The sequence below is a fragment of the Trichomycterus rosablanca genome, chromosome 5, assembly GCF_030014385.1.
Source record: "Trichomycterus rosablanca isolate fTriRos1 chromosome 5, fTriRos1.hap1, whole genome shotgun sequence".
Lineage (NCBI taxonomy): Eukaryota > Metazoa > Chordata > Actinopteri > Siluriformes > Trichomycteridae > Trichomycterus > Trichomycterus rosablanca.
The window spans coordinates 10,289,774-10,432,618 of record NC_085992.1 but is presented as its reverse complement, the minus strand read 5'-3'; the positions used below and the strand labels follow the sequence as shown (position 1 = coordinate 10,432,618).

General features: G+C 39.4%; 11 protein-coding genes and 1 long non-coding RNA gene across 27 annotated transcripts in view; 10 read left to right on the top strand and 2 right to left on the bottom strand.

The window, feature by feature from the left end:
• Nucleotides 1–5,541, bottom strand: part of gmfb (glia maturation factor, beta) — a 6,112-nt gene extending 571 nt beyond the window's left edge. The window contains exons 1-5 of one of the 2 annotated variants that reach the window (XM_062994874.1): nt 5,484–5,541; nt 4,226–4,322; nt 3,930–3,979; nt 3,262–3,311; nt 696–778 (exon numbers count right to left, since the gene is read on the bottom strand). In XM_062994874.1, coding sequence (XP_062850944.1) covers nt 696–778; nt 3,262–3,311; nt 3,930–3,979; nt 4,226–4,322; nt 5,484–5,486 — 283 coding nt within the window. In that variant the 5' untranslated portion in view covers nt 5,487–5,541. Of the gene's footprint in view, nt 1–695; nt 779–3,261; nt 3,312–3,929; nt 3,980–4,225; nt 4,323–4,538; nt 4,602–5,483 lie in introns of those variants that run through there. The other variant, XM_062994872.1, reaches the window with a different exon arrangement.
• A 1,249-nt stretch (nt 5,542–6,790) lies between these two features.
• lgals3a (lectin, galactoside binding soluble 3a) lies at nt 6,791–16,613 on the top strand. Its single transcript, XM_062995668.1, has 6 exons — nt 6,791–6,858; nt 7,053–7,070; nt 8,601–9,350; nt 13,984–14,072; nt 14,213–14,369; nt 15,138–16,613. The coding sequence occupies exons 2-6, from the start codon at nt 7,056–7,058 to the stop codon at nt 15,291–15,293; spliced, it is 1,167 nt and encodes a 388-aa protein (XP_062851738.1). The 5' UTR covers nt 6,791–6,858; nt 7,053–7,055; the 3' UTR covers nt 15,294–16,613.
• A 3,204-nt stretch (nt 16,614–19,817) lies between these two features.
• On the top strand, nt 19,818–23,776 carry synj2bp (synaptojanin 2 binding protein). Its single transcript, XM_062995666.1, has 4 exons — nt 19,818–19,958; nt 21,074–21,210; nt 21,342–21,437; nt 22,066–23,776. Exons 1-4 carry the CDS (start codon nt 19,895–19,897, stop codon nt 22,213–22,215), a joined length of 447 nt encoding a protein of 148 aa, XP_062851736.1. The 5' UTR covers nt 19,818–19,894; the 3' UTR covers nt 22,216–23,776.
• Nucleotides 23,777–26,880: 3,104 nt separating this feature from the next.
• On the top strand, nt 26,881–31,574 carry LOC134314870 (deubiquitinase DESI2). Its single transcript, XM_062995659.1, has 5 exons — nt 26,881–27,191; nt 28,509–28,581; nt 29,177–29,270; nt 29,642–29,783; nt 30,727–31,574. The coding sequence occupies exons 1-5, from the start codon at nt 27,153–27,155 to the stop codon at nt 31,018–31,020; spliced, it is 642 nt and encodes a 213-aa protein (XP_062851729.1). The 5' UTR covers nt 26,881–27,152; the 3' UTR covers nt 31,021–31,574.
• Nucleotides 31,575–33,289: 1,715 nt separating this feature from the next.
• On the top strand, nt 33,290–38,617 carry srsf5a (serine and arginine rich splicing factor 5a). Its single transcript, XM_062995658.1, has 8 exons — nt 33,290–33,344; nt 34,327–34,465; nt 34,549–34,619; nt 35,172–35,315; nt 35,576–35,645; nt 37,080–37,153; nt 37,583–37,690; nt 37,796–38,617. Exons 2-8 carry the CDS (start codon nt 34,346–34,348, stop codon nt 38,088–38,090), a joined length of 882 nt encoding a protein of 293 aa, XP_062851728.1. The 5' UTR covers nt 33,290–33,344; nt 34,327–34,345; the 3' UTR covers nt 38,091–38,617.
• Nucleotides 38,618–42,327: 3,710 nt separating this feature from the next.
• On the top strand, nt 42,328–60,340 carry pacs2 (phosphofurin acidic cluster sorting protein 2). 2 transcript variants are annotated; one of them, XM_062995656.1, is made up of 25 exons: nt 42,328–42,620; nt 47,779–47,866; nt 48,308–48,397; nt 48,653–48,778; nt 49,513–49,666; nt 49,967–50,040; nt 50,130–50,210; nt 50,297–50,356; nt 50,473–50,615; nt 50,785–50,875; nt 51,650–51,721; nt 51,824–51,951; nt 52,202–52,334; nt 52,442–52,546; nt 53,046–53,152; nt 53,261–53,415; nt 53,999–54,109; nt 54,197–54,305; nt 55,094–55,126; nt 56,111–56,153; nt 56,282–56,324; nt 56,647–56,770; nt 56,947–57,167; nt 57,255–57,368; nt 58,075–60,340. In XM_062995656.1, the coding sequence occupies exons 1-25, from the start codon at nt 42,502–42,504 to the stop codon at nt 58,191–58,193; spliced, it is 2,643 nt and encodes an 880-aa protein (XP_062851726.1). In that variant the 5' UTR covers nt 42,328–42,501; the 3' UTR covers nt 58,194–60,340. The 2 variants fall into 2 exon arrangements, with proteins under 2 accessions (XP_062851726.1, XP_062851727.1); XM_062995657.1 differs by lacking the exon at nt 55,094–55,126.
• LOC134314868 (uncharacterized) lies at nt 54,200–62,755 on the bottom strand. Its single transcript, XR_010012430.1, has 3 exons — nt 62,632–62,755; nt 60,342–60,390; nt 54,200–54,290 (listed from the first exon to the last, which is right to left on the bottom strand). It is a non-coding gene; the product is annotated as an uncharacterized LOC134314868 (long non-coding RNA).
• Nucleotides 62,756–63,425: 670 nt separating this feature from the next.
• Nucleotides 63,426–69,682, top strand: dcaf5 (ddb1 and cul4 associated factor 5). The gene is made up of 8 exons (XM_062995655.1): nt 63,426–63,794; nt 64,654–64,797; nt 65,422–65,598; nt 66,196–66,325; nt 67,007–67,220; nt 67,720–67,786; nt 67,918–68,039; nt 68,132–69,682. Exons 1-8 carry the CDS (start codon nt 63,581–63,583, stop codon nt 69,380–69,382), a joined length of 2,319 nt encoding a protein of 772 aa, XP_062851725.1. The 5' UTR covers nt 63,426–63,580; the 3' UTR covers nt 69,383–69,682.
• Nucleotides 69,683–77,113: 7,431 nt separating this feature from the next.
• actn1 (actinin, alpha 1) lies at nt 77,114–107,193 on the top strand. Of its 5 annotated transcripts, XM_062995663.1 has the most exons (22): nt 77,114–77,365; nt 86,899–87,013; nt 87,131–87,250; nt 87,737–87,823; nt 88,526–88,613; nt 89,552–89,630; nt 89,806–89,887; nt 90,862–90,947; nt 93,412–93,504; nt 93,773–94,003; nt 94,551–94,698; nt 95,152–95,302; nt 96,248–96,356; nt 96,605–96,745; nt 97,119–97,301; nt 99,736–99,870; nt 100,080–100,259; nt 100,527–100,673; nt 103,198–103,278; nt 103,495–103,560; nt 105,167–105,325; nt 105,742–107,193. In XM_062995663.1, the coding sequence occupies exons 1-22, from the start codon at nt 77,246–77,248 to the stop codon at nt 105,898–105,900; spliced, it is 2,760 nt and encodes a 919-aa protein (XP_062851733.1). In that variant the 5' UTR covers nt 77,114–77,245; the 3' UTR covers nt 105,901–107,193. The 5 variants fall into 5 exon arrangements, with proteins under 5 accessions (XP_062851733.1, XP_062851735.1, XP_062851731.1 ...); XM_062995665.1 differs by lacking the exons at nt 90,862–90,947; nt 103,198–103,278 and adding an exon at nt 92,034–92,119; XM_062995661.1 differs by lacking the exon at nt 103,198–103,278.
• Nucleotides 107,194–107,893: 700 nt separating this feature from the next.
• LOC134314874 (cytochrome c oxidase assembly protein COX16 homolog, mitochondrial) lies at nt 107,894–110,114 on the top strand. Its single transcript, XM_062995667.1, has 4 exons — nt 107,894–108,068; nt 108,895–108,972; nt 109,596–109,658; nt 109,800–110,114. Exons 1-4 carry the CDS (start codon nt 108,006–108,008, stop codon nt 109,911–109,913), a joined length of 318 nt encoding a protein of 105 aa, XP_062851737.1. The 5' UTR covers nt 107,894–108,005; the 3' UTR covers nt 109,914–110,114.
• A 5,834-nt stretch (nt 110,115–115,948) lies between these two features.
• slc8a3 (solute carrier family 8 member 3) lies at nt 115,949–131,687 on the top strand. Of its 10 annotated transcripts, none has more exons than XM_062994869.1 (8): nt 116,114–117,696; nt 125,556–125,662; nt 126,078–126,081; nt 127,552–127,571; nt 128,897–129,021; nt 129,575–129,674; nt 129,772–130,044; nt 131,091–131,687. In XM_062994869.1, the coding sequence occupies exons 1-8, from the start codon at nt 116,129–116,131 to the stop codon at nt 131,465–131,467; spliced, it is 2,574 nt and encodes an 857-aa protein (XP_062850939.1). In that variant the 5' UTR covers nt 116,114–116,128; the 3' UTR covers nt 131,468–131,687. The 10 variants fall into 10 exon arrangements, with proteins under 10 accessions (XP_062850933.1, XP_062850932.1, XP_062850939.1 ...); XM_062994868.1 differs by lacking the exons at nt 126,078–126,081; nt 127,552–127,571 and adding exons at nt 125,943–125,951; nt 128,534–128,551; XM_062994863.1 differs by lacking the exons at nt 126,078–126,081; nt 127,552–127,571 and adding an exon at nt 128,534–128,551 and having other exon boundaries at nt 115,949–117,696.
• Nucleotides 131,688–138,062: 6,375 nt separating this feature from the next.
• On the top strand, nt 138,063–142,287 carry mrpl2 (mitochondrial ribosomal protein L2). The gene is made up of 7 exons (XM_062994861.1): nt 138,063–138,151; nt 138,794–138,895; nt 139,577–139,751; nt 140,256–140,397; nt 140,489–140,715; nt 141,052–141,125; nt 141,977–142,287. Exons 2-7 carry the CDS (start codon nt 138,821–138,823, stop codon nt 142,184–142,186), a joined length of 903 nt encoding a protein of 300 aa, XP_062850931.1. The 5' UTR covers nt 138,063–138,151; nt 138,794–138,820; the 3' UTR covers nt 142,187–142,287.
• Nucleotides 142,288–142,845: the final 558 nt, after the last annotated feature.

Here is a 142,845-nt window from a genome sequence, read left to right as displayed (position 1 = left end):
GGGACATTTTGTACAACTCAATAAATATCAACTTTATTGTATTTTGTAAATATACACAGCAACACACTCCAAAAGTTGGAACAGAGGTGTGTTTAGCACTGTGTTTAATAATCTACCCTATTAATGAAACTTAATTGTTTGGGAATTAAGGACACTTATAGATGCAATTTTCAAGTGGAATCTTTGTTCATTCTGGCTTGATACGAGACTTCAGCTGCTCAACAGTCTATGGTCCAATTCTCTTCTTCATGCTGCACCATACAATTTCAACAGGAGACAAAACTAGACTGTAGACCAGCCAATCAAGCACAGCCTTGCTTTAGTAGTGCATGCAGAATGAGGCCTGCTCTCGCAGAAATCATAAACTTGTCAAAAAAAAAGACATCGCCTTGATGGCAGCATGAGTCACCTATGCCATAGGCACTGAAGCACGCCTATAGCATGACAGATGTTAGCCCGCCTGAACTGATTGCAGAGTGAAAACAAGTGCTGTGGTCCGATGAGTCGAACTTTCAGATTGTTTGGAAATAATTGATGTCATGCGTCCAGGACAGGACACATGACCTCTATTAACAACAGCATGGTTGCATAATCCGAAGTTCTAGACTCAAATTGTGTCCCAACATTTTTGGAGCTGAGGTTTGTATTTTGTGTATTTTGTGTATTTTGTGTATTTGTGTGTGTGTGTGATTTACCGACTGGACTGGAGAAGATAAAGCAGAGAGGGTACGATACTCTCCCATCATCATGCTGGTATTTGTAACTGTACACTACAAATGTGTTTATGTTACGGAACCACAGCAAATCACATAAATAAAGAATAAACATTGGTATCATAAATATTTGCTCCCTTTCTGATAGTATATATACTGTGCTTTATATATATATATATATATATATATATATATATATATATATATATATATATATATCTATATATACACATACACATATATATCTATATATACACATACATATATATATATATATATATATATATATATATATATATATATATATATATATATATATATATATATATATACATACAGTATATATATACTGTGTATATGTGTATATGTGTATATATATATATATATATATATATATATACAGTGTATCACAAAAGTGAGTACACCCCTCACATTTCTGCAGATATTTAAGTATATCTTTTTATGGGACAACACTGACAAAATGACACTTTGACACAATGAAAAGTAGTCTGTGTGCAGCTTATATAACAGTGTAAATTTATTCTTCCCTCAAAATAACTCAATATACAGCCATTAATGTCTAAACCACCGGCAACAAAAGTGAGTACACCCCTTAGTGAAAGTTCCTGAAGTGTCAATATTTTGTGTGGCCACCATTATTTCCCAGAACTGCCTTAACTCTCCTGGGCACGGAGTTTACCAGAGCTTCACAGGTTGCCACTGGAATGCTTTTCCACTCCTCCATGACGACATCACGGAGCTGGCGGATATTCGAGACTTTGCGCTCCTCTACCTTCCGCTTGAGGATGCCCCAAAGATGTTCTATTGGGTTTAGGTCTGGAGACATGCTTGGCCAGTCCATCACCTTTACCCTCAGCCTCTTCAATAAAGCAGTGGTCGTCTTAGAGGTGTGTTTGGGGTCATTATCATGCTGGAACACTGCCCTGCGACCCAGTTTCCGGAGGGAGGGGATCATGCTCTGCTTTAGTATTTCACAGTACATATTGGAGTTCATGTGTCCCTCAATGAAATGTAACTCCCCAACACCTGCTGCACTCATGCAGCCCCAGACCATGGCATTCCCACCACCATGCTTGACTGTAGGCATGACACACTTATCTTTGTACTCCTCACCTGATTGCCGCCACACATGCTTGAGACCATCTGAACCAAACAAATTAATCTTGGTCTCATCAGACCATAGGACATGGTTCCAGTAATCCATGTCCTTTGTTGACATGTCTTCAGCAAACTGTTTGCGGGCTTTCTTGTGTAGAGACTTCAGAAGAGGCTTCCTTCTGGGGTGACAGCCATGCAGACCAATTTGATGTAGTGTGCGGCGTATGGTCTGAGCACTGACAGGCTGACCCCCCACCTTATCAATCTCTGCAGCAACGCTGACAGCACTCCTGCGCCTATCTTTCAAAGACAGCAGTTGGATGTGACGCTGAGCACGTGCACTCAGCTTCTTTGGACGACCAACGCGAGGTCTGTTCTGAGTGGACGCTGCTCTTTTAAAACGCTGGATGATCTTGGCAACTGTGCTGCAGCTCAGTTTCAGGGTGTTGGCAATCTTCTTGTAGCCTTGGCCATCTTCATGTAGCGCAACAATTCATCTTTTAAGATCCTCAGAGAGTTCTTTGCCATGAGGTGCCATGTTGGAACTTTCAGTGACCAGTATGAGAGAGTGTGAGAGCTGTACTACTAAATTGAACACACCTGCTCCCTATGCACACCTGAGACCTAGTAACACTAACAAATCACATAACATTTTGCAGGGAAAATGACAAGCAGTGCTCAATTTGGACATTTAGGGGTGTAGTCTCTTAGGGGTGTACTCACTTTTGTTGCCGGTGGTTTAGACATTAATGGCTGTATATTGAGTTATTTTGAGGGAAGAATAAATTTACACTGTTATATAAGCTGCACACAGACTACTTTTCATTGTGTCAAAGTGTCATTTTGTCAGTGTTGTCCCATGAAAAGATATACTTAAATATCTGCAGAAATGTGAGGGGTGTACTCACTTTTGTGATACACTGTATATATATATATATATATATATATATATATATATATATATATATATATATATATATATATATATATATATATATATATATATATATATATATATATATATATATATACACATACATATATATAGTATATATATATATATATATATATTAATTACAATATCTGATAATATATCCTACATTGTGTGCTACAAAACCATTCAGAGTGCCTTTATTAGACACATAATTTAGCACAGCAAGATGTGATTTGAGACACAGCCACTTCAAATTCTGTCAAAACTGGAGCTTTGCATCAACTGGTTTATACAATTAAAACTGAGTTTGTTCTTCCCAGATGAGTCTCTGTTTAATCTAGACAAAGTGAAATCCTGTACCACTTCACAGTCCTTCATCCCTCATCCTGCTAAATCACCACCTCAACCACGTGTGTAAAAAGCCTAGTCTAAATAATTGCTTTTTTTGTGGTGAAATTTGTGTGGTATCAGGTTCAGCATTTGAGTAAAGGATATCTTGGCTGCCGCTCTGGAAGTTCATCCTTCAGTTCATCTGGAGAAACATCCTACAAAGACAAACGAAAGTGAAATCACCGTTAGCAATCAATTAACAACAGGCTGCATTCATACAGCTGCTGACGACAGTAATGTCTCCTCTCCTGGGTAAAAAACCAATAACATCAATAACAGTTTAGTCAGATAGTAATCCAAGAGGCTTGCGGTAATGCTGCGGGGTGAAGCAAAGTGGAAAAATTAGTTGCTGAATTAAACATGAGCTACTGCAGCAGGATCGCTGTACTTAGGGCTTTTTCAGAATTTGAATTCTTGGTTGAATTGCTGCGTCACTGTAATCATCATTGCAGGAGCACTCATTTCAACAGTGCAGCAATTTCAACACGGTGTGACCTGATATGCATATAGAAGCCACGGACAGGAGATTTTCATAATGCATTCAAGTGAATCTATATAGAAAAATCCAACTTTATTTTATTATGTTTTAAAATTCCTGACTAGCATGAAAATATCAGCTGCATGAACAAAACGTAAATTTAAATGATAAAAACAGCAGTGAGATACAGAGGGATTTACAAAAATGTTACGATAAATAGTATCACTGACCCAAAGAAACAATGTTTTAATGCATAACTTCTAATATTAAATCATAATTAATAGATTTCACTCACCTCATATTCCTCATCTAACACCACCAACTGCCGATCCTTATCAATCTTCACTGCAAGACACACACAATTTAACAGTAATTAATGTACAGCTTCATTCTTACTTTTACTCTTACTTTTATTATTACATTTGTTAAATATGTTAATGCTTGTTTTTTATACAGCATCATTTACTCCTGTAAAATGTTTTTATGAAGTTGAGGGTAGATGGAATTCAGTGTAGATAATTTGCAGCATTGTTTATGTTCACCACGTTTAAATTACAGTACTGAAGAAGGTTCAAGGATGTAAAGACTCACTAATAATGGCGGCGTTAGTGGTTTCCTTTCTGAAACGGAAATCCCTCAGCTTCTTCACCAGATCTCCATCAACTTCACATACTACTAATGTCTCACTCTGCAAATGAATATGTACATGATGGAGTCATTCATGAGGAACAAGCTGGGCATGGTGTAAAACTGTACTGATTATAAGTATGAAAGAATGAATGAATGAATGAATGGTTAGCTCTATGCTCCGTCTGTAGCCCAAGTATGCCAAATGAATAACAGTTATCAGTTTGCATTTATATGTTTTTAGGTTAAACAAAATTCAGTTAAGTGACTGTAATACATGCAGTTCCATTGCTTCACTGGCAGAACAGCGTGAATCCTCCTAGGTCATTTCTGGCACCATCTGCTGGTAAAAAGCTGAAATTGCAGGTTCAAGTCATATATGCCATATTTGGAACTAATTTTCCAGCGGGAAAACTTTCATTCCTTGATCACATTAATGGTGTGTTGTTGTTTTTAGTGCTTAAAATGTCCTACAAAGTTCTGTCCTATAGTTCTTATTATTTTAGCTTCGTGTACAGTCCCTCAGACATTATTTTTACTTCTTGTTACTGATCCAGAATTTTACTGATCAGATCAGATTCAGCAGCTCAGACACACAACATATGAAACAGTTAGAAACATGAAATCCTACACAAATCAAACCCTCTGATTAAAATATCGTTTCACTAATAACCGCACATGGTTGTTTTTAATCCATGTGTGAAACAGTCACATTTTGAACTAATTTTTGATTGATAATATTGAAGTAAAGTAAACAGGAAGTGCAACCGGAAGCTGGAATACCTTCCAACAATTTTGGGAATCCCATCATATTACATTTATATAAGCTGTTTTTTTCCTTCTGAATACTTATGAAATAAATACAAATGATAATAAATACTACATTCCTTGCATTCCAGAAGATGTTTTGGCATGTTACAGCACACCACCACCAACCATTCCACTCTAATCCACACACACACACACACACACACACACACACACACACACACACACACACACACACACACACACACACACACACACACACACACACACACACACACACACACACACACACACACACACACACACACACACACACACACACAGTAATACTAACCAGTACTGTCAGCCAGCACCACCATTAACACAAGTAACATTACTAACATCACATACACTTTAATACTCACACCACCCTCACATCCATCAGTATTATCTGTGTTATACTAATAATTCTCACCATGTTGGATTCCTGCAGCGCTTCTTCTGATCCAGTGCAACACCTATTCTCTTCCTGGCCTGTCACATGATCTTTAAACAGCCAATCACAGAACTGCATTATCATCTCTGATCCGAGATCAAATTCTCTTTCAAATTTAAATTTCATAACGCATTATAACAGAGGTACAATCTGATCAGAATCGCGGTGTGTCCTGCTCCACCTGAAAACACAGGCAAGAAAATCCACAGAGCATCACTCACACTTAGTAGTAAGTTATAGCAACGAATCCACCTTATGTACGTATTTGAGAGGTGAAAGCAAACATGAGTGCGCTAAAGAAAAAAACAAAACACAAAAGTACAACGATAACATACCAAACTCCTTACAAACAGTGACCCGGGGCAAGGACCAATCCCTGGTCTCCTGGACCCATGATGCTGTGTGGCACACACTACCTTTTTATATATATATATAATTAAAATAATAATAACAATAATAATAATAATAATTGTTATTATTATTATTATTATTATTAGTAGTAGTAGTAGTAGTAGTTGTAGTATTAACAAAATTAATTTTAAATTAAATGTATTCCTAAATTTAAGATAAATGTCATACTGTAATAAATATGTAAATGCTATTTCTTATATTTATTTAGTTAAACTTTTTAAAAATATATATTTTATTTATTTTGTTTAAAAATTGTTTAAACATTTTATAAATGTAATTGCACGTTTATCATAGCACTGTATTATTAACAGTTATTAAATTTAAATTATTGGTTAACTGATATCAAGTTTTGTCTTTTAATCTTTTTATTATTATTAGCTTATTTTTCTTCTTCTTCTTCTTCTTGTTATTATTATTATTATTATTATTATTATTTTATGTATAATATTTTTGTTTATTTGTGTGCATTTTTTTTTATTATTTAATAATTTATGGAAATAATGTTTTATAAGGATCTGTGATTATTAGCAAAGTTTAAAAGCAGTATTGAAGTGATTTTCCTTTAAGGCCGCTCCTCTGTTTGCAAACATGCGCAGAATGAGTCTATCGGCAAAGACTCGCCCTTTTTCCAGATTAGTTGATTTCTAAATCATCACCTCGCTCAACTTTAACTCTCTTGAAACTATTACATGATTTATGACTTTAATTATGTAGCAAGTTATGTGACGCTTTGAGTTGTGTTTCAAATGATCCACAAAGCTTATCAAGTGCACTCTGAAGCTGTGTTTTTTGTGGGACCACGTAGTGCACTCTGTTAAAGTTAGGAAGAGATTTAGGATTAAACCGGTTTATTTTGGTCGCTACTCGTAACTTCCTGCTTGTTGTAGAGTTCAGTAATCAGGAGTGCGTGAATTTTACTGATTCAGTTCCTTGTTCACGGCAGGTACGTGATTATTTTATTCACTTTACTATTAAAACATGGTTTATTTCATGATTTAGGAACATTTAATAAGACACTGGGTGGATATATACAACCCAGACCTCCTTCATTTTTCAGTCTGTGTGTGATTGAGTTTATTTAAATCATGAAGGTTGTTGGTGTTTCTGTGTGTAATTAGTTTGTGTTTCTGTGTGCAGGTCATGGCGGATTTCTCGGTAAGTTTAATCAAATCCAGTATATGTATATATTCTATAAATCACTGTGTTATTTTTACTGTTATTAAGTCAGGGGTAAAACTGACTCCAAAATATGTGGACAGTAGTTTGGGTGGTTAATATGATAATGAAAAGTTCGGTGACCTGTTCTGATTACTCATTATTGATGGTGAGTCACTACAGCGGATATGAACTGTGCTGCTGTGTGAGGATCTTTAGCTCCTGAGTCTGTAAAAGCGACACAGATTTGATTTCCTCTAGTCAAACTGGTTCTGATTCACACTTTACAGGAACTCAACACTTTTCCCGTTTTTTAAAGGCTGATAATTAACAAACACTGCAAAAATACAGCTAGTACAAATAAAAACAGCAGAAATTAATTGCATAACCCTGCTGCATGTGCAACTATTAAACAACTCCCTGAAAAGCTTCATTAGGATTAAATTGCCATAAATTTCATGGCAGGAATATTTTATTGTGTTCCCTGTTATAGATTTTTTAGACGTGGTCTCTTTCCACTGCCACTCTCTGGGACTAGTCCGGGTGATTGGGGAGTCGCAGACACATGGGGCTTAGTGTGACTCTCTACACAATATTGCTCTGTTTGGGAATTCAGTACTGGCGGGTGATAAAAAGCGGCCTCAGATTGGAGGGGGTGTGTGGTGATCCTGCTCTCCTTGATCAGATCAGGGTTTGTGCAAGCAGCAGCAGATACTAAATTGGGAATTGGAAATGACTAAACTGGAAGATAAAGGGAGAACTTCCCAAGAGCTGTGGCCTCCGTCACCCCTCCCAACACCTCATAGACTGTGAACTTGAACACTGCGTATTTGCACATCTTCATACAACCACTCTCTCACTCAAGCATAAAATCATCATTTTTAAAACTGAACTGGTATATCTTTATATATTCATATTCACCCATAATTTATTTTATTTTATTTATTTTGAAATCCATACTTCAAATTGTACTGGTTATTCTGTGTAAATATCCATATGTTTATGTAAATTCTTTTGCTTCTTCTTTTTATCTTTCGGAGAGCTTCAAACTAAATTTCATTGTACGCAAGTATAATGACAATAAAGGTTCTTCTTCTAACATTCAGAACATTATATTAATAATTTTAATAACAAATATGAATTTAATGAAAATTTCAGTACAAAAAGACAAAAATGTAAATAAACAAAAAATATTTGATCAACAGCAGATTTTCAGTAATTCATGTGGAAGTCAGAAGTTCAGAACTCTTGCTGATCTGAAGGTCTGTAGCAGGTTTGGGGTTAAAACCACAGTTTTCACTGATTAGAAAATGCTGCGTATGAAGCGAATGCTTCTGCGTATCCTTCGTTCTTGTCATCGGCAACAGATTTCAGTCAAGTTTTAACAGGATGATTATGGAACTTAAGCTTCCTTTTTGCACAAACTAAGGTAAAGCTTTGTTGACTGTGAACAGTGTCACATTTGGGCAAATGTTCTCTCAGCATAAACATACCTTAAAGATATATGTTTTTTTTTTTTTTTTTTTCCAGCTAGCTGATGCCATTTCAGATGATGGTCCACGTAAGGCACCCACAACGGCACACAACAACCCATCTGCTCCTACTGCCCCCGGCTGGCCTGGTGCTGCCCCTGGTGGCCCTAATGTAGCTCCAGCTGGAGGTCCTGCCCCTCCTGCACCAGGAGCTCCAGGACAATTTCCCGGTATGCCTTCTGGCCCAGCTGGGTATCCTTCTGGTCCTGGGATGCCAGGACAGTTTCCGAGTGCACCAGGACAGTTTCCGAGTGCGCCAGGACAGTTTCCGAGTGCGCCAGGACAGTTTCCAGGTGCTCCAGGACAGTTTCCAAGTGCTCCAGGACAGTTTCCGGGTGCACCAGGGCAGTTTCCAAGTGCCCCGGGTCAGTTTCCAAGTGCCCCGGGTCAGTTTCCTGGAGCGCCAGGGCAGTTTCCTGGAGCGCCAGGGCAGTTTCCTGGAGCGCCAGGGCAGTTTCCTGGAGCGCCAGGGCAGTTTCCTGGAGCTCCGGGGCAGTTTCCTGGAGCACCAGGTCAGTTTCCAGGTGCCCCGGGTCAGTTTCCTCCTGCACCTGGGCAGTTTCCCTCACCTCCTGGGGCACCACAGGCTCCCTACCCAGGGATGTACGGTCCTGGAGGCCCAGGCTCCTTCCCTCCTGCTCAAGGGCTCTCTGGAGCGGCATTTCCACCTGTGCCATCCGGCTCGTGGGGTTTTGGTCCTCAACCCACAGGACCCTACGGAGGCGCCCCTGCTCCTGGAGGAATGCTGGTAAGTCATGTGTGTGTGGTGACTGCGGTTAGGCATGTGCTGATATACATTATGATGTTTCTGATCATTTATAGTAGCATAGTAGTTGTAATATAGTTATGTGGAAAAAGTGCACCCCTGACCAGATACATTTTAATCTGTGAAGGTTGTATTTATATATTTTCTTTTAACATCAGCACATGTCTAATGACAAAATGAACATCTCACAGTCACACAGTGCACCTCTAGGTAGAGCTTCAGGCTTTGGGATGTAGACTAATGGTTTTGCTTCTGTAAGCTGCTGGATGGGGGTTAATGTTCTGAGGTTGTTGGTGGAACTGATGTGGATCTTTATGGATTCTAATGAATTAGAGGTCCCTTCTGTAGGTTCTGCTGGTCTTGGTGTTGTTTCTCTGCCTTATTCACTGGTGTTTCTGGTGGGCTTGCTTTCATGTCTGATGGGTTCTGGTGGTTTTGGGCTTGTTGATGCAAAACATACTACTTTTATGGTAAATTCTGGTTGACAAGCTTATTTTGTACACTTTTTTGAGGATTTTTGTTAGATTGTGGTGGGTGCGGGCTCTGTTATTTGTGGTTGCTCCTGAGTGCTGGATGAGGGATTGCTTTTGGTGTTCTTTGGTGGATGGGATCCTTTGTTTTGGATTTGGGTGAGATTTCAAATGAAAAATTGTTGTTTTTGTCTTTCAGCCGCAGCCCAGACATCCATATTACTGATCATCGCAACCTTCATGGACATCCTATGTATAAACAGTGACGTACAAAGCTTGTCTACTGTACAGTGTGGACAGTCTGTATATAAAGTATATCAAAGTGCTGCATATTCTATCAGAATGTCACTTTATTAAATCCTATTGTTCATTGTTTGCTTTAAAAATATTTAGAACATGGTCACAGTAAATCCTGGTTTCCGACTGGCTGGCAGAGCCGTACTGATACCTCATTACACAGCAGCTGTAAAGTATATCCAGTCAAAAAGTGAATAGGAGTTAAAAGCAGTAGCAGAAACTCAACAATTTGGGAAAACAATTCCATGTGACTCTGTAACCTGGCTACACCCATAAACATCAATGTAGCTAATTTACACACATAATAATTATTATTCACATACGGCAAGTGGAAATGAACCTATTAACCTTTTTTTTTAGCTGTTTATGTGTAGTGAGCATCATATAAAAATCAATTGAGGTGAGGCACACACTGTAAATAAAAATGCATTGCTGTATTTATTTGAGTTATGAGGAAGTAAAATTTATGTTATGTAAGGTTGTAGGGAGGTTGAAACAAAGCTGAACTTCTTGTTAGAACATTAAACAGTGACTTTATTGAAGGAGAGCGAATCTGATTCACATTGTAGTTTTTTATCTTGACCTTGTCTGTTGATTCCTCATAACAACAACACTTATTTCAGCATCACGAACAAATTCCACAAATCATTTAGAAATTCACCATGGATGTAGTTACAGAGCTCAGTACTGAAACATAACTTTTGCCGGTTGCAGTGGTTTCCTCAATGGTTCCTGGTTGTAACTTTATTGTGGTTCATTACTGTTCTCACTCATATAAAAGTATACCCTAGCATACCCTAGTATACCCAGCAACAAACAGCTACACCGTCCAGTTATTTAGTTTCTTCAGTTTAGTGCAAGCAATGCGCTGTATTCACTCATTAATAATGCCATTTACTTGACCTGCAGATGTACAACATTAAGCCTTGTAGCTTTAGTTAGAATGTTTTGGCTTCTGGGCATTTGAGAAAACTGTTTTGTACAAGGGAATTTTATAATAACTGAACCTTTCTGTGTGTATTACTGCACAAAATTAACATATTACTGCATTTATCTAAACATTGATTATGTATTGTTAAATGATTAATTACTAATGCTAATAATGATGTAATTCATTTGGTTATTAATAGCTCATTAAGCTTTGTTGATTGTTGTGATGAAAATGTGTGATTATTTAAAGGGAGAATAATGCAGAGGGTTTAGTTGCAGCTTCAGGTTTTTCTGGTGTGTGTGTGTGTACGTGTGCTCTATCTGGATCATCGGGTGAGGTTTGGAATGAGGGCGGGGCTCTGTCATTTCTATGTAGTCATATTGCTCTGTGATTGTTTCCAGTCTGTTTTCCAAGCAGTGAGTTCATGATTTCAGAATGTTTGTTTTTTTTACTGTGGGAAATAAATAAGCAGTAGTGAACCGTGACTTTTAAACCTCGGCCCTCTATCCCCCCCAAAAAATGATTTTACCTTATTTTATTTTTTTATATATGACTTATTTATTTCTTTATATATTTCTATTACCACTCACTTTCTAAGGTGCTAATCCTAGTCAGGGTCGTGTGGGTGCTGGAGTCTATCCCAGCTCTCAATGAGTGCAAAGCACACAGAAACACCCTGGACAGGGCGCCAGTCCATTGCAGGGCAGATACACACACACACACACACACACATCTAAGGGCAATTTTAGTAGTAGCTCCAATATACCAGACTGCATGTCTTTGGGCTGCTGAAGGAAACCCACACGGACACGGGGAAAACATGTAAACTCTATACAGAAAGGGCCCAGACCACTCCACCTGGAAATCGGACCCAGTACCTTCTTGCTGTTAGGCGACAGCGCTACCCATCGAGCCACTGTGCCGCCCTTCTTTATATTGTTCTTATAAATTAGAATGTTTATATTTTGTAATATTACAAGATTAGATTTGCATTAATATTGACACTTTTTATATCAACCAAATTACAATTACATTTATACCAGCCATTTTGCTTCAAATAAATGAGCATCAAAAAGCCCCATCTGTGTGTTTTTCCATTAGGAATATAAAAAAAAATGATGAAAGTTCAGCACACTACGCAAGTTCCATTTCAAGCTGAAGTTCAAACCACATGACTGTCATGCCCATGGGAATTTGCAGACAGATATTATTGCCACTGGTGCAGCAAGCAGATCTTGTTGTAAAGTTGGCTATAACTAAGCCCACCTTTTTAAAAGGACGATATGATTGGTCAATTTTACTGTAATTTGAAACTGGTCTTGCCCTAAATTCCTATTGCTTGGCCCTCTGAAAGTCTATTGCTAGATTGTCTCTTATCACTATGTTTTTTCTAGTGACAATATAGGGTGACAAAGAGGCTTCTTTAATTTAAGTCTTCACATTCCAACATAAATTTATCAGTACTTATAAATTAAGTACGAAGGGTTTATTTGCTCAGATTTGTATTTGTTTAAATGTCGATTTTTAAATTATTAGTAGATCAAATCAAATGAGAATTAATCTTGTTATATTGTAGAATATATCAGGCCTTCTTATAGGGTCAGGAGGGTCCTAAATAATTCCCATCAGATAATATAAAGCGTCTGATTAATTATTACATACTGGGATTTATTAGGTACTTCCAAAACTGTGATTATATCCATCATTGGGTTTGGCTTGCTCTCCTGTGTTTATTCCTACCTTGTGCCCAATGTTTTCTTGTGGCACCGGACCCGCCGCAACCTCTTACCATGTTAAAGCTGTTGATAAAAAGAAAAACTAAGATTCTGTTAAAGATTAGAATTTCAGTTTGTTTTCTCCTTATATTCACTTCCATGCAATAAAAAAAGCTTCAAGTATTAAAAACATCTAGATTATTTTTGTTTAATGCACAGAAATATAAACCTCAGTGTCAAAAATGTTAGGACAGGACATGAAATGCATTTCTAACATTTTTATGTTCTTAGTTTTAATGCACAAAATATCAGACTTTCATCAGATCAGAAACCAGCCTGTTTACATACAAACAGCACTTATTTCAGGAACTTTGGAGAAACGTGTTTTAGTGATGTTTACAGCACCCACACTGGTTCCTGTATAAACTTTGCACTGAATGAATCTACATGCACTCTGGTGCCACCTGGTTCGCTTCTGTTTCCCAGACATTGGTGGGTTCCTACAGAGAGCTTTAACAAGTATGGAGGAAAACACTACACTTTCTGTATTCTGTCTCTTGTTTGGTTTAGTGCCTGACCAGGCTGGTAGCACAGCTGAAACTTAAACCATGGTCTACTTAATGATGGCCTGGCAGATTAATCTGGTGCACTACCCTCGCCCCTTTGCCTGGCTCAGTGGTAGCTTCCTAATGAGGATGAGTTTGTTTGTTTGTTTTTTTCAAATTGTGAATTGCAGCAGTGGTGCCGTCTCACATTGACTTTTCTTTTGAAAAACAACATTATTAATTGTAATAAAACAATTCAAATCTTTTTCTTTCTTATAATGTTAAAAAAATGAATTTGCTTAACATAAACCAGTGTTGAACCTTCACCGGATCAGAAACCATCCTGTTTACATACCAACAACAATTATTTTTAGGAGCTCTTAAGAGAGCTCTTTGTGGTGCACTTTTAGGAAACTGCAAGTGTGAAGAAACTTGTTTCTGGATGTTAATTGAATGTATACTGGTTCTTATAAGAACTAATGCATTAATTAAATGCAATAATTTCTCTAGTTTGGATATATCTAATTTCTTTATGCACTTGGGTGACTTGTGGTTTGCACAACTTCCCAACGTGCTATATTGGTAGCTGTAATTTTAAAACTAAATCACTGACAGCAGTATTTGGAAGTAGCTTTGTGTGTGTGTGTTTTTTTTCAGCCAGTGCCGTATGACCTGCCGCTCCATGCTGGAATAATGCCACAACTCCTCATCACACTAGTAGGAGTACCTGTACCAGGTGGAGATAGGTACCAAATTGTCATTATTTCACTGTGGATGCTTCCCAACATGCTCACACTATTTACTCTTAACATATACAAATACATTTACTATGTACTAAATATAGTGTGAATACTTTTGCAGACTAACCTGCTTTTTTTCTCCTTAGGTTTCAAGTGGACTTCATGAAGGGTCCTGATATCGTTTTCCACTTCAATCCTCGTTTCAACGAGCAAACCATTGTCAGAAACTCTAATCTGGAGGGCTACTGGGGTCCAGAGGAGAGGGAAGGGGGCTTCCCTTTTATTCAGGGACAACAGTTTGAGGTACAAATTACAAACATCAAGTCAAAAAAAGTTAGGACAATTTGTAAAATATATATACGTATATGGTCATTCTGAATTTGATGCTTGCATTATAAAAAGTTAAAAAGTTTGGACAGGATGTCTACAACTATTGTCTTGTATTTTTACCCACATTTAATAATTGCTTGTGGACTGTAGGCACCAACTTAAGTATTCAGCTGAGCATCCATACAAGCTATTCTTGTTCCTCATAATGTACCACGCTTTTTCAATAAGAAACAGTTCTGTAGTACAGGCAGGTCAGTATAACAACAGCACTCTCTGATTACAGAGTCATGCTATTGTACTGTGCAGAAGGTGGCTCTGATTAGTCATGTTGAAATAAACATGGGTGTCTTAGAAATTGCAGATTAAAATCTACAAGCAGCATGTGCTACTCCACAATATGTAGAGATCTTTCGGTGGTAGTGATACTTTCACAGATTTACCTATACACCTGTATATCATAATAGATGCTGACTTTAAAACATCAGCACACTGCCCACAATCTGGATGATTCTTGGATGGAGTTTTCCTTAGATTTCTACAGTTTTCCTAAATATTTTTTAAAATATTATGTACTTTAGAGGGTAAAAAACCTGAAATCCTTGTTAATGCAAATTCAGAACCAATGTTTTAATCTGCTGGATTATTTTCTGTTTGTTTGTGTGTGTGTGTGTGTGTGTGTGTGTGTGTGTGTGTGTGTGGTGTGTGTGTTGTGTGTGTTTGTGTGTGTTTGTGTGCAATTAGTTGAAGATCCTGGTGGAGGAGAACGTGTATAAGGTGGCGGTGGATGGAGTTCATCTTTTGGAGTATGAACACAGAGAAGGCGGCATGGAGCAAGTTACACTAGTGAGAGTTTTGGGAGACGTGAACCTCGACAGCGTCGGTCCCTCCATGATCTAACACACACACAGTGCATTTAGAAACCCATTTCCAAAAAAGTTGAGACATTTTGTAAAATGCAATAAAAATAGGTATCTGTGATTTAATAATTCTGTTGAATCTTTTTTAACTGACAAAAGTAGAAAGAAAAGATTTACAGTGTTTCCACTGATCAACTTAATTGTATTTTGTCAATATAAACACATTTAGAATTGGATATCTGCAACACACTCAAAAAAGGCTGGGACAGACATGTTCAGCATTGTGTTCCATCACCTTTCCTATTAATCAGACCTTTTAATGATTTGGGAAATAAGGACAGTTGTGGTCTGATTCTCTTCTTTTATAACACACCATACATTTTCAACAGGAGACAGATCTGGACCACAGACAGGTCAGTCAAACTCTGTGTCTACACAGCCCTGCTGTTGTTGTGTGTGCAGAATGAAGCCTGGCATTGTCTTGCTAAAATAACCATGGATTTCCTAGTAAAAGACGTCACCTTAATGGCAGCATGCATCTCTCTTAAATCCAATAGTACCTTTACACATATAAGTCACTTATGCCCTGGGCACTGATGCAGTTGCATACCATAACAGATGGCTTTTGCATCTTTTGCTGATAAAGGTTGTGTCTGTTGTTTTTTAAAACAAGCTTAAATGTGGACCACGGTACACATTTCCACTGACTTTTGGTCCATCTGAGATGAGTCCAGACCCAGAGAACTTGGTGTTTCTAAGTCTCAGGTTGCATCTCTTGATGGACTGTGTTAAGTAAGTACTTCCAAACCCAAGTGGCTATATTTAGCACAGTAACATGATTGTTTCTCATGCAGTGCCATCTGAGAATTTGAAGGTCATACACTTAAGACGGTTGTTTCCGGCCTTGACCTACACAGACTGAGATATCTCCAGATTATTGTTTTCACAATATTATGTATGATACACAGTTAAAAGAAAACCTACAATAATTAGCAATTTTATATTGAAGATGTTCTTTTTGTCTGATTGTCAATTCTCTCTGGAAGTTTGGTACAGACTTGACCCATGACCCATCATTGATTGTAAAGACTGAGCCTTTGGTGGACTCTCTTTTTATACCCAATCATAATTCCTTTACACGTTGTGGAATATAAATTTTCACATTTAAAAAATACATTGATCAGTAAAAACATTGGTAATCTTTTCTTTCTACTCTTGTAAGCTAAATAAAGATTAAAGAAAATTAACAAATCAAAGATTATCCTTTTATTGCATTTTACAAAATATCCCAACCTCTTATGAATGGGGTTTGTAAATGGCAGCATGCAGGAATAAACACGGTCACTTTAATATCCTTAAATCATTTATTTAGTCCTGTTAATTGTATGAGGAATATTCAGAGATGGTCTGGGTGCACACAATATGCACACACAACAAAGTGTAAACGTTAAGGAAGTTCTGTATCAGTCTCAGGACTGACACGCTACAAGTATTGCAGGTTTGTGGGTTTTTCCCACAGATGATTTCATTCAGCCTAGCATTGATGTTGTGTGTGATGCTCTGCTCATTTTTTCCCTTTGTTTGTGGGTGTTCAGTGTTTTTGATTTCAGATCTAAATTTAATTTGAGGCTTTTTCCATCTCTACTTCTGCTTTCAGGCAGTTAAATAAGCAGTAGAACAGCAAAGCAATGTTATGAAATCTGATCATAAGAAAGAACTGGAGACTCAAAGTCCTTTAGGAGTAACTCTGCTGTCCATTTGTAATCAGAGCAGCAGAGATAGATTTTATTACAAAGTCTAAATTAAGCATCAGGTTTTGTATTTTCATTTATTTTAGTTTTGCCGTTATTCACAAGAACTTTGCCTGCACCTGAAAAGCTTTTCTCTGTGTTATCATCGTTACACCAAAAATTACACATCTGTAAATAAAGCATATCAATTTCATTTAAAAAAACTGCCATCAGGACTCTAAGCATGTGGAAGTACAACTGAGCTCCACAGTTTACATACATTTGGAAAATGTATTTCATGCTTGTCTTAAGATACTTCAGAGTCCAAAAAATGTTTTTTGCAAAATACAACAACCACCATGCTTTACAGTAAATACAGTGTTGCTGGGTTTTATTCTCACCCCCTTTCTTCTGTAAACATACCTCTGGTAACTTTGACCAAAGAACTCATAGGATTATGGAGAAACAGTTGCTTATGTGTATGATCCCAAGAACACCAAACCTACAGTGAAGTATGGTGGTTAAAGCATCATGATATGGAGCTGCTTCTCGACAAACATTACTGCATCACTACACATCATTAAAGGAAACATGAACTGAATGAAAATATCGCATTATGGTATATTTAATCTCAACGACCAAGAAACAAAGTCTGAATGTTTTAACAACATGAGTCTAAACATAAGGACGCAAGAACACAAAACTGGTTTCTATCAGGAGGATTTTTGAAATCAGTGGGATCCTCATAACTTTGGAGAAGTGTGAAATAATATGTTAAAATAAGCATGAGATAAAAATAAGATTAATTATAATGAGCTGAACATGCATGCATTTATTTACAAATGTGTAATTATTGTTCTGTTTACACGAACCACCTCAGATTTCACTACAGCTGATACTGAATCCTTCTGCTCTTGGTCTGAGTCTGATATTTCATGCAGCCACAGATATTTAGCATGCTATTTAATAATAAAATCATTTATAATCTTAAATCAGCTGTATCACTGACAGTCTGAGCTGAAAGAACGATATTTCTGAATGCTGAAAATATTTCACTAATTCTTGAAACTGAAGATTTCATGGTGACACTGTACATTTACTGTTATTAATTTTCTATGCACATAGAACAGTGTCTCATAAACCGGTCAATTATTGATATTAATCAATGTTTCATTTACAGTATAAATATTAAAATGTGTCAATGAATGTACAGTGATACCAAGTGCAAAGTGTTTATTTCAAGTATAAAGTTATTATTATTATAATAATTGTTTATGCAATTATGTGCCACTTAAATTAGTTTCAAATAATAAATATTTGCCAAAGATGCTGCATCTTGATTTTTTTATTATTTTTTTTGGGGGGGGAGGCATGGGGGATCAAACAAATGTGACCTCCATTTGAAAAAAAGACTTGTTTGTTTTTATGGTAATAACTATTCATTATACTGCCATGTGAACAACCCTTATGATTACTGCATTCAGATGTATAAAATCAGTTATGGCATGAATTATATGCTTCCAAATTTGCAACAGTTTGTGGAAAGACAGTCATGGACTATGGCCACAAGTATGTGAACACCCTCCTTAATAATTTTATTATAAAATAGTTTATATGTGTTAAGTTATTTATTTAATTTATTTTTTATACATTTATTTTACTTAATGTCTAGTGCACTACAATGTTAGTGATGACTAGAAAGTGGGCTTTAATGAGATTTGAAGTTTTTGGATGCTGATTAAACTAATTTGCAAGAAAAGATATTTTTACAAAATAAACTAAGGTTTATAAAACAATTATTAATGTATATTTTTGAGTTTAATGTTAATGGCATTTTATTCAGTAGATCAAAAACGTGCGGGAAATCATTGCATAAATTTATTACATATATTATTAATGAGTTTAGGTTTTTTTTATGCATTTTCCTCCCTTTTTCTCCCCCTTTTTCTCCAATTGCCCAATTGCATCATGCTTCCTCTCCGCCTATGCCGATCCCTGCTCTGAAAGAGGAGATCGAAGTTAAACAAACACCCCCTCTGACACCCCGCTGACCAGCAAGCCGTATGCATCTTATCACCCACACATTGACGAGTGTTGTGCCACCTAGCGTTGTGTACGGAGAGACACACCCTAAGAGCACTCTTTCCTCATCTCTGTGTAGACGCCACTAATCAGCCAGCAGAGGTCGTAATTGCACCAGTCTGACAGAGAGAGACCCATATCCGGCTTAGTCCCACCCATCTGAACAACAGGCCAATCGTTGTTCATGTGGCCGCTCAGCCTCAGCCAGCAAGGCAGAGCTGAGATTCGATAAGATGTATTCGAGATCCCAGCTCTGGTTGCAGCGTGTGTTTTTACCGCTGTGCCACCTGAGCGGCTGAGTTTAGCTTTAACAATAATCAGACTTGAATTCGATTATTTTTTTTTGGTTGGGGGGTGGGTGTTGTTTTGGCGGGTGGCTAGGTGGGTAGCACTGTCGCCTCATAGCATGAAGGTACTGGGTTTGATTTCCAGATGGAGCCGGCTTGGTTCTTTCTGTGTGGAGTTTGTATGTTCTCCATGTGTCAGGGTAGGTTTCCTGTAGATGTAGTAAGCTTATTGCTTTATTTTTAGTTTTAACTAAAATGTTAGAAATATTAAAATTAACACATTTACTTTTAAAAGCTGTATTTGTTTGAATAATAGTAGTAAAAATGATTAGAAATGTTGAATTAAAGCAAGATTTTAATTGTAAAACATTAACGACATAAAGAAAACTGAGTGGTGTGACGTCACGGCGACGTCACTTTGTCACTGATTCCGCTAGGTGGCACCAGAAGCAGCGAGTAAAAACGCATCGGGACTGTAGCGAAGATTCATTCACCTTCACATTATTTATCATTTATTCATCTAAACTAATTCAGTGGTCATCATGAACGGTACAGCACACAGTTCTCATAACGCAGTGGACATACAGCTGAAGAGAGGACCATCAGGTATCGTTTAATGACATGTTTTAAACTCGCAGTGTTTAGCTTCAGGCTAAAGGAGGTGTAACTAAAGTACATTAGCCTTAACTTGAAAGCTAACTGACTCGCTACCCTCGCTAAGTTTCATTTCACTTTAGATACACGGATTAAACACTTTTTATGTAACAGTTTATTGTTTAATTAGTCTCAGTGATGTTTAGTTTATTAGCTGTTTGATGATTTTGGCACTAATGTGATACTCTAAAATCTTGCTTGCTATTAAATTATGAAAGCAAAGCAGCTAATGCTAATAGCTACAGAGTAATAAAGATGGTTTAAAGATGTGCTGATGAACAATATTATAATAACCTAATAATTCAGTCATCTTAATTAACATGCAGGAATAATAATAAGATTTTAAAATTTTATTTATAATTAAAACATACAACTGCCTTTTAATAATAACACCAAACTAACAGTAATATTAACAACAATGAGTAATAATTTCCTTATCTGAATGATTAGGAAAGTACAGATTTTAAATATAATCAAACTGTATATTTCTTTATGATTCTGATGAGTAGTATGAGAGTAAATAGTTCAGACAGTGAACAGAAAGTGAAAGTGGATTTGCAAAGAAACTGCAGTAATGTAGCTGTTGTGTTTTCTGCACTGTTCCAATCACTTCACATTTCTTATTTTATTTGATATTATTAATATGCAGGTCATTAAAACTAAATAAATATGAATACATAGCCAGTTGTTAGGAACAACATACTAATAGTGGATAGAAGATCTTTTTGTTTTTAAAACAGCCGATAAGAACAACGTGTTGGGAACATTCCTTTAATATCTTGCTCCATGTTTGCATGATTGCTTTAGGTAATTACAGCACGTTTGAACTTTACATGATCAAACAGGGCAGACTTTGACTTGCTGCTTGTGATAAGAGGACTATGATAAAGTTATAAAATATGTATGCTTCATCTTAGGCCAGCCCCTTGGCTCTGTTATTACAGATAAACTAACAGAAGTTGCGTAAATATTGTAATATTGTGACTTTATTGTTATGTCTTCTTTACTAAAGAAATACATCCTTTATTTTTGGTGTGTGTGTGTCTGTCTGTGTGTGTGTGTTGTAGGTCTGGGCTTTAACATTGTGGGTGGAGTTGACCAGCAGTACATGATTAATGACAGTGGGATCTATGTTGCGAAGATCAAAGAGGACGGTGCTGCAGCTCTTGATGGGCGCCTGCAGGAGGGAGACAAAATCCTTGCGGTAAAATTGATCATTATACTGTGGGTGTGGGTATTCATATGTTAGAGAACATTTTGACTGATGTTTCACCCATTGTACTAAGGGTGACGGTACATCTGGAGCTAACAATAAGTTGATGTTTTTGTGTGTAGATAAATGGATGTACACTGGAGAATCTGAGTCATGGTGAATCAGTGGAGCTGTTCCGCTCAGCAGGAGAAGATGTGGTTCTGACCATCCTGCAGAGGGTTTGTCTGCACCTTTTTTAAAGCCTTTCCATTATTAACTTATTTTCTTCCTCCCAGTTGAGTCCATTTTTTTTATTGCTTACACCAGCCCCACACTGGTTGAGAAAAGTTGCAGACTAGCACCTGCACCCTTTCACAAGTGTGCAGTCCAGCTAGTGTACTAGTCTGCTGCACTACCCAAGTGCCCTGATTAAAAACTCTTTCTTAATATAGAATCTGATAGAGATCTGGTATAATGCATTATATTAGGTGATCCAATCACAAATGATCAACACTAATTACAGGTATAAACATGATCAAAGCCCATGGATTCAATCACTCTGGTGACTGACACTGGGAATTTTTTAATGAAGGTTAAAGTGCTGAATATTGAATTAACAGCAAGTGCATCATACCTGTAAGAACAACATTTAAAAATGCAGTTGGATTACCTCATTACCTTTTTTTCTGCCAGTCATGTTGTTGGAACGCTCAGAAGAGCCCTTCTCTCAACTCCCGTTTTTACTGGTCACAAATGTAAACATGCCAGACTCTGACAGAAACTGCCCTATGCTGCTTTGATGGTTCTGTATTGATCATTGTTGTGTGTATTGATCATTATTGTGTGTGTGTGTGTGTTCTGTTGCAGCCTGCTGTCACTGGTAACGGCCCTATTTTCACCCGTCCTGATGGAGACTCATCCTACCCTATGGCTGTATCCATGGTTGTTTTGGGACTAGCTGTGACGGCCTACATCATCTACAGACGCACTGGCTACCGGAGGCATTTTCCATTTTAAACTTTGTGAACTTTATGAACTTTTTGCTGAAGGCCAAAAATGACCTGCAAGATGAGAGCTGCAGGAGTAGCTCATGTTTCATCAGATTTCTAATCAGAAGTGAAGAGCCATAATTATAGACACCTAGCCTTAAAGCTGTCAGAATGGCAGCTAGCTGCTTAACCAGATTATTTCAATGGGTTGTATAGAAGAAAATTGTTTTAACACCTGTGCCATTCTATAGTTTATTGAAACCAAAGCCATGTCCAGAGAATTATGATTCCATATAAAATAGTCCTTTTGGAATAAACAAAATGAAAATAATCATGAATGCTGTGGAAGGCACGCAGGTAGGATGTCATAAAAACAAAAGAAGGGCTGTGTTTCAATCCAGCCTGGTAGAGGTATGAGGGTAGAAGAGCACAGTGCAAAATATTGAGACATCAAGTTCAGAACAAGGCAGGAGCACCACGTGCTTGTATTTAAAATTAGTTTTAGGTTTTTAATCTGCTGGGATGTTTGTGTTCTCTGCATTGTGGCAATCACAGTGTTTGATTTACTGTATGTATCATATTGATGTCCCTTCATCGAAACTCTTCCCTCAGCTAACTCTAACATTTCTAATGATTAATTTCATCCAAACATTTAGAGACAATCATAAAGACATGAGCGGCAATTTTTTTTCTGATCATTTTGATATAAAAAGAGATTATGGATGGATTGCATTAAAAAAAAAAGAAGCATTTCTTAGATTCTGAACTGATATTTTATTCAATGATGGATCATTATACTTAAATATAACAATATTTTTGCCCGCTTAACATTTACAAACATCAGCACAGCTATGATTTAAAACAAAAATAATGATTTAATAAGAAAGTAAATTTTTACAGCCAATCAGCTCCATCTGATGTGTGTGTGACGATTAGAGATAACAGGACAGTAACATAACTTTATGCTGGTAGTCATCAACACTTAAATAATGTAAACAGAATGTACTGGTGTCTTGTTATCCTGGTATATAGGATCAGCAGCAGCACCACAAGGTACACCTGGTTCTGTAATATTGCCTCCAATTTGTTGATAAAGCAATCCATGGACTGAACAGTTTCTACCAGATGCTGCTCACAGCATTATGGATTTTTCATTGTAACGGTTTATCTTGGATTTGGCAGAGATGGACCATCTGGATAAATTTGACTCCTCAGACCATACTACATTGCTCAGGGGTCCAGAGTTGTAGTTTTCTTGGATCTTTCTGTTCATGGTTTACTTTCACTGTCATTGAAACGTTCAGTTAACCCTGTTAGTGGACTTAGCTTTTGATTCGGTAACAAAGTCAAACTGCTTTGTTTCTGTTTGTCCAACACAAAAGTTCGTGCACGTGTTTTCTTCTAAGGCTAAATTGTATGATGTTGATGTTATGACTTACTCCCCCCTGCTGGGTGAAACTTGAAAGTATAGATAATTATGAACGTGCACCTTGCACTCCAGTTTGTGTCCATGCTACCTTAAGAAATGTTTGTTTGAGGGGTCCACTCAAATATTTAATCTTGTTCTAAATAAATCACTTGTAAAATGACATGCTGTGGATCTGTACCATACTGATTAGTGGGTATAAATGGACCATTTAAAGGAAGACAAGTTTAGCTTCTGAAATGCCAGAGATAAAAAAAAAACTAAAAAAAACAGGATTTCAATAGTGTGATTGCCTATAGCAATCACACTAACTGGACCAGTGACGTCTCTGTTTGGCGTGACGTAATTGGTCCCGTTTTAAGCTCAAACAGTGACAGATTTAAAACTCTGGCATTTTCAGCATTTAGCAGATGCTTTTATCCAAAGCGACTTACAGTATGCAGTCTAAGCAATTGACGGTTAAGGGCCTTGCTCAAGGGCTCAACAGTGGTATCCTGGCAGTGGTGGGGTTTGAACAAGCAACCTTCTGATTACTAGTCCAGTACCTTAACCGCTAGGCTACAACTGCCCTTCATCCGTTAGAAACTGGTAAATGTTATGTAAATGTTATCTGTTAACTGCGTCAGTGCACTGCCATTTTTTTTTTCATTTAACTTCTTCCGACACTACCCAGCAACAAATGCTCAGCTATTCAATTTTTCAATTATTTTGACCTAGGGACACAGGAACATGTCAAAAACATGATGCCATGCCACAAATTACTAACCAGAGGCAAGGCTCAAACCCAGGTCCAAAAGATCTGGGAACTATGCAGTACCTACCGTGCACCATGCACTTTGATTTAATAAATATTACTACTTTCACAAATCAGCATGTTTAGGTGAAGAAGTGGGTTCTGGGAAAGCACTATTTTCCATACATGGCCAGAGGTGTGTGGGACACCTGTTTATAAGCTTCAAATCCAATTCTCTTCCACAACATTGGATCACGAATTAACTAATCAGAACTCACTTGTAGTGTATACTCTATATTATACTGTGCTATATTATACTGTGCTATACTGATGGAATCTATCTGTAATCATGCACCCTTTAGTCTCTCCTTTATCTATTCAGTCCATCAGAGCAATCCCTTCTTCCTGTAGAGACAGATCGTAGAGCTGATGAATGGGTTTGTGCTGCAGTCAGCATCTTCTAGAAATCAATATTCAGTAAATTAGAGGTTGAGAGCGTTGGAGAATCCATTTATGTTTAACAAAAGCTTTCAGTCCTCACTCTGTAACAGCAAAACAGGAACTGATCAGCTACACACAGCTCAAATTATGCTACACCTTAACTAAATGCGCCTTTGTTTGTTTGTTTATTAGTATTTTAACGTCATGTTTTACACTTTGGTTACATTCATGACAGGAACGGTAGTTACTCATTACACAAGGTTAATCAGTTCACAAGGTAATATCGAACACAGACAATTTAGTATCTCCAATTCACCTCACTTGCATGTCTTTGGACTGTGGGAGGAAACCGGAGCACCCAGAGGAAACCCACGCAGACACAGGGAGAACATGCAAACTCCACACAGAAAGGACCCGGACTGGGGATCGAACCCAGGACCTTCTTGCTGTGAGGCGACAGTGCTACCCACTTAGCCACCGTGCCGCCCAAATGCGCCTTAAAATCAATAACGCAAATACATCCATTGCCTAAATGAATAAATTCAAAGTCTTCAGTGCTTGATTTGATTTGTACTGCTCTAGTAAGTAGCGAATCAGATATTTACACGTTAAATAAATCTTTCTAATGATTTTTTGTACGAAAATCGAAAAAATCGTTCTCTGGTGTTCGTGTCCCCTGAGCAAAAATCTTTTTCGATCTTTATTTTAAATAACGTCCCTTCACATACTTTTATTCCATGTAGTATGTATATTATGTGGTCTGTAGTTAATCACTGCATTACTTTTTTTTGTTTTATTTTTCCCACACTACTCTTGATCTAGTGATTGTGGCTAGAAGAGCTTAACAGTAAAATACAGGGTTCTGTAACAGCTGATGAATCAATAGACTATGAGATCAATAGAAGCATTAAAGCAGAGTGAAGATCCCAAACACACAGAAGATCAAAAGCTCCCGTTTTATCATGCAGAACCTTCATACATACAGTACATATACACACATGCAGACTGCATATCACGTGTGTGGCACTCAACTTCAGAGACCTGATGTTCTTCATGTTTATGTATTGGTTTCGAATACTTAACCAGGGGCGTAACTATAGGGGGGGGGGGGGGGCAGGTGCACTGGGGCCCAAGGCAGGGGGGGGCCTCCACGACATGAACTCAACCACTCACCTCACTAATTTCACCTACCTTTAATTCATTCTGATCAGCTATCATCAGCATATATATATATAATTTATTTATTTTTTGCACTGGGGCCCATGAGCTCCTAGTTACGCCACTGTACTTTACTGTATTTTTGCCATTGCTCCGAACACACCACGACCCTGATCAGAACGATAGGTTACTGAAAATGAATGTATGAATAAATGAATGAATGAAATATGATAGCAGATAACCATGGTAATGAATGTATTTTGTACTGTGTATGTTACATTTATTTTGTTTTAATTTAGTAACGGTACAGTCAGGAATCAGAACTGAATCGTCTAGATTCTGATTAAGCTTTAAAGCCCTTTTGTTGTTGTTGTTGTTGTTATATAAGGTGGTGTAATTTATACTAATACTTAATTAGGGTGATTACAACATTTAAAGATGCATCCCCCTCCCCCCCCCTCCCCCCCTCCCCCCCTCTCCCGCGCTCCCGCGCTCGTCGCCACTCGGTCCGGTTTGCGTGGTGACGTCATTCTGTCCGCTTCCTCCTCTTTGATGTGCGTTTGTTGTAACATTGATCTGGTGTGAACAGAGTGCAGCAGCTCATCCGGCTAATGGAGGGGTTACCAACCCGGACTGTACCACCATCACCAGCTAGAACAACCTCTTCCTCATCACCATCATCGTCCTCAGCAGCAGCAGCAATGCGCCCGAACATCTAAGCATGCTGACTCACAGGATCCTGCAGTAGATCCACCTTCCCCGTAAATCCATTTCTCCTCCATCTTTCTCTCTGCAGGGTCTATTTTCTCTTGAAATATAATTCAATTTTCCTGATGATTTTGTGGCAGGAGCTCATCTCTTCATTCATCAGTTCAAAAATGGATAGATTACTTCATTTTTCTATTGCATCCACCCTCTTCCCATGATGTCCATCATATAAATCAAGATGAATCTGTTATTAACAACCTGCTGGACCTTGAAAGTGCCTGTACTGTCTCTGGAAAGGCAATGAGGAAGACTGAGAGACGTCTCTGCCTGTAGCTACCTCCAAACATCAACCTCCAAACATCATAACCTTCAAATATCAACATCCGAACATCAACTCTGCTTAGGACTGAAATCTGATCAGAAATCCTACCCTCCAGCATCATCATCATCCTCATCACTGTAGAAGGACTGCACTCCTCGTCTCACTCAGGACTAAAGAATGGCCAGTGAACCCGTCATCCTAAACGTCTACGACATGGTGAGATCAGATTAAATAACAAACACAAAATTCAAATCCGAAATTCTAGCCCTTGTTAGTAACTGTGAGTTTTAGTTCAGGTTAGTTCTTAATTCAGTCCAGCAGGAGACGTCATAACTGCAGATTCCATTTTATAGAAGGTCTAAACGCTTAACAGTATTCAGTCAATCTAAATTTGCTTTTGGGAGGTACCTTGGTGCAGTGGGTAGTGCTGTCGCCTCACAGCAAGAAGGGCTATAGTTCGAATCCCAAGCTTGGAGGCTAAGGTCCTTTCTGTGCCTTGGATTCCCCCATTAGTACTGAAGACCTATTCCTGGTGTTTCCTGTCATTCACCCAATAAATCAGACCCACTGTAATAAATCTACCACCCACATGGTGGTAAAACAGACAATAAATGACTAAATATTGTTTTGTAAATTAGCACCAGTTAGGCAGTTGTAGCCTAGTGGTTTAGGTACTGAACTAGTAATCAAAAGGTCGCTGGTTCAAGTTCCACCACTGCCAGGTTGCCACTGCTGGGCGCTTGAGCAAGGCCCTTAACAAACAATTTCTCAAACACTATACTGTCACAGTACTGTAAATCGTTTTGGATAAAAGCATCTGCTAAATGCCGAAAATGTAAATGTTTCCCTTTTCATGACTGTAAAATTAGCACCTCAAGTTTAGAAACTCATTTCTGTTCATTCCAATCATGAACAAAATGAATAATTTAATAATTTGTTTTTTGTTATAATTATATCAGATGAAATTGTTAAACAGTTTTCAAAATTGAATTGGATATAAAAGGCCTTAACCAGGTGCCTCAGGTTATTGCTGCTCATGTATCACCATCTATTCATACACATACCTCCTGCTAATGAGTTAACTAGAGTACTAGGGCGGCACGGTGGCTAAGTGGGTAGCACTGTCGCCTCACAGCAAGAAGGTCCTGGGTTTGATCCCCACGTGGGGCGGCCCGGGTCCTTTCTTTGTGGAGTTTGCATGTTCTCCCCGTGTCTGCTCCGGTTTCCTCCCACAGTCCAAAGACATGCATGTGAGGTGAATTGGAGACACTAAATTGTCCATGACTGTGATTGATATAACCTTGTGAACTGATGAATCTTGTGTAATGAGTAACTACCGTTCCTGTCATGAATGTAACCAAAAGTGTAAAACATGACGTTAAAATCCTAATAAACAAACAAACTAGAGTACTACTGTTCAGAATGTTGTTTTGAGAATTAACAAGCTAGTTGTTGGAGGAAGAAAATACTATTTGAATACAGCATAAATGTTCGGCATTAAAAATCTGAATGTATTTTTCTGCTGTTTGTCAGTACTGGATTAACGAATACACCTCGACTCTGGGGATCGGAGTCTTCCACTCAGGAATACAGATCTACGGCCGAGGTACAGCACCAACAATCCTGAATAAACCTAGAATAATTTTTTAGCTCACAATTGAATTTTATTTAATTAACAGTGCTAACTTCACGTTCCTGTAGAAAGAAAATAGAGCATAAAATCTGTGGACAAGAATGAACAAAGATCTGCCACAGATCTGAAGCTACATGCACAGTTTTGTTAGATTTTGCTTGAGATTTGTTGTTGTTGCAGTAAAAGTTACCCTGTGGAGACACCCATGAGTGTCCCAACACTAATGTTGCATCCTCACATGCTTAAATACCAAAGTGTTTATTTTTAGTGCATAAGATGCTATTTGGCACACACTGTTTATGTGCATGGCATTATCTTATCAGTACCAGATGTAATAACATAGGACAAAACTGTGATTAGCACCAGTTACTTTTCCTTAATCTGTCAGAGCCACAGTTCACTATAACTGAGCTTCTTATATTTTAGTGTAGTGTTAATTTAATACACCTTACACATACACAAGAGTGGGCCCATTCAGCGTTTTGGTGCATTAAAGAGTCAGAACATGTGAATCATTTTAGGAAGATTTTAGAATGTACTTATTTGTTTGTGTGTTTGTTTTGAGCAGAATTTGCATACGGAGGTCATCCTTATCCTTTCAGCGGAGTGTTTGAGATCACACCAGGAAATGCAGCCGAGCTAGGAGAGACTTTCAAATTCAAGTAAAGCTTTCTTTACTAACATGCTAACATGCTAAATACAATATCACACACAACATGTATCTTCAAACCTTAGAACGTTCTATAAACTGATTATATAAAATATTATTGTAGACACTAAGCTCTAGAATTATTGGAACACTTGATAAAGATTATCATAATGAGAGAAGTCAATAAAATCATGTATTTTTGATTCATTCGTATTTGTAGTGAAGCTTTTTACTGTTTCATAAATTGTACAAACACAAATTTAACATTTCCTGATTCACTGAATTACAATATTTTAATCTTATTAAAATTAATTTGTTTAATGATCATCCATACTGTAAATCAACATTTCAGTTTTAATACATGTATATGTGTGTGTGTTACAGAGAGGCGATTGCTCTGGGTACCACAGATTTTACTGAGGAAGACATGGATAAGATCATGGTGGAACTTGGGAAGGAGTTTAAAGGAAACGCTTATCATCTAATGCATAAAAACTGTAACCACTTCTCGTCTGCGCTGTCTGAGGTCAGAAACTTCTCTTATAGAACCCAAACTGATCACATGACTTCATAGAAACAAGGCTGTTTGGCTTTGGTAGAACCAGTTTGTGGGTTTATATCCATCGTTAAAATTCTTAACAAAAATTATATTTTAGTTTTATCTGGACGATGTTCTGATTGGTCTAATTTAAATGTGCGGGCATGGTAGTAGGAATGGTGTTCTCTGTGTAACTGTTGTGCCTGCTGCTTTCAGGTCATCATGCAGCTTTTCTCATGAGGCTGCTGCTATCCCACTTAGCTCCCTTATCATGAGTCTGAGAGCAGGTTGTATATATTGAGTGCTGCTCCTGACAGGGGATGATTTGTGGTTTCATGAAGTTTGTACTTGTGAATGATTGGAACAGTTGTATTGAGAGGAATGTTGAAGTTCTCACTCCACTCAAGTGAGAACTTTAGGAGTCTTCTTCATTTTCTCTATTTTTGGTACTGGCGGTGTTAAAATCTTTCTAACCAGCTTGTGTTAAATAATGAAACCAAATCTGTTTGTACCAGAACATTTTAATAACAGCCTGCAGCCCACGGCCAGTGTATTTAGTGCAGCATTAAAGTTTTATATCCACTAAAGGTATAACAATGTTTGTTAAGCTACACCAGATTAAATCAGAACAGCAGTTTTGGGGTAGTTGGAGTAGTTGGGGGGCAGATTATGTATTGGAGCTAGAGGAAGGTGAATGGATCCAATACAAGGAAGAATGAGGATTTTGCACCATTCCTGTACTTCCAGTCAGATAGGCTGAAGAAGGAGAGAGGACACAGAGCAGGCCAGTACATCCTGGTTCTGGTACCTGACTCCCTGGTAATGTCTCAGTGGGTGCAGATGCATAACTGTGCAGCCTGACTTGCAGCTGCACTCATAATATGTGATATAAATCTAATAGCACCGGCTGTGTTTGTGTGTCTCTGTACAGTTGCTGTGTGGCTGTGAGATCCCGCGCTGGGTAAACCGCTTGGCCTATTTCAGTTCCTGTGTCCCCTTCTTGCAGAGCTGTTTACCTAAAGAGTGGCTTACCCCCGCCGCCCTGCAGAGCCATATCAGCATGCACCGAGACGATTCACTCTCACTCACACACCTGCACACACACTCACATCCATACATACACTCACGATCACACACACACACGCATGAGTCAAGCTCAAGTGACGAGGAACCATCGGGGGCTGTGGGAGGCAAATCACACAGCTGCAGACACACCCGGGTCTGATGAGTCGTCAATACATATGCACACATACATATAAACACACACAAACATATAAACAAACACACACATTCACACATAAACACACACACTCCTGAAGAAAAGTGAAAATTGTACTCCTTTACTCAGTCACTCCTGCATTTGGACCTTGTTGAAAAAAAGAACAATACCATTGTGCTTTTGTACAACCATTTACTGCGGAGAGTAAATGATGGACAGCTCAAACTGACCAATCACAAGCCACAGTTTAGTCCCTCCCTCTCTGTAGTACTGTAAACTGAAGGGACTGTGGATTTCTCAAAAACTTTTCCTTTTAGATTTTAGAATATTGTTTATGTTTTTTAAGGTAATGAGCTACTTTTATACTTTCTAAATATAATAACATAATAACAGGCTATTTTATTTATTACAATCATCCAAATTGCAGGATTACTATAAAACCAGAGCCATGTATGAAAGCTCATTTAATTTGATGATGTCAGATTGTTTTATATTGTATATATAATGTTTATATTTATATGTTTTAATTAAAATTCCCTTTAATTTGTAATATTTATACAATCCCATAATTCCTATTTATGAGGATTATGGTGATTAAACTGTATTTGCTGAGTATTAAGATTTTTATAATAATTTTAATGCCTTGTAAAAGTATTTAAACCCTGTGAAAGTAAAAATAAGTTATTTTCTGTATAACAAATAATACACAAATACAGTATGATCATAATATACAATTCTTTTTATTTATTATTATGGTTCAAGACTAGATTTTCAAAGCTAAAATGAGATATAAAGATATATTTATTTATACAGCATTACATTTTGGAAACGTATTGATGGCTGGATATTAACTGCACTGTGCTAAATATGTTCAGTAACATTTTGCCAAAAAAATTATAGAGTAATGAATTCAGACTACATTTAGAAAACATTTTGAAATGTTTTCTATTCCTAAGTGTTATTGTTAGGGCATGTCTGGGGGTCGGGAGTGGGAACATGGAACCACTTATGTGTAGTATTAAAGAAATGCGATGAATATTGTGCTTATTTAGAAAGTAAATATTTGCATGGTGCAACTGGAACATTCAGATTTTTTGTGGTTTACAGTCTAAAACTCTCGATGGTTGTTCAGCTTTTTACATTTGGAGGATTTGTGTGAGGAGAAATGAAACCAATTACCTGAAAACAAAGTGTTCTTCAGTTTTAAATTGCTAGCTTTATCTAACATCAACCAAATGCACTGATTTTACCTTTAAACTTGCCATTGTTGAACATTGATATTCACACTCAGCAGCAGGAAACACAGCCATGAAACTTCAGAACACTTATTGTTTATATTCTGTTCTGTTTGGAGGGCAAGATGTAGGATCAGAGTTCAAATCAAATATTTAATATGTTCTGTATTATATCAGTCCAAATAGGTAAAAGTGAAAATCTGTCACAAAGGTTATTGATTTACATATGATATGATATGATGTATCATTTTCTGGATTTTTATTTTTACAGGTTTACTTTTATTGTCTGAAACTCAATACTACAGTTTTACAAAATGAAATAAAAGACTGAACACTGAAGCTTTATTATTTCTGACTGATTATTTGCCAGGATAGAACATTACAGGGTGGCAATGTTTGAAGCACTCAACATCCTTTTGGAAAAGACCAAAGAAATCGGAACAGCTACTTTTCTTTATAATTGTGTATGTGATAATTTACTAGTACAAAAACATTAAAACACTACATTAAAACATTAACAATTATTTTTTGATCATTTGTAAATGTAAATGAACCCTTTTCTACCTTCTAGCTGGTAGTGTGGGTGCTGCACATAAAGTCCTGGCTCCTGATTTGAACAGTTTTTTTGTTCTTTAATTACAGCTTGAAGTAAAGTTAGGTTTTTTCTTCCGACCTTGATAAAAAGACAATGTTTGCACTAATGATTTTGTGACCGAAAGTCACTTCAGCTCCAAGTAACATTCCTGGCTTTGTAAGATCTATACAGAGCTGTGTATTGTGTAGCTGTAGAGATAGAACCAGGATGTACTCGATCCACCTCACAGCATATACGGAAGGTGGAACTACCTGTCTTGTGTTTACAAATACTGCAATATGTGTATATATTGTATATGCCATTACAATTTTTATTTACTTATTATTTATTACTGGTAACGTGTTTATGAGAGAGGTGAATCCATTTAAAATGACTTTTAGATTTATGAAACCGACACATGTGACGTCATCGCCAGCCCCACCTATTCCCTCCCCTCCCCCCTCGCTCTCTAATAGTCTGTGCGCGGTCGCCATTTTGTCATTCTGAGAGACTACGCCTAGGTGAGATTATCGTGCAGCACAGCGTTTTAACATAAATTTGTTTCTTAATATGCACTGCTTTTAACTGTATCAGAATTGAGATGCATTTACTCTTGTTTCTGTGCTGCATATGTATTTTAGTCCAACTGTTCGTCGAACTCTGCAGCTAACTACGTAGCATTAGCATTTTAGCTGTGTAACGCGATCTGTGTTCGATGTTTTAAGTCGGTTATTAGGAGTATGTTCTGAAATGAGTTTTAATGTTGAAATAGTTTTAATGCATTAGATACGGATGTGGTGTTTCACGGTTGTTTCGTTCGTTTTTCAGGCAGTTTACGATTTTTGTTGGTAACCAGTTGAATTCTGTATAAAAGCATAACGCAGGGCTAGGCCGGTGCTGTAGTGCGCATGCGCTACGCGTGTCCCACAGTATCGTTGTGTGTATGTAGGTCAGTAATTTTCCACAGAACCAAATTTCTGATCGAATATTTGTCTTAATAGTGGTCCTTACCTTTCTCCAGTATTTGGAATTCTTTGAAGACAAACTGCTTTATACGCATCGATATTTAACGTGTTAAGATTTGTTTCATTGAGATTAGGCATGTTAATAGAGTTTGTACGTTTAGAATGCAACATATGTAGTATTGTATGTGTAACGCATTGGGTCCAAATCAATTACTGACTCACCCTAATACAGATCAGAGAGATCTAATCGTTCAATGGGAATATCATCATTATAGTCAAAATTTAATTAAGGTTTTTTATTTTCAAATCGACGACAATTACGATTTGCTCAGTGATCGAAGCTTTTTACATTTCTTGATCTGCACTCCAGATTACAACATAGTTCAGAAAGGGAAGCAGAACAAAGTATTATTATGGTCCCACCACAACTTTCTAAATAAACCTTTTACTACAATACTCATCACAACAAGAGCTGCAGGTCTGTTACACAGTGGATGGAATGCTATTGGTAACTAATCTGATGTTTCTTTACGATCAGGTCTTTCTGAACCTTCAAAATGAGTCGAGTGTTTATTGGTCGTCTGAGCCCCCACGCCCGTGAGAGAGATGTGGAGAAGTTCTTTAAAGGTTATGGGCGCATCCGTGATATTAATCTGAAGAATGGATTTGGATTTGTGGTGAGTATCAGATCTCAGTTAATCAGATGTGTAGTTAATCAGCTTGTCTGCTGTGATTTCTTAACCTGCATTTCTGTTCACAGGAGTTTGATGACCATAGAGATGCAGATGATGCGGTTTATGAGTTGAATGGAAAGGAGCTTTGCAATGAGAGGTAAGATTGTGATTACTCATGTAGGCTTGCATTCTGAGTGGTGGAAATCTCAGCAGTGGGAATCTTTTTTGAACCATCAACTGCACCCACCCAGTATTTTGAGTCTCAATACCAAAAACTCTTTTATGGATGCAAGCCTTGTGGTGGAACACAAAGATATTGGTAACAAATACAGTAATTTTATGGAACAATTAAAAAAAATTAACACAAAACTTCAGTTTAGGAAATTAAATGCATGTCACAGGCAAATGGATGCCTCAGATCTGTCATTATTAGTACCAAACCTGTAACATGGCTGTACATGGTTTCCCACAAACTAGTTGATCTGGCTCCCCAGTCTTAGAAAGTAACACAACACACTGTTATCTGTAAATCAGCCATCCACATGCAGTAGCAGCGGTGATGAGGAACCCTTCCGATAACCCTTCTAACTTTTTCAGCATTTTTCAGATTGCTGCACCAGCCTATTTTGTCTGTGCTGAATTTTTGACTGGTAATTCCACTTTGAATGCAAAAAGCAGTCTAACTTGCGTTCTCTTCCTCAATGTTTAGGGTGACTATTGAGCATGCTCGTTCTCGACGTGGCAGAGGAGGAGGAGGAGGAGGTGGTGGTGGTGCTGGTGGAGGAGGTGGTGGTGGTGGACGTTTCTCTCCACGTTTCACAGGCTATCGGCAATCACGCAGCACAACATCCAGGTCAGTTAACCACTAATGATGCTTATTGATGTGATGTGCCTTGGCTGTTTTTAGTTTGAAGTGTTTATGGGCTTCAAATGGTCTTTGAATACCTTGCATTAGGCTTCTCCTAAAGAGCATCTCAAAATTATAGCAGTTGGGTTCTCTTAAGTTATTATTACTGGATTTTTGCAAGCCATTAAATTTCACACATCCACCAAACTGTAATGGATTACACACATCCAGATCAATCACTTCTGTCTTTATTCTCCTGTTTTCAGGTATGGACCTCCTGTGCGCACAGAGCATAGAATTGTGGTGCAGAATCTGTCATCCCGTATCAGCTGGCAGGTAATAAGATGAACACAGCCTGCACAAATTCATGTTTTCTTTTTGTGGTAATAAGCACAATGTTGCATCAATGTGAAGGTTAAATGAGATGTATATTCCCAACAGTGTGTATAAATTTGTAAGTAATGTATATCTATATGAATATTGTCTGATCTGATTTTGATCTAACTGAGATTCGTCTCTTTAAACCTTTTCTTTAACAGCTGTGCTCTGGTATTCTGGTTTAATCCAAGTTGCATGCGCAGCCCCTGAGGTGCATAGCGCCCTCTGCTGGTTGTGTTCTGAATAGTGCTTCTCCCCATACGCAGTTGTAGCGCAGCATAGCCTTATGGGACAAGGGTAGCCCCCTGTGGAGGGTCTCTGGGGTCTCCTGGTTGGCGCCCCCCCCGTCTCGTTTGGGTCTTATTCTGATCGGGGGGGCACGCACACACTCCTCTTGCTGAGTCTGGTGGGTCCGTGCTTATGGAGGCCAGAGGTCGTTTAAAAGGCGTTGGTTCCGTTTGCTATTTGGACAAGTGGCTTCTTTGCTAATGTCTCCTGTGGTTTGGAACGGTAAGTGGACCAACACACTGTTAGATTACATCATGGATGCAGGGAGGGGAGGGCAGTGTAGCAGCAATGCTATGTATGTGGGTGCTATAATGCAGCAGTCTGGAGGAGGAGAGTTTTGGGATTATTGATTTCTTTATAAATGAGACAGTAAGAATGCACGCACACTGAATGCTGTTTATTCAGTCCAAGCTGACCACACTGAACTGTAATCATGGATGGAGACGTGGGATGTTAATAGAAGTAATATTACCACTTTTTGCTGAGCTAGTTTGTTTAAAAAGAAATTAGATGGCAAGTGCTTAATATTATCCAAAATAAAATGTACAAAGTATCCAAACTAACTGCAGATGCAAACACACAGGCTTGAAAATAAAACATTTTTGAGCTGGCTCTCCTTAAATTGTAGCTTGTATTGCTGCAGTAAAACACAGGTTACTAAACCGTTATTGACTTATGTACTAGTACTTGTTTTCTCTTCCACAATTGGAGGTAGGATAGGGGGGCAAGAGTGTAGCTTTTGCACTAAGCTTTTAAACAGGACCTTATCTGATAGGCACAGCAGACTGTAAAGGGGTGAACATTTTGGGATGAGATGTGCTTGTGAAGCATTTATTGCATAAATAATAAAAATGTATATTCATGAAATATGGGAACTTTTCGGTACAGATTTGGGCACATTGTGCAAGTTTGTAGTTGCTTTTGTGAAATGAGCAGCTTCAAGGCAGCCTGCATCAGGTGCACTCTGGGATCAGTCAGTGGTGCTGCAGGGATCAGGGTGTGTTAAGGCTCTGCATTTGTACTGTGTGTGTAAGATCAGTGGATATTGGAGTCTATAGGTGGGTGTTCATTCAGATTACTAAGAGTTTTCCTGCTTTGCTTTAGGACCTGAAAGACTTGATGAGGAAAGCAGGAGATGTAACGTTTGTGGATGCCCACAGATCCAACAAAAACGAAGGGTAATTATTCACACTCCAATCATCAAACATGTCGATTTTATTATACACCCTACTACATGTGCTTAGCCTTAACAGGCTGATACGTGTCTAAGACCTTCTGTTCATTGTAGAGGTAAATGTATGGCAGCTGTATACATTTTTAGATGACTATTGTATTCTCTAGATATTTTACTGGCTGTTTATGACAACTGAAAGGTTTAAACCCCCTAAAAGCACCAAATTCTTACTGTATAAAAGCTGATCATAACTTATATTTACTGTCCTGCACCTAGCATTATGGTACTTGTAATCAAAAGGTTGCTGGTTTAAGTCCTTGCCACTGCCGGGTTGCTGCTGTTGAACTTTTTGGAAGTGACTAATTCAGAACTACTGCTGTTGGCCTGGAGCAGTTGACCTTGTTTTCATTGTGTGTGTGTTTTTGTGTGTTAGTGTGGTGGAATTTGCCTCACACAGCGATATGAAGAACGCCCTCGAAAAATTGGACGGTACTGAGCTGAACGGCCGCAAAATCAAACTGTACGAGGATCGTAAGAGAAGGTACAGAATGAATCTTCTCTGGCTGGGGTTTTACCTGCCATGTAGCTTTGGATTTTTTTAGTCATTTTTTTGTGTTCCCACTCTCATCTGTTGTTCTGTGTTCAGCCACAGCAGGAGTCGCTCCCGCAGCTCCTCACGCTCCCGCTCTCGCTCCCGTTCCAAGTCGGCCAGCAGAAGCCGCAGCCGCGAGGACAAACGCGGGGAAGACAAGCGGGAGAGCAAACGGGAGAAGCGATCCCACAGCCGCTCGCGCTCGGTCAGTCGCACACCCGAAAAGAAGCAGGCCACCAAGTCCGAGTCTCGCTCTCGCTCTAGATCTCCTACTCCGAGGAAGCAGTCTCGCTCACGCTCTCGGTCCCGGTCCCGGTCTCGGTCACAGTCCGCCGAGAGTCAGCACTGAGTCTGTAACCAGGAGTTTGTAAGTGTATGTAGATTCTAACTGAAGACCTAAAGTTGTTCGTCGCTGCCGTTTATGTATCTTTTGAATAAACTGATCCTCAGAATCATTTTATTTTCTTTAATGAGCCGTTCGAGTTGATGTATTTTACTAACAATGGAAGGCACACATTGTTCTTTCATCTGAAACACAGAGGATCATTAGTTATACCAAACATCTCAGCTGATCTATGTGTGATGTGAGGAACCTTGTGTTTTTCAGTCGGATTGAAATGTCTGTTTTCAGATGAAAGAGGGTGTGTGTGCTTTAGACTTTTGATTTTGTAGCAGTGATGTAAGTTAATGATATCAGGACCAGAATGACTTAAGTTCTTGTGGAGGTGAGGAGTTATTGTTGACTTTTCATTTTCTTTCTGTGCTCTAGAGGAGTCTTTAGTTTTCATCTTTGTGGTGTCTATTTTTTTGAAAGAAGTTCTTTGAGAACTTGCAAATGTGGATTTATTACAAAAATAAACTATATCTTCACGATTACATCCTGTGTCTTGTTCTTGTAGTACTCCGGTGCATCATCAAATACACAGTGCAGACACGCAGAACTGTGTAGTTAGTGAGCCTGCTTTTGTTAGAATATGGTTCCTGGATTCAGAGACTGGTTGTTCCTAGAGCATTTTACAAATCAGCTTTAATTTACTGAAACTGTGTTTAATTAAAATAGTTTTAGTGTTTAGTTTTGGCAACCTGTACTGGATTTTTTTGCCCAATGTGAATAAACTGCAAGTGAGAAGAAAATGAAAGTGGTCGAGTAAAATGTAAGTAAAGTGCAGGAAATCAATAAAAGAAGTTCCATGTTGAATTGAATCTATGTGGTTATTTCTTTTGTCCAGCAGAGGGAGCTGCTCGTTCTAGCAGTTCATTCTTTCACATTGATGAACTCTCAAACCTCTAACATGCTCTTTACATACTCCTTTGAATTTTTCCATACCCATTTACTTTATACTTAGTGTAAATTAAACCTGTATGATTCTGAAATCACTTTGTCGTAGTTTTTTGTCGTAATTGGTCCTAACTAATCTCAAGATTTGTAACTAATCTCAAAAGATATTTATGCACCATTATTAGAATATTATAGTTCATTTGTATGTGTAGTGAGAGTCAAAAAAAGATGAAACTGGGAAGATTCAGTGGAGGAGCTGAGCTGAGGGGAAATAACATGAAAAGCAAAAACAGTTAAATGCAGCCGCCGCTGTTACAGATTTTGATACAATATTTGAAATTTTACTGCTATTTGCCTACCAAACAATAATTTCATCTAACTGCTTGCTTTAAGCTCTTTCTGTTCCTGATCCTGTTGATACCCGCAGCTTTTTCAACCATCCCCGCAAAGCTGTTTGTTCATTCAACAGCTCTCTGCTCCACAATAAAAATAAACATTCATTTTTGATCAGCTGATTTTAATATTCAAGATCAAGCTTCTGATCCAACTAGGTCTTTGAGCTGCTCTACTTTATGCATTTCTGCCTTTGTTTCAGTGAAGTCCAAACATTCTCCATGGTGATAAGATCAGGACTTCTCAAAGATGTTCAGTTATGGCCAAATAGAAGTTTGAGCTAAACTTTTTCTTTTATTCTGTCTGTTTTATGTACCAGCTTCCACTGGCAGTACAACAGCACCAGATTAAAATACCACCACCATGTTTTACAGTAGGTACAGTGTTGTTGGGTTTGATTGTCTCACATTTTTTCCAAACGCTTGGAAGTTTGGAAACTTTTTTTTTCCTCTTTATGTACTTGAAATTTAAGTTGCTGATTTTGAAACAGGAGTTTCTTTTTTTCTTCTATGGCAGCCTCTAAACCCATGTCAAGGTGTAGCTTGTTTGACTGTGGGCAGTACCACCTGTGTTTTAGCAGCTTTTATTTAGCATTTATTCGTCCAGACAAATTTTCTCATAACTGTTGACTGTTTCGAGTTTATTCTGACCTTGGTAAAGAAACCACTGTTCCATGTACTTACTTGCAGTTATGGAAATTGTTTGTACAGACATTCCTAGACTTGAAGCTAAGTGACTTACTAATATCTGTTCAAAGCTTCCTATACTAACCTGGTTGTAAGTTATATAGACATAGTGTCAATAAAGGGTTGCAGAACTTTCAAGACTAACATATTTATCATATAAGCAGCTGTTCTTATATTTTGATCAAGCAGATTTTCTGAAGGAAAAACACATGAGTAAAGCAGTGTGCTTCAGTTATTCAGCTGCAGAAATCATTACAATTCCAAATCTGAAGTACTTTTTGCTTACAGGTGCATGTAAACGTTTGACCTGCAGTGTATTGATGAGGTTAATGAGCATCACCAGGTGGGAATGGTTATTAGTGGGCGTGGGCGTGGTCAGAGCCACACTCAAGCGAGCAGTAGTAACCAGTGAGTGAGTTCAATCTGTGTACTGTAAATCAATATGAGCCCGTGAGTGCAGTGATGGAGCCTGCAGCATTATTGATCCGTCTGAATCAGTTTCCGGGAGATCAAGAATAATCTCCACCGTACACAACGTGTCTGTGTGTGTGAGAGAAAATATACTGTATAGCCAAGTATGTGGACACCTGATTAGCAACTTGCTGGACATCCCATGTTTTTTTTGTTTTTTTTAAATATATTTTCCCCCTTTTTCTCCCCCTTTTGCGCATCCAACTGTTCAATTTGCATCGTGCTTCCTCTCTGTCTATGCCGAACCCTGCCCTGACCGAGGAGATCGAAGCTAACCCATATCCCCTCAGAAACATGGGCAGCAGCTGGATGCATTTTTGCCACCCACACATTGATGAGTGTTGTGCCACCTAGCGTTGCATGCGGAGAGACACACCCTAAGGGCACTCTCCCTCATCTCTTGTGCAGGTGCCTCTAATCAGCCGGCAGAGGTCGTAATCGCATTCTGACAGAGAAAGACCCACATCCGGTTCTTTGTCCAACCCCCCAACTGAGCAACCGGCCAATCGTTGCTCATACAGCCACTCAGCTTCGAACCGGTGAAGCAGAGCTGGATTTGATACCAGGTACTCAGAATCCAGCTCTGGTTGCAGCGTGTCTTTTTACCGCTGCGCCACCTGAGCGGCGGACATCCTATTTTTAAAACATAAGCAGTCAGTTTATACTCCTCCCAATGCAATCATTCACTTTAACTGAAGTCTAGGTGTTTCGGCCACACCTATTTACCAATTTGGGGTAGACCCTTTCTTGTGGAGAAACTAAAGTGACTTGACCTAACACCACTGACCACCTTTGGGATGAATTTAGAATGACATAGAATATCTGCCCTTACAAATTCCTTTTTAGCTAAATAGGCACAAATCCCCACAGATATACTCTGAAACATTGTGAAAGACCTTCTCAGAGGTACAGAGGCTGGTATGCATTCAAGGGGGGACTTTATATCTATGGGTTTTGCAACATATTTGTTGTTAGATGTCCATATACTTTTTTTTATTCACGGTCGGGGAACGTCATTTTGGACAGTGGTAGCCTAGTGGGTAGAGCTTTGGGCTATCAACCTGAAAATTGACTATTCAAAACCAGGCTCTGCTATGCAGCCACTGTTGGGTCCTTGAGCAAGGCCCCTAACCCTGTCTGCTCCAGGGGTGCTGTACGATGGCTGACCCTGCGCTCTGACCCCAGCTTCCAAACAAGCTGGGATATGCGAAGAAAGAATTTCATTGTACTGTACACCTGTATATGTATATATGACAAATAAAGGATATCTTCTTCATCTTCTTCTTTTGGCCAGTCACACTTACATTGTAAACGAACGCGCATCAGGCTCATGCTCAGGGCACTGATTGTCCGGGATGACCCCGCTGAACACCTTTGGGATGAACTGGAACATAGAATATCTGGCTTTACAAATGCCTTTTTAGCTAAACAGGCACAAATCCCCACAGTTATACTCTGAAACCTTGTAATAGACATTCCCAGAGTTTCGGAGGCTGTTATTGTTATGCATGCAAGTGGGGACTTTATGTCTATGGATTTTGCAACAAGTTTGTTGTTTGATGTCCATATACTTTTGGCCAGTCACACTTGTGAATGAACGCGCATCGGGCGCGCGCTCGGGGCACTGGTTGTCCGGGATGACCCTGTTCACGTGACTTCCTGTGCCATGTTGGGAAGGTGGATGAGGGGGAGGGGGGGGGTGATCTGGGAGGCGGTGCTGTCTATACTGCTGCACAGTTCTCGGTGCGGAGCGCCAGTGTCGCGAGCGCTCGGTATAGAGAAGAAGCGCGCGCTGCGTGATAGAGATGAAGGCGCGCGCCGGGAGCTCGGGCTGTACAGAGCCGGTGGATCTTTGATTCGCTTTGAAGCTGCAGTTTGTTTGTTTTATATATTTATATATATTGTTGGTGTTGTGGTCGCGAGGAGAAGCCATGGCGGAGCGGAGCGGGCGAGTGAGCTTCCCCGGGAGCGGCGCGCTCAACACCCCTGTACCGATGAACCTTTTCGCTACATGGGAAATCGACGGTACTTCATCGAGCTGTGTACCGAGGTACTGCTTACTCTAATCCTTCATACCGATACATATGTTCATGCACGTGTGTGTGTGTGTGTGCACGAGGTTGTTTTGTGCGCGTTCTCCGTCCTATAACCACCTACGAGCCGCCAACGTTCACGTCCCCGTGACGTCACGAGCGTGCCGTTTCATGTAAGGTGTAGAGCAGGTGCGCGCGCGCGTGTTGAAGGTTTTGGGTTCGACTCGGGCACACAAACAAGTAAACAAACAAAACTTTAAACACCCCCCCCCCAAGGGCCGCCCCCATGACGTCATTAGAGGTCTGGTTTCAGTTTCAGACAGGCTGGTTTAGGGAGCTAGTTTACATAAACACAAAACAAACTAACACCTAAATAAAAGTAAGAACGTATAGAATACATATTTCATGATGCTGTTTGGGATGTGACGATGTGGCGAGGATATTTCCTTACTGATTACTGATGGGAAGGTGGAGGTCCTGCTCCTACTGTTGGCCCCTCGTGCAAAGTTTTGACCTTCAGATGCTTGGATTGTCTTCTGACACCTGGGATAACAGCTGTCATCAAATGTGTGCAGTGCAGTGCAGTATTGGGACAATGCAGTCAGATAATAGGACAAAGACAGTGTAGGGACAGTGTGCAGGGTAGTTGGACAGCATACTCAGGGACAAAATGAATGCAGTCTGAGGACATGGTGGGTAGTATAGGGACAGGGTAGGAATGTGAACAAGTGTATAATGTGGTGACGATGTGGGAACAGAGTGCAGTGTCATGTAAAACCAGTGTCGAGACAGTGTAAGGACAATTTGAGAACAATGTGAAAAAACTTTCACATTGCAGAAGCGGCGTGTAGTGTGAGGACACTGTGTGAAGTGTGGGGACAGTGCAGGGACAGTGTGCAGTGTAGGTGCAGTGGGGGGACAGGATGAGGACAGAGTGCTTCTGCAGGCAGTACAGGAATAGAAACATCATTCAGAGAACATCATCTCATCAGACTGGATCATATAACACACACACACACACACACACACACACACACAGTATGTATTCAGTATGTAATTAATCATGATCTTCTGCATAGGCATCCTGTTTACAACCGCTTGATATTCACAGTCCAACCGTCACACTGATACTACAGTGTAATAACATAATAATAATAATTACTATTATACCCCATTCCAGATCCCCCCACCCCCATTACTTAGATCAATCATCCACACTGACTGTAATCTGATTATATCTGATCACATTGAGTTCTCAGGGCTCTGTGCTTTTAGCTGGGGTTACGTTTCAGTCTTAAAGGAAATTAGCTGCTAAAAGATGGAATTGTTCAGGATGAGGATGGTAAAGCTGCTGATGACTGAAACTAACACTGGGATTTGGTTACCGGCTGATCCTACAAACACCCAGAGATCTTAAAAACACATGGAATTCTTCCTCCCCATACCACCATGATATCCACAAATCCTTCATGATTCACCTGTCCAAACCTATTCAGCCACATTACTGCCTCACCTGAGATGAACTCCAGACTCCCTGATTTCAGACAGACCATAGTTCAGTGTCTGGCTTTAAAAACTATTTCCACATGTGCATAAACATCTTGAATCAGAATGAGCTGAAGAGTTCCTGAAGGGTTTTATTTGAGCTGTTTCTGCTTTTTAAATGCAGGATCAGGGTGCAGATGTTAATTACTGTTTTGGTTCCGGCAGAGATGATCTAAGATGATCAGGTCATATCTACAGATGTTTTTGTGTGTGTATGTGTGTGTGTATTCTTCAAACTCTCCTGCTGCTTTGCTGCTGCAGCACTTTCTCAAGTGGGATTTAGCAAGCTCTGGAACAAAAGCACACACACACATTATACACACACACATTGTGAAGTGAACAAAGTGGTGATTGAGGCTGGAGGTCGTATCATATTTGTGTGTGTTGGTGGTGTGTGTGCTGAGATGTCACTCCAAGAGAAAACACTTACACCATTGTGCTTCACACACTCCCACTACCATTCTCTTTTAGACACACACACAGACACACACACTTGGGCGGATGAATGCTCAGTGTGTTTTGCATATTGTTATTTTGCTTTGGAGCTTTTTGTTCTCTGAAGTACACAAGCGTGTGTGTGCAATGTGTGTGTGTGTGTGTGTGTGTGTGTGAGAGAGAGTATATACAAATGTAATAAATGAATCAGAGCATCACTGAGTAAGAAACGAGTAAACAAAGATCTAGCAGCATCCTGTGGCTCTTGCATTCTTCTCTTTTCTTTATGTTGAAGCTCTGGTGTGACTCATCAGTTTTTGTTCCTCACTCCCCTGTAATTTGCATTACTCAGCAGCTCTGGAAACAATCCTTACCCAAACTGATCCCGCAACCCCCTCCCTGTGGTGGGGGGTTTCTCCTTATTCACACTGGTGTTCCTGTAAATCCAGTAGCGATCAGGTTTAGAGATGTGAAGCAGTAGGAGGAACCCTGGGTGAGGTCTGCTAATGAAAAAAGAAGGTAGAAAAATTAAGACTTTAAATAAAGAGAATCTCATCATACACACCTCATTAATCTTCTCACTAATTAATCACATGTGCTTAGTTAAGTAGATAGTGAAGATGGACCAGGTCCTGAACAGGACCAGAACCTGACTGAGGCACATAAGGATGATGTGTGTGTTTAAAAAGATTAGCTGAGGTGGATTATACGAATTGAATAAAGTGTAGCAGAGGATTCTGGGAGGTTAAATAATAAAAAATCAGGGATTTTAAGGAACTAGAAGAAAGAAAGAAGTGATTAACCAGGAGAATCAGGAAAAGTAAATCATATGATTTTTGGTGAGTTAACTAGAGAATTAAAGCACTTTTGAGGAAATAAACTTGGGTGTGGTTTCTGTGCTTCAAGTAGACCACAAAGCACCTTCTTGTGGTCCATGGACTTACACTTACTTAGCCCTGAGAATACACCCTGAACATGGTGTCAGACTTTCACCAAACTCACAAACAGTAACCAGAGGCAGTAATTAAACCTAAAACCCTGAATCTGTGGAACTACCCGTAATGGGGGTGGGGGGGATCTGGAACGGGGGTATAATAGTAATTATTATTATTATTATGTTATGACACCGTAGTATCAGGGACTACCCTGGGCATATATGTGCGTTAGCTCTTGTGATGTAGGGCAGGAAGTCTCACCCTGTGCTTCCCGACACACAGGGGAGCTTTGGACCTTTTATTCCTGTAGAGTAATCTAAGTGTGTGGCCTTTGTGTGGGCGCCAATGCTTTGTGATAGATTGATGTCCTGTCAAAGTTGTAATCCTGTTTAGAGGTCAGTGTTAGATGTAGCACTGGACCCACCACTACTCGGTCCAGGATAAACTAAATGAATGAACTAGTGTGTGTGTTTCTAGGTTAACAGGATGATTAGAAGGTGGTATTAGATTATTAATAGGTAATGTTAGGTCAGATCTCATGTGTGTACCACAAACATTTTGGCTGGTGCACACACGTAGAGCGCTGTATTTCCATGGTAACGGTGCATAATGATTAGCTGTCGGCCTCAGATGCTGGGGAGATTCCAGAGTCAAAAATATATAGACAAGAATGAAATAAAAAAGTTGTTTAATTAGGTTGTTCAAGAGATCTGCTAATTATTTTCATTCTCATTATAACATTCAGTGGACCCTTCATCACACCATCATCCTGGAAGAGACCACCCCATCACGATAGAAATGTTTCATTAATTTAAAAAGCTTTGTTGGATTATTACAATCTGGAGTTTTTTTTAATGGAAAATTGCTGTACACTTGTGGTTCAAATTATACAATTTTTTGTTCATCTTCTGTTTTCAGCCAGCTGGTTTACTTTCAAATACAGTTCACTTTCCACAGTATTTTTAACATTTATGCTTTATTTCTTAGACATGTCCATTCCTCCACACTATACTGTCACACTCTCTCTCATGTACAACATCCATGCTGGCCAGGGAGCACTGCAGACTAGCACCAGGCTTCCTTCAACACCTATGGAGCTATTACGTTTTTCTGTTCACCAGCCAGTGGTGGATTTACAGAGAGCCGTAGAAACATATATGTAATTACTAACTTACTAATGTTAGAGTGGCTGCAACGACATTAGGTCCTGGATCCTAAACCTCAGGTTAAATAATCGATGTTTGTTTGTTTATTGAGATTTTAACATCATGTTATAAAACGGATAGTTCCGGTCCTAAAATCTTGTAAAATCCCCGATATACGCACACCTATGTCCACCTCACATCATTCAATAATAATACGCCACTGAAAAGAAAAAGTACAAACTTGGTTGAACACTATTTTAAGTCATGTACTATACATGGAAATGTCCAGATTAATATAAACAGTAATCCTAATCATTAAACGGGTGTTTCATCCAAGAAATAGTGTAATAGTGTTTGTGGAGGAATGTTTATTGCGAATGTTATGTTCGCCCTCATGTTCCCTAGCAACACTGTTAACGGACTACCTGATTTCGCGGAAGAATGCTTTTTGTAAGTGTTTTTGTAAATAAAAACATTTATAAATTGAACATTGTTGTATTTTATTATATTTTATGTTTATGTTAAAATTGCAGTAATGCACGGTCTCTCGTTGCTTATTGCTTTATTTTACACGCTTTGGTTACATTCATGACAGTAACGGTAGTTACTCGTTACACAAGATTTATCAGTTCACAATTTATATCGAACACAGTCCTGGACAATTTTGTATCTCCAATTCACCTCACTTGCACGTCTTTGGGCTGTGGGAGGAAACCGGAGCACCCGGAGGAAACCCACGCAGACATGGGGAGAACCTGGGGATCGAACCCAGGACCTTCTTGCTGTGAGGTGACAGTGCTACCCACCGAGCCACCGAAATAATCATTGTAAATAAAGACTAGGATAAATCAATTACTTAGAAATACTAATAAGGATGAACTGGGTGTCTTTAATAATTCAACAATAATCCACATGAAGACGTTTTACAAAAACTAATGATTTTAACTGTGCAAAACGAAACGGATAAAGTTGGTGACATTTTTATGACCCTGAGATTAAAGAATGGAGAAATGGAACATCAAGACAGGTAGCTGATGTTAACACTGAACCACCACCTGAACAGACAAGGTCTAGAGTCGGTGGTGTATAATAAGTTTGTGTGTGTGTGTGTGTAGATTGTGTAGTCTGACTCTGAAGAAGTTGGTGGTGTTGAGGGATTTGGATAAAGAGCTTATATCAGTTGTCATCGCTGTCAAAATCCAGGTGAGCTCACATTTATTTCACCCCTTTTATTCACTGCCATTAATTGCTGGAGCAGCTTGTTTGTTTAGATTTTGCCACGTGTGTCAGATTGGTGGAGATATGCTTGACAGCCCTTTTTTGCTTTTTGACACATCTGACAAAAATGAAGATTATTTTTCATGTATTACCACCACTTTATCCTGACCATGGTCATGGTGAGTCCGGCCTGCCTGGGATCACTAGGTGCAATATAAAAGTGGAGAAAAACTTGGATGTTCTGATTGCATAAGTATCAACTCCCATTGCTATGAAACCCCTAAATTAGTTCTTCTTCCATCAGTTCAACCAGACTCAAACTGTAATTCAAACCAAATTCATACTATAATTGTACCCGAGCTGGTTCCGACAGATACTGTGTGTGTGTGTGTGTTTGCGGGTGTGTGGATGTGTTTGTGTGATCAGGGTTCAAAGAGAATTCTTCGCTCTCATGAGATCATGCTGCCCCCTACTGGCACCGTAGAGACTGACCTTGCTCTCACCTTCTCTTTACAGGTACACACACACACACACACACTTTATCTATATACTGCAAATTCTGATCCAGCTCAAGAGTTCACAGCCAAAAAGCGTGGGGTCATTTAGATTAGCAATCCACCTGCTGCATGATTCGGGTGGTGAAAGAAAAAAATATAAATTATAGTATAATATGAATACATAACGTATTTTATGTATTATTGTATTTATTGTTCATTAACAAGTCCAGTACATAACAAGTGTGTTGGTGTGTGTGTGCGTGTGTTTGTGTAGTATCCTCACTTCCTGAAGCGAGAAGGCAATAAATTACAGATTTTACTGCAGAGGAGAAAGCGCTATAAGAACCGAACTATTCTTGGTTACAAGACTCTCGCTGCTGGATCTGTCGACATGGCCGAGGTACTGCACATTCAACACACTACATTACCCAGAATTCCATCTAATCCCACTAACAGAGCTCAGCAGTGACTGTCCTTTTTACATGAATCTGGAAATAAAACTGATTGTGGGTGGTCACAGCTGTCGCATGACACCACCACTGGCAGAGGAGGCGCATAGGCTAACAAGTGCATCGCCAAACTGGCGTACAACTGCTTACTAAATCTTTACATCAATCATTCATACAGAGATCCGTAGCCTATAGAGAGTAACACAACACCCTCTCTGTATTTTTCCAACACTTGTGCTGGGGCCTCAATCAGACAGTAGAAGTATGGTGGTGGGAGCATCATGATATGAAGCTCCAATTGGTCATGGCTTGATTAGGTGAATAAAGGAAAAAATACACAAAAAAATATGGGGAGTTTTAAAATTGTGAGTCCATAATAGGGACCTTGCGTTTATAAAGTTTTCATATCTAGTATCATTAAACTTACGGCTCTCAGGTAGCGCAGAGCATATTTATGCCCCCCCACTGCTATGATCTGGGTTTGAATCTCAGAGGTGCTCTTGACCGGCCTTGCTTCTACACAGACATGGTTAGCTATATCTGGGGGGAGAGAGTCAAACCCTGTGATGGACCCTGACCAGGATAAATCATTTAATAACAATGATTAGAAATCACCGTATGTGACGTTGAACAGTATTTCACAATGATGCCGTACTTAAAATGGATGGTGTGTGTGTGTGTGTAGGTAATGCAGCACCCGGCAGATGGAGAACAAGTTTTGGCTCTGTACAGTAATCAGAAGGAGCTGATGGGCAAAGTGGCCGAAATTTGGATCTACTCACTCTGCAGCCAACCAATAGATCATGAGGAAGCGGGGCTCATGAAGATCAAACGTTCTGGTATAACACACACACACACACACTACATTAAATGTAGTTGTTGGGTTCTAGCATTCAGGGCTGTATTGTTTTCTTGGTGTACACCATATATGACACGAAACAAGCCAGGTGAGTCACTTTGTGACTGGAGCTCCTGCCATCCATGCAGTAGTCATGAATCTCTTTTAAATTCACTAAGTCTTTTTAATCTCATAAACTTTCAAAGTTCCTGTACATGCAAACCAACGAGGAGGCGGAGCTCATGAGCTTCAAACACTTCAGGTACAGTATTGTTGATGTTGTTGTTGTGTGTGTGTTTAGAGAATTATTCAGAAGAAGAGTATGAGAGTTTCTCCTCAGAGCAGGAAGCGAGTGATGACGCTGTACATGGACAGGTATGAACTGTCAGTAAATCACACACACGCACACACGTGTTTACTGCATATTTTACAGTGTATGTGTGTGTGTGTGTATGTGTGCTTAGGATCTTGAAGATGATGAGTTTGAAGTGAGGAAATCCAAAAAGCAACGACGGTCGATTGTACGAACAACATCTATCACAAGGGTAATACACACACACACACACACACACACACACTAATGTGTATTATGTTCTGCTGAAAGTGTGTAACATTTTATTCTCTTCATTAGCAGCAAAACTTTAAGCAGCGAGTTGTGGCTCTGCTGAAACGATTCAGAGTCTCAGACGAGGTGAGATACTCCCCACATGAGAGAAAGGGTTGGGGTGGGCGGGGAGTGTTTAAAATATCAAAGACTACATCAGAAGAAAAATAAAACATGTACTGAGTGTTTTTGTTCTTATACAGGTGTTAGACTCCGAGCAGGACCCTGCTGAACCTCCTCCTGAGGTAGAGGAAGATCTGGAGAGTTTGGATTTTGAGAATGCGAGTGACAGTCCAGATCTGGAGGATGATGACAGTGTACTGAGCACGCCTAAACCTCAGCTCAAGTGAGTTAGCCAGAGTCAGTTCCTCCAGGAACGTGTTTGCAAGTTCACACAGCTTATGGTTTTTTCACAGTTTCCGAAGACAAGGTGATTGCTCTTTTGCTGCATTACTCAAGAGTCACATTCATAATACTGGACTACTTGTGTGTGTGTGTGTGTGTGTGTTTTGTAGGCCATATTTTGAGGGAGTGTCTTTATCCAGCTCTCAAACAGAGATTGGCAGCCTACACAGCGTCCGAAGTCACAGAGAACCACCCAGTCCGGTACACACACATATATACTGATGGCAGGAGCTTTGTTAACTAAGAGGTTTAATAGACTGGTGTTATAGTTTTATGGAGACTAAAACAGCTAATCTGTGTTATGTTAAAGGAAAAGACATCAGTAGATGCTACTGATGTAAATCTGTAAAAATGTAATCTGTAAAATTCACAGCAGTGTTAATTGTTACCGTATGGTTGTGTCAAAGTTATTAGAGTGTGGACCTGTGAATTTTCTTCATCCATGTTAAAGATTTTTTTTTCCTGTGAGGGCAGTGATAGCTCAGTGGTTAAGGTACTGGACTAGTAAACAGAAGGTTGCCGGTTCAAGCCCCACCACCACCAAGTTGCCACTGTTGGGTCCCTGAGCAAGGCCCTTAACCCTCAATTGCTCATCGTGTTCAGCTCATTGTGTGTAAGTCGCTTTGGATAAAAGCGTCCGCTAAATGTTGAAAATGAAAATGAAAATGTAAACCATCATGTGCTGTACAATCTACTGCACCTACTGCAGTGAGAGATGAGTGCCTCTAATCGCCCTCTAGTGTTTAGAATGTGTCACAGGTTTAAATCGTTTTTTAACTGTTAGAGACATTAATGACCTGATTCCAGCTGTTAGCTGATATGCTTGTTGAACCTCAGTATCATGAGACATTGCTAACTGATTTATCAGTCGACCTTAAGGAAATCAGTAACACATGAAAATTTAAACAGGGGTCTGAGAATTTTTGCATAAGCCACATTTGTATACATAAATCCCAACATCTCTTTGTATCTCAGATGGATCCTGACAAAATGAAGGCCTCAGGAGGAAAGTTCCAAATGGAAGATGTGTCTGATGGCATCACTTTTGTATGTATCAAACACACACACACACAAAATATTACATTAAGATGACCAATTATTTTGGCAGTATCAAAATTTGTGTGCGTGTGTGTGTGTGTGTGTGTTTAGGCACAGCCTGAGGTGTTGACCCCAACCACAGAGTTAGAGATGATGGACAACATAGACTCTTTCCTGGAAAAGCTGCCCCCCACAGGCAGGATGACCAAAACTGAGTCTCTTATCATCCAGTCAAACAGGTGATACATTAACTAGGGACATTGGAAACACAAAGAACACTGGGAACACAAAGAACAATGGGAACACAGTTTCTGGAAACCCTTTGTTTTCATCACAGCTGATCAATTTTGATCTTTACTGCATCTAAACTGAAGCCAAATTTGCACTTGTTCCTTTGAACTGGACCTTAGCACTAAAAGAACTAAAGAAAATAGATTAGGATTTAGAGAAGATTCAACCACACCCTTCTTTCTCTGTCCCGCTCTGTAGGCAGGAAGTAAAGCACTTTGTACGTAGAGGGCGAAGCACGTCGCTAAAAGAACGTCAGACGAGTCGACCACCTAATGAGAGAGCAAACAGCCTGGATAATGAACACTCCATCCATACACACTGCCCCCTTCAGGTACACACACACCTACATACTCAGCCCCCTAAATGTGTGATTCTGTTTCTTTTATGTTTTATCTAAGTGCTTTGATGTGTGATGTAGTTGTTTAATGTGTTTGTTAGATTCCTCGTAAGACTGTGTATGATCAGCTGAATCACATCCTAGTATCTGATGATCACCTTCCTGAAAGCATCATCCTCATCAACACCTCTGACTGGCAGGGCCAGGTGAGTCAGACCTGCGCATTACACACACACCGTTGCTATGGAAACCGCTTCAACATAAACTGTACCACACAGAGCTCCATCAGTCGGACCCAGAATCAGAAAAAAGACCACAATAAGACAATTTAATTTAATAATAGAATCAGAATCGAATCAAAATTGAATCAAAGTTAGAATCAGAGTCAGAACTGAATTTAACTGAGGATCAGATTTAAATTAAATTTAGATTTATAATTAGAATCAAAATTGAACCCAGATTCAGTGTAAATAAAATCTAAATCATTTAAATGTATAATGAAATCATAATTACCTTTCTCACGGAGAAGAACAGGTACTTTGAACTGAATCAGTCTAAATAAGAATCATTTCTTTTAATGTCTGTTTCAAATTTGTTTACATACAGATATGCGTGTGTAATTTGTGTGTGTGTATAAATGTGTGTCTATAACGTGTGTATACTTTGTGTATATGTGTGTTTGTTTATTTTCTCTGTTTCTGTCAGTATCTGTCAGATGTTCTGCAGAATCACGCCCATCCTGTAGTGTGTACGTACACCAGCGCTGATGTTCAAGCAGCGTTCAACACCATTATCTCTCGAATACAGAGATTGTGAGTTTCTGCATTTTTCCCTCTCTAGTGGCTGGAGAGTTGAGATCAGTTTAATGGGTGCAATCAATCTAGTCCTAATTATGTTGACACAAAAAAATGTGTGTGCAGCTGTAACAGTAACTCCATCACTCCCACCCCGGTGAAGATTGCAGTTGCCGGTGCACAACATTACCTGTCCACTGTGCTACGCCTCTTTGTGGATCACCTGACTCACAAGACTCCTGATTGGCTGGGTTACCTGCGCTTTCTTATTATTCCACTGGGTGAGTATGAACTGGTAAGGGCTTTTCTGACTGTGCATCAATCATGGCACAGGCAGCAGCCTAGGGTGGTATTCAGAAGTGTGTGCCAATATGCTATTCTGTAAATGTGGAAATAAGTGAAAGTGGATAAGCCAGCAGTAGAAAAGATTAAGTAGATATATTTTCTTAAGAGTTTAGTGTTCACCAGTGAGGGTTTTCTCAGTGTACACCGGTTTCCTCCCAACTTCCAAAACCATGCAGAGGGTGGATTGTCGTCTATAAGCTCTGTGTACAAGTATGTGAGTGTGTGTTGCCCTGTGATGAATTGATAGAACCAACCAATAGTGACAATATATGTCTGGAAAACATCTTTCCAAAAGTTGGCATTGAACGTGTGTAGGTGCAGACACCGCCCACAGGTTTTTCCTCACTAACCCGCCCGCAGTTTTTTGCAGTCTGTCATCTTTATTTAAAAAAGGCAGTTAGGGAAACTGATTTACCATTCAATTCAATTCAATTCTCTTGTTCATATTATCTGCATTGCTGCAATGTTAATATCTGTGTGTGTGTGTGTGTGTGTGTGTGTGTGTGTGTGTGTGTTTAGGTGCACACCCGGTCTCTAAGTACCTGGCCAGTATTGATTACAGATATAACAGTTTGTTCCAGGACTCAGCTTGGAAAGATTTATTCTACAAACCTGAAGCTCCAGTTATAGGTGAGGAATAAAAACAGCAAGAGTTTGATTTAGGAAATATTAGGACTGGTCCATTAAAAGACTGTGTGTGTGTGTGTGTGATTACAGGACAGGATAATCCAGACGTTGCTTCCAGAGTAACTCAGTACATGCTGGGTGCGAACGGAGCACATCAGCTTCCTATAGCGGAGGCAATGTTAACCTACAAACACAAAAGGTAAAGGTTTATACTCACTCTGATCATAATATCTGTGTGGTTTTGTTTGTTATTTAAATGACTTGCTTGTTTGCTATGTAAATATTTGAATTGTTTCATACTTAACATAGCTGATTTGCTGAGAGCTGTTTTCAATTTTAGACATAATTGACCACCACTGTTCTAAAAACCCTGGTGTTTGACCGAAAAAAGCAGTTTATTTGTTGTGCACTTGGCAACCTGCTAACTGCACTTTTATTCTTCATACATGTGCAAATATGAAAGGGTGTGTCCGTGTGGACACTTTTAGTTCTGAACTTTTTGACGACAACTTTATGGTTGGATAATTTTTATCAATTCTTTATTGAGTGCTTCCCCCTTTTTACTCGATCTAGACGTCGCTAGTTGAATTTTATCTCTCTTGTCGCTGCCAACACCCCCACCCCAACATGCGCACAACATTTCCCCCGCTAAAGGCAGTATCGCTCGACCGGTCAGCAGAGGCCACAATTGCCCAAGCGTTAATGTATTCTGTTTCAGCCATTGTACTTCCCACTCGAGACACACAGCCAATCATGTGTCTGTGTAGGACCCTGGCCGGCTGATAGCAGAGCTGAGATGCAAACTCGAGAGCTTGAGATTGCAGCACTGCTGTGACACCCGAGCACCAAAACTGTCTACTGTAATCAAAGTGCAGTTAGAAGAATGTTTCCAGTGCAGTCTGGCTGATTAGTTACAGCTTTAGACTTTGTTGTTCCATTAAAAGCATCATTAACATGTGTGTGTGTGTGTTTGTGTGCTCCCTAAAGGAAAAAGAGTTTTCATTTTGATTTTGCTGTAAGGTAGTAGCTTTTGTATTCCAAATACTTACCCCCTTACCCGCTGCATGAGCTTCAAAAATCACTTCAACTATTGCATATTGTTGTGCCAATCATGTCACATGCATGAACTTTCAAATTTGTGTAATTTTGTGTTTATAAATAGCACACATAGCTAAATATTTGCAGCTTTCAATGTTAGAATTTTAAAATTGTAATTGCTTCCCTGGTTACAGTGCTAGAACTGTGAAACAGTAATTGCTCCCCTGGTTACTCAATCAACAAGTTTAGAAAAATTTACTGGACAGCCATTTTAGCCCATTTAGTAAGAGCTATTATCTTTATATGGAGAAAATTCAGACAGTGGTAAATCTACTCAGAAGTGGTCTCAGCTTACGTCAGGGCTTAAGACTCCACAATACAAATGAGACGCTGCAAACAGACGATTTATAGGAGGGTAGCAGGAAGGAAACCACTGCTAACCAAGAAATATGTCGGTCATCTGAAGCTGAGGTGTAATTGTATTTTGGATCTCTGAACAAATGTCTGAACAAAAACTAAATAAAAAATTTGGAACCCAGTAGAGATGCTGTGATCTGGTGGGACCTAAGGACCTAAGTGTTCTATTTAAAGCAGGTCTGATAAATAAGAGTAGAGCTGAAATTCCAGTGACGTGAAATTTAGATTTAGATCAGATTATAGAAAATGTTAAGTTTCAGTCAGGTGCTGCAACTGGGTTTTTTTCCTAAAGAAATTCTATAATGTTTTTATAAAATATGTCTGTACTTGAGTTCTCCGTGTGTAAAATCATAATGTATTTAATGATCTGAAATCATTTGGAACTAATATACATTAAAAGAGTTCATCAAAAAAGGGGAGCAAATACTTTTTTCACACCTTGTAGGTGAAACAGGTTTCTACTTTTCTGTCTCCTCTGTTTAGAAATAGTGTTTAATAGTCAGCACACACAACTGCTCCGATTAATTTCTGTTATCTGTTTCTCTACAGTCCAGATGAAGATTCCTGCCAGAAATTCATCCCTTTTATAGGGGTACATAACACACACACACACACACACACACACACACAGACACACACACAGACACACACAATTTTGTCCTAGTACTTAACTTTGAATAATAATTATTGAATGATGTGTATGTGCGTGTGTGTTTGTAGATGGTGAAGGTGGGGTTGGTGGAACAGAGCTCTGCTGCGTCAGGTCAGTATCACCCTTTCCACATTCTTTGTAGCTCTTCATTAGTTCTTCTGGTAAATGACTGTGAAACAGTAGTGTTGCTGGTTGTCATGATTTAGGGTTTTGTTTGGCTAGTGCTAGTAAATAAAATACTTTAATTCATCTTAAGGCTAAATTGACATAATTCCCCGCAGTCCTATTCCAAAATGTAGTGAAAGCTTTCCAGAAGACTATAGCAGCTAAAGTCACTGAATTACTTTTGAAGCGGTTGGTGTTCAAGGGGTGATTTGGTATCTACAGACTTTTGATTATGTCGTGTACCTAATGTGAATGTCTCTCTCTGTAGGTGATTCGGATGATGCTACTCCGTTAGTGTCTCTGCTCTCCTCCACTCCTCCTCAGATCTCTCCATTAATGAAAGATCCATCACCCACTCCTCCATCATCTCCCTCAATCCACTCCTACTGCAGGTAGATGCTTATGCTATTAGCAGCTATATAATTATAGCCATAGTTATTTATATAACCGTATGTAGGGTGAGTGCAATCTATAGGAAGTCATTTGGAATTTGTTCGGTTATCTGAGTAAACTTTTTTATGTTTCTATTTTTGTACTTTCTGTTTTCTCCTTGTTTTGGGGACTGGAGTTCCCTCATTGGAGGACAGGGGGAGTTAATGGGGCTGCAAGTGGATTACTGGGTCGCTCCTTTAGAGAAGAAGCGAGAGGTGGAGAAGAGAGACTCTGCCCCCAAAAATACGCTCAAGTGCACCTTCCGTTCGCTGCAGGTTAGTCGCCTCCCACTGAGTGGGGTAGAGGCGGGGCCAACCATGTCCATGACCGTCGTCACCAAGGAGAAAAACAAGAAAGGTATAAATTATATTAATAATAAAAATATGAAGTGATGATTTGAAACACAGCTGGTGAATAAGGCAGAATATCTTTTGTTGTATTTAGTAATGTTTCTGCCGAAAAAAACAAAAGACAAAGACGTGGAGTCGAAAAGTCAGGTGATCGAGGGAATCAGCCGCCTTATCTGCACTGCTAAACACCAGCAAACCATGCTGAAAGGTAATCAACTACTTGAACAATCAATCACCTAATCACTTAATTATTTTATTTCCCAGACCATTCTGCCCTGTAATAGACTGGTTCGAAAGTATTCAGACACCTGATCATGAGCTTTTTTGAAAACCTGTTTCAAAAATAAATTGTATTAATTGACCTCTATCTGATCTTTTAGCAATACCAACAGCCACTCTTCTGATAAGGCTTCTCACAAGTCAGAAGTACCGTATGTCTAAAGTCATTTGTGCATTTGTATGGCAGGGCACTGAAGTTGGTTAAGGAAGTCTTAATTGATGTTCAAGTTCATTCTGAATTCATGGGGCTGAGGTGCAGGCCACTGAAGGCTCTTTTAAAACAAACTAAATACAACTTGAGCAACTGCAGGTTGGCCCTTGCTTAGGGGGGCAACTTGATGGTGGTGGGGCTTGAACCAGAATCCTTCTGATTACTAGTTAATAACAGATGAGCTACCACTATTACCATCCACCGCTGAGTCTTGTGTTCAAGTCTTAGTGGTGCCACCATCCGGGTTGAGCACTCAACAGATGCAATGGCTGTGAGGATATATATTTTTTTTGTAAATGGTGTAGGTTCCAAAATTTGTAGCACCACCCTGGTCACCCACCAGTCACTCAGTGCTTTACCTCATACTCATTCTGTCTAATATTTAGAGTTTGTAATAAGGAGGTACGTGTGTGTTTTTTTACAGTGTGTATAGACGGTATGGAGTGGAACGATGTGAAGTTCTTCCAGCTCGCTGCTCAGTGGTCTTCTCATGTCAAGCACTTTCCCCTCGGAGTATTTGGACACTCCAAAGGAGGCTACTGACCCCCCTTTCTTTATGTTCTTTAAACTGCCTTTACTACTCCCTCCACTCCACCGTCTTAAGTCTTAGTTTGTTCTTTTGCACTTGTGTTTTTATGAGACTTTTAGCTAAGGGGATGTTTCTTGTTAAGTTCTCTATTTTTAACTGACACTAATGAACTGATCATGTGGATTGATTAACCGGTTCTAATTGATGGCGGTATCAGTTTGGTGTAGTCAGAACTTCTTCCTGCTCCACACAAATTCATACAAAGTGAAAAAACGTTGCAGTTTTATTGGTCATTCCATTCTTAGAACTGCTAGTTTAAGTGAATCAAACGCTGCAAATTTTATTTACTGAGTTTAACTTAATTTAGTTTTTAATCCTACTTCTTGTTCAAGAAATTATCTAAGTTATTTGAATCACATTACAGCTAAACACAGAGACTTGATTTATTAACAGTACCTGTTGAAGTGAATCAAACTCTACAGTCATTTGATCATTTGGATTTTGTTTGGACTTGTTTTTGATTTAACTGACCTATTATTGAAACAAATAAATCATTTAAACAATTTCCTATCAGGGTCTCTACTTGGCAAATGTGATTCATTTGGTTCACCGTCTAAATTGAAAAAAAAACTTTGCAGAGTTTAATTCATTTGATTCATTGTAACGACTCTTTTTACTAAATCAATTCTTTTGAACTAGCTGATTGGGTGAGTGATGTGAGCTGCATGAGTCTCTGCTTTTTCCCCTCCACATCAGTTAAGGGTTCAGTCTTTGTACCCAGTCTGATTTCGTCTATACTGTGTGTGTGTCTGTTTATGTTTATGAATGTATAAGGAATGGTACTGTAGAATGAAGCACCTTTAATTTGTTGACGGTACACTACAAAAACTGAAGGTTGAAGCCATGAATATGGACATCAGATAGAAAAACCGAGTTAACGTAATTTTATCAGCAACAGATGACCAGAAGTGTTTATCAGCAGTTACGTTCAGAATGAGTGTGAAGCAAATCAAGAAAATTTTGTGATTTATCCTGTCACAAAGTGCACAAACTAAACCATCCAACCTATTAACCATTCGATTAAGTCATATGACCTGCAATTGATCTGAAACAATAAAGAAGATTTACATGTATGTATTTCAGTGCATTTATATTGACTAAAGTTTCAAAAGCTTTTACAGGTAAGTAACATTTTATATAAAGGATAATTTAACACAACTGATGACATTCTGTTCAATAAACCGAGCGCAGCTTTATAATTCGTCTTGCTTTACTTTAATATTTAACAGAAAACTAGCAATTGTATTTCTTTTATAATAAATAAAAGTTTGCACTAAGTTTAAAATAATGAGAAATTAGACGTGCCACATTATTATATTAACGTGTATTAGCTTGCATATTTGCAACTGGCTAACCTTCCCATGAAAAAAAATATTTTATTACAAATATGGGCTATTTAAACTCTATACATGTGAAATTAGCATTGCTATCTTGTGTTTTAACGTTTAATATACCTACAATCTATTTAAACTTTTTTCCCCACCTGTTAAATTAGTGAGAGTGTGCACTTTTGGACAGGACATTAATATAGACAGTTACAATTCCATGAGCTAGCGTAAAAACCTGCCAGGAATGTTTATAAGTTGTGAATGAAGTGCTGTTACAGCTTGATTACTTTCAGTATTTCTGAAGCTTTAATTACTAATTTTATTTATTAATTAATCAGCACCATGTTTACTGTTTTTGTAACTTTTAGAACTGTTTTAGAAATGTGAGGGTACAATTAACTCCTGTGATGATTTATACGGTTTCAATGCATCTGTGTTATAAGGATTTTTCTTTTTTTCTTTTTGTTTGTGTAAAGATTTGAGTTTTCTTTCTGTTTTCTCTGCTGTAATGTGATTGATTCATTTCAAATAATGGTTTTGTAAAGAAAATACAGTAATAATTATTGGTAAGAAATGAGAAATCGATGAGTTGTGTAACGCTGCATCAATATTTTCATTTTTACACCATAAACAAATAATGAAATCTGTGAGGGATTTATACAGCAGGAAGAATAATGGAGGAGGAGGATGAGATGATTTGTAAAAAAGAGAAAAATTTTAAAAATACTACCACTGTGTTTCCTAAACTGGAAATAATAAACTACGCACACTAACCTCTCCGAGTCGTTACTTTGCAGTCACTTCTTTTCTGTCTTTGATGACACTAAATGATTTCACATTGGTAAATAAAACATGAGTTACACAAAGATAAATCACTTACACTCAAAGTAAAACATACTGTACCAACTTATTGAACAAAATGGTCTGACACCTTTACACCTGTGGTTACTCAGTCAGCCAGTTTACTAAATTAAATTAATCTTTAAATTAAGTTTACCTAAAGCAATAAGAACTCTACTCATAATTGCCAGGCCTGATGAATTTAGGCTTGGCAACAACTAACCCAAAACGTCAGAAAAGGTTTTAGGAAAACAAGTGCATACAAATTATCTTGAGTTCAGTGTTCCTAACTCCATAATACAAAATTGTTAACCAACAATAGTAGCAATAGTTCAGATCTTAGCTGTGTTACCGACCAGGCCCTCAACAGGCATAACAGGGCATATCTAAGAGAGAGAAGTCCAAATAAAGGGACCAGAGAAAAACAGTGTGCCTGGTTTAAAGCAGGTCTAATGAAGAAGAATGGAGATGAAATTCCTCAAAAGTGACGAGGAAGATTCAGATCACATTATATAAGTGATTCTGCATAATTTGTATGCAGTAAAAGTAAAAATACTCTTACAGCACCATGATTGTGTACCTCTCTTTTTTTTTTTAATTGAATTTCAAATTAACAATGAATAAAAACATCACTGTATATACAACATCGATCAGGGTACAGTAATAAGCACAACAAAATACAAAACACCACATACTATTATTAAGGGGCAGTGATAGCTCAGTGGTTAAGGTACTGGACTAGTAAACAGAAGGTTGCCGGTTCAAGCCCCGCCACCACCAAGTTGCCACTATTGGGTCCCTCAGCAAGGCCCTTAACCCTCAGTTCAGCTTATTGTGTAAGTCGCTTTGGATAAAAGCGTCAGCTAAATGCTGAAAATGTAAATTAAGCAAACGTATCAAAATATGGGAAAGCGCGCGCGCGCACACACACACACAAATGAAAGACAATCAACCTTCATCACAACCCTCGCTAAAATAAGGACAAATACTGCACCATGTATAAACAAACTATGTTAGAAACATTAGAAATAAATAATAATTAACATTAGTGATATTTAAGCAATAGTACACGAGAGGGAGTGTGTTATCGCGAATAACATCACGGCAGTGATTCGGTCGGATGTTATTCGCGATAACACACGACCTCGAGTGTTCTATTGCTTTTATACAACAGTTTTTACAAAATAAAGAAAGAAAATAAATCAAAGAAGCCCTGAATTTCATAATAAATATGCTTTAATATTGACAATACCTTCCACCAAAAAATAGTTCCACAACGAATATAAAGTTTAACACTACAAAGCAGACATCCCAAGTAGCAAAAACTCATTTCAGGGAGGCAAGAACAACAAGAAGAAAAAGGCAAGAACCTCTGAAGGGAAAAAAAAGAAATAAAAAAACTCACACACACCAAAGGATTATGGATGATAACTGAACTTTTAGGAGCTGCTAACTGGGCTATTAAGCTAACTGTTCGCGTTACAAACACATTAATGTTCCCTACATAGTGCACTAGACAATATATTAGACAACTGATTTATGTTCCCTACACAGTGCGCTAGATTGTATATCAGATAACGGATTTAAAACGCGATCGGGAATAAAGTCTGTGTCGCCTGCGTGCGCGTTTGTGTGCATGAAGCTTGTCGTTACTGGCAACGCGTCAGCGGAGTAATACAGTTATGGTGTGAAAAGGCCGTGCTGTTATCACGAATATCAGCACGGTTAGAACGCTTCTCAACCAATCAGATTGTAAGGTCGGAACTAACTGTTGTATAAACTGTATTAACGTATATAACTCTTTTGCCCACACTCACAAACGTTTCCCTGAGGTAAATTCTTATTTTAGCTAAGTAAGGTAACGTTAACTAGCTTCTAAAATCGTGTTTCACAGCTTAGTTAGCTTCATTATATTGAGCACATACTATCCTATCAAAGTTAAATAGCTTTTTTTTTTATCTTAGGTTAGCTAGCCAGAAGGCAGGCAGGCAGGCAGCTACCATTTTCATTCATTCTTGCACTGACATTTTATCTATCGCTAATTTCTCCTGGGGATTTATATTCATGACTTGAAGAGGAAAACTGAAAGTTTTCAGAGAATTAAACTAAATATATTGAACCAATAAATATAATATATTGAATTAAACTAAGAATATGGTTAGTAATATTTCAAACATCTATTTTATTAGCATTTAAGGTATTAAAATAAACTGGAAACACTTACCTCAAACATGCTGCTGCAGCAAATCTCCAAACTGCCGTTTCTTGCGCCTTTACCAGGGTTGCCAGATTGCTAGTGTCAAAACGTCATTTCAAAATCAAAATCCGCCAAAATGCATGGAAAACCGCCCAAACATACTCACTACATCACACTAATTAACTGCTGATATCTTACAGATCAGTAATTATGAATTTAGTGACATTTAAAATATTTTAGTTTTTAAAGTCTTGACACCTTGAAACCTGCTAATTTCTCCGCCAGTTTCAAATAAAATCCGCCCAATCTGGCAACACATGCCGTTAAAAATTTACATTTATATTCTTAAGGGAATTTAGCCATTAGCAGGACCTCGTAACCTAAGTGCTGGGTTGAGGGACTAACCTAACAGTTGGGTTATTTGAATGAGAAATAACCCAGCAAGGTGACCCAACTGCCTCAACTCAGCGTTTGGGTAGAAAAAACATCCCATCATTTTTAGAGTGTAGCTTTATTAGGCTTACAAAACTTTTGCGGCAACAATCAGGTTCTCCTCCAATTTATATCCTCAACATAAGCTGTCCAAAACATTCCCACGAGGAACAATTTCGTTTTGGTTTTGAAGTATGCGAAGAATATGTCTATTATCACATTTTTAATATATATGCTTATTCCATTTAAAAGCAACGATGATGTGATTTTGCATTCAGCCTCCAAACCTCTAATTATAATATTGTAGAAATGCGCGGTGACGCATGAGGGAGGTGTGCAGTGCGTGCTGAGTGCGCATGTGCAGTAGTAGATAGCGGAGCAGGAAGTGAATGGCGGAGGTGACAGAAGGAGCAGTGGCAGTATAAACACAGTGCCGATGCAGTAATGGTGGATCTGAGGGGGAGGTTAAGAGGGGCAGAGGAACTGAGGAATATTCAGAAACACTAATCAGCAGCGTTAGGGGTGAAACAGTGAAGCTGTGACGATGAGGGGGACCGGTTCGGGGGGCTGTGGGATGCGGTGCTCGATGGGCTTTCTGTCCCGCAGAGAGCTGTTCGGATCCCCGCTGCTCACTCAGGACTTCCAGCGCAGGAGACTGGGGGGCTGCAGCAGCCTCTTCCGCTCCGACCTGCTTGCACACTACGGCTGTGTTAATGCCATCGAGTTCTCCAACAACGGGGGGCAGTGGCTCGTCTCAGGTACACACACACACATGCACCACACCAGCAAAAGAATGTAGACACCCCCAAAATCACATCCTGGACCATCTACACGTTATGTCAGTTGTTTACATACACTTGCACATCATGACAGCCTCTGGATTTCAATGATCCATGTGATCAGCAACACACTCCAGTCCAGCTGTAAGATGCCAGTTTTGGAGCAGACACCTTTTTCTTGCACAGAACCTCTTTAAGCCCATGCTGATGCAGAACTTGTTTAAATGAGGACAGTGTACATAGATTTTCTTTCAGCATAATGTAACAGTTTGGTTGTTTCTTTAAAGTAATGTGATCTGATGAGTAAACTTTCACCAGATGTTCTACACCTGCATGGATATATGTGCTTCAACAGTCAAGTATGATGCACAAGTAATAATACAAGGGTAATTTTGAAATCCAGGTGCACCCTATGGGTCTGCTGATGCTTCCATGCACATGTCCGAAATTATTTAATATTAGTTTGATAAACAGCAGAATAATGTCAAGCCTCTTCCCAGCAATGTTCCCAGCATTTATCAATAATGATTGTTGACAGAAACTTATAGGATGTTCTGGAATGCAGACTGTAAAATAGAGCTCCACCTCCTTCATCCTTCGAAGGTCTAAAAACATTCCACTACAGACCACTCAGAATTTAATTGAGAAGGACTAAAGCTTTTCTGGAGCTAGAGGATGGTCAGGCGTTACACGTTTCTGATATTTTGTCCACCACACCAAAAGCTTCATCTGCACCACATCAATGTTCATGTCCAACGTTTCACCAGGATCAATCAAGTAGCTCTCTGTCTTTCTCTCTGTGTCAGTACAGTCTGATTAACGAGTTGTCTCTGTGTAGGTGGAGATGATCGACGTGTGCTGCTGTGGCACATGGAGAAAGCCATCCAGACCCGCACCAAACCTGTCAAACTGAAGGGAGAACATCTGTCCAACATCTTCTGTCTGGCCTTCGACAGCACTAACACCCGTGTCTTCTCTGGAGGTAAGTCAGGACTAATTCACATCAGACGTGCATCATATAATAATAGTATCACTTTTTACAATTTAAATGATTTAATTAGCTTCAATTATTTGTCTTCAATCTTAGTTTAACTGACAAAAGTACCATAGAAAAGAATTTCACTGATCACCTTCATTGTAGTATGTAAAGATGAACACATTTAAAATTTTATGCCTATGCAAAAGTTGGCACAGAGGTATGTTTAGCACTGTGTTTTGTTACCTTTCCTATTTATAAGACTTTTAATGGTTTGGGAACGGAGGACACTAATTGTTGCAGTTTTGTAAGACTGTGTTAAGTCACAATGGTTTTCTGCTCCCTAGCCTATGTGGCTATATTTATCACAGTAGTATGACTTTTCTTATGCAGTACCGTCTGAGAGCTCGAAGGTCATGCACATTTCACACTTTCCAACCTTGCAATATACAGACTGAGATTTCTCTGGATTTTCTGAATCTTTTCACAATATCATGTACGGCAGATAGTGAAATATCTAAAGTGTTTGCAATCTTGTTTTGAGAAATGTTCTTTTTGAACTAATGGACACTTCTTTTACTGTGGTGAGCCACAACCCAGCTTTGATTGCTTGTGTGTCTTTGCTTGTAGGGAATGATGAGCAGGTAATCCTACATGATGTTGAGCGTGGTGACACCCTGAACGTGTTTCTCCATGATGATGCTGTGTATGGTCTCTCTGTCAGTCCTGTTAACGATAACGTGTTTGCCAGCTCATCAGATGATGGCCGGGTTCTCATCTGGGACACACGAGAGCCCCCACACGGAGGTACAAACACACACCCCCTTACATTTTCAGAATTATGCCATTTTGGTGCTACAATGAATATCAAGCCTTCCTTTAGCTCTGTGCACTACATGGAAGACATCATACAGTCTGCATAGTGTGCACACGGCATAGGTAGTGTTAAGTTGTTTGGGTATCATCCTGCTGATGTTAGGAGGATGATGCGAGTTACACAGCTTCATCTCAACCTCATTACATCAGTACATTAAATCATCCCTATATCAGAGAAGATCTGATAGTCTTCACATCATGATTTATACTGGCAGAAAGCAAGTTCCCCCTCATCCTCCTCTTTGCTTCTTATTTAGTAGAAGTGTCTCCTGTTATTGTTGTATTAGCCTCCTCCTCCTCCTCGTGCTGCTGCTGATGGTTACTGCAGGTTAAACCAGTTGGAGACACTCTGATGAAATTAACAAGTGCCACAGTCTACGGCATGGTGCCAAACAACATTTTGGCTCATTTCCTTGTCAGACTATGTAAAACTATGTTAGAGTTTAGGATGAGGATTTTTTATGACTCTATGATTGGTGCAAAACCAGGTCACATAAATAAAACTAGTTTGAACCCTGTTTGTTACAGAACCATTCTGCCTGGCAAATTACCCATCTGCATTCCACAGTGTGATGTTTAACCCGGTGGAACCGCGGTTACTTGCCACTGCCAACTCTAAAGAGGGCGTGGGCTTGTGGGACATCCGTAAACCAGGCAGGTACGTATGCATCTCTCTCTCTATCTATCCCCTCTCTCTCTCTCACACACACACAGAAAGAAACACACAGTGTGTAAAAGTGTAGGGGGGTTGTGGCAGCCAGGGCTTCACGATTGATTGACATCCTGTTGGCATAACGATTGATTGGTGATCCTGACCAGAATCAAGCTGTGGTATAACATTTTAATGAAATGAAGGTCAGTGGTTTTCAGTATTAGGGTGGAGAGCCCACATGGCGCTGTCTGTCATACAAAAGGTGTGATTTGTTGAATCTCCTGAAGATGAAAAATATTCTACATTTGTATCATAATGACACACGTGCTGTGTTCTGATTGGCTGGCAGGTGTTGTAGCGTTTTTAGCAGGACAGTTAAAGTAGATCCAGTAGCACTTTGGATAGAACACCAATTAAATTTACCACTGTGCCATCCAGATGCCCTAACTGTTGACATATCAAAGCTTATAACAGTAACTTGGGTTTGATTTCATAAACATTGTGGGATTTAGGACGAAGCCCCTTTCGAAAAGCTAACACTAGATTCTTGGGATCAACTTTTCATACAACTCAGTGTTTTCCTACAGGGGGCAGCAGAGCACTGGCTTGGATTGTTGGCCAGTCATGTAAACTTATTCACTGTGTGTGGGTGTGTGTGTGTGTGTGTGTGTGTGTGTGTGTGTGTAGTTCTCTCTTGCGGTATGGAGGTTCTCTGTCTCTGCAGAGTGCTATGAGTGTACGCTTTAACAGTGCTGGTACTCAGTTGTTGGCGCTGCGGCGGCGTTTACCCCCCGTCCTGTACGAGCTGCACTCCCGGCTGCCCAGCTTCCAATTCGATAATCAGGGCTACTTCAACTCCTGCACCATGAAGAGCTGCTGCTTTGCTGGAGACCAGGACCAGGTAACACACACACACAATGCTGGATCCAGACTGTAAACACACCCTGTAGTAAAACACTGTTCTGACATGCCACAGGATGGGTGTGTGTGTGTGTGTGTGTGAGAGAGTTTGTGTGAATCTGATTAGGGTTTAATGTGTGTATAATGTTTAAAGATGAATTTTAGGATTTAATGGTAATATTTGTTTGTATATTTATTTTACATATTTATATTAAGTTATAGTCTTTGAATAAAGTTTATTAAATTTAAGCAAATTAAATAATATGTCAGCTAATAAACTGTAGTTCTGTTAAAGGCTTAATCTCAGGATTATTCATGACTTAATTTTTAGTTTGATTTTACTTTTTTATTATTTCTTTCTTTATTATTATTAATATATTTGATTTTATTTATTTTATTTTTTATATATTTATGTATTCTTTTATTTGTGTAATTATTTTTTAGATTTATGTATTTATTGATTTCTTATGTTTATGTATTAATAATTTTAATTTTTTCAGTACATTCTGTCAGGTTCTGATGATTTCAATCTGTACATGTGGAAAATCCCAAAAGACCCAGAAGCAGGTAGAAAATTTAGATTTTTATTGAAATAAGAATAATTATTAGCAGTATTGAGATTATAATAAGCTATGTTTTATTATGAATATTATTAAATATAGAGCCACTTTTGTTGATGTGCTGTAATGTGTGGGCAGGGGGTCGGGTGGTGAATGGAGCATTCATGGTGCTGAAGGGCCACCGTTCCATTGTTAATCAGGTCCGATTTAACCCGTACACCTATATGATCTGCTCCTCCGGCGTCGAGAAAGTCATTAAGGTCAGTACATGCTCACACACACACACATGCTCACGCACACAGAGTGGACATAACCAGACCTAACTTACCTGTTTTTTTTTTTTTTGGTGTAGGTGTGGAGTCCGTATCAGCAGACGGACTGTGAGGGGGATTTGGAGGGCAGGGTGGAAGATAAGTCACGCTCGCTCTACACCCACGAGGAGTACATTAGCCTGGTGCTAAACAGTGGCAGTGGCCTGTCACATGACTATGTCAGCCAATCAGAGCAGGAGGATCCACGCATGATGGCCTTCTTTGATTCGCTAGTACGGCGAGAGATTGAGGGCTGGAGCTCCGACTCGGATTCTGACCTGAGCGAGGGTGCAATTATGCAGCTGCATGTTAGGGGGCGCAGCCATATCCGCTCCTCCAATCACGCTGCCTCGGCAGATCCACCGCCACCTACTGACGCCACGAATGCTCACCATAGTGACTCAGACCACTCGTCTTTATCTTCTTCATCCTCATCTGTATTATCAGGCCCTGCATCTGATAATGAGAGGGTGGAGCCTGAGGAGATTGGGTCACAGCGTATGAGGAGGGCGAGGTCAAGACGAGCGTTTTTGTTTGACATTGCGAACGAGGACTCTGATTCCAGTGGGCTCTGGGTGGACCCGTTGGTTCGCCCACGCTCTCCAAGCCCACGTGAAAACTCCAGTCTGAGTCAAACCTCCAGCCCCAGCTCCTCGCCCAGCTCCTCGTCTAGTTCCTCCTCCAATAGCGATGAAGACGAGGCGGAGCTTCAGAGAAGCAATGTACGGCAGCGTAATGCGGCCAGAAAAAGAAGCAACATCCACTGGCCACACAAAGACTCTTCTCACTCGCTTGAAAGTGCCACAGATTACAGCCGTTATCCAAAAATTTCAGTTAATGAATCATCGTCTGCTTCTTCCTCTGGAGAAGAAAGCCAGCCAATCAAGACCAGCAGTAAAAATAAGAGGCGTGGCCTTGCATCTAGCCCCGCCCCTGGTCCTTCGTCAGCTGCGCATGGTAACAAGCTAAAGGTCAGAAGTCACTTCACTTCTTTAGGTCATAACCCAGAAGTCATGGAGAGGGCGGTGTCGAGAATGGGTCTCAGGGTGGATTCAGGGGCAGAGCTTGAGGCTGGAAAGAGCAGCGATGATGAAGCGGGTGTTAACGGAAACACAAGTGCTCACAATGAGAACTGCGTAGTCTCAACTATTCTGGAAACATCACAAGAGGCGGGGCCGGACTCTGACTCAGCAGAATCAAGGACCCAGCAAACCTTTGTTAGTGTGAAACGGACACGATTGGGCTCTGACGAGGAGGAGGAGCCTCCATCAGAAAAAAAGCTGAAAACGTGATGTCACAGCACAATCCAGCCTTCTGATTGGCTGATAGATGGACTGGTCTTAAGTGGTTCATTTAGTAATCTGTGTGTTCCTGTCTTTGATTATTAAACATGGTCGTGTTGATAAAAAAGTAATTTTTTTAGTAAATATACGTCATGTTTTTGAGCTCCAGAAGGGAGCCCGTATTATTTTATAAATTAAAACACCAAGTTACCAGTTTATCAGGTACAACTACTATACAGACGTGAGTGAGCATTGACTGCTATAGTTTCATAAATAAAGCTCTGCTGTTTTGCAAATGTGTGAATTTAACTATCGCTTGTTTGGTTTTGTTTTGTTGACACAGCGTATGGTTTATGTGAGTATGTTTCTCTTATTATTATTTCTGAGCTAAAATGGAATTGCAGCGTTGGGCGGCTGCAGTCATGCTTAACTAAAGTTTTTTTGTGTAAGCGTGAATTGGGATTCAATAACTATGGTAGTTTATGATGCTACCAGTTCAATTGTACTTCTTATTAAAGCTAATCTGAAAATAGAGTGTACTTTAATACATAGCTACCATGTGTTATTTGCAGGCTACATTATTGTTAACGCTCCTGGGATTTGTTTTCTCAGAAAAGCATTTTTTAATGACAGTTGTTGTTCAGTTGCTGCTTGTCTTTGATTTGGGTTGCTCCTCGTTATTGCAGTAAATTGTGTAAAAAAAAAAAAAAGAGAAAGAATGATTCATATTGTTGCAAGAAAGAAAGAGTTTTTCAATATCCAGTTGTAACTTAGACATAGTGCTTATAAAACTTGTTTTATTTACACAACATAATTATTTTAGCAACATAATTCAAGTTAGCCCGCTACTAAAACGCATAGATCAGTACTATGATCAAAGCCTGTTCAGATAATTTGGAGGTGTGTTAATTTTATTGTTTTGAAAAGTTTGTAGTATTTACACACAGTGATGTGGAATTCCGTTTCTTTAACACAGTTTTTCTTTAAAGAGTAAAAATTGCTGAACACATTGTTTTACCGTCTGGTTATTTCATGCAGATTTTTTTTTAATTTATGTTCCATGGTAATGTAGATTTATTTGCGCTCCCTGTAACCAGCCACGCTTAAAGTCTTCTAAGATCAACTGGTCTCTGCTTTTGTGGATTATTTACGTTAGGTACCAATCCAGGTTTGCTAGCTAACGTAGAAAGTCAGGTCCTGCATTAGCCTATTAGCTTGTTAAATGTTTTTTTTTAGATTGTGAACAAGCTGTTTGATTTAACATTGTGCTAATTTGAGCTCTTGTAAGTAAGTTTGCAGTTGGCTGATTTATTTAAGCTCCACCCCCTTGCTGACTTACTGATTCCAGCAAAACCCAGATGTGTTTGAGAAGCACCCAGCAAAGTCATCATAGTTTGAACAGAATGTCTAGCTGTATAGTAGCGTACCCGATAAACTAGCTAATGAGCTAATATAGTAAAAAAAATGAAACAATAACATTATTTGTTTTGTATGGTTTGGATTTATTGTGTTATGATAATAAGGAAACTTTATTTAGCTTCTGTAATAACCAGAGATTTTTATTTAAATGTTTTTGTAAAAAAATAAAAAATAATAAAAAAAAAAATTGGATGGGTTTTTAAATTCAGCAATCCGATATCAGCTATTTATAATGGGAGATCTCTCTCAGTCTCTCAGACACAACCAATTACTACTCCTCCCACCCTCACCGTTTCCAACCAAAATATGAAAGTGCAGAAATTTTTTGAAGATCCCTCATATATTAAGCTAGCTATTGAATATGAATGTTTGTTAATACTATAATGCATCATAAAATTCATAGAGCACGCTAACGCCAGGCTTTGCTATAGGCCATCTGGGCACCTACACCAACAATAATTGGCTTGTCCCGGGTGGGCAGGGCTGGAGGGATTCCTCATAATGATCTCTGCTGGCTGATTGGTAATGCCTAATGGAGGGGTAATGGTGATCAGTGTGTGATTATCCATGCACGGTACAGATCTCTATATGAATCCACCTGTTGTAGGTAAAAAGAAGCTACTGCACGTGTCAGAGGGGTCTTGTGTTAGTTATGGCCCTCAGGAGTGGAGGTCTGCTGTGGTAGAGGTGAAATACAATCGGGTAATTGAATATGACTAGATTGGGAGACAAATCTATATATTCATATATTTATGATGGGAGATCTCTCTCAGTCTCTCAGACACGACCAGTTACTACTCCTCCCACCCTCACCGTTTCAAACCAAAATATGAAAGTGCAAAAAATTTTTTGAAGATCCCTCATATATTAAGCTAGCTAGGAACCTAAACACAGCACTCATGCTAATGTCAGCTAAGTAGTAAGCTTTAAACAACAATTCAGATACAGTGTTGTAGTAACAGTGCTAGGCTGGTTATCTTAGTTAATGTTTAGCCCCAATGTTTATGTTCAATTATACAGTGTTCTCGGCACACACCTCATTTGGTTAGGTGTTGAATGTACATTGTTGAATATTTCACTAACTGAACAATAAGGAGCTAAACCATTTAACCATGTTTCTGTTTTTGTTGAGTTGCTTTCAGTTTTATGGTTGTGAATGTGCCAGTGTGATGAAGCTACCTGCGATGCTCGGTGGAGGGGGATACGCTGTTGTCATAGTAACCCTGTAAGGTGTGCATCGCATTAAAGTTTATCAGTGTTGGTACTTCTGGGCTCTGTGTCTGTTTTGTTTTTGTGTGTCTGGATGAAAGTCGAGTCATTGCCACGGCAATGCTTTGAGGGTGTGAAGATGCTGGGATCCGCTGTCATGGCAACATGTCAGCGCGCTAAGTCACACGTGTGAGTGTTTGGATTGCAGAGTCTGTTCATGCTGAAGCTCTTACAAGTGTTGTGTACTATCCACAGAAGTGCAGAAGTGTGAACTAGTATTTGCCCTCTTCTTGATCCGACTGATTTCAGATCACATCGTGATGTTTCTCACAGCTGTAGTAAAAACACAACACATTTCTACACTGTTGTCCAACACCCATAATCACCCCTGTGAAAAATGAATTGCACTCTTTTGTAACAGGTTAAAGCTGTTATTGTGGTCCACTTGGAAAATGGCTTTGAAAATGTTAAAAATTTTATAAATTGTTGCTTAATGTAGAATTGATGGTGAGATGAACTTAAACGCAAACCTGATTCTCTTACTACCATCCTGTTTGTCCACCTATATACACATCTACCTGTCTACAAACTCATCCATCCTTCCTTCCACGTCAGTTTATCTGCCAGTCAGTCTTTCCATTCACATTCATATTTACTGTGTTTTTACATCTACTGAGCAGAAGAAGTGAAGCTCACTGTAGATACTAACAGACTCTTGTGTTGAGAGTGTGAGTGTAAGTGATGGGTTCTGGGCTAAACGCGGAGGGTGTTTGAGGACACTGCAATCTCCCTAATATAGTGTTAACACTGAGTGTGCGTGTGTGTGTGTGTGTGTGTGTGTGTGTGTGTGTGTGTGTGTGTGTGTGTGTGTGTGTGTGTGTGTGTGTGTGTGTGTGTGTGTGTGTGTGTGTGTGTGTGTGTGTGTGTGTGTGTGTGTGTGTGTGTGTGTGTGTGTGTGTGTGTGTGTGTGTGTGTGTGTGTGTGTGTGTGTGTGTGTGTGTGTGTGTGTGTGTGTGTGTGTGTGTGTGTGTGTGTGTGTGTGTGTGTGTGTGTGTGTGTGTGAGGAAAGATGATATGATGTAATTTCCTCTAGGCTGTAATCTCCTAAAAACAGGACTGTCTGTGTGGAATCATTTTTGAGCCATGCTTTTGAGTTAGTGCTTCTGTTTTGGCCTTTTGAGGAAACATTTAAATGTTTTCTTTGTATCAATAATCAGGAGTCGCTGCATCTGGAACCCATTTCATCTCAGTCATGCATCACAATCAGCCTCTAATTACAGAACCCTGAAATATCGTTTCGCTCTGTTTTGTGTGTGTGTGTGTTTGTGTGTGTGTGTGTGTCAAAAAGAATACTAAGAACGTACTGTAATTTACACACAGACATTTGGTTGCTTTTGAGTGAAATTCCAATGTAGAATGTTATTGAAATTTACCCCCCCCCACACACACACAAACACACCCTCCCCCTCTATTCGCCTGCAGCACTATTTGTTTCTGTTGCAGTCAAAAAGGTCACGTAAAGCATTTAAAGAAACTTTACAGAGGTTCTGACTTTACAAGTCTGTGTGTATATGTGTAAGTGTGTGTTTAGTGTGTGTAAATATATATATATATATTTCGTGTATTTAGTATATATATAGTGTCTGTATATGTGTGTTGCCAGTCCAGGTGTTGGCAGTAACACCCGTACCCACGGACACAGTCGGAAGTGACAGTGTGTTCACCTGTACTGATTCATTCCTAGCATGCATGCAAGTTTCAACATGCTAATCTACATAGATCTGAGTGCAAGTTTTATCCCCTCAAAATGAAATTAAATCATAAAATTTATCATTTTAAATCATTTTAAATAATTCTGTTAATCTGTAGATGTTTTGAATGTTCTACAGCTTTTTCAGAGATTCTTTTAAAATATTTGTTGTTTTTTAATCAAACCAGTGAGGTGTAAACATTTGCTTTTGATTGTATATATACACACACTCACTGTCCACTTTAATAAGAACACCATACTACTACTGGGTTCGCTGCATGGATTCCAGAAGATGTTGAATCGGCTGTTTGTTCATGCTGCCAATCTTCCATCCTACCACTTGCCAATGCTGCTCTATTAGATTCAGATCTGGTAACTGGAGAGGCTACTGAAGGACACTGAACTCACTGTTATTTTGAAGGAAGCAGGTTAAAATGCCTTGTGCTTCATGACTTAGTGCATCATCATGCTGGAGGTCTCCATTATAAGATGCTTACTTGTGGTCATTAAAAGAAGCACATGTTCAGCAACATACTCAGATAGACTGTGGTATTTAAACCACGATTGACTGGTATCATGAGAGCAATGTGCCAAGAAAAGATTAATCAAATCATCAAACAGATTCATCACTTACAGATCAGACTGACAAGTGCAAACTTCAGACTTATTTACATTGTAGTTTATGTTGGAAGTCTGAGAAAGATAGTCGGACACAGTCAGACATGTTTCACCCCACAGTCACTCTACAGTGGGATGAGAGTGACATCATCACCCACCAAAACATTTCACTGCTTGGAGGTTTTTCCATAAAAGGAGATGCATGATAGATCTTCTCTCTCTCTCTCTCTCTCTCTCTCTCTCGCTCTCTCTCTCTCTCTCTCTGTGGATGTGTGTGTATTAGTGTGTGTGTGTAGCTGCAGTATCAGGGATTATTTTCCATACAGGGTTGTGCCTGTCCTTATTCCTAACAACTATAGGTAGAACATACCAAGCCTACATTACTTTGTACACATTATATAATAATAATAACAATGTTGGTACATTTACTTAAAAATCAGTTTAAAATGATGGAGCGGAAACACAAAAGTATATCACTTCCATTAAAACAAGTTGTAAATACAGTTTAATGTAAAATACAGACCTTCTAATTAGTCCAGTTTATTAATTAATTTATAAGACCCCCCATCTCCCAATCGAGTCATGTCCCACAACAATTATCCAAACTGGCCACTTGTTATTATTCGCTACAGTTTTGTTCCCACAAAGAGCCATATAGACAGATATACAGAGAGCCATACTAAGCTTCGTGTGAACCCCCTTCCTCACATATCACAGCGGCAGTGGGAAGAGACCCTGTCCAACAGTTTGGTTCATTAGTGCAGTTTAATTAAATATTTAGTAGCAGTTACACCTCACTATTTTTTTAATGCTGCTGGTGGTTAAAAGACGATAAAAACACCTAAATCTAATAAATTCACCTAATTCACAGCTTTGTTTTTTTTTCAGTTTGATGATGTCGGAGGTTCTTGTAGTTTATCAGTATGTTATTGCTAGTAAGAGTTGCTTGATGCTAGGAGGTTAACAGATTTAATGTGGTGGTGTAACAGTAACCTGTAGCTCAGGTGGCTGCTGTAAGTGCACGAACAGCAGCACAGCATGCAGGATTAATAATGCACACAAGAAATACCCCATTTACCATCTGCCCCCTGCTTTCACAAAATGGTGATAGAAATATGAGGGAACATTTCAACACCAGCAGAAACAAAAGTAACACAGCTTTACTGTGTTACACAGAATCCAAAAATATAGGAAGCAAGGTTACCAGCAGGGTTGCACATCAATGGAACCAAATTTCTAGAGATTACTTGGGTCACATTACATTAATAGGTTTTTAGAAATAAAAATACTCAAGTGTAGCTCTGCTTATTGTTGAGTGGCACCATCAGAGATTCATCTTTTATACTTTAATAGTTTTATTTCACATGGGGAAGAACATGTAGAGCATGTAGGACACATTTCTAATATATTATAATGAAGGTACAGATGTAGAAAGATTTATTATTACTGAATAGATTCATTTTCCATTAATGCCAGAGTTTAAAGACACTTTAAGATTATCCCTAGTGTTAACTATAATGTTTTAAATTTATTAATTAGATATGTTTATTAATAGAAAGTGCGATGCAGTAAATCTATTTAACGTCTTCATTTACCCATAATCATGTTGTGGATCTAACTGTTAAAATTAAAATGCAATGTATTTATAAATCGCTCATTTGCTTTACTTGTGGTTGTAAACTCATATTCACAGTAATTCTGGTAGTGCATGAATGTTGCAGCCGCACTTAAATTGCTATTCGGATAGTCAAATGAATATCTGGAACCTGTGTGAAGGGGCGTGGTTTGAAGTGTAAGTGTAAACCAATCAGAAAGCTCCCTGTTTCATTCTTTAACTGCCTCCCGCCCACTTTCTGCTCAAGTTTCAGCCCCCTGTAGTTCCGCCCTATAAAAACTCCTGATCGGGGTTGCCAGATTGTACGCTAAAACTTTTTCTATAGACTAAAAAACAACACTCCCAATAATGCATTCGTTTTCTCTCTGGTCATTGTCGTGGTGGGTCCAGCGTTAATTAGAAACAGAACCTGAATGGCCACAAATTCACTGCAGGACACCAGGTACCCAGTGACAAGCATTTTCTCATTTAAAGCAGTCAATCCACCTTCTGCAAAGTGACTATACATTTAAAATGAATTCAGTAAATTTTGAAACAACGTCTTGCCTTCCGTTGTTTTTTATTTCGATTTGACAATGAACAGAGGAATAAATCCTGCTGTGCTCTATTAGAATTGTTTCATCTGAGATCATAGAATATGATCATTGTTTAGGGGAGTGAATACAAGGCAATGTGATAACACACCCTCAGGGGACTGTTTCCATCTATTAAAAATGCCAGGCCTGTCCAAGAACACACTGATTATTATCATATTTTATATTCATTTATATTTTTGATAATGATTACAGAGAGTTGTAACTGAGTTATTTGATTGCAGACATTTATAAATAATAATGAAAGTGTTTTATATTAATGCCCTGTTGGTAATAAATCTGTAACTTTAATTGCAGAAGGTAGTGTATCTATCTTACAGTACAGGTACCAGTGTTCCATATAGGGGATTTTATTCTTAGTTCTTCATTGATAAAATTAAAGATTTATTTCTGATATGTTCGAACATAAAGTGTGCAGGGTTTTCAGGTTTACGCAATCTGGCAACCTAAAAGCCTGGCTGTAGGCAATGAAAAAAGAGCGACAGAGCAAGAAAAGGAAGAAAAAAGAGAGAGAGAGCGAGAGAGGTCCGGAGGAGAAGGAACGGTTCAGTACAGGACGGTACAGGGTTCCGTTAATTCCCCTTTGCATTGACTTCACCTTCTCGGACAGTTCAATCCATCCACTAATCGGATTAATTGATTGATTGATTGAGCGCGCGCCTGGAATCATGGACCATCATCAGCCTCATCATTATTATGACGAAGAAACGAACGACTACATGCAGCAGGAGAACGACTGGGACCGGGACCTGCTACTGGACCCCGCCTGGGAAAAACAGCAGAGAAAGGTAAGAAATAATTAGACTGAGAGAAAGAGGGAGAGATTTTGTTCATTACTGCAGAATTCTGTGTAAGAGTGAAGTGCCAACTCTTAATCTCCATCAGCTTCGTCATCTTCTTCATCATCACTGCATACTTCTGCACTTTAGAACTGTGGGGAGTGCGCAACACTCACTACAGTAACACTCACTATAGTACACCAACACTCACTACAGTATACCAACATTACAGTAACACTCACTACAGTACACCAACATTACAGTAACACTCACTACAGTACACCAACATTACAGTAACACTCACTACAGTACACCAACATTACAGTAACACTCACTATAGTACACCAACACTCACTACAGTACACCAACATTACAGTAACACTCACTATAGTACACCAACATTACAGTAACACTCACTACAGTACACCAACATTACAGTAACACTCACTACAGTACACCAACATTACAGTAACACTCACTACAGTACACCAACATTACAGTAACACTCACTATAGTACACCAACACTCACTACAGTACACCAACATTACAGTAACACTCACTATAGTACACCAACACTCACTACAGCAACACTCACTATAGTACACCAACACTCACTACAGTACACCAACATTACAGTAACACTCACTACAGTACACCAACATTACAGTAACACTCACTATAGTACACCAACACTCACTACAGTACACCAACATTACAGTAACACTCACTATAGTACACCAACACTCACTACAGTACACCAACATTACAGTAACACTCACTACTGCAGTTCAGTACAGTACACCAACATTACAGTAACACTCACTACAGTACACCAACATTACAGTAACATTCACTACTGCAGTTCAGTACAGTACACCAACATTACAGTAACACTCACTACAGTACACCAACATTACAGTAACACTCACTACAGTACACCAACATTACAGTAACACTCACTACAGTACACCAACATTACAGTAACATTCACTACTGCAGTTCAGTACAGTACACCAACATTACAGTAACACTCACTACAGTACACCAACATTACAGTAACACTCACTACAGTACACCAACATTACAGTAACACTCACTACAGTACACCAACATTACAGCAACACTCAGTACACCAACACACATTACAGTAACATTCACTACTGCAGTTCAGTACAGTACACCAACATTACAGTAACACTCAGTACACCAACACACATTACAGTAACATTCACTACTGCAGTTCAGTACAGTACACCAACATTACAGTAACACTCACTACAGTACACCAACATTACAGTAACACTCAGTACTGTATACCAACATTACAGCAACACTCACTACAGTACACCAACATTACAGTAACACTGAGTACAGTACACCAACATTACAGTAACACTCACTACAGTACACCAACACTACAGTAACACAGCAGTACACTAACACTATGGTAAAGTTCACAACAGCAACACTCACAACAGTACTGTAACACTACAGGAACACTCAATGCAGTAACACTCACTACACTACACCACTACAGTAACATTCACAGCAGTACACTAACACTACGGTAAAGTTCAAAACAGCAACACTCACAACAGTACAGTAACACTACAGGAACACTCACTGCAGTACCACTCACTACACTACACCACTACAGTAACATTCACAGCGGTACACTAACACTATGGTAAAATTTACAACAGCAACACTCTCTACAGTAACATTCACAACAGCAACACTAACTACAATAACATTTACAACAGCAACCCTGCTACAGTAACATTCACAACAGCAACACTCTCTACAGTAACATTCACAACAGCAGCACTCACTACAGTACGGTAACATACACAGGAACACTCACTAGAGCAACACACTACAACAACATTCACAACAGTAACACTCACAACAGCAACACCCACTACAGTACACCAATGCTACAGGAACACTCACTGCAGTAACGTTCACAATAGTAACATTTGAAACAGCAAAACTGACTACAGTACTGCAACGCTCACTACAGTACAGCCTTCATACCTTAGTACCTTACATAGTGTCCTAGATATGGTTTAGATACCTGGATATACTATTCACTCTATATAGACACATATAAACACTTTTTTAGTTTGTTCATTTTAAGGTGATAAGAACCTTTAGATAAACCATCCCAAGAACCATGAGGAGCTTTTAATAACATTGTACCCTATAGGAATTCCACACTAACCCCAGAGTCTGTCCAGCTTATAACTGATGTTTCCTCCTGCTGCATCCCTATCCAGTCAATTTTAGTCAATTTTAATCAATTGCTCTGCAAACTGCTGGTCATGTGGGTAAACTAAAGCTCTTGTCTGATTGGTAAATAAAGCTTCGGCCACACTGACCCATTGTGGCTAGGATTTTGGAGGTTTTCATGCCTGTTTTTTTTTTTTTTTTAATGTACAGGTTCTTATCAGGGCTGGGTAAGTTTAGCGAAGGGCATTATTAATGGTGCACAGTAAAAACAGTAATCACTAGTGTTTGTGCTCTTATATACACTTTAGGTTTTCAGCCAGCACCATACATGGTTCTTTTGTTTGGTTTGTCATAATGAAACCCTTACATGTTCTTTTTAGAACATATCTGACTTAGATCCCTTTTCTATTAATAATGCACCTCAAAGTTCTTAATTTATTTATTTACTAAGTTAGTACTCAGTAATAAAACAGCCAATGAAGGGAAGTATGGATCGCACCTCCATGTGTCCCAGGCCACTGGAGGTTCACAGGCAGCTGGTTAAAATCCTGGCTGGTTAAAATCTTTTTAGTTTGTGTCCTATATTGCAGGAATTCTGTCAGATGTTCCCTTCAGCAATGTCCTGTTTGCACATTAATTATTGATTGGAACTCATTCACCTTACATTCTGTACAGTTATTTGGTTATGACTGTGTAGTGCACAATGAGGGTGTATTTGCATATGCACTAGGACACTACAACATAAACAACATTTTATTGGTGCATACTGCACTTCACCTGGTACGGTATCCATTATGTTATAGTCTGTATTGTGCATTTACAGATGGTTTATAACATAAAGGAAGCAGAATAAACACAAAACTTTGTCAGTGGATAGTGCAGTGGTTCTTAACCTCAGGGCTGGAACACCAAATGGGGTCACCAGAGATGCAAATGAGGTCGCTGGAAATTTGTACAGATGTATATCTTGGCAGATAAATGTAACTTATTAAATATTTCATAATAAACCAGAGCATTTGCTACATCTTTATGTTATTTACTTATTTAAAGAAAGTTTTTTTTTTATTATTATTTATTAAATTTGGCGCTTCTTGGGAGCTGAACATATTTGTTACTTGATTTGCACCAATGACTCATGTTTAGTATTTAAACGAGAAATTTTATTTGCAAACATTCTGTGAAATATCCTATGGAATGTGGAGTCCTGAATTCTTCTTTACCGACTGTCTTGTCAGGACTCGTGTTCATGACGACCCTGTGGGTGCACTTACATAGGAGATATGAAATAGCTTCTAATGAAACCTGTCGTGCACTTTCTGCCTTTTAGAAACGGATCATTTGTACCCTAAATAATTCTAGAATTCTCATTATATTAATCATGTAGTGTACTTCACATGATGAGAAACTTAAATTTTTATATATGTTTAAATAACACGATGGAGTCTTTGTTTCATAGCCTGTGTTGTGTTCTGGTATAGAAAGTGTGGACTCAGTGGTGAATGTATTTTGTGCCGGTATGTAGTGCACTTCATGTAGCCTAAGTGAATCCCCAAAGTACCTTAAAAAGCTTCCGATTGGACACTGTTCATTGTGCACTGTATTTTGTCTAAATGGTTTGGTTTTATTCCCTACATAAGCACTTTTATTTGCTTCTTTTAAACAGAATGTTAGAATACAGTTTACTAAACATACACCCTCTAATCAGTGAGGTAGTGCACAGATACAGGGACCAAAGAGTTACTTGGGACAGAGCCATTGTCTCGTCTTTTATGCAGCTTTAAGGTTAACGTTAAGGAAATTCTTTGTGTTGGTTTAAATGTCAAGCTTCGCCCCTGTAAACGCACTAATAAATGTGTGAGAGGAAGTGCAGAATGGAAAGGTATTTGGAACGAGGCCGGACCGTTAGCTCCCACACTTTTACTTTTTTCCCTTTTTGTTGAGCAGTGAGTGGAAGAAGGAAAAAAAACGAACAGTCTGTGGTTAGGGTAGGGATGGGCTAACGGGATCCAGCCTGCCCAAAAATGGAAATAACAGGCCGGCGCGGCGGCGGGGAACGCTGCTGCTTCTGCTCCTGCTGGAAAACTTTTCCCCCCGTTTCCTTTTTTTTCACTAAGTAAAAGACTGCAGACGGTCATTCCCCAAAATGATGTCATCAGCAGGGTGCTACTGAGAGAAAGGGAGTGAGTTCAGGTATGCAAGGGATATGGAGTGTGAATACTTTTACTCAGTATGGGCAGTACAAGGAACCACAGTGAACTTACAGTCAGAGCTGTATTATTATTTTTTATTATGTAAGTTCATTTTCATGTTTAATCGTTGGTTTATCACGGTGGGTCCAGTTTTTCCGGAATCACTGGGCAAAGTCCAGTAACACACCACAGACAGCATACCAACACAAAGTTTGTACCCCCTGATTTAATTCCATTTCAAATTCTCTACGGAAAACACTGTTTCTTTTATTTTTTTATGTATTGACTGGAACATATTGGATAGGGAGGTATATGGGATCCAGCCCTCCTTTTTCTATATACAGTTAGGCCCAGAAATATTTGGACAGTGACACAATCTTCATGATTTGGGCTCTGCATGCCACCACATTGGATTTGAAATAAAACAACTGAGATGCAATTGAAGTGTAGACTTTCATGTTTAATTCAAGGGGTTAAACAAAAATATCCTATAAAACATTTAGGAATTGCAACCATTTTTCTACAAAGCCTCTTCATTTCAGGGGTTCAAAAGTAATTGGACAAATTAACTTCACCATAAATAAAATGTTCATTTTTAATACTTTGTTGAGAATCTTTTGCAGGCAATGACTGCCTGAAGTCTGAAACCCATGGACATCACCAAAAGCTGGGTTTCCTCATTTGTGGTGCTTTGCCAGGCCTTTACTGTGGCTGTCTTCAGTTGTTGCTTGTTTGTGGGTCTTTCTGCCTTAAGTTTTGTCTTAAACAAGTGAAATTCATGCTCAATCAGGTTAAGATCTGGTGATTGACTCAGCCATTGCAGAATATTCCACTTCTTTGCCTTAAAAAAACTCGTGGGTTGCTTTCGCAGTATGTTTTGGGTCATTGTCCATCTGTACTGTGACGCGCTGTCCAATCAACCTTGCTGCATTTGGTTGAATCTGAGAAGAAAGTATATCCCTGTACACTTCAGAATTCATCCGGCTGCTTCTGTCTTCTGTCACATCATCAATAAACACTAGTGACCCAGTGCCATTGGAAGCCATGCATGCCCATGCCATCACACTGCCTCCACCATGTTTTACAGAGGATGTGGTGTGCTTTGGATCGTGAGCCGTTCCAAGCCTTCTCCATACTTTATTCTTCCCATCTTTCTGGTACAGGTAATCTTAGTTTCATCTGTCCAAAGAATGCTGTTCCAGAACTGGGCTGGCTTCTTTAGATGTTTTTTGGCAAAGTCTAATGTGGCCTTTACTATTTTTGAGTCTGATTAATGATTTGCACCTTGTGGTGAACCCTCTGTATTTGCTCTCATGAAGTCTTCTCTTTATGGTAAACTTAGATACTGATAAACCTACCTCCTGTAGAGTGTTCTTCACTTGGGTGGATGTTGTGAAGGGGTTTTTCTTCACCATGGAAAGGATTCTGCGATCATCCACCACTGTTGTCTTCCGTGGACGTCCAGGTCTTTTCGAGTCCCCGAGCTCAACAGTGCGCTCTTTTTCCCCCCAGAATGTACCATACTGTTGATTTTGCCACTTCTAACATTTCCGCTATCTCTGTGATGGATTTCTTTTTTTTTTCAGCCTAATGATGGTCTGTTTCACTTCCATTGAGAGCTCCTTTGACCGCATGTTGTGGGTTCACAGCAACGGCTTCCAAATGCAAATGCTACACCTGGAATCAACTCCAGACATTTTACTTGCTTAATTGATGATGGATTAATGAGGGAATAACCCATGCAGCCCATGAAATAGCTTTTGAGATAATTGTCCAATTACTTTTGGTCCCTTGAAAAAGAGGCAGCTACATATTAAAGAGCTGTAATTTCTAAATCCTTCCTCCAATTAGGATGTGAATACCTTGAATTAAAGCTGAGAGTCTGCACTTTAAGCCCATATTGATTATATAACTGTATCTTGGATATGTTTTGGTAAACAGCTAAAATGCCAAAACTTGTGTCACTGTCCAAATATTTCTGGGCCTAACTGTATGTCCTAATGTTATTACAGTAAACAACAAATCTAGGGGCATTATAATGTATCCTAAATCCTATGTAGTGCACAAGGTGTGGAATAAATAATCTTCCGCTGATACTGATACTAATGATACAGAGAGAAAAAAGTCATACATAGTAATATTGGCAAATTTTATATCATAAAATTTAACAAATTAAAAAACAAATGCTTTATCGCTATAGTTTAAGTAATAATAATATTATTAATAATAAATGCCCTATAATCGTTTGGCTTAATTCCAGTCAGTTTCTAAAATGTTTATGGACCAGTACTATCGGCCCACTAACAAAATAATTAATACTGGCACAAAGTAGTTTTATTTAATTCAGTTCTGTAGACAATGTGATTCTGGTATCCTCTCTTTCTCTTTAGTCTGTCTCTCAGGTGCTGTTGGTTGTTCAGACTTGCCCTTATAAGGCTGAGTGAGGTACCTAACATACCTTTATCCCTCCCTGCATACTTTTGCTTCCATTTCTCTCCCCTCTGTCTCTCTCCACTTCAGCCATATCAGATAACACTAACCAGCTCCATTGGCTCTCTGAACAGAGTTTAAACACTTACCTGGATTCAGCTGCTGCTCACATCACTTACTTATGCACTGGAATTCAAATGAACCTCGAATACACAAACAAGCTGCTGCTAGCAAAGAGCTGATTGTTCATTATTCAGCTGTATGAGTGGCGAGTGGCTAACAGATTTATTTTACACACAGTAGGAGCCAAAATCTGAGGCCGCACATTGAAATGCTCCTATTTTGCATTGATCTTTATTTTAACAGAATGTTTTTTATTATTAAAACAATTATTATAAAATAATCAAATAAATGCCAGACTTTTCATTTACATTTACATTTTTGGCATTTAGCAGACGCCTTTATCCAAAGTGACTTACAATACAGTATACAGTCTGAGCAATTGAGGGTTAAGGGCCTTGCTCAAGGGCCCAACAGCAGCAGCCTGGCAGTGGTAGCTTGAACCAGTGACCCTCTGATTACTAGTCCAGTACCTTAACCACTAGGCTACAGCTTGCCCTACTTTTCGGTGTTTGGGTGTTCATATTTATTACAGGAGAACAGTAGTTGCAAATGTACGAAATTAACTGAGCTTCTGACGAGGAGATCAAATCCACCTGCTGAATGACATCTGATCATCTGCATGTCAGAATCAGATTGAAGGAAATCTGATCTTCTGTTTAAAGAAGCTGACATGGTCACTTTAAATTATTGTGCTGCTTAACTTTGAATTTTTTTTAATTTTCATCAACCCTGGACCCACTGCAACCCTGACCAGGATAAGACAGTTGATTAAAAGGAAATGACCTGAATTCTGTTAATTAACAATGAACTGTTGTAAAGCTTTTAGTGATTAAATAAAATGTTATGTTAGGTTCTGAAATTAGAAACATCTGTACAGGAACCAAGATCCCACATCAGTCCCACACACAGTGATGACCTTTGACCTCAGGTCTCCAGAGCACTAGATTGCTAAGCCGGCTATGTAAGATTTAGCAGCTCTGTGGATCGCAATTAGTGAGAAAAGCTCAGGTCATGCACTATGTTATACAGTGTGTACTAGTGTACACTATATTGACAGAAATATGTGGACACCTGACCATAAGGCTATGTTCACATAGATATTTTTACATCTGGTCAAAAAACCACTGATGTTAATTATTTTGAAATAATGATGAGTTGATTGATCATACAGAGCTCCATTACCAATCAGCCAGTCACAGTTGGAGATTTAAAATAAAGAAAAAATCAACTCTAGTCCAACAGGGACCAAGCAACCAACCAAAAGCCAATTTTCAGTGAGCTTGGTTTATCAGGGGAGGAATGTGTTCTCTCTCTTCTTTGTGTTTTCTGGATGAACTTTGTTTGTAGAGTCAAATTTCCAGAGTTCAGAACCAATCTCATTTACATCAGATGCAAATCTTGTAAAGTTTTTTTACAGAGAGACACTCAGAGATCAGACACAACACAGAGAGACATAGACACAATAAGACAGAGAGACACAAAGACACACAGAGAAACACTCAGAGATCAGACACAAAGACACAAAGACAAAGAGACACAATAACACTCAGAGAGACAATCATAGATCAGACACAAACACATGGGCAGTCAAACACTGAGAGAAACAAAGACACACAAAGACACAGAGAAACATACACTCAGAGGCACAGAGAGACACACACTCATAGAGACACAGAGAGACACACACTCATAGAGACACAGAGAGACACATACACTCATAGAGACACAGGGAGACACATAGAGAGACACATACACTTATAGAGACACAGAGAGACACATACAATCATAGAGACACATACACTCATAGAGACACAGAGAGACACATACAGTCATAGAGACACAGGGAGACACAAAGACACACACATATAGAGACCAAAAGAGAGACACACAGTGACACAAAGACACACAGCGAGACTCAAAGAGACAGAGTGTATATGTGAGTGTATGTGTGTATGCATATGTGTATGTATGTGTGTGTGTGAGAGAGAGAGAGACTAACCAACTAAACTGGTTGCTATGGGAACTGCCTGAATCAGCAGGACCAGGATTCCCTGGTATGTTAACAAGTTGATGAGAAGCAGCTGTTCAACCACATATACACACACACTCACTCACACACACACACACATACCTGCACACACACACCTGCTCACAAACACACATAACAGACACATTTAACAGTCTCCACTCCTCTGGAGAAGTTTCATATACATTTTGAACTGTGTCTGTGGGAATTTGTGCCCATTTGTTCAAAAGAGCATTTGAGTTCAGGCATGAGAAGATGAGAAGGCATGCCTCACAATCAGCATTTTAATTCCTCCTAAAGATGCTTAATAGGCCTGAGGCCCATGCTCTGTGCAAGTAAAAAAACACCTGAACCTAATATCAGGTGGGGTGTCTGTATACTTTTGGCCAGCTTATGTAGTGTTCTCACAGACCTAAAAATGTAGAAATGAGACATAGAAATGAAAAAGTAGTGGTTGTATTTTCTCCAATCTGTAATTAGCTTAGTACTGTCAAACACTAGTACCATAGACCTAAACTGATGGTCTTTCTGTCTCCTTCAGACTTTCACAGCTTGGTGCAACTCTCACCTGAGGAAAGCTGGAACTCAGATCGAGAACATAGAGGAGGATTTTAGAGATGGACTCAAACTCATGCTGCTCCTTGAGGTCATCTCAGGTTTGTAACCCTGAACCTTTTTTCCTAATGATCTCTAAGACCTAGGACTGGGTTTGAGGGTGATTGTTGTTTATATGGGGGTGCTGATGTGATCAGAAGCTCTTGCTTTGTCTGTAGGAGAACGTCTGGCTAAACCAGAAAGAGGAAAGATGAGGGTGCACAAGATCTCAAATGTGAACAAAGCGCTTAACTTTATCACCAGCAAAGGAGTCAAACTTGTGTCTATTGGAGCAGAGGGTACGTAACATACACACACATATACACTCAAACACACACACTTTCCGGCCACTTTTACCACCCCTGATCGACGGGAGCCACATATTTACACCAGCAACCTGCAGAGTCTCTCAGAGATCTGTGCTGCTTTTGGAGACTCACGCTATGCACTCTGTAAACCATCCACCACCTGTGCAGGCGCATCGACTAGCCAGCAGAGGTCGCATTTTTGCAGCTGCAATGAGGAGGTACCTTGTCGACCCATCCTTCCTTAGGCAACTATGCCTGTTGGACCCCTGGCACAGTTGATAAAACCATGAGATTCAAACTGAAGAGCTTGAGAGCAGTGGTGGGATAGCGTCTCATAGCACCACGTCACATGCGTGCCCCGATAGCTGTGTGTGATATTTCAAATAATCTGTCTTTATAAATAAATGAAAATGAAAAGGAATCTTTGGGATTTGGGGGTTTTATCTCTCCTATGTTGTTGTTGTTTGTTTTTATTAGAAATTGTTGATGGGAACGCTAAGATGACTCTGGGAATGATCTGGACTATCATCCTTCGCTTTGCCATCCAGGACATTTCAGTAGAGGGTCAGTATCTCCATTCCATCCTTTATTAAATTCTAATTGCTCTCTTAATCTTTCATATTCTTTTCACATTTTCAGTTCTTATATTTTATTATTATTATTATAAACTGAGTTTCAAAACATTCCATTTACGTCACCCAAGAGCTAATGAAACTGGCAGAGTTGCTTTAATAGCAGCTTGTTGAGTGGAATGTGGTTGGTTTTCATTACTGTTGAATAGTTTAGCAGTTCTACCAGTGTATACTGGTTAATATCACTGGTCTGTGCTGGTTATTATTTTGATGGTTAAGCTGGTGGCCAGAGGTTCATATTTGCTTGGGTTTTAAACTGGTTATTTTAAAGCTAATGCTAAAGTGTGATAATTTTGATAACAGATTGCTAAAATGCTAATAGTGTGAATAATGAATGCTGATTGAAGTAAATATTTGTCAAATGAACCCATACTGTTGTAGCTCATTCTTATGATCCCCTCAGCTCAGCCCAAATCTAGAGCTAAAATTTTAATTGATAGTTCTAAGATTGCTATGTAGCTGAAATAGAAAAAGCTAATAATGCTAATATATAAAGAAACAGATAATGATATCATTAGCTAAACTGCTAATAGGTAATTAATGTAATATTTATTGTACCTTAACATTTAAACTGTTTTAGTTCGGTGATAGTGTAATAATGTGTTTGTGTGTGTGTGTTTGGTGTTTTTTTTAGAAACCTCAGCGAAAGAGGGTTTATTGTTGTGGTGTCAGAGGAAAACGGCACCCTACAAGAACGTCAACATCCAGAACTTCCACATCAGGTACACACACACACACACACACACACACACACACACACATTAGCATATTTTGCTGATTTTACACATTATTACATTTGTTGTCGCTCAGCCTCTGTTCTTCTGCAGACCAGATCAGCAGAGTATCTTTGTTGTCATGGTGATATTTGCCTGTGTGTTTGTGTGTGTGTGTGTGTGTGTGTGTGAGCGAGAGAGAGAGAGAGAGAGAGAGACAGAGAGGAAAACAGTTTGAGGAGTGTGTGTGAGATGTAGAAACTGTAGTTTTCTGCCAGGTCTGATCAATATCTGATCTATCAAAATGTAGATCTGATTAAATGTGTGGGGCATAGCTTCAGCAGAGCTTGGTTTATGCAAATTAGTGTGGCTGCCACAAATGCCCAGCCAATAAGGTGCTGACTTCACAGAATTTGATTCAGACAAAAACTAGCAGACACGCCCACATGCTGAAAGCAGCAGAGATCTTGTGTTCCAGTTTTGATCCTGCCAAAAGTATGCAGACACCTGACTAGTTGAGATTGTTGAACATCCCATTACGAAAACTCGGAACATTAACAGGGTGTTGCCTACTTTGTAGCTTTAACAGCCTTCATTCCTGTGCATAGGCTTTCCACATTAGTTTAGAGTGTGTCTGTTGGAAGTCCGGCACTGATGTTAGACGATAAGCCGTGATTTGTGATCATCATTGCAGTTTCATTCGAAAGTGTTAAATTTGGTTAAAGTCACAGCTTTGTGCGGGTCACTGGAGCTCCTCCACACTAAACTGTGTGACCAACACCTGAACCAAATAATGAGGGGTCCACATACTTTTATGTGGTAAAAAGGCTGCTTATGTTTTAGTATTGTTCTGTGTTTGTTACTGGAAAATCATCTTGTATGTGAGGCTGCAAATAACCAATAATAATATTCTTTCTTTATTGCGGTTCTCTTTTTGTCAATCTCAGCTGGAAGGACGGTTTGGGATTCTGTGCCCTTATTCACCGGCATCGACCAGAACTCATCGATTATGGCAAACTGCGCAAGGTGAGCCACATCTTCAAAACACTACAAATGCTTCTTCAGCAGTTTCCACAGCTTTAACACTAACACACATCCTTCAGCATAAACCTGAGAACTTCTCATGGTTAGACAGTGTTAGATTTTAAAGGTCATAAGTCAGGCTGGACTAACAAGTTGTTTGTGACTTTCTTCTGTACAGGATGACCCCATGACTAACCTGAACACAGCATTTGATGTGGCTGAGAAATACCTGGACATCCCAAAGATGTTGGATGCTGAAGGTAGGAACAGTTAAAAGAACAGTTTCTGAAGGCTATGTAGAGGAACCAGAGGAAAAACTTACAATGGAAGACAAATGTGGAGACTAGTAACAAAAAGATAAGGGGAGACCCATGTACAGGACACTGGTATGAACCAGTAAGCATGGCCAGTAAGACCACCATGTGAAGTATCCTTAACAGAAAAGACTAAGTAACACCCCAACAAACAAGGAATCAGTAAGGGAGACCACTAATGATCAATTGGTTGAAAAGGAGACCAACATTGGGATAGGCAGTAAAATAGAACCAGTTATTGGTAAATCAGCAATAATGAACGGTCAAGAAAATCCTGGCAAATAAAACTCCAGTCTTCAGATGAAAGGTGATGAAGACCAGTAAATGGCAAATCCAGTCACATAGGTAGTGTCCAGTAAACAATTACTGTGAATATCAATATGGAAAAAACAGTAAATAGACAAGACAAGTGAGGTTGAGACTAGTAACTTGAAAAGGAATATGGCCATCAAAAGAGAGACCATCAAGAGGATGATCAATAAAAGAGACAGGATAACATGTAAACTAGAGACCAGTTGCAGAGGAACAGTAAGTGGCAAACCAGTAGTTGAGACGAACGACTGGTAAAAGAGAAAGGCCACTAGGGCAGGATCAGCAGGGGGTCCAGAGCCAGTCAAGGCATAGGTGGACCAGTAGAAAAGAGGAGTAACAAATGAGACCATTTAATGTCTTTAAAAATGTTTAAAATAATTTGACTGCAAAATTGTCCCAATATAATAATTTATTATTTAATCATCGAATAATTAATAATGGTCTCTGACTTTGTTTAAAACAGTATTTCTTACAGAATGTGCATGTCTATATATTTTTGAACATTTTTGATTCCAGCAGGACTGGGACTGGACCATGGAGGTTTTTTCTCTATTAATTATATGATGATTTGAATTCACTGGTTGTATGTGGTGCTCCCACCTCCACAGATATCGTTGGTACAGCCCGTCCAGATGAGAAGGCCATCATGACCTACGTTTCTAGCTTCTACCACGCCTTCTCCGGGGCACAGAAGGTATCCCAGGATGCATCACTCCTCTTGTACTGAATTCCTGCCCTTATATTTAACCACCCCATTAAGCAGCTCCTCCCCTTTACTTTGCTCCTCTCTTTCTGCTTTATTCTGTCTGTGGTTCTAATCTTCGCCCATTTTTCCAGGGCCAAGCTCACTGCTGCGTGGATTTCCCTTGGGCTGATGGGAAATTGAGTGTTTCTGAGTGTTGATGGACATGAGTGTGTCTCCTACTGTTCGTAAACACATGAATAGAAATCTCATACATATGTGTATTCATGCAAGGATACTGCAGGGAATTTTGGGGCCCCTGAATATTTCATGCATCAAACTCCTTGCTTCACCACAAATTTCACTCATCCATTGATTTACCCTTACTATTTTTGTGAAAGCTTTATAATTAAACACTTACATCTTTTATACAGTAAGCTATAAACACACAGTTGGGCTCAACTTTACATACACTAAAAGTTTACATACACTTTATGCACCTGTTCTTTTTCTGTGATTGAGTCATTGTAATGGACCTTTACAGATTTTTTATTGTAGTTTTTTGGTCTTAAGTGGAGCCCCAAATTAAATACGAGGGTTCTTCAAAAAGTTTCCACACTTTTAAAAACTCTATTAAGAATTTCTAAAACAAATTACATGTACATAGTTTTCTACATAGTCACTTTCTGATGCAGTTTTCCCAGCGTCGTACCAACTTTTTAATGTCATCAGCAAAAAATGTTTTTGGTTGAGTGCGTAGCGTAGTGTCCAAAAAGGTGGAAATCGAATGGTGCTAAATCCTATAAGCTCTTTCTCAGTCTTTCAGATTCGACCAATTACTACTCCCGTCGTCACCGAAAATATAAGTGCGGAAACCTTTTAAAGATCCCTTGTAATTTGCTGAAGATCATTTCATTTTATATTCATATTTTGATGCTGCTTTATCCTGGTCAGGGTTGATCAGTAGAATTGAATGGATGGTTGGAGATGGAACACACTCATGCCTGTCTAGATGCCCTCATGTTCTTCTAGATCTGCTCTGTTTCCTCTCAGCATGTTTCTCTCTCTCTCTCTCTCTCTGTCTGTATTTTGGGGCAGATGTGGTTAGTACCCTGCGACCCGATGAGAAGGCCTTGATGACCTATGTGTCGTGTTACTACCATGCCTTCTCAGGGAAGCAGAAGGTGAGATGCCCACTCAGCATCAGCCAGTCAGAACACACATACCCTTCCTCTAAGTACAGTGATTAAAGACACAGTCAGCGTACTGCTATGTGTGTGTGTGTGTGTAAGTGTGAGTGTGTGTGTGTGTGTGTTAGTAAATTGTGTCACCGACAAACGTTCCCAGAATATTTGGGGTGGGTACTTGGGAAATGTTTGATCCCATCTGGCCTTATATGGACGTGTAAGTGCATCAGCAAGATCAGGGAATGAAATCTAAACCACACACACACTCACTCAGTTGACATTAGCGTAACAGGAAGTATGGTACTTAGCTCTATTTCACAGTGAGAGATTGTAAACACCCTATAAAATCTATGGGGGTGAAAGGTCACACCTGCCCGGGCATGCTTATTTGGGCTGCGTCTCAATTCTGATCTAATCTTTTAAATACTTTCTTACTTTTGTCTGCATGCTCTGCGTTCACTTCAGCCTCTGTATTTTAGCGCCCTCTACGGCTGAGCTCAGAACTGCACTCAAACTGAACTGAGTCTCTTGCTTGTCTGGGAATTTTATTGACTTCTGCAACTGTTTTTTTTTTATGTAACTGAATAATTAGAAAATACTTTAAGATTTGTTTTGGTTTTCTTAAAATCCACTGGGTCAAAAAATATAGGGACAGCTGTGTAGATGATGAATGTGGTGTAGAATGTTCTATAATATTGTTGAACTTTGTATCTTGGCCTCCTGATTCTTCATTACTGTTTACGAGTCACTACAGCAGGTGACTCTCTGTGTCCATTTAAATAGGGATAGTTTGACTAAAACAATTATGAAGAATGAAAAATATCCCAAACAAAAGTTCAAGCTGTCACCTTGTGCTGACAGGAAATGTTTTCAGGTGGTAACAAGTCAGTTTAATTAGTGTTTTTTTAATTTTTTTTTAAAATATTTTTGCTATTTTAGAAGGTTTTGCAAGGTTTGCAAGGTTTTGTAAAGATTAGCAAAGTATATCATAACATGACACAAGTATAGTAACATGTTCAAATGCTTGACATTATTAAAATAATTGTATTAGTGTTAGCAACAAGGACGCCAATGAACAAATAGCCTGTGGGCGGGACAAAACACTGTAGAGAGCATTTCATTGGACACAAATTTTCTGCAGCTTTAAATGCTGTTATCAGATCTGATGCTACTTGTCATATAATACGATCAGGTGTGTTAGTGCTGTGCTTACATCCAACATAAGACAAAGTCATGACTTGCCTCTTGCCTTGCCGGGGTTTACCGTGTGCCCCGTGTCCTGTTTGCAGGCGGAGACGGCGGCTAATCGGATCTGCAAAGTACTGGCAGTTAATCAGGAGAATGAGCAGCTAATGGAGGACTACGAGAAACTCGCCAGTGATGTGAGCTTCCATTCACCCATCCCTAAATCCTTTAAATTTTCCTCTCTCGTCCCTCACCTACCTTCCTCCATACACACCTTCCTCATCAGCAGTCACAACTGCACCATTCAAACACTCTGAGACGTCAAGAACCTCGATTAGACTCTGATTCACTCTTGGACTTTATAAACATTATTTTAATTCTTCTTTACTCTACACCCCATCCACTCCTGCCTCCTTTACCTCATTTCTTTCCTCTTATCTGCCCACTTTTGCCCTTTCTCTGCAGTTGTTGGAGTGGATCAGGAGAACAATCCCGTGGCTGGAGAACCGGATTCCTGAGAACACCATGGCTGCCATGCAGCAAAAGCTGGAGGATTTTCGTGGTTATCGGCGCGTCCACAAACCCCCCAAAGTTCAGGAGAAGTGCCAGCTGGAGATAAACTTTAACACCCTGCAGACCAAACTGAGACTCAGCAACCGACCTGCATTCATGCCCTCTGAGGGGAAGATGGTGTCGGTAAGATTCTGGACACTTGATCGTCATAACCTAGCCTAAAAAATACTTCTTTCAGTAACTTGACAGCTTGTGTGTTTGATCAGATGCAGAATTAATTTGCATTAATCACTTAAAAGTTCACATTACAATATATTCATCATTTGTTTTTTTCCCCGATATACTCAAATCCCCTGGGTGCTCTGGCGACATTTGGTGGCTGCATGACACATGCTCGAAAACGTGAAGCTTCTGGCTACATCTTTATAGCGACCAGTGCAGAATTTATGCTAAGAGTCTCAGCACACACAGAAAAACTTCTCCATATGTGCTAGGGCTCTCTGTTGGCCCGGGGATGCGCCAGCAGCTTCACAACTTTTGAAGGAGAATTTTGTGTCACTCCTCAGCCAGTGTGGACGTCATGCAGCCAGCATAGGTTGACAAAGTACAGAGGGCATTAAGTATATCCAATCAGGGTGCAAAGAGAAGAAAATTTGAAATTTAAAACTGTGTAATATGCACTAGGTGTTTACTCATACCTCATGCATTATGTGTATGTGTGTGTGTGTAGGACATCTCGAATGCATGGGGGACGCTGGAGGGAGCAGAGAAAGGTTATGAGGAGTGGCTGCTGAATGAAATCCGCAGACTGGAAAGACTTGACCACCTTGCTGAGAAATTCCGCCAGAAAGCAGCCATACATGAGGCCTGGACAGAAGGTCTTAGACAAACACACACACACACACACACACACACAAGCATACACAATCAGGAATGCTTTATGTCAGCACAAAGGCTGTTGTGCCAGGTAGAAGCTTCAGTTTAAAATCGGCTGAAGCATTTTACATACATGGCACAACACATGGGGATGTACGGCTTGCTTGACTGTGGAGAGGCTTACGTATTGTTTCTAAAGCATAGAATTAGTATCAGACTTGTTTACATTAAAATCCTCAAACATCAATGAAATACTGTACATCTACGCTACAAGTGTATGTAAACTTTTGACCTCCACTGTGGATAATGAAGTTGAATTTAGTGTACTGCTTTTATCTGTAGGAGATACACACACACACATTCACATTCTGGTAACACACACTCATACTGAGAGCCAAACTAACACTGATATCAGAATTCTTCACTGTCTGGTGTGTGTGTGTGTGTGTGTGTAGGTAAAGAGGCCATGTTGAATCAAAAGGACTATGAGACAGCGTCTCTCTCTGATATTAAAGCTCTGTTAAAGAAACATGAGGCATTTGAAAGTGACCTCGCCGCCCACCAGGACCGAGTGGAGCAGATTGCCGCCATCGCTCAGGAACTCAAGTATGTTTATAAAGTTGCATACAGTTCACATACACGCATACATGCACACTGTTTATTTGGGGGTATAACCCCATTATTTATTGGGTCAGCTTTTTAATTAAGCAGCACAAGAACACGTATAGTTACTGGGTAAATACTGGGCCAGCCCATGTGTAAAGAAGAGCAGATACATTAGCAGTGTAGTACACTCACATGGGACCCCATTAATAAAACATCACATTATTATTAATAACATTTTATTCCATAAAAAAATGAAAATACCATCCTACATTAATGGTTGATTGTGTGAGGAACATTTGGCTGATTACAGTGCAAGCAGTTAGGGGTTTGGGACTCAAGAGTGGCCAACAGTGGCATCCTGGCAGTGGTGGGGTTTGAACCAGCATATACATGCTGTATACATGCGGCTCTGTGTGAGAACCCAATTCCCTCAGAACTGGAACACCAGGGCGAGGATACAGTGTGAGAAAACTATGAGTAGTGTAGCTCAGTAGTGAAGGTACTGAACAAGTGATCAGCAGTTCAACAAGTTGCCACTCTTGGGCCCCTACTCAAGGTCCTTAACCATTAATTGCTTAGGAAAAAAACATCTTGTGAATGGCATAAATGTAACAGCAGGTAAGTGGAACACTTGAAACATTGCACCACCAGATTTATAGCTCACAAAAGCAAATAGGTCGACTCTTTTTCTAGATGGCAAGTATCAGAAGGCTGGGAGCTCACACGAACTTTCTCAGCTTCTCAGTCGTGTTGATGTGGCCTCAGGTACAAAATGCTTTCTCACAATAAGCAGAAAACAGAGGTCAGTCTGTGATGTCACCTATACATGACCCTTAATGTCATTTTAGGGCTGCCTTTATAGCATCTGTAAGCAATGACTCCTCTGTGGACCCAGTCAATACCCCAAATACCCTAAATACCCCAATTCCCTCTTTCTGTGTGCAGTGAGTTGGAGTATTATGACTCTCCCAGTGTAAACGCTCGCTGTCAAAAGATCTGTGATCAGTGGGATTTACTCGGAGAGCTAACTCAGAAACGCAGTGAGGCCTTACAGGTAACAAACACCTAAACAAACAACAGAACACACACCACAGGTAACACACATCTTAACACACACCACAGGTAACACACGCCTAAACAAACAACAGAACACACACCTAAACAAACAACTAAACACACACCACAGGTAACACACACCTAATCACACAACACGGGTAACACACACCACAGTATCTTAACACACTCAACCAAACACGTGAAAACCAGAACAGCCTGACAGGTGTGTGCAATTGTTCATATCAGAAAACGGAGAAACTGCTTGAGACGATTGATCAGTTGTACCTGGAATTTGCTAAGAGAGCAGCGCCGTTTAATAACTGGATGGAAGGAGCGATGGAGGACCTGCAGGACACCTTCATTGTCCACACCATCGAAGAGATACAGGTACACAACTTTCATCCATTTATTCATCTGATCATCCTTTTATCTAATAGGGCATTTACAAATCATTATTCCAGTCCATCTATCACTCATTTATTTGCTTGTTCATCTGTCTATTGCTCCACTTATTCTACTAACCCTGTTTATTCATCCATTGAGCCTTCAATCTTCATCTCTCCATCAGTTCATAAAGCACATACATTCAGTATTATCATTATTCTCTCTATCCAGACATCTGTACAAACATTCACCTATTGATTTCTGCTTATTCAGTCTGTGTGTGCAATGGGTGGGGATAATGTGTGGGTATATTGTGTGTGTGTAATATGTGTGTATACTATGTGTAATGTGTTTATACTGTGTGTGTGCGCTGCAGGGTCTCAGCGCGGCTCACGAGCAGTTTAAAGCGACTCTTCCGGAGGCCGATAAAGAGAGACAGGCGATTTTGGGAATTCATAACGAGATTGCTAAAATCGTCCAGACGTACCACGTTAACATGGCAGGAACGAACCCATACACCACCATCAACCCTCAGGAGGTCAACACCAAGTGGGAAAGGGTAGCTACTTATTTACTCTTCTTTACTGCCCCCTACTGGATGTGCACATAATGTCACATGACTTCATTATTGTACATCAGAATATGAGAATCAGAATATCTTTAGTCATTATACCAGGTATAACGAAATTAAGGTGCAATACTCTCTAGTGTTATAAACAATGAATTAAAAAAACTAGAATTTACAAAATACCAAAAATTTGCATTCACAAAATTTACAGAATTTACAATAACAATAATGACAATAACACAATAACAATAACAATAACAATTCTTTCAGTAACAAGCTGGTGGAAAATTGCACATTACCCTTTGTAAACATTGCCCGAAAATTGCACAGTCCCATGTGTTAGTAAAATTGCACAGTCCCATGTATTTAATGAAAATTGCACAGTCCCATGTGTTAGTAAAATTGCACAGTCCCATGTATTTAATGAAAATTGCACAGTCCCATGTGTTAGTAAAATTGCACAGTCCCATGTATTTAATGAAAATTGCACAGTCCCATATGTTATTGAAATTGCACAGTCCCAAGTGTTTAATGAAAATTGCACAGTCCCATGTATTTAATGAAAATTGCACAGTCCCATGTGTTAGTAAAATTGCACAGTCCCATGTATTTAATGAAAATTGCACAGTCCCATATGTTATTGAAATTGCACAGTCCCATGTATTTAATGAAAATTGCACAGTCCCATGTATTTAATGAAAATTGCACAGTCCCATGTATTTAATGAAAATTGCACAGTCCCATGTATTTAATGAAAATTGCACAGTCCCATATGTTATTGAAATTGCACAGTCCCATGTATTTAATGAAAATTGCACAGTCCCATGTGTTAGTAAAATTGCACCGTCCCATGTATTTAATGAAAATTGCACAGTCCCATGTGTTAGTAAAATTGCACCGTCCCATGTATTTAATGAAAATTGCACAGTCCCATGTGTTAGTAAAATTGCACAGTCCCATGTATTTAATGAAAATTGCACAGTCCCATGTGTTAGTAAAATTGCACCGTCCCATGTATTTAATGAAAATTGCACAGTCCCATGTGTTAGTAAAATTGCACAGTCCCATGTATTTAATGAAAATTGCACAGTCCCATATGTTATTGAAATTGCACCGTCCCATGTATTTAATGAAAATTGCACAGTCCCATGTGTTAGTAAAATTGCACAGTCCCATGTATTTAATGAAAATTGCACAGTCCCATATGTTATTGAAATTGCACAGTCCCATGTGTTTAATGAACACGTGTTACATCCACGTGTTACATCTAACAGACGTGTTTCATAGCAGTTTTGGAATTTCAGCGATTTTTTGCAGTTCATCTTTTTCTGTGAATAAATGAGTCAGAAATATACAGACAGCTGCAACAGAATTTTTATAATGCTAGTTAAATTTGTAGCATGGCCTTCTAATTTCTATTTACTAATTTTGATTGACTACAGCTGGTGATTTCTCTGTGCCCAGATAAACAAGGCTAGCACTTAAAAGTTTATAGACCAGAAGTCTTTTTCCCAGTGTTGTTTACACTGTTAAATGTAGACTGCAGTGCCAAAAATAAGAAGCGGCAGAAACATTGTCCACAGTCAAGCAAGCTTTACACTGTTATGTCTTTAGAAGCATTTGCTCTTGCTTTCCTTATGTGATCAGCAACAGACCTCAGATGATCTTAATGTGCCAATTTTGGAGCAGGAGCTTCTTTCTTGTATGGCAACTTCCAAGCCCATATACAGTACAGGCCAAAAGTTTGGACACACCAGCCAAAAGTTTGGACACACCTTCTCTTCAATGTTTTTTCTTGATTATTTTTATTTTCTACATTGTAGATTAATACTGAAGACATCCAAACTATGAAGAACTATGTAGTGAACCAAAAAGTGTTAAACAAACCAGAATATGTTTTATATTTTACCAACTCTACCTCTGCACAACCCAACTGATGGTCTCAAACACATTAAAAAAGCAACAAATTCCAAAAATTCACTCTAGACAAGGCACAAACATTCATTGAAAACCATTCCAGGTGGAAACCTAATAAAGCTGGTTGAGAAAATTTCAAAGAGTGTGCAAATCTGTCATTAAAGCAAAAGATGGCTACTTTGAAGAATCTAAAATATAAAACATATTCTGGTTTGTTTAACACTTTTTTGTTTACTACATAATTCCATATGTGTTCCTTCATAGTTTGGATGTCTTTAGTATTAATCTACAATGTAGAAAATTTAAAAAAATTAAGAGAAACCACAGGAATGAGAAGGTGTGTCCAAACTTTTGGCCTGTACTGTATATGTAAAGCTTGCTTGACAGCAACACACTATGATATAAAAAGTAGGCTCCAGGACTGCGCTTAAATTGTCTGAAGTCTATGCATGTGAACACAGCTATCAATAAATATCAGATTCATAATTCATCTGATCATGTACTGTAGGTGAGACAGCTGGTTCCTCAGAGAGATCAGGCTCTGATTGAAGAACACGCCCGGCAACAGAACAACGAACGTCTGCGCAGACAATTTGCTAATCAGGCTAATGTCATTGGACCCTGGATCCAGACCAAGATGGAGGTAAGAAGCTGAAAAAAAGAAGATGTAATATTTACACACAGCACTCACAATCATGTATCTCCACCCTTCCACCACAAACCATTCAGATCTTTTATGACAACATTCAGAGGAGACCCAACTCCCTATCAGCTCCTTCAGATGTACATTTCTGTGCATATTATCAGCCTATGTGTGTAAACATCACTGTGTGTGTGTGTGTGTACACGCAGGAGATCGGGCGCATCTCAATTGAGATGCATGGTACATTGGAGGACCAGCTGAATCACCTGCGGCAGTACGAGAAGAGCATTGTTAACTACAAACCAAAGATCGATCAGCTGGAGGGAGATCACCAACAGATCCAGGAAGCACTGATCTTCGACAACAAACACACCAACTACACTATGGAGGTACACACACACACACAAACAGAGTGCACACACACACAAACAGAGTATAACTGAGTTCATGGCACAATTGACATTGGTACATGATGGAATTTTGGCCGTGGTCAGATTGAATGCTGTAGAGTTTGGGTGTAGATGATTTTAGGTGGACAGTATTGGGACAGAGTGAAGGATTGGATCTAGTGTAATGATATAGATGCTTGATGAACCTTACAGAACAAATGATTGGTACCCAGCACCATGTAAACATTGGGTGTGTTTGGGTTGCAGCACATTCGTGTTGGATGGGAGCAGCTCCTCACCACCATCGCTCGCACCATCAACGAGATCGAGAACCAGATTCTGACCCGCGACGCCAAAGGAATCACCCAGGAACAACTCAGCGAGTTCAGAGCTTCATTCAACCACTTCGACCGGGTCAGTCACACACACACACACTGTACACACACACACACACACACTTGTGTGAATGACCTGTGTGAGTGTGTGTGCATAATCTCAGGGAGCAGCAGTAGGTACCTCTTGGTAAGAAAAGCTGATGTTGGAATGTACTTATTATTAATATAGTATAGTAATCTATTAATTATCTCTGTGTGTGTGTGTGTGTGTGTGTCTGTGTGTGTGTGTGTGTTGATTACCGTTATTACTCATTCCTAAAAAGGCTGACTTATGCACATGGCTAACTTTGAGTAGTGGCTAACTTTGGGGAAAGGCAAACTTTGGGGTGTGGCTAGATTAGGGGTGTGGGTAACTTTGGGACATGGTCAGCTTAAGCGTGTGTGTAATATTGAGGAGTTGTTAGCTTGGTTAGTGGGGTATTTCTAATGTTGGGAAGTGGTTTACTTTAATGTTACTTTGTGTAGATTGTGGTCCATGACTGCAGTGCACAACCCAACTTTAGTATAACCCAACTTCTTATAGTAAGACTGCATTTGGGACACAGCTTTTGAGCATGACTGGCTTTAATAGTTTAAATAGCCAGTTTTAGGGTGTGCAGTGAACTTTAGGGTATGGCTGGCCTCAGGGCGTGGTGAACTTTGGGGTGCACCTGATTTTCTGTATCTTGTGTCATTACTGTATTTTCTGGACTAAACGTTGCTTTTTTCTTCATGCAGGTTACTTTTTAATAAAAAGCAGTGTAAATTTTAATTTTATATATTTGTATGTATTTGAGTGAATTGCACCCATGTGTTGGTGTGCGCAGGTACACTATCATTAGCCCTTCACACTGTTATGCACTATTATTCTATTTCTTTTTTATTTAATAGCTTCATTTAGGACGATTTGATTTATTATCAATTTCTATGAATGATTTTATATGTATTATTTTATATGTTATATTTATATTAAATAATTGTCATTTTATTTAATATGAAGAGAATTGCTACATAATTACTCAACTGGTCTTAAATAAGCATGTGGCTTTCATCTACAGACACTTTACATTGGGAGCTAATTGAAGTGTGTAGAATATGATTAACCTCACCCACAGACCAAGCCTACTGGCTGCCATCACGCTGCAATTAACCAATTAGCACAGTGAGACTGATACACAGCCCAGTTACATGCATACAAACCTAAGTCCATAAAAAGCTGGGACATGGTCATGTCTGTAATACTTTAAGAACTGAAGTTGTCGCCTGTTTTTTCATTCTTTCTTTATAAAATGTCACTCTAGCACTTGCGCTCTCTTACTGTAGAGCAGCAAGTTGTAACGTGCAGAAGGTGGCTTAACATTTTCATGCAAAAACTTGATGGAAGCACATGTTGCTTGAACTTTGCTCTGGTAACATTAGGGAAGTTCCTTTTTCTTGTTGGCTTTCATGTCCTTCATTTACAGTAGCTATTTGAAAGGTGGACTCATCAGACCACTTTGATACAGTCCATCTCAGATGACCTTAAGCCCAGACTAGAAACTTTTTTTAATGATGTTTTGGACTGCAGATGGTAAAATCCCTAGATTTCTTGCAATCGTGAGTAAAGAAAGGTTGTTGTTAAATTGTTTTACAGTTCAGTCACACAGTCACTGTGAACATCATCCAACCTTTCTTGTAAACAGCAATAACTTTTTAATGCTCCTTTTTTACCAAACCATCCTAATCAGGTGATTTTCACTCACATTACTCTTGTCCCATTTTTATGGAATTGGGGTTGTATGCCTACGGATACATACAGCATAGTAATACAATGTAATACAGTTTCACATACATCCAGCACAAGTCAATATGACACAGGTAAACATGACATGGCTCAAGACAGCACAGGTAAACCTAACACAGGTAAACATGGCACGGGTAAACCAGCATAGGTAAACCTTACACAGGTACACACAGCCCAGGTAAACATTATGTAGATCAGCACAACACAGGTAAACAACTTAGATAAACATTGCACTGGTAAATACAACACAGATAAACACAGCATAGGTAAACCTTACACAGGTACACAGCACAGGTAAACATAAGAACATAACTCAGATAAACATGGCACTGGTAAATACTGCACAGATAAACACAGCACAGGTAAACCTAACACAGGTACACACAGCAGAGATAAACATAACATAGATAAACACAACACAGGTAAACATACATAGATAAACACAGCACAGGTAAACACAGCACCTTGCGTGTGCCTTTTAGTACTCACAGTCACAGCCAAGCACAGTGTTTGTCCACACTGGTCCATCCTAACATGCACTCTCTCTTTTTGTTTGTCTCTTCCATGCATGGACCAACCACCACCATCATCATCACTTCCTTATCCTCCCCCCCACATCCCACCTTCCCCACCCTTATTAATGCATGTCCCTTCCATCCTTTCACTTCCCACAATCCCACCCTTCAACTCCCCCCACACACTGCCTGTGTCTTCCATGTGTGTTCACGCCTGCGATGCATGGCCCGGCCTGTGACCTTTCACCCCTGACCTCTGACCTCAGGATCACTCAGGCACTCTGGGCGCTGAAGAGTTCAAAGCCTGTCTCATCAGCCTGGGCTTCGATATCGGAAATGACGCTCAGGTACCCACACACACACTGGCACTCAGAGAGGGCATCACCATTAACTGTACCCTTCTTCTTTCTCTCTTCTTTCTCGTTTCCTTTCCTTCTGTCCTTCTTTCAATTCATTAAATTCTCTGAAATTTCTACTTCCTGAATTTGTTTCCATCCTGACCTTTTTCATTCTGCCCTTCCTTCCTACTTCCTCCTGACTGTGTCCCCTGTGGGCTCCTGTAGAAGAGAACAGGCATGATGGACGCAGAGGATTTCCGCACCTGTCTGATCTCCATGGGTTATAACATGGTAAAGCAGAAGCTTATATCAAACTTGGTAAAGCCGCCGTCACACCAACATTTTTTCACCAAAATTATGCAAGCAAAGTTATGTTTAACACAATGGAATTCACCAAATAAACATTTTGACTCAAGAACTTCCTGTCTAGCCGCTCAGGTGGCGCAGCGGTAAATACACCAGAGGTGGGATCTCGAATACATCAGTGGGCTGAGCAGCCACATGAAAAACGATTGGCCTGTTGTTCATATAGGGGTGGGGTATTGAGCCGGACAGGGACTCTCTTATGACTGATGCAACTACGACCTCTGACCTGGCTGATTGATGGCGCCTGCTCAGAGGCAGGGAAAGAGTGCGGATCAGAGTGTGGCTTTTCGTAGACAGAGCTGATCCGCAGCTGACCTCGTCTGGTATAGGTGACAAAATGCATATGGCTGCTGCCCACATGTCGGAGGGGGCATGGGTTAGCTTCGTTCTCCTCAATCGGAGCCGGGGCCGGCATTAGTAGAGAGGAAGCATGATGGAATCGGGCAATTGGACTCGCTAAAAGTCGGGAGAAAAAGGGGAGAAAATGCATAAACAAAGCAAGCAAAACTTTAAAGGCAAAAGTTTAAATTTGGCAAAATTTTACCCCAAATATGACATTAAACAGGAACAAGACCTTTAGTTATTAAGACTGAAAATTCTGGAGATTTCGACCATTAAACTCAGAAAACTGCTCTGTTGACTTTTATACTGCAACACACCCGAAATACACAAGATTTTATAGAAAAGTTTTCAACTTACTACAAATAGTTCTATAAAAAGAAGCAGGATGTACAGTAAATGGTCTAGTAAAACTGTACCAAAGAGATTTTAGTGGCGAATTTCTGTTGCAGTCAGAATTATTTTGATGGACTTGCTGTTACACTACTTTACCAACAGATGTCACCAGAAACACATAAATGTAAACGATAAAATCTGACAGTGAAGTCTCATATGGTGATTCAACAGACGATAAACTAGATTCTTAATTCTGTGATAATGCCTTAAATAAAACATTTGCAAAAATACTTGTGTATGTAATTATATATATATATATATATATATGTATATATATATATATATATATATATATATATATATATATATATATATATATATATTCATTTTATATTATAGACATTTTGCAATAAGTAAAATAATATTAATAACACCAAAAGCAGAAATAAGGTATCATAAGATTTCGTTATTGATCCCAATGTGGGTAATTCAAGTGTTACAGCAGCTCCAGCACAGAGTTACAGTTACAGTTAGAGAAAATAAAAAAAGGATAAAATTAAATAAAAATTGTGTAAATAATTATGAAATTCCTGTGATAAACTCTGACACACTGATGTGTGATGCGGCTTTTACATCATTAAAATTAATAAATATGATTATATTTTTATAGCATCAGGCCACCTTTTATTCATATGTATTTATTAATAAAACTTTCCTCTGTAGAGCCAGTATTGTAAATAATCTTTATTAAAATAAATAATTATTAATGATATATAAATATTTGTAATGTAATTGTAATTTATTCAGCAGTATTAATCCTCAGTGATGTCTAATACACCTGTGTGTTCGTGTGTAGGGAGAGGCGGAGTTTGCTCGCATCATGAGCATTGTGGATCCTAACAGACTCGGGGTCGTGACCTTTCAGGCCTTTATTGACTTCATGTCTCGAGAGACGACGGATACAGACACGGCTGACCAGGTCATGGCTTCATTTAAGGTTCTTGCTGGAGACAAGGTACACAACTACACACAATGATGCACAACTACACAGGATTACATGCAACTACACACAATGACACACAACTACACACAATGATGCACAACTAAACATAATTAAACAAACAACTACACAAGTAGAGCAAATTTGAGCTTTAAGGTGCGAAAGCAGGATTTTCTTTTGTGCACATAAAGCATGTATGATAGTGGACATTGTCTCCTTTGTCTAAATATTGAGAGATTTTTGGTGGCTCTTAAATTAGACCATCAGGACATTTTGAACATCTGTTATGGTTCTTGTAAAAGGCACCTCAGGTGTTCTAATGCTTTTCTAAAAAGCTGTTTGATTTTGGAGGTATCAGGAGGCTCTGTGCATTTGAGGAAGATTTTGTATGTACATCTGAGTAACTGATATTTATTTTCTTTCTGGTGCAGAACTATATATCGGCGGATGAATTAAGGCGTGAGCTGCCCCCGGATCAGGCTGAGTATTGTATCTCCCGCATGGCACCATACAGGGGAAGCGACGGCGTACCCGGTGCCCTCGACTACATGTCCTTTTCGACTGCTCTTTACGGAGAAAGCGACCTCTGATCCCTCAATTACACCTTCTCAACAATACCCTCAGCATCAGCCTCTTTCTCATAGGGGTCGACCTGCCTTCTGTTTATTACACACACACACACACGCACACACACATACACACACACACTCAGTTTCTTGGTGTGTAGGTGCTGAGTGGACTCTGCTGATCTGAAGTCAGTTTGAAACATCAGTGAATGTAGATGCACTTACACAGGGTAATGAGCAGTGTTTCAAATTACTCCCGGTTTTACATATAGTGCACTACATAGCATTACTGACCATCAACTAAGGTTTCAGTGTGCACTACATAGGGTGTAAGTTCTTACAATGTCATGTGCACTTTAGGAACATAGAGTGGGAATTGAAGATCATTGCAAATGAATATTTCACCTTCTGTGTAGTGCACTAAAAGAGGAAGCATGGAGTTTGATCCTGAGATTATTCTAAAGCCTACACTAAAACCTAAACGTATTGGTGAATGAGCATTTACAGTACAGATGAATCCAGGACTAGGCATGTGTTAATCCATGTGGTGATTTATTATTTACTTTATATACTGCATTTTGGGGACTTGTGATTTCTGTCAGCGGCACAATCGCCTCACAGCCTGAGTTTGTTTCTGTGTTGATTTTGCATGTTCTCCCTGTGTTTGTGTCAGTTTCCAGTTGGTTTGTGTCAGTTTCCTATTAAGTCAGGCCATATGGAGGTACTAAAATTGCCCCAAGTGTGAGTGTGTTTGTGTGTAAATGTATGTGTGTCTGCCCTGTGATGGACTGGCGACCCGTCCGGGGTGTTTCCTGCCTTTTACCTGTGACCCTGACCAGGATAAAGTGGTGGTGAAACAGACAATGAATAAATGAATTATGTATATCCCAAATCACACTCAATTAAACATGAAGTGTACTACATAGGATGTTTTACCCTTTTGTGCAACTTATGTTAAACTAAATACCAACAAGCTCTTTAATTTGGGGTTTCTGATCTCAGATTAGCCGGTGAGTTCCTCAGCACCACTTAAACTGATCTTATAATCGTTTTTTTACCCCCCTGCAGCTCAAATACCCCAAAATACCCTATTTACTCCTAATACCCAACTACACTTCCATGCTGTGCTCCTGCTTCCACACCACCAATAAATCTTCAACTTTTATACACCAACAGAAAGAAAAAAATTCTTCTTGTTTTTATTTCATATGTTTTCATTTTCTTCATAAAAAATTAAGCATATTTTATTATACAGAACCAAAAGTATTTTTCTTCACCTGGCTTTAAAAGAATTTAAATAAAGAAAAATAGCAAATGGTTGATATTTACTGACTCTTATTTTATTCTTTGTGTGTGTTGGTTCGAGGTTTAATGCATTTTCACTCTTTTGTGCTCAATGAAAGACTTTGAGTATGAATCCAGACCACAGACTGTGTGCCGAGCCATCATTCCAGTGGCGCAATATTACACAAAAAAACAGGACCAGGGCTGTTTTCTCATCAGTCTCCTGGTTCCAAGTAACTAACCAAGAAAGAAGAAAGAAAGTCCAGTGCAAATTTCCACACCTATCATTAATTTACACAGATATTTAATCCAAAGTGATTTACAAATATGAATGAACACTTAAGAGCAGTTGAGAATAAAGGGCCTTGCTCAGGGGCTCAACAGTGGCAACTTTGCAGTGGTGGGAACCAGTGACCTTTTGATTACCAGACCAGTCCATTAACCACTGTGATTTTACTGCCCATCATCTGTATTATATCTGTGTCCCAATCACTGACGTGTTGCACCAACAATCGCACCAACAATGTCCTAATTTAATATTATTTACCAACTAATTAATTATAAGTTGTACTAATATATGTAAAGGATTATATTTTTATCATTAGTAATGAAGTTTATTACATTGTAATTTAATTATAACTAACGCGTATAATTAAATCCATCGCATTAATCCAGATGTGAGTGGAATTGGAACCTCTAGATGGCAGCAGTGTGCTTAGTCGGACCCGCGGTGCATCGTGGGTTAACATGGCAGCGTTCTTGTGCCCTGCATGAGCTAAATGCTAATTAGCGTCTGATTGAGTGGATAATATTATTTTGAGTGATTTCGTTGTAAATGAGTAAAGATGTGGAATCAGATTAATAAAATCAGAAGGAACAGAACAGTGAAGTATGGAGTTCCGATGCTGGTGAGTTTTACACTTTGCTACTGTTAGCGTCATTAGCACTGAGCTACATTAAGCATATACATTGAGGTAACAGTGTTCCGTACACATCAATGTCATTATCCAGTTTGATTTGATATAAAATGACATGATGTCTCGCTATGTTTAGAGAAAAAAGAGAATCAGCTGTAAAGTAAATATGTATTTTTGTTCTGAAGTGAATATAATAAATATAAAAGTTGATGAAAGGGATGAGGTGTACGGAACACTGTTACACACTTGATTAAATGTTATCAGTCTTTAATCAATTTCATCAGTGATATTGATACAAAATAATCACAAAATCCTTGCTTCATTTCTACATTGAGTTCTTTATACAGTGTAGAACCCTTTGTAGTGCCTCTATATGAAACAGATATAGAAGTAGTCCCACAGTGTTACACACCGACCACTTTATTAGGAACAGCAGTCATTGTAGCAGCAGGACGGTTCTGATCTGAAGTTTATTAATTAAACTGTGAAAAGCACAGTGGCTTGGTGGGTAGCACTGTCGCTTCACAGCATGAATGTCCTGGGTTCGATTACCAGGTGAAGTGGTCCGGGTCCTTTCTGTGTGATGTTGCATGGTCTCCTCGTGTCCGTGTGGGTGTCCACCGGGTGCTCCGGTTTCCTCCCACAGTACAAAGACATGCAGTCAGGTTAATTGACGATACGACCTGTCCGTGTGTTTCCTACTTTTTGCCCAGTGAATTGTACCCTACATTGGATAAAGCGGTGGAAAAACAGATAATGAATGAATGAATAATTAAACCGTTTGTATGTGTATCTCTCTGTGTTGTGTGCTTTGTAGCTGCTGGTTGTTGGAGGATCATTTGGTTTGAGGGAGTTTACACAGATCAGATATGATGCTCAGAAATTAAAAAAGAAGGTAACACACACACATAAATCACTTTTTGTGGAAAATAAAATCTTAATCAGATGCAGTGGTAAAATATGTTGGCACACCAGAGCTGACATCTCAGATTCCTCATGACTGATGCAATTATTACCTCTGCTGGCTGATTGATTGCACAGAGACTGGGAACAATAGGGATCAGTGTGTGACCATGTGAACTCACCTCTTGAAGCAGTCTGCTGCTGCATACGTGTTGGAAAGGGTTGTGTGTTAGTTAAAGCTTTCCTTGGTCAGGAGGTCAGCAGCAGTGGAAAGGAAGCGAAATGCAGTTGGGTAACGGGATATAACTAGATTGGGAGGAAAATATTGGAAAAATTCATAAAAAAACAAAGGAACAATGAGCGAGCCATTTAGAAAACACTGTTTATGCGGTCACCAGAATAACGGCACTTAAAAATAATAGTAACCACAATAGCAATGATCATATTAATAATAACAGTAAAAAGAATAATGTTTGGTTTACTGATTCTAATGCCCCATGTTCTGCTTCTTACTCTTTTATTATTCTGTGTGTTTGATCCAAGGCACGTTAATTATTTCAAGTTTTAGAGGATAATAGGTGTTTAACATCTGCTTGTGTGTGTGTGTGTTTGTAGATGGACCCAGTGCTGGAGGCTCGAGTAAACACCCACAGTCAGTCTCTGGAGGAACAGTACCAGGTCTCTTTACACAGTTTTTATTCAGAATTCATAAATAATGTCCAGTTTTCCTAGCACAGTGAAGACAATCTGACCAGCAAAGCTTGCCTACTGAATATGGATGAATAATTACTCTAGTTATTTTTTTTTTTACTTATGTAGAAGTTGCAGCAGGTGGATTTGGAAAATTGGAAGAATATTCGGGGGCCACGCCCGTGGGAGAACTCGCAGGAGGTCCAAGACAAACAGAGGACACAACTTGCCAAAGACACATAGAGAAACTCTGTACCCCAAATATTTATCTGTAAATATTTATCTCAGATTATTTCTTTATTCTGATGCTTAATGTGAAGATGAACTTGACAATTCTGGTCTGGTTAGGTAGGAATGTGTACATTGTGCTGCTGTAACATGAATGACTGATTAATTACGTGAATGAACTGGTGTTCCTAATAAATATACATTGTGTGTATAGTGTATAGTTTGTAATTTGTGTGTATATATGTAGTGTGGAGGGGGGTGGGACTCTGCACATCAAGGGCGATTGGAGCTCCCCTGATGTGCAGAGTTGAATTTTTTATTGTAAATGACTGAAAGTGAAGAAGTGAATGAATTATAGACAATGATGTACTAAGAAAAGAATCATATTTAATATTAACTGCAGAGTGAAGGAATAGAAGTTGGAACCTTGTCACTGCGATTTGACTTTAAGAGAGAAATTTGAGGTCACGTCTCAAGCTTTCCACTGTTATTAAAGTAGTGCGCAAATTTCTTATAGAGCTTCATAACAGTGAGAGTTTACATTCATTTTTGTAAAATTCAGCAACAATGAAGCAGTGTGGTAAAGCAGAGTGGAAGAACTAGAGCAGATGCTGTGAAATGAGTGTACTGCTGTGGTGTCACTGGCTACCCTTGTTTTTATGTCATAATTACTTTCACAATTGGAATAATTACACCCTTTGTACACAGTGGCTGAAAGTATGTGGTCATCTTACCAATAGTTTGTTAAACACCTCATTCCAAAATCTTGGGCCTTAATGTAAAGTGACCTCCACTCTTCCAGATAGACTTTCCACAAAAATAGAGGAGTGTGTCAGAATCCATGCCCAATTTAGTCAACAAAGCATTTATATAGTTAACGTTTCATCCAACATTCATCCACCAAGTGTTGAGTTGAAATCAGGATTCTGATTAGGCCACCAGAGTTACTCCACACCAAACTCATCACACCTTAGGCCTTTCCCAAACCGTTCCCTCCTCACTAACACTCCACTACAAGGGTGCTTCCAATTAAGGGGCGGGTATAAATTCAGGAGTCAACTTTGGGATGCCCTCTTTGTCTTTATGGACCCTGCTTCCTGCCTAGGAGCTTAGTCATGCTGAAACAGGATAGACCTTTTACAGTCTGTTGCCAAAAAGTTTAAAGCATATAATTAGGAAGGTTTTCCGCATACTTTTGACCATATAGTGTAGAACCTAATTATGTACTAATGTTGGTGTTCAGAATAAATGTTTTGTCACATCAGATTTTTCCTTTGGATATGAAATTATGTGTATATTTCAGTTGATTTCAGTTGATTCCAGTGGGAGTCATATAAACAAGCGACTTCATCAGAAGAAACCTCACTTTAAAAAAACAGCTTTAAACCAGCAATTAACAGCACAACTTTCTTGGCAAAGCTCCACATTAATACAAAGTTGATCTACAATAACAGGAATGCTAGTGTAGTGACTAATATTTCACATAATCTTACTGAATTTAAATGATTTCATATAAATGTAGCAATAATCTCAGGCCGGGTTCTATCATTAGACTGTAAATAGTTTATTTTTCATAGGGACTGAGTTAGCTTAGCTTGCTAGCAGTTATTAGGACAGGTGGGGCAGATTGATATCAGTATATTACCGTACACCTGCTAGCCAATCAGAACACAATTTAGATATCGACTGATAAAAACTGAACAACTGATAGTTAGGGGCCCTGAACAAGGGCCCAACAATATCAGCTCGGTGGTGCTGAGGCCTGAGTCCTCAGCGCAGAGCCGTCACTGCCATGGTGATGGGGTTGTGACGTAGGCAATTGCGCGCATGTCTACATGCGCGTGTCCATCCAGAGGCTCGGTGCTGCTGCTGCTGCTGCTGCTGCTGAGGGAGGATGCGCGCGCTCCGAATCCCACATACAGACTAAACTGATCATGATGATGAAGATTAAGGTATTGAAGATTGGTGGGAAGAAGGCGGACACGCGCCGGAGCTCGTGTACGCGCATTGATTTGAAACAGATTTGGAAATAAACTGATCAATCAATCAATCAATCAATCAGCAGCTGCGTAGGGGGCGCGAGGCAGGAGGCGGTGCGGGCGGAGCGTGCGGTGGAAACGCTCGCGGATCCTGTTTAATCAGTAGTAAAGATGTGTGCGCGTGCTTACAGATGAGATTGTGGATGCACCGCGAAGAGCACTGGATGTACATTGGATCTGTAATTGGATAAATCGTTGTGTTGCTGGGGTAATGGGGAATCTGATATCATGGAGTCGGACCGGGTTCTGATTCTTTTTATCAGGCGCCGCTTCGGCATCAAGGAGCACCGACCGCGCTGAGAGAGCAGACCAGCGCGTGCGTGTGCGCGTTCGTTCGCCTGCGTTCGTGAGCGCGCCCACGTTCCCGGTAACCACCGGTTCCCGGTGCTTTGCTTTTCGCTTTGCGTGTTGGACTGTTTAAAAGCGCAAATGTGTGCAAATACCGGAGCGACATTTTTATTTTTATTCCCGCCGGTGAGACTGAATCTGGAGCCCGGCGCGTAAGAGGGAGGAGGAGCGGGGGCGCGGGCCTTTAGTGTGTGTGTGTGTGTGGTTGTGGAGGGGGGTACATTTCACCCTGTCAGCGGGAGCAGGAGGACGCGGCGGGCGCAGCGACACACAAGCCAAATCATTTGGGATTTAAAGAAATAATCAATAATCAATAAATCAGCGGATTTGGTTGAGACTGGAGAATCCAGCACAGGTACGTTACTTACTGCGCATGCGCATAACTAATAAATATATCCGTTTTGAATAGAGCTTTGACTCAAAATCAAACCGCCTTGAAACTCTACAGTCTTAAAAAGGTTCCTCAGCACATGTTCCTTGGGGCTTTTGTAAGATAGCTAACTGTGTCTTTAAATGCTTCTGAGCACCTCAAAATGGTTCTTTTAAATCCAAGAGGATTCCTGTTGATTACCTTGGAACATTTTTCAAAACGATCATTCCCTGAACTTTCTGCTTTGCAATATCTTGCTTCCTAGAAGGTCTTATGGGATTCCTCATATTGTTTCATCTGTGCAATTAGCAATTCTGTTGCAGAGGTTTTTAAACATGAGAGATTCAGTAGAAATTAAGATCTAAAGTAAATCAGTGGTGCAATACTATACTCTTCTAAAAGATCTTTCTGAGGTTCTTCTGATGGGGAGAACCCCTACAGTACCTTCTTGTACAGGTTTTTGAAAATGAATGATTTCTAGGAAGCCCATACAGTGTGTCTCATCTTTGTTTCAAAATTATCCACACATTCTCTGGGACAAGTCAGGAATGAAAGCAGGCCTGTCCAGTACCCGTACCCTCTTCTTCCGCAGCCATGCCTTTGTAATGTGTGCAGCATGTGATTTTGCACTGACATCACTCTGTATTGTAGTGCTTGATAAAGGTTTGCCAAGTAAACCCTTGCCCATGTGGTTATATCAGCTATTGATGAATGACGGTTCTTGACGAAGTGCAGTCTGAGGGATTGGAGATCACAGGTGTTTAGCTTAGGGCTGAGCCCTTGCTCTTTACACACTGAAATATTATGCACTGTAGAGTGAGATATATGCAAAGTCCTTCCGATCTTTCTTTGTGAAACATTGTTTTTTAACATTTCAATCATTTTCTCATTAATATTTTGACAAACTGCCCATTTTTGGTATTCAAAGACTTTAATGGATGCTGATCACCTGTTTTAAATTACATAATTATTTTGCTTTTTTACCTTATTGCTAGCTCTAAATTGCCCTGTCCCAACTTTTTTTGGAATGTGTTGCAGGCATGAAATGAAATGGATGCATATTATGAATTGAAATTAAGTTGACCAGACAACCATGAAATATTTTGCATTCATACTGTCTGCAATTTAATAAAAGCTAAAGTAAATGTAAGATACACTTAATTTGCATTTTCTATACTGTCCCAACTTTTTCTGATTTGTGGTTAAACACGTACAATTTAACACAAGAAACATAGCGAGATGAGCCTCTTTGGAATTTAAGCTCCTACCATTCATGCAATAATAAAGCTTCTGTTAATGTAATTACATATTTTTTTGTCATATTTTCCAGAATGGAGGTGAACTGATTCTGATCAGGATTTTTATACTTGATCGTTTTTGATACAGATCGTGGTTAAATGGTAATAAATTAGTTGTAACATGCAGAACAACCTGCATCTGCACTCATGTTTCACTGCCCATGTATTCAGGGTTTGCAGGGGACTGATTTGGTGGGTTGTGGGCAGGAGCAAGCGGTTCAAAGTCTTTGGATATTTTGAGGTGCTCATGATTGTCATATTTATTATATGTAGTAATTAATCATTTCCCTTTCCGTGTATAGAGGGTTCCTTCTTCGGAAAATGTAGGATTAATTTTGGCATGAAGGAACTCTAGGTCGGACATGCTTGGGAAGAAGAGGGATAAATTTCTGGGCAGCTGACACCCCACTTTCTCTCAAACTCTCTCTCACACACACACACACACACACACACACACACTCGCACACACACACACTGGATGTGTTTACGACCCTCTCAAGTGTCTGGATTCTGAAAATAGGCTGCTGAATCAGTTGCTTTGCACCCTACACCTCACTCTGGACTCTCAAAAAATGCTTAAGCGGCATGCAGTGGCCAATAAACTCAGCGAGTTCTGATAAAACAATGGGACGTCTTACAGAATTCTGAGTCAGATTTGATTTGGTTTCAGTTAAACGTCACAGCACTAAAATTCTTTTTTACATTTAAACCATGACTTAGTGAGTACTTCCAAACAAAATCCATTAATCTAATCTTTACAGTTACGATCTGAACACATCTCAGCAGCCACTATTACAAGACTAATACCTTTTCTAATCATAACCTAGACAAATGCAAATCAAAAATCATACCAGTCCTGCGAACAGCCCTACATAAGCCTGAGCCCAAACATGAGCTTTACATGTGTTCGCTTAAGGGCCCGATTGCTAAATGATGGTGTGGGCTCAGTGTGGGCTATCCCATTCAGGGCGTATGAAGGTCTTCATCCTGGTAAAACTGTTGGTGGATTCTGAGCCTATCCCTGAAACAATGCTATTTCTAATTTCGATATTTAAATGAGAATCAAAGAACCGATCAATATGTATGTTTTTATTTTTACTTGAACTGAAAGGCTCTGTGTGGGTGTGTGTGTGTAAATTTGGACTTGTTCACCTCATTTTATATAAACTGACTAAAGAGTCTCACACATTTTTGTAGCTCCTGTTGAATCTGTTGTGTATTTTTATTGAACGTGATTCCCGAGTTCAACGTACAAATATTCTTTAACTTGTGTGGCTCTGTTACCATGGCAACAGCCTGGGTTCAGTGTGATACGGAACATCAGACCATATCAGACTGAGTACAGTATTGTACAATTTATAGTCACACAGACTCACACCTACAGCTAAAAATTAAATCTGCACTCTCTAACATGCTGGTTTAAACCCAACAAACACAATCAGGCTCTGAGAGGGTCAAACTCTACTCATTCATTCATGTACATGAGTAAAACTTAAATGAAGAGCTAAATGGGGAAAACCTTCTAACAGAGAATAGGCAAGAATCAAACACTGGACTCGAAGGTCTTCAGGACCTAAGTTTGATCCTCATCTCAGGTCACTGTACACTTTGTAAGGAGTTTGGTATGTTCATTGGGTAGACCAGTTTTCTTCCACCCTTAATTCATGCAGGAGGTGTATTGGCTACTCTAAATTACACCAAGGTGTAAATGAGGTGGTGTATAATGCCTTTTAATAGATGCCTTTTAAATGGTGTGCTGTCATTGGTGAAGTCCTGCCTTGAGCTGGTGTTTCTGGATGTTGCCGGACCCACCGGGACCCTGACCAAAATACTTGTATTTGTATAGGATTTTTATGATATTGGTTCAGATATAAGTAGTTTTGTATGAACTTGTTCTGATTTTATCCTTTCTTTCTGTCTCTTCCTCAGGTGGAGAGGCTGGAACCAAAGATAGCCTGGATCTCAGAGGGACTTCTTTAGAGGACACACAGGTGCATGGAGCGCTCAACAACGACCGGCGCCTGCCTCTGGTTGGGCCTGGTCACAGTGGCGACAACCTTTGCCTGCACCGATGCCGGGCTTACCAACGACACGTGCACCGAGGGGGCGTCGAGGTGCCATCCGGGAATCCTGCTGCCGATCTGGTACCCCGAGAACCCGTCGACAGGGGACAAGATGGCAAGAGTGATTGTGTACTTTGTGGCACTGATCTACATGTTTCTGGGAGTGTCCATCATTGCAGACCGCTTTATGGCGGCCATTGAGGTGATTACATCGCAGGAGCGGGAAATTGTGGTGAAGAGGGCAAATGGTGAGACCATGACAACGACAGTGCGCATTTGGAATGAGACTGTATCCAACTTGACTCTGATGGCACTGGGATCCTCAACACCTGAGATCCTGCTCTCAGTAATTGAGATCTGTGGTCATGGCTTTTATGCCGGAGACCTCGGTCCTTCCACGATTGTGGGCAGTGCCGCTTTTAATATGTTTGTTATCATTGGACTGTGCGTGTCTGCTGTACCGGACGGTGAAGTCCGCAAAGTGAAGCATTTGCGTGTTTTCTTCGTGACGGCAGCTTGCAGTATTTTTGCGTATGTCTGGTTGTACATGATTCTTGCAGTATTTTCACCAAATGTGGTGCAAGTATGGGAAGGGCTAGTGACATTTGCTTTCTTTCCTGCCTGCGTTGTCTTAGCTTGGGCTGTCGATCGGCGTATGTTGTTTAACAAGTTCACGCACAAGACGTACAGAACCGACAAGCATCGTGGGGTCATCATCGAGACAGAAGGAGATCGATCAAAAGGAATTGAGATGGATGGGAAGATAGCTAACTCACATTCACACTTCCTAGACGGTGCCTGCGCTGCTAGCAACCTGATGGGACTGATGGAGGGCAAGGAGATGGACGAATCAAGACGAGAAATGATCCGCATTTTGAAAGACCTGAAGCAGAAGCATCCTGAGAAGGACTTGGACCAGCTAGTCGAGATGGCAAACTATTACGCACTTTCGCATCAACAGAAAAGCAGAGCGTTCTACCGAATCCAGGCTACGCGAATGATGACAGGTGCCGGGAACATTCTAAAAAAACATGTTGCGGATCAGGCCAAACGTAGTGCTAGCATACAGGAAGTGCAGGTTGAGGAGCAGGAAGATTTTGTGACTCGAATCATGTTTGAACCTGCTGTGTATCAGTGTTTGGAAAACTGTGGCGCCGTCGTGCTAGCCATTGTACGAAGAGGTGGTGATGTCTCCAAGACGATCTATGTTGATTACAAGACGGAGGATGGGTCAGCCAATGCTGGTGCTGATTATGAGTTCACAGAAGGTACAGCGGTCTTCAAACCTGGTGAGGTCATCAAAGAAATTGCTATTGGAATTATTGACGATGACATTTTTGAGGAGGATGAGCACTTTTATGTGCGGCTCAGCAACGTCCGGACACTCGACACAGAGATTGATGACGAGATGGCTCCCTACCCGAAAGTGACTCTTGGGTTTCCTGCTGTTGCCACTGTGACCATCTTGGACGATGACCATGCGGGGATCTTTACTTTTGAGAGTGGAATGGCGCACGTTAGCGAAAGCATTGGAATCATGGAGGTTAAGGTCATGAGGACGTCTGGTGCAAGAGGAACCGTTATTGTCCCTTATCGAACCATGGAGGGACTTGCCAAAGGAGGAGGGGAGGACTTTGAGGATACATATGGCGAGCTGGAATTTAAAAATGACGAGACCTGGTAAGAGCTAATGCTAGTAAACTATGTTAATGTATGACAACTTATTTATGTTGAAGATGTTTGTTTTTTTAAACCATTGTGACAAGAAGCAAATAGACTGGGTATAGTGGAAATCTTTTATGGTTTTGATATACAGTGTATCACAAAAGTGAGTACACCCCTCACATTTCTGCTAATATTTTATTATATCTTTTCATGGGACAACACTATAGAAATTAAACTTGGATATAACTTAGAGTAGTCAGTGTACAACTTGTATAGCAGTGTAGATTTACTGTCTTCTGAAAATAACTCAACACACAGCCATTAATGTCTAAATGGCTGGCAACATAAGTGAGTACACCCCACAGTGAACATGTCCAAATTGTGCCCAAAGTGTCAATATTTTGTGTGACCACCATTATTATCCAGCACTGCCTTAACCCTCCTGGGCATGGAATTCACCAGAGCTGCACAGGTTGCTACTGGAATCCTCTTCCACTCCTCCATGATGACATCACGGAGCTGGTGGATGTTAGACACCTTGAACTCCTCCACCTTCCACTTGAGGATGCGCCACAGGTGCTCAATTGGGTTTAGTCCATCACCTTTACCTTCAGCTTCCTCAGCAAGGCAGTTGTCATCTTGGAGGTTGTGTTTGGGGTCGTTATCCTGTTGGAAAACTGCCATGAGGCCCAGTTTTCGAAGGGAGGGGATCATGCTCTGTTTCAGAATGTCACAGTACATGTTGGAATTCATGTTTCCCTCAATGAACTGCAGTTCCCCAGTGCCAGCAACACTCATGCAGCCCAAGACCATGATGCTACCACCACCATGCTTGACTGTAGGCAAGATACAGTTGTCTTGGTACTTCTCACCAGGGCGCCGCCACACATGCTGGACACCATCTGAGCCAAACAAGTTTATCTTGGTCTCGTCAGACCACAGGGCATTCCAGTAATACATGTTCTTGGACTGCTTGTCTTCAGCAAACTGTTTGCGGGCTTTCTTGTGCGTCAGCTTCCTTCTGGGATGACGACCATGCAGACCGAGTTGATGCAGTGTGCGGCGTATGGTCTGAGCACTGACAGGCTGACCTCTCACGTCTTCAACCTCTGCAGCAATGCTGGCAGCACTCATGTGTCTATTTTTTAAAGCCAACCTCTGGATATGACGCCGAACACGTGGACTCAACTTCTTTGGTCGACCCTGGCGAAGCCTGTTCCGAGTGGAACCTGTCCTGGAAAACCGCTGTATGACCATAGTGGCCAGTATGAGAGAATTGTACCCAAAACACCAAATTTAACAGCCCTGCTCCCCATTTACACCTGGGACCTTGACACATGACACCAGGGAGGGACAACGACACATTTGGGCACAATTTGGACATGTTCACTGTGGGGTGTACTCACTCATGTTGCCAGCTATTTAGACATTAATGGCTGTGTGTTGAGTTATTTTCAGAAGACAGTAAATCTCCACTGCTATACAAGCTGTACACTGACTACTCTAAGTTATATCCAAGTTTCATTTCTATAGTGTTGTCCCATGAAAAGATATAATAAAATATTTGCAGAAATGTGAGGGGTGTACTCACTTTTGTGATACACTGTATGTTAACTGCTTTATTTTTTTCATAGGGTGAGGGTATGAACAACGCAGAACCATCAGGGCCCATAAGGGCCTAAGAAATTCTAAAAATAATAACATAACATATAATAACATAATATAATGTGTTCAGTTCTAATCTTATTTTGTCTACTCATAATTTGACAATCAAAATTAAACAAATACAAATCTAAACAAATAAATCCTTCATACGTGCATATTCAATTTGTGCTGGAATAAAAAAAGTTACATTAAAGAAGCATTTTGTTGCTTTCTGTTGTTGGTTAAATAACAGTGGGCCAGGTATAAATTTGAGGTTTTAGGGCAGGGGTTTAGAAGTTTAGAAGTCACGGCTCTTTACTGGGTGTAAATCATAGTGGTGTATTTATTGGGGTTCATTGTGGTGGTGTTTTGATTAAGGTACATCGTGGTGGTGTTTTAATTGGGATCTTATCGTGCTGGTGTCTTGATTGGGATTCATCGTTCTGGTGTTTTAATTGAGGTACATCATGGTTGTGTTTTGAATGGGGTACATAGTAGTTTTGTATACTGTGGTGTGGACTATATTTGTGTGTAGTGTGTGTGTGAAAAAAAACAAAAAAACATTTTCTGATGAATCAGATGTGTGTGTGCATGTTGTGTATGTGTGTGTGTGGGGGGGGGGGGGGGGGATCTCCTGAGCTGCAGGGTTTTAGTTCATTCCCATGATGCTGCAGCACGATGCACCAAAATGCAGAAAACACACACAGATACACACATACACATATCCACATGCACACACTACATACACACAGACACACACACACACACACACACCTTACACTACACACACAAATTAAAAGAATCTCCTGCTACTCCTTTTCTGTCCATGTGAATAGCAACAAACTTTATCTATCTGTAGGGTGCTCATTCCTAAGTAGTAGCCTGTTTCTTGCAGAGTGGTCTTGAGCGTATGGCATTGTAATGCATGATGGACTGTGGACAGTGTGGTCCTCGTACCAGCAGCTTCTAGTTCATGGCATTTTGAATAAATAGCGGCTTACATGCGCACTACATGGAACTGTACACCTTAAACAGGTTGTGTGTGTATACAGTATATATATAGGTGTATGTGTGTATAGATGCGTGTGTGTAGTGTGTGTTTAAGCCCTTCCTGTAGGATTCAGTGTTTGTCAGTATTTATAGCTCTGTGTATTTCTATCTGGTTCCTTCTTCCAAACTCAAGAGTAGCAAAAATCGTACTCAGTAATAAACGCCTCCTCAAACATGTGGGCAGCACCAGATATAAATATATGATTATTATTATTGTGCTAAAAAGCAGTGGAATATTTAATGCTAAAAAATCTGTAATATAATAATATATAGTAATATATATAGTAATATAAATTTGATGAAAAAGGATGAAACATTGGCTTGTAAGCTGGTAATATTGTGTTCAGTGTAGCGTCATGTGTTTGCTGTGGAGGAATGCAGTCTTATAATACTTATATAACTATTAATACTTAATACAATACAAATATTAATACAAATATTACAAAAATAAATAATACATTAATCTTTAAAGACAGAACTTTTCTTCAAAGTAGACAAAAACCTTTTTATTCCAGTAATGTATAATAATATTGAGTAGAGTCATTAAATATTTCATTATTCTTACTATTCAACCCTATCCACATTTTCATCATATTCTTTGTCATCATCACCATCTTGTTTATCAGCTTTATCTGTGGCTGAATCTGAAATTTTGTACCATTGTGCCTAGTTCACACTACACGATTTTTGCCCTGATTTTCGCTCGCCGGCTGGTCGCCGCTAGATTTGCTGGCTCTGAGGTAAATCAGCGTTCGCTCGGTGATCAAAACTCTGGTCTCGATCGCTATGTGTGAACTGCTCAACGACTCGATCCGAGCGGCTTGCCAAGGGGTCGCTGACTGAAGAGAGATATCTAGCATGCTAAATATCTGGATATCAGTTGGGCGACTGGCAGGGGAGGAGTTGTAAAAATGTGGGACAGGGGCATGATATAGTTTCTATCTGAATACATCGGCGCACACGTTTTACATTATTTCTGACCTTAACGTTCTCGACAAAACATAACACCAACGCTGCATTGCAAAAAATATTTATTAACCTCCAACTAGTTTTTGTTCATGTTCACTCTTTTTATGGCAAACATTAAAGCTTTATTAATATTTTATTACCAAATATTTAAAATCTAAGATTGTTTTTAATAACCACCATATTACTTACCATATAATGATAACTGATAACAGCACCAATGCTAACCAATGATTACAACCCTTCTAGCTTTAGTGAATAGTTTTATTAAAAATATTGAACTGTGTATTATCACATTATGCTTTAATCATCTACAATACAGTTATACATCGAACAATGCCATTCAGATAATGTCTGACTGCATATACATCCATCATATACAGTGTATCACAAAAGTGAGTACACCCCTCACATTTCTGCAGATATTTAAGTATATCTTTTCATGGGACAACACTGACAAAATGACACTTTGACACAATGAAAAGTAGTCTGTGTGCAGCTTATATAACAGTGTAAATTTATTCTTCCCTCAAAATAACTCAATATACAGCCATTAATGTCTAAACCACCGGCAACAAAAGTGAGTACACCCCTAAGAGACTACACCCCTAAATGTCCAAATTGAGCACTGCTTGTCATTTTCCCTCCAAAATGTCATGTGATTTGTTAGTGTTACTAGGTCTCAGGTGTGCATAGGGAGCAGGTGTGTTCAATTTAGTAGTACAGCTCTCACACTCTCTCATACTGGTCACTGAAAGTTCCAACATGGCACCTCATGGCAAAGAACTCTCTGAGGATCTTAAAAGATGAATTGTTGCGCTACATGAAGATGGCCAAGGCTACAAGAAGATTGCCAACACCCTGAAACTGAGCTGCAGCACAGTGGCCAAGATCATCCAGCGTTTTAAAAGAGCAGTGTCCACTCAGAACAGACCTCGCGTTGGTCGTCCAAAGAAGCTGAGTGCACGTGCTCAGCGTCACATCCAACTGCTGTCTTTGAAAGATAGGCGCAGGAGTGCTGTCAGCATTGCTGCAGAGATTGAAAAGGTGGGGGGTCAGCCTGTCAGTGCTCAGACCATACGCCGCACACTACATCAAATTGGTCTGCATGGCTGTCACCCCAGAAGGAAGCCTCTTCTGAAGTCTCTACACAAGAAAGCCCGCAAACAGTTTGCTGAAGACATGTCAACAAAGGACATGGATTACTGGAACCATGTCCTATGGTCTGATGAGACCAATATTAATTTGTTTGGTTCAGATGGTCTCAAGCATGTGTGGCGGCAATCAGGTGAGGAGTACAAAGATAAGTGTGTCATGCCTACAGTCAAGCATGGTGGTGGGAATGCCATGGTCTGGGGCTGCATGAGTGCAGCAGGTGTTGGGGAGTTACATTTCATTGAGGGACACATGAACTCCAATATGTACTGTGAAATACTGAAGCAGAGCATGATCCCCTCCCTCCGGAAACTGGGTCGCAGGGCAGTGTTCCAGCATGATAATGACTCCAAACACACCTCTAAGACGACCACTGCTTTATTGAAGAGGCTGAGGGTAAAGGTGATGGACTGGCCAAGCATGTCTCCAGACCTAAACCCAATAGAACATCTTTGGGGCATCCTCAAGCGGAAGGTGGAGGAGCGCAAAGTCTCGAATATCCGCCAGCTCCGTGATGTCGTCATGGAGGAGTGGAAAAGCATTCCAGTGGCAACCTGTGAAGCTCTGGTAAACTCCATGCCCAGGAGAGTTAAGGCAGTTCTGGGAAATAATGGTGGCCACACAAAATATTGACACTTCAGGAACTTTTACTAAGGGGTGTACTCACTTTTGTTGCCGGTGGTTTAGACATTAATGGCTGTATATTGAGTTATTTTGAGGGAAGAATAAATTTACACTGTTATATAAGCTGCACACAGACTACTTTTCATTGTGTCAAAGTGTCATTTTGTCAGTGTTGTCCCATGAAAAGATATACTTAAATATCTGCAGAAATGTGAGGGGTGTACTCACTTTTGTGATACACTGTACATGTTGATTGGAGAACAGGACGTAACTGACATCGTCTTTCTTGCACAGCAGTCTGTAATCATTAGTGCACAGCATCAGTACTGACATCTGTTCTAGATGTCTGTGTTTAAAGATTCATGATTTAAGATTCTTTAATAATAATGAAGGGTACAGAGGGGGATGGATCTGCGCCCCATCTCCTATCCTTATTATTGTTGAGTTGTAGTCAATTCCCGTAACATTGTCCTTCAGCATAGACCTCCATCTCCGTCAGCCCATCAATCCACCTGTCAATATTACTAATACAATTAACATGGTTTATGAAATAGGATCAATCTCGAGTCACCCAGCTGAATCTTTACACTCTCAGAATAAAAAAATCAGAAAATGTTTATGCCTCTCTCTGGTGTCTAAAACATGAGCCGCACCAGTGCTAACCCAGTCTAATTTTATTGTCTGTCACATTAGTGATGGTGTAAATTTGCTGAAGTGACAGAGTAACACAGAGTAACGCCTCACTCCTGAACTACCGACTGAGGAAAAGAGGAGGGTGTGAACAGTTTCTAAGATCAGAGAGAAACTTCTGAGAGTGGAGAAAGAACTCTGTAAGCTAATGTGTTTAGCAAACAAATATAGAATCTGATGAATTCCGGCATGATTTTGTTCCTAATGATCGTTAAAATTACTTTTAATTAAATTGTACTCCAAATAAATGAAATACATCTAGCTGCATTAGACTTTACATTCAATCATATAATAAATAGTGTAAAATAAAAGCAGCATTAGAATTTAGATTAATAGAGTAGTTTTTTTTATCTTTGTAAAACATGATGGTAACATGGATGATAATGTAATGAGGTTGATCATGATGGTAACGGATGATGGTAACATGGATGATAATGTAATGAGGTTGATCATGATGGTAACGGATGATGGTAACATGGATGATAATGTAATGAGGTTGATCATGATGGTAACGGATGATGGTAACATGGATGATAATGTAATGAGGTTGATCATGATGGTAACGGATGATGGTAACATGGATGATAATGTAATGAGGTTGATCATGATGGTAACGGATGAGGGTAACATGGATGATAATGTAATGAGGTTGATCATGATGGTAACGGATGATGGTAACATGGATGATAATGTAATGAGGTTGATCATGATGGTAACGGATGATGGTAACATGGATGATAATGTAATGAGGTTGATCATGATGGTAACGGATGATGGTAACATGGATGATAATGTAATGAGGTTGATCATGATGGTAACGGATGATGGTAACATGGATGATAATGTAACGAGGTCGATCATGATGGTAACATTGATGATGGTGGTGGCGTGGATGATGGTAATGTGGATTACTATGGTAATGTAGATCATTATGGTAATGAGTATGATTATGGTAACATATATGATGGTGGTAATGTGGATGATGATGATGGTAAGGTTGATGGTGATCATTATGGTAACAGAGTTTTGTTCAAGCACAAGTAGTAATATGGAATTTTAATGAAGTCTGTGATTTCCCATGATGCATCTGGGCATCTCTTTTTCTCTTTGCTGTGGTTTATTAGAGGATAATTAGAGGTGAACTCATTCTGACGGTGTGTTAATTACAGCTCACAATGTTACACTGCTGAGAGACAGAGAGGATTCTGGGTAAAGACCCATAGATTAAAGCACTGATCTACAGTCTAGAAAGTAGGCGGAGGATCTCTATATATACTACACACTCACACACACACACACACATGCACACACACTGATTGTGGTGAAGGACTCTTGGGGGGGGTGTCTATAACTTGCTAGTTTCTTATTCTGATGATAAAATTGCTGGCACTGTACTTTTAAGGGTCTGTCACCAGTCCATTACAGGGCAGACACACACACATTCACACACACACTAACACTCATGGCAGTTTTTAGTAGCTCCACTTGGCCTGGCTTCATATCTTTGGACTTGTGGGAGGAAACCAGATCACAGACACAGGGAACACATGTGAACTCTGCACAGAAAGGACCCTTTGCCATTCATGCTGTGAGGCAACAGTGCTATCCACTGCACCTCTGTGTTGCCCATATTATCACGTCTTCACCTATTTCTACCTCATTTCTAATGATACAAATACTAAAAGTGGTGAAATACTGAACAGCTTTAAAAAGTGAGATTATTTTTTATTCTTGTGTGTGTTCAGTAAAACTATACAGGTGAGGATCATTGATGATGAGGAGTATGAGAAGAACAAAAACTTCTTCCTGGAGCTTGGAGAACCTCGCATGGTGGACATGAGCCTGCAGAAAGGTACAAACACACACACGATACACACAAACACAAAATACACAGACAATACACATACAGACATAATAAACTTACACACACACCTACATTTGACATGATGGAAGAGGAGGTGGAGGTGGTTGGCCGGTAACTGTTGCCATGGTGACATCTGTCTTGCAGCATCACAGTGTAATAGGTTTAAATTACACACTAAGATTCAAAAAATTATAGAGACAGGAAGATGTGCTCCTGCCATGTGTCCAATATTCTAAAGTAGTGCTGGACTCACTGCAACCCTGACCAGGATTAAGTGGTAAGTGAAGTGGTCGGTAACATAATGTGTGACACTGTATGGCAGCACAGCTCTTAGTACCAAGTTCAGTCAACAGCCCTCTCTGGATACTTCAGTTTTTCACAAGGCCTGGAAATACACCTGTAGGTGGGTTGGTTGCTCTAATTTTCCCCTAGAGTGAGTGGGTGGTTTGCATGAATTTGTAATTGTATAATGCTTCTTTTTCTTTTGGCTGTTCCTGTTAGCGGTCTCCACAGCAGGTGGTTTACCCCCACCTTGCACTCTCCTGCATATTCTCCCTCACTTCATCCATAAAATTTTCTCTTCTCCTCTTGCCTTTTGGCTCTATTCTCTTCCTTTCTCCCAATATAACTGTCATCCCTTATCTGCACATGCCCAAACCATCTTATTCTCTCCTGCACATGTACTCTTTTTTACTCCTGCTAACTTTTAATCCCCTTCTTTCCAGTGCATACCTCCATCTCTCAAGGCTCTCCTCTAACCTGCTCTTTACTTTTGCTACAAATCACAGTTGTGATTCATGAACATCATAGTCTGGTTAATCTTGCTTGTCAGCATGTTCATGAGCACTGCAAACAAGAAAAAACTCAGAGCCGACCCTTGATGCAGTCCCACTTCCACTTCAAGTCCGTCAGTCATTCCTGCCTCACGTCTAACTGCTGTCACATTGTCCTCATGCACATCTTGCACCATCCACACATACTGCTCTGCCACTCCAGATTTCCCCGAACATTACCACAACTACTCTCTCAGCACCCTATTATAAGCTTTCTCCAGATCTACAAACACACAATGCAACTCATTCTGGCCTTCCCTACACTTCTCCATCAACATTCTCAAAGCAGACATTGCATTTGTTGTTCACTTTGCTGGCATTAAACCATATTGCTCAACCTCAACCTTTGTAAAAACTCCCCTTGCCAGCTCTCCTAATTTCAATGCCTCCACTGGAATGCCATCTGGGCCAACTGCCTTTCTACTCTTGATTCTCTTTATAGCTGCCCTCACTTCCTTCTTGCCAATCCGAGGCAATCACTGGTTCACTATCTCTACATCAACCAACCTTCTCTCTCTTTTATTTTATTTATTTATTAGCTTCTTAGAGTACTCTTTCCATCTTCTTAGACATCTATTTGTCAGCACATTCCTATCTGCTTCCTTTATCATTCTAATCTGCTGTATATCCTTACTAGCTCTGTTCCTCAATTGGTACAAGTTATTTTCACCTCAGTGTCCAACTTCTCATACAACTTGCCATACACCTTTTCTCTCTGTGCCTTACACCGCATCTCCTTATACTCTTGTCTACTTTCTTTGTCTCCACCACCGAGTCTTTGTTTCTTCTTTCCTCTGTGTAGATGTCAAACCCAGTACCTTCCTAGCTCATTCCTTCACCCTTTTTTGCAGTTGTTGTCCAGTTGTCTAGCACCCCTTCACCACCACTCAGCCCTTGTCTCACCTCTTCTCTGAATTTCACACCAGTCTTCTTTCTTTAACCTTCAGCATCAGACCCTTGGTTCCACCCTAACTCTCTTCCTCCTCTTTATCTCTAAATACATCATACAGCCCACCATTCAACGCTGTCTAACTACACTCTTAGACATACTGTAATGAATGAGTGTATGAATGAATGAATCAGTGAGTAAGTAAACGAATAAGTTATTTCATGAGTAAATGAATGAATGAATGAATAACTCAATAAATTAGTGAATAAATTGGTGAATGAATGAATAAATTAGTAGATTAATAAATTACTGAATAAGTAAATGAATAAGTCAATGAATTAGTAAATAAATAAATTAATGCCTGAGTAAGTGAATGAGTGAAATAATGAATGAGTAAATTAGTGAACAAATTGGTGAGGAAAGGATTGAGTGAATAAGTCAATGAGTAAATGCATGAATGAGTGAATTAAAGAGTGAATAAGTAAGTGAATAAATAAATTAATAAACAAATGAATTAATTAGTGAATAAATGAGTGAATACATTAGTAAATAAATGAATGAAAGAGTGAGTAAATGAATGATCTGTTGTTTCCGGAGATTTAGAAATTTCCATGTTACTCTGCATATATGTATTTATTTATATTTGCTTTCATGTTTGAGGTGGCACAGCAGGTGTGGTTGGTCCCTCACGGTTCCCGAGGTCTAATTTTGATATGTGGTTACTTTGTGTAAGGAGTTTGGTATGTTCTTAACATATTAAGATATGGATTTGGATGAATGAATGAGAGTTTGATGCTCTGTGATGGACTGACACCGAGTACAGATTTTATTTCCATGATATGCCCAATCTTCTTGCTAAATTCAAAACCCACCACCACCAAGAACAGGTCACAGTGATTAATAAAACTGAATGAATGAATGAATGAATAAATATAAATAAATGGTATACATAAACATTCAATGAAATTATTTTATCAAAAAAAAAAGTATTTTATCATTATATGACATCATCACATTGTATGACATCACATTGTATAGCATCATTACATTGTATGACATCATTTTTTACCACGTTGTATGACGTCATGTTTTTTCACTGATTTTCTTTCTTTTTTCCATCTCATTTGTCTCTTAAAGCTCTGTTATTATCTGACGGTAAGTACCATCATCACCCATTCATTCGCTTAATTACTCACCAATTTTCTCACTCACTCACTCACTCACTCACTCACTCTGTATCACTTTAGACTGATACAATTATTAACTACAGTTTCTCAGCTCAGCTTCTCAGATTTTCCTTAGATCGTAGCATTGTGTTCCTGTAGTTTTCTAGATTTCTATTTTTCAGAGCAAGCGGGAATTTAGTATATCCAGGTTTGGTGCAAAAAGGAGAAAATAAATAATACTATACTTCTTACATTATTATTATAAACATAATTGATGGCTGTGTCCAAAATTGTTGTATTGTTGTAATAAATGGTGTCTGTCTCTTATTCTCAGATGTACCTGACATGAAGTTATCTTCAGATGAAGAGGAGGCGAGGAGGATAGCTGAGATGGGAAAGCCGATTTTGGGAGAGCATTCCAAACTGGAGGTCATCATCGAAGAATCATATGAGTTTAAGGTACACAGACACACACACACACACACACACACACACACACACTCAAATGTTCAAATTATTTATCCATTTATCAATAGTCATTAATAATAATCATGAATACTTTCAGGATGCTAATCTATTTATTAAACACCATGTCTCATTACAAAAACTGTAGTAACTAACACTTTGTAGAAAAAGTAAATTCATATTGAGCAAAAGGTCAGTATGCACAATACAATCAAAACCAGTCCAAATTTATTATTTCACCTCCATCAAACCACTTAGGACTAAGTTTACAAACCCAGATGGATTAATCAGACCTCCAGGTAAACCAGTGCTGGGTTTCCTCACATGTGTGGGTGGGTGAGTGATCACTATCATATATTAGTGGTCTGTCGACCACTGAATAGAATAAAGCTGAAAAATGGTTAGTTGTCATAATTGTAGCTTTATCTCCCTCCTCAGATTCAAATGGAAACTGTTCTGTTCCAAACCTGCTGAATAATAAACAGTGTGATCTGTGTGTATTTATGTGTGTGTGTGTGTGTGTGTGTATGTGTGTGTGTGTGTTTAGAGTACTGTGGATAAACTGATTAAGAAGACGAACTTGGCGTTGGTTGTTGGTACTAACTCGTGGAGAGAGCAGTTCATGGAGGCCATCACTGTCAGTGCAGGTACCAAACTCTCTCTCTATCTCACACACTCTATACAATTATGTATTAAATGATCTAGCTAGCATTAAAATTAATTAACTGTACTTTCTGTCTGCAGGTGATGAGGATGAGGACGATGCAGGTGAAGAGCGTCTCCCGTCCTGTTTCGATTATGTAATGCACTTCCTGACCGTCTTCTGGAAGGTTCTGTTTGCATGTGTTCCTCCCACTGAGTACTGGAACGGCTGGGCTTGCTTCTTCACCTCCATCATCATCATTGGCTTCCTTACCGCCATCATCGGAGACCTGGCCTCTCATTTCGGCTGCACCATTGGCCTTAAGGACTCTGTCACCGCTGTTGTCTTCGTCGCTCTCGGCACCTCTGTACCAGGTATAAAGATCTTATGAGCTAATGTACATACAGCATACAAATAACAATGCAGCTTAAAAAAAAAACTACTCCATTTTGAAATACAAGACCACACATTGGACACCTGTTGGTGAAATATGTGCAGCTGCATCAGAAAAGAACAAAAAAACAGCAATAAATTGTTGAAACAACTGTTACATTTGAATCATTTTACTGTTTCATGGTGAATGTCATTTCATACAGAAAAGTAAAATTATTTATTCAAAAATCTCTTACACAGACATTCAAACAGAGAATGAGTAAACCAGATTATATTAAGAAATCACACGTAAATGTAAAACAAATATAAAAACACAGATGTGTTCATTTCAGTGTGGCTTAAAAAATATTACATACTTCATGATTGAAAATTTTTTGTCCATTTTAATATTTATTCTTTAAATCGACAACTAAAACGTAAACTCAAATATAAACTAATCAAATAAAACTAAAACTAAACAGAATGTTCAGTCAAACTAAAAATATACATTTGGGCGCCCAGGTGGCGCAGCGGGATATTCCGCTGACGCACCAGCACCGAGTTTCTGAACCTCCCGGTTCGAGGCTCGGTGTTGCCACCGGTTGGCTGGGCGCCATCTGGCGGGCATAATTGGCAGTGCCTGCAGGGTGGGGGACCGGACTATATGTGGGTGGGTGGGTCTTCATGCGCTGTGTAAGGACCCTGATTTGCAGAAGAGCACGGACGAGAAGAGGAGGGCTGTACACGTGTAAAGAAGGCGTGGGGCAGCAGCGTGCTCTCCTTGGATGCAGGTCTGGTGTGCCTGTTAGCAGCGGAAGACAGATTGGAAGCGCTAAAAATTGGGAGAAAACTTGGGGAGAAAATTCGGGGGGAAAAAAAAAATAAAAATAAAAAAATAAAAAAATATATATACATTTGTTGTTATTCCTTACTGTTTCTAGGCAACTGGGAAATACAAACGTCAAGCAAAACCAGGCTAGTGACTGAAGCTAACATCTTAGCTAGTTATCACATTTCTGTGGTTTCTCTCTTTATCTTTGTATTTTAGATACATTTGCAAGTAAGGTGGCGGCGGTGCAGGACGTGTACGCAGATGCCTCCATTGGAAATGTGACGGGCAGTAACGCAGTCAACGTGTTTGTTGGACTAGGCGTGGCTTGGTCTGTGGCGGCTATGTACTGGCGCTCCCAGGGCAGGGAGTTTGAGGTTCACGCCGGATCGCTGGCCTTCTCCTTAACGCTCTTCAGCATCTTCTCAGTCTTTGCTGTGCTAGCCCTGATGTACCGTCGCCGCGGACACATTGGTGGGGAGCTGGGCGGGCCCAGACGCCATCGCATCTTCACCACGCTGTTCTTCTTCATGCTGTGGTTCCTCTATATTCTGCTGTCCTCGCTGGAAGCCTACTGCCACATCCAGGGCTTCTAGAGACGCCAGGGCCAGTAGAAACATTAAGAAAAGAACCAGGAATCAGAAGATCAACGCTGTCCACTCGTCTTCTCTTTTCTTTCACTCTTTCTCTCTCCTTCTCAACAAGGAAACCAAAATGTAAACATGGAGTCTAAGCTTTACTTTTCACATAAGTCTGCAGCACTAAAGAGAGAGAGAAGGTTCATATCAAAGCCTGATCTTATGTCCAATTTCTCACTTTTTAACAGTTTTAAGGGAATAAAATAATCAATTAGAAATATTATATAATTAATATATAATTTCTATATAACTTTAAACACTAAAATTGATAGAAGAATTCTGCTCTACCAACAGGCCTCCAATTTAAAACACCTTACTGCACAACACAACTATCTACCCGTTTGGTGCTTAGCAGGTTTATCAGTACAGAAGGCAGATCATTAGTTTACTAACCTTGTGTAAGTTACCCAGCATGCAGTAATGTTGTGAAGCAAGTTACAATGTGCAGTTATAAAAGACCCACACCGTCCACTGTACCCCAACCTTGTCCCGACCCTGACCCATTTAACCGTAACACCATCCTCATTCCTAACCTAAGCCTTCATACCTCAGTCTTGTACTTGGTAACTCTTTCCCTGTCTCATTCCTTTGTAGTACAACCCTATGTTGTAAGTGTTATAATACTGTTTTAATACTGTCCTTCAGTACCCCTGTGTTCACAGACTACTCTTACATACGCCATCCCTGTGTTTTAAAAAATTTCCCCCAATATGCTCCCATCATCTCCAACCACACCTCATCCCTGTGTAATTAACCCCATTTTTGTACCACAGTACTGTCTCTACATTATGTACCTCAGTCCCATCCCAGCTTTGTCCCCACATACCCCAACAGTGCTCGCACTCTCTCTCAGCATACCTCTGTGGAATTTTCAAACACCATTGCGCGTTCCACAGCTAAGTTAAACCTATGTTGATAGAACATTCAATCTAATATAAACTTTAGTCATTGCTGTGATATTTCAAATTTGGACCTTCTGCATCCAGTCCTTGTATCGTTAATGAAACGGGGCTTTACTGCATGGCAGAGGGATGTCAGAAAGTTCAATTTCTGAAAATAGTCCCAAAATGTTTCTAACTAAGTCTTTTAGTGCCGTTTATAGCTTCTGTTTGAAGAGAGATGTCCAGCTTTATTAAAACTTAGGCTGGTCCAACCTGTTGGTCCAAACAGTCTGTGTTTTCAGGCTTTACAAAATAACTTTTTTCCAGCCCATCATCAAAGGATTACAAATTTATATTTAGACACCATTTAAATAGGTGCCCTCTTGGATCATATAGTGTTTGGTCAGCAGATTATCAAGATGTCATAATTGCTCTATTAGTGTAACTTCAAAAGATCTGAAATTTAGAAATGTTAACATTGGCCAGATTTATGAACCATGTGATATATTGGTCAGGTTTTAATAAAGAGAGAGAAAGAGAAGGATGGAGAGACGAGGAAGAAATGAAAGATTGAAGAAAATGATGAATGGATCAAAAGGACATCACTATTGTTGAGGATATAAAACTTCTTGGGTCTGAGCATAGAATTTGAGCTTATCCAGAGTCTCTATTTTTCTCACCACCTGCTAAGCAAACCACTCACTTTTCTAATGAAGTATTTTGCGAAAAAAAGAAACATTAAAAAACAACTATTTAAATAAAATAAAAACAGAGTAAGATATTTTGGATTCACATACAGGATCAGAGACATATGGAGATATACATATCTGCTCCAGACTGATGATCACAGGAACTCATGTTTGGAACCCTTTGTTTTTGTGTTTGTCTCATTTGCCAAAACACACACAAGCCACACTCAAACACACACACACACACACCCGCACACACATGGACCACAATACAGGATGACGGGAGATGGAAAATCAAACAACAAACATGAAAATCAATTATCAGTATCTGTATGGATTTAAACTTCATATAAAATGTCATGTTTCTGTAAACGTTTTGCATTTTACACACACACACACACACACACACACGGCCACCCTTTTTAATTATTCAGTTGTTAATTTATTATTCAAGTGTTTGCACCACACCCGTTGCTAACAGGTGTATAAAATCAATCAAAAAATAAATTATATGCTTTCAACAGCAGTTTAGGGAAGCCCATTTTCTTTTCGGGCATATATGTGTCCCTATGCACAAAGCTAAGTCAATGTAGACATGGTTTAAAAAGGGGAGAAACTCTAGTGACCTGCAGAGAGCCTTGACCTTAACCCCACCAAACATCTTTTAAATAAATTGGAGCATCGATAGTGAGCCAGGGTCCAGTGTCTGTTTGGGTTTCCTCCCACAAGTCCAAAAACATACAGTCAGGCTGACTGGAGCTAGTAAAATTACCCTAAGTGTGAGTGTGTGTACATGCGTATGCATGCCCTCTGATGGACTGGTGACCTATCCGGGGTGTCTTCTGCCTTTCGCCCCAAGAATCAGTCCCACCGTGACTTTGAACAGGATAAAGACAGGATAAACACTCAATGAATGAATGAATTATATAAAATCCTCTATTACTTAAATCTGTGAAACTGAGCCAGTCGATATAGAGAAGAGAGAGTGAAAGCTGGGTGTAAATGAATGACTGATTGGAAGAACATAATTTCCTCACGTGTTGTTACCAGCAAATAAATAATGTTAAAGTAAATCCCACATCAATCTGACATGGCACTGATAGCAAACAGCCATCACCTCTTACCTCCGACACTGTCTTTGTCTGAGACTTTATTATGCATTAGGAAATTACACAGCACGGGAACAGCAGCACCGAAATCAACCAGCACCACCTAGTGGCTGAAATACTCCTCATGCGTTTCTATCAGAGACCGCCAGTGGGCGACAAACTCAACGTGTGTTTGTGTGTGCAAAACACCCCTGTGCAGAAGAGAACATGAGGGTGTATATTTTTATACAGTTGTTCACTTTATGTGTCTGATTTCTTCCCTTTGATCTTTGAAGTTTTTCTGCGCACTGTACATGGTTTACTATTTCAGATTTAGATAATCTGGGGCGCGGGGTGTTCAGATTATATACATATATATATATATATAAATATATATACTGAATATAAATCTATACAAATATATATCTTTATCTTTTGTTGTTTACATGACAGCTGGTTTGGACAATGCACATTGTGTTGTGTTTATATGACTCTGTAAATGTGAGTGAGTGAGTGAGTGAGTGATTGAAGAGAATGGTGAGTTTGCATCTTTATGGCCTTGCGTGTGCTGAGCGTGTTAAAGTAACCATGCTTTTTATTCAAGGTATTTATTATAATGGTGTAAAACAGAGTCCGATTGCATTAAATCCTGTTGTTTCTGTTCTGTTGGCTACTAAACTCCAGTGTCTGATAATGCACAAGTCTAATTCAGTCTTATGCAAAAGTTTGTAAACTCCAGGTTAAATAAAATAAAGTCCCAATTTACCCAATTCTGGCCTTTTACTTGTGCTAAAAGCAACATCGTGCAAAAGTGCGTCTGTCACTTGACCATAATGCCAAATAACATGTTTCATTTCCATGTTTTCAAGTTTAAGGTGTTAAAACAGTCAGTGCTAATCAGTTCAGTTTGCGTGAGTCTGTCTGTGATTTAGATTCACTAATTAATATTTTATTTTATTATAAATAAATCAAAACATTTTGATTATTTTTAAAAGTAAGTTCTTCACAAAACAGAGAAATAAGCACAATGTTCCTCTTGCTGGTCACGATCAGCTGCTGTAATTCACCCTTTAACCTCTAGAACCAAAATGTAAGGTCTTCCCGAGGCAGATCCAAGATTTGAATCCTGCACTTTTTGATCGATATTCAGATCTCTAACTCCTAAACCACCACGGCTTTCGAACTTTAATTACAGGACTTAATTCTATTTTTTATCTGTAAATTTAATCCCTGATTTTGAAAATCTCATCAACCAATAGACTCTAATCAAGAAAATCTGATTTAATTGCAGTAAGAATCTCATCTAGGTGCTGATTCTGGGGTTTGGAACGGATTCGACATTTTAAAGTTTTTAACACATTTATAAACTAATTTAACTAAGTTTAATAAATATTATAATTAATATTATAAAGGTATCCCTGTGTAGCACAGTATGTATAAGTGCACTATAGACAAATCTGTATGAAGTGATTTAGGATTCGGCAGGTCTGAAACAATGTTGGATTCATGTTTGACAATTGTTAATTATAAACAATTTGCTGTAGTAAGCAGAGACTGTTTAATCTGACTATGTAAAACGGTCTTATGCAAATGTTTTCTCACTCTGGTCAAGTTTTATTGTCTCCTACTTTTTTGTTGAACTTATGATTAGACAACCTTTGCACATGGTATTCTATATCTTTCTTTCATTGTATTAAATGCAGTAAACAAACAGTCATTGTGCATTAAAATGTGTAGAAGTTTGTTTCCTGTAGAAGATGTGTTTACTTATAAAACAAAAATTGACTGGGGGCACAAACTTTTGCATAAGACTCTATATAATATAAATATATATTTGTATTTAAGATGTGTGAGGTAAGAATAATGTTAAGAGATTTAATCTGCTGGTAATCTGAAAGTTACATTTAGCATTTTATCAGCCTTGGCATCCTTAATTGGACTGTTAAGATAAATATGAGATTTATTCTACATGTATTATTTCTATTTATTTATTTATTTGGATGAGAGACATTAGTGGACTGATACAGAATCTAATAATAATAATTTTATTCAATTTAATTAAAAATATGAATTTTGATATTTTTTTAACTAAATACACATGAACAGACTCGCTGCTTTTTGTCTGATCTGTTTGTGTAATAGTGAGAAACGGTTAACCTTGGTGAATGAATGAAGAAATGAATGAATGAATGTTTTTGTTGATCTGTTGAGTTGAGTTGATGTTTCACTCTCAGTAATTTTAATTTCAGGGACGTTTATGCATGACATTTATTTACTTTTTCTCACTGTTTTAATTTTCTTCAGATTGTTTTTGTCAATGAGAAAAAAAAAAAAAATATTGAAAAAAAAGAAAAGTTTGATTATTGTGTTTTGTTTCCCCACAGAGATTGTATAGTGTAGAATGGGTTCAAATGGTATAATCTGATAACTGCATGAAAATCTATTCATGTGACACTGAGAAACTCAAACCACAACATTGTTCACTCATTAATCTGATTACATTCAGTCGCTCTATAAACCAAAGCTTAGATTTACATGCTTTTCAGAAGTGAGGCAGTAAGGTAACCATTATTTTCTTTTTAAAATGCTGCAAAACAAAAATCAACAGAAATAAACATTTAATTCTAGTTAAAAGAATTTTACCTTTCAATAAAAATCAAAATGCATTCAAAGATTAAAAATCAACACCATTTAATACTTATTAAATTTTTGATTGACAGCTTCCAGCTTAGGGTGGCTCGGTGGGTAGCACTGTCGCCTCACAGCAAGAAGGTCCTGGGTTCGATCCCCAGGCGGGGCGGTCCGGGTCCTTTCTGTGCAGAGTTTGCATGTTCTCCCCTTGTCTGCGTGGGTTTCCTCCAGTGGCAATTTCTCTAAGACTGCAAGGGAAGCTTAGCTTCCCCTAAAATGTCAAAAATTAAATGGTCAAATATGTACAGTCGTGTTAACATTTCATTGACTACAAATGCGTTAGAACACGTTCATCTCGAAGACGAGTTCGTTCAGAATCAGCTACTTATCACAAATCGACTGACTTGATTTTGTTAACTTCTCATACATTCCCGGAGCGTCAATGCATTTGCCCGTAGAAGCTGAGCGTCTATTCACTTCAATGGGACTGCATGGAAAAGTTCATTGCTTCGAAACTCGCCGGTCATTGGATAAATGCCACGATTTTGTCCCGCCCCCGGACGCTGAGCGTCTCTGGGGGTGAATGGAGCTGTGGGCGGGTCTGGACGCTGAGCTTCTGCAAGATGATTGGAGGATCAGTCGAAAGTCTGAATCCCGTTTTGATTGACAGCTATTTTGAGATCAACACGTCACTTAATCACTGGGAGCTTCAGTCCCATCGCGGATTTTGCGAGTGAAGTCGAAAGACAAACTGCAACCCATTTCAGGCCATTTTCTTGAAAAGGAACGGAGGGCAGAATTTATATATAAATAAATGGACAAATTTTATGATGTAAGCCGACAATGAGCTTCCCCTCTTTGAAAGACCAGCAGCCGCCACTGGTTTCCTCCCACAGTCCAGAAACATGCAGTCAGGTTAATTGGAGACACTGGATTGCCCTATAGGTGAACGAGTTTGCGTATGTGTGTCTGCCTTGCGATGGATTGGTGCCCCTTCCAGGCTGTTACTGTGTGCCTTGCGCCCATTGAAAAGCTGGGATAAAAGCTTTTTTTCAATGTGTTTTTGTATTTATAATAAATTTGGATGTGTTTAAACACCTGTCTTATTTCTTAGATAAAACGTTTCGAAAAAACCCACAAACAATTTAAACAACTTTATCTTATAAAATAAAACCGCAGTTCATATATTGAAGCTGCAGTTCTTAGTGTAACCGCTAGAGAGCAGCACTAACTCATTCAACACAGAGACGCTCTGCAGTGGCGTCATTGAGCTGCGACTGCTCGTGCGGGCTGTACCTGAAGGGCGGAGTGTAGCATCTCTATGTCCTCATATTTACAATGAGGACTTATTAGGTATTTATTTTAAATAAATGACAAACTTACTGTAGGCAATAATGTTTCAAGTATGGAGCTAGATATATAAGTTACTAAAGTGTTTCAGTTTGTCTAGAGATGAAGCTAAGCTAACAGAAGCTTGATGAAATGCGACTGTGCGGATTACAGTGATCACAGTGACGTGTGAAATTTTATATAATTTTAAGGTCATCAGAGTTAGATCGTGTAGTAAAGAATTAAATAGAGGCAGCAGGACCTGCAGGAAAATGTGTTTGTTTTATCGATCTGATTTTTACAAATATAAAACGCAGTAGTACATTTTAGTGTACGGAATGCTGTGAGCTTACAGTTCTGCACAATATGTGCATTGTACTTTCTTTTTTATCAATAACAGAAATAATAAAATTAATCTCATTTATTTTTTTAATGCATGATGTATGAATAAACTGAAGAATCTGATCCTAGTCTGTAGAATTGTATACATACTTATTGCTGAAACATGACTTACTAATTAATAACGCGAATGAACAGGTGTACCTAATAAATTGGCCACTGTGTAGTGTTAAAAAATGAAGTTCATATTTTTTCTGTTTAGTTGTGAGATTTAAACCATTTGGTGGACTCATTCTGCTTGTGTTTGCTTCTCTTTCATTGATTCAGCAGGTGGATTAGGTGGATGTGGATAAGATGGCGTTATCAGTATCTTCTCTTTGCCGAGCTCTGAGAACATTCACTCTGTCCTCCAGAACTCTTACAGCTCCAGTTAGTACTTCACACACACACACACACACCATCCCAAACCAAATCACCCTGTCTTCAGTTTTATACGAGTGTTTACAGCTGTGCCTGCCCCACCAAGCAACCTTGCAGTAACTGAGCTGACTTTCCTCATGCACCTAATGTACCGGAAACATCTCAGGCATGATGATGAGCTTTAGAGCTTCTTAGTCTAGATCTAGAAAATTTACAAAGGTGCCTCTTCTAACCATTTTTGATTGTCACTTGATCTTTATTGTGTTATGAATCTGTGTTAGTATCACCATGGGGGGCATTGGTTGTTACTGAGAGAACTCCACTAATCTTTACTTTGTTGTTAGTGAACATCAGAGTTGAAACTCATGCATAAAAGACTCTGAAAGAAAGAAAGTCAATGTCAGGAGTTCCTATATTCTTTACTCACGGTTTGTCACAGATGACTGAATCCAAAAAACATTATTGATACATTTTTAGCCCTTTCTGATATTCCTATGATGTAATTTAGCACACAGACATCTTTACACATATTAATGTGTATTTTGAAGTGTAAAACTCAAATAAACTTCAATTTAGTTTATTTTAGTTCCCCGTAGTTGCTTGTTCTCCCCAGCTTACTGTTTACTACCACTGCTATGAACATTTATATATGCACATTTTTTTTTACATATATCTGATTCTGTTCCACAGATGTGCCCCCCTTCTCCTGTGGGAGGATTGGTTGGTACCTTGCTGAGACTGGGAACTGCCCGCTTCTTCATCACCACACCGCCTGTAACCCAGAACAGCACACTGTGGAAACAAAGAGAGAAATACACCATCCGCCCCATTGGGGTGAAAAAGACAGGCGGCAGAGACCACACAGGTAAACCTTTATCACCTCAGACTCTCTTCTACTGTAAACACCTCAGACATTTACACATTGACATCAAAAACTGAATCTGGGGAAATCAGTTGGAGAAAGCAAAGTCGCAGTAAAGAGTGAAGTTTGGTGGAGGGAGCATCATGATATGGAGTACAAACATAAAGACTCTAGAAATCAAGACTGGTTTCTACAGAAGCTGAAGGCTCTACATGGTCAATTTATGATGGAATGTTAGAGTTTATTACAGGATAACTGATGAAATTGGCAATTTTATGTTTGTTTGGTGGCGTGAATCAAAATATAGTGAGTATGTGGTATGTATGTGTCCTGTCATTAGCAGCACTAATGTGGGAGCGACTATATTAATGCTCATGATTTTGGAATAGGCTGCTTGACGAGCTTATGGTCATGTGTCCACATACTTTAACTCATACTCTGTTTGTATAACTGAAGCAAAATCCCCATATTGTTTCTTATATTCACTGTTTTCTCTTTGTGCTGCAGGGAGGATTCGGAGGCGGGGTATTGGAGGGGGGCACAAACAGAGGTACAGGATGATCGACTTTCAGAGGCTGCATTTCGAACTCGGCAAAGTAGGGACTCAGATCGAGGAGAGAGTCGTAGAAGTACGCTACGATCCCTGCAGGTACATTTTCACATTCATCACAGTCATACAGTAAGAATAATACTAATAATAATAAAAATAATGAGAGTGTAATTTATCAATGTTTCTGCAGGTCAGCTGACATTGCTCTGGTTGCCGGGGGAAACCGTAAACGCTGGTTAATTGCTACAGAGAACATGCAGGTTGGAGATTTGATTAAGAGCTCATCTGTCATTGGACGGATGGCAGTGTTGGCTAACGAGGGTGATGCCCACCCACTAGGTGCACTTCCTGTAGGAACTCTGATCAACAACCTGGAGCTGCAGCCGGGGAAAGGAGCACAGTACATTCGAGCTGCAGGTACACGCACACACACACACACACACACACACACACACACACCTTACCACAGGGTTTTTCAAACTTTTATCAAGTGACCCACATATTGTCCATGATTTTTTTAGGCGACCCAGGCGACACAATGCATCTCTCTCCATAAAACCACACACAAGGGGGCCTCGCGTAGAAGTTTATTTAATAATTATAGTTTTTTTCCTTACGACCCATTTTTTTTCAGGTCACCTAAGGGTCACGACCCAGAGTTTGAAAAACTGTGCCTTACCATATTCACCTTATTTGTGTGTGTGTGTGTTAACTCATGCTGAAGGTGTTAATTGGATGTTACTCTGTGTTCAGGTACGTGTGGGGTTCTTCTGAGAAAGGTTAATGGAACTGCCATCATTCAGCTCCCTTCAAAACAACAAATTCAGGTAAGAACCAGCAGCCAAAACAACAAACCTCTTTAGCATGATCTAAATATTAAGGAGATGGTAAAGGTTAAGAGCACCTATTTACCTCCAAAAGAGCTTCATGCTTCTCTCAGTGATCACGTCAGGATGAACCTCCAAAATTGTCTATAAATCTCCAATAAATAAAGATCTTGTGGTTATGATAAATCAGAAGTACTAAACTTAATAATGATGTTACTGAATAGCTTCAGCAAAACATTGTGGGTTAAAACATAATTTTGTTTGTGTCACTCAGACGTTCCGGTGGGTGTTTCTTACACCACTTTAATAAATAATGTTTCAGTGTGGTGGTGCAGCATGACCACACTCACACTATCACCACCATGTTTCATTCTTTCTATAGTGTTCTTACTGTGAAATACTACCTCCATGAATCCCGTCCTACTCTTGCAGAGTCGCTCTCAATTGTGGAGTCTTGAACACAACATAGCTGCACTTCTTTACATATTTTATGGGATGTTTTGTGACGTCCTGGATGAGCTACCTCTAAGATCTTGAATTTTTTTAGCAGGCAGACCACTCCCGGGTAGATTCAGCAATGTCCCAAGTTTACTATTTGGAGATAATGTTTATCACTGTGGTTCAGTGAAGTCATAAAAACCTTAGATACTGCTTTGTATTTTTTTAAGATGATAATATAGTGTTCCTGTTGACACTTTAATGAGCTGATTGATTTTGGTGGGAAGGTTGTAGATGAATTTGAAATCTGAAATCAAACATTAGCATTGTAGTATCTGCATGATGGTATTTATAACGTTATAACATTTATTTGATATTGTATCTGATGTTTGCTTGTATCTGTGTCCCTGTAGGTGAGTGAGACGTGTGTAGCGACGGTGGGACGCGTTTCCAATGTAGACCATAATAAACGAGTGATAGGGAAGGCAGGGAGGAACCGCTGGTTTGGGATCAGACCCTCAAGTGGCTTGTGGAAGAGGAAGGGAGGATGGGCTGGCCGCAAGATCAAACCTTTACCTGCCCTCAAGAGCTTTGTTAACCTGCCCTCTGTCTCCAAAATATAACACCTGGAACTCTTACCTGTGTGTGTGTTTGTGAGTGTGTGATCAAACAAAAACACCATACACATTAAATTATATGAAATAAACATGACAGAATATTTTTAGTTTCTTTTCTTTACTGTTTCTTTTTAATTCTTGCATTGTGTTTTTTTTTCCTGATCTGAATCTTTGACTTAATTATTGACTTAAATATGTTATATAAACTGGCAGCTAACAGTGTGAGCGGTGTCCTGTTGTACCCAGTTTTACTGTGATGTTTAGAAACAGTATTATTCACCAGGGTGCTACACTTACCCACAAATCAGATTTGAGATTTTTATCAAATTTCTTTGTTATGACCAGAGTTACAAACACTCGCGTGTTAAACTGCACAGCTGCTACAGCGCCACCTTGCTGTAACATCTACAATAAAGCTTTTCATCAAGCTGTGTTACTGCATCCTGATGCAGCGCTGTTTTGACGGTCTTGGTTTCAGGTACTAAAACATTAAGTGATCATTTCATTTCTAGTGTACTTTATAAACTTATAAGATCTGTGATAGCCAAAATTAGAGACCCTTTCCAGGACCACGCTGTCCACCACGCCTATCATGATACTTCTCAGTCATATTCTGATAGTTTTCATTCCCACTGAGACATGTTTGGACATGGGCTGTGTTCGAA

Excerpts from the sequence above, each read along its gene's own strand:
- lgals3a (XM_062995668.1), top strand. Across the intron at positions 9,351-13,983 it reads CTGCTCCTGGAGGAATGCTG|CCAGTGCCGTATGACCTGCC; the intron begins GTAAGTCATGTG and ends GTTTTTTTTCAG. Across the intron at positions 14,073-14,212 it reads CCTGTACCAGGTGGAGATAG|GTTTCAAGTGGACTTCATGA; the intron begins GTACCAAATTGT and ends TTTTCTCCTTAG.
- synj2bp (XM_062995666.1), top strand. The coding sequence starts at position 19,895 with ATGAACGGTACAGCACACAGTTCTCATAACGCAGTGGACATACAGCTG. Across the intron at positions 21,211-21,341 it reads AGGGAGACAAAATCCTTGCG|ATAAATGGATGTACACTGGA; the intron begins GTAAAATTGATC and ends TTTTGTGTGTAG. Across the intron at positions 21,438-22,065 it reads TTCTGACCATCCTGCAGAGG|CCTGCTGTCACTGGTAACGG; the intron begins GTTTGTCTGCAC and ends GTTCTGTTGCAG.
- LOC134314870 (XM_062995659.1), top strand. The coding sequence starts at position 27,153 with ATGGCCAGTGAACCCGTCATCCTAAACGTCTACGACATG. Across the intron at positions 27,192-28,508 it reads TCCTAAACGTCTACGACATG|TACTGGATTAACGAATACAC; the intron begins GTGAGATCAGAT and ends GCTGTTTGTCAG. Across the intron at positions 29,784-30,726 it reads TCTCGTCTGCGCTGTCTGAG|TTGCTGTGTGGCTGTGAGAT; the intron begins GTCAGAAACTTC and ends GTCTCTGTACAG.
- srsf5a (XM_062995658.1), top strand. The coding sequence starts at position 34,346 with ATGAGTCGAGTGTTTATTGGTCGTCTGAGCCCCCACGCCCGTGAGAGA. Across the intron at positions 34,620-35,171 it reads AAGGAGCTTTGCAATGAGAG|GGTGACTATTGAGCATGCTC; the intron begins GTAAGATTGTGA and ends CTCAATGTTTAG. Across the intron at positions 37,154-37,582 it reads AGATCCAACAAAAACGAAGG|TGTGGTGGAATTTGCCTCAC; the intron begins GTAATTATTCAC and ends TTTGTGTGTTAG.
- pacs2 (XM_062995656.1), top strand. The coding sequence starts at position 42,502 with ATGGCGGAGCGGAGCGGGCGAGTGAGCTTCCCCGGGAGCGGCGCGCTC. Across the intron at positions 53,416-53,998 it reads CTTTCTTATTATTCCACTGG|GTGCACACCCGGTCTCTAAG; the intron begins GTGAGTATGAAC and ends GTGTGTGTTTAG. Across the intron at positions 54,110-54,196 it reads ACCTGAAGCTCCAGTTATAG|GACAGGATAATCCAGACGTT; the intron begins GTGAGGAATAAA and ends GTGTGATTACAG.
- dcaf5 (XM_062995655.1), top strand. The coding sequence starts at position 63,581 with ATGAGGGGGACCGGTTCGGGGGGCTGTGGGATGCGGTGCTCGATGGGC. Across the intron at positions 66,326-67,006 it reads GACATCCGTAAACCAGGCAG|TTCTCTCTTGCGGTATGGAG; the intron begins GTACGTATGCAT and ends GTGTGTGTGTAG. Across the intron at positions 68,040-68,131 it reads GCGTCGAGAAAGTCATTAAG|GTGTGGAGTCCGTATCAGCA; the intron begins GTCAGTACATGC and ends TTTTTGGTGTAG.
- actn1 (XM_062995663.1), top strand. The coding sequence starts at position 77,246 with ATGGACCATCATCAGCCTCATCATTATTATGACGAAGAAACGAACGAC. Across the intron at positions 87,014-87,130 it reads GCTCCTTGAGGTCATCTCAG|GAGAACGTCTGGCTAAACCA; the intron begins GTTTGTAACCCT and ends CTTTGTCTGTAG. Across the intron at positions 94,699-95,151 it reads ACATGAGGCCTGGACAGAAG|GTAAAGAGGCCATGTTGAAT; the intron begins GTCTTAGACAAA and ends GTGTGTGTGTAG.
- LOC134314874 (XM_062995667.1), top strand. The coding sequence starts at position 108,006 with ATGTGGAATCAGATTAATAAAATCAGAAGGAACAGAACAGTGAAGTAT. Across the intron at positions 108,973-109,595 it reads CTCAGAAATTAAAAAAGAAG|ATGGACCCAGTGCTGGAGGC; the intron begins GTAACACACACA and ends GTGTGTTTGTAG. Across the intron at positions 109,659-109,799 it reads CTCTGGAGGAACAGTACCAG|AAGTTGCAGCAGGTGGATTT; the intron begins GTCTCTTTACAC and ends TTACTTATGTAG.
- slc8a3 (XM_062994863.1), top strand. The coding sequence starts at position 115,949 with ATGGAGCGCTCAACAACGACCGGCGCCTGCCTCTGGTTGGGCCTGGTC. Across the intron at positions 117,697-125,555 it reads TTTAAAAATGACGAGACCTG|TAAAACTATACAGGTGAGGA; the intron begins GTAAGAGCTAAT and ends GTGTGTGTTCAG. Across the intron at positions 129,022-129,574 it reads AAGAATCATATGAGTTTAAG|AGTACTGTGGATAAACTGAT; the intron begins GTACACAGACAC and ends GTGTGTGTTTAG.
- mrpl2 (XM_062994861.1), top strand. The coding sequence starts at position 138,821 with ATGGCGTTATCAGTATCTTCTCTTTGCCGAGCTCTGAGAACATTCACT. Across the intron at positions 138,896-139,576 it reads CCAGAACTCTTACAGCTCCA|ATGTGCCCCCCTTCTCCTGT; the intron begins GTTAGTACTTCA and ends TCTGTTCCACAG. Across the intron at positions 140,398-140,488 it reads GTACGCTACGATCCCTGCAG|GTCAGCTGACATTGCTCTGG; the intron begins GTACATTTTCAC and ends ATGTTTCTGCAG.